The sequence below is a fragment of the Phacochoerus africanus genome, chromosome 3 (assembly GCF_016906955.1).
Source record: "Phacochoerus africanus isolate WHEZ1 chromosome 3, ROS_Pafr_v1, whole genome shotgun sequence".
Classification (NCBI taxonomy): Eukaryota; Metazoa; Chordata; class Mammalia; order Artiodactyla; family Suidae; genus Phacochoerus; species Phacochoerus africanus.
Window position 1 is genome coordinate 32,805,259 of NC_062546.1, and position 138,475 is coordinate 32,943,733.

The 138,475-nt window shown below is 51.6% G+C and overlaps 7 protein-coding genes and 1 long non-coding RNA gene across 15 annotated transcripts in view; 3 read left to right on the forward strand and 5 right to left on the reverse strand.

The window, feature by feature from the left end:
* CST8 (cystatin 8) overlaps window positions 1-1,461 on the reverse strand; it is a 4,420-nt gene extending 2,959 nt beyond the window's left edge. Inside the window, exons 1-2 of the mRNA XM_047770193.1 lie at window positions 1,231-1,461; window positions 399-512 (exon numbers count right to left, since the gene is read on the reverse strand). Coding sequence (XP_047626149.1) covers window positions 399-512; window positions 1,231-1,461 — 345 coding nt within the window. The remainder of the gene's footprint in view (window positions 1-398; window positions 513-1,230) is intronic.
* Window positions 1,462-5,884: 4,423 nt separating this feature from the next.
* LOC125122099 (probable cystatin-15) lies at window positions 5,885-9,620 on the reverse strand. Its single transcript, XM_047770354.1, has 3 exons — window positions 9,405-9,620; window positions 6,991-7,101; window positions 5,885-6,062 (listed from the first exon to the last, which is right to left on the reverse strand). The coding sequence occupies exons 1-3, from the start codon at window positions 9,597-9,599 to the stop codon at window positions 5,982-5,984; spliced, it is 387 nt and encodes a 128-aa protein (XP_047626310.1). The 5' UTR covers window positions 9,600-9,620; the 3' UTR covers window positions 5,885-5,981.
* Window positions 9,621-15,513: 5,893 nt separating this feature from the next.
* CST11 (cystatin 11) lies at window positions 15,514-18,481 on the forward strand. Its single transcript, XM_047770356.1, has 3 exons — window positions 15,514-15,885; window positions 16,425-16,529; window positions 18,335-18,481. Exons 1-3 carry the CDS (start codon window positions 15,661-15,663, stop codon window positions 18,416-18,418), a joined length of 414 nt encoding a protein of 137 aa, XP_047626312.1. The 5' UTR covers window positions 15,514-15,660; the 3' UTR covers window positions 18,419-18,481.
* Window positions 18,482-25,382: 6,901 nt separating this feature from the next.
* CSTL1 (cystatin like 1) lies at window positions 25,383-29,057 on the reverse strand. Its single transcript, XM_047770194.1, has 3 exons — window positions 28,842-29,057; window positions 26,175-26,288; window positions 25,383-25,466 (listed from the first exon to the last, which is right to left on the reverse strand). The coding sequence occupies exons 1-3, from the start codon at window positions 29,055-29,057 to the stop codon at window positions 25,383-25,385; spliced, it is 414 nt and encodes a 137-aa protein (XP_047626150.1).
* A 7,768-nt stretch (window positions 29,058-36,825) lies between these two features.
* On the forward strand, window positions 36,826-71,620 carry NAPB (NSF attachment protein beta). 6 transcript variants are annotated; one of them, XM_047771579.1, is made up of 11 exons: window positions 36,826-36,994; window positions 38,519-38,590; window positions 54,324-54,403; window positions 55,463-55,579; window positions 57,137-57,183; window positions 57,275-57,352; window positions 59,613-59,668; window positions 59,821-59,905; window positions 66,957-67,061; window positions 67,665-67,733; window positions 68,057-71,620. In XM_047771579.1, exons 3-11 carry the CDS (start codon window positions 54,355-54,357, stop codon window positions 68,237-68,239), a joined length of 789 nt encoding a protein of 262 aa, XP_047627535.1. In that variant the 5' UTR covers window positions 36,826-36,994; window positions 38,519-38,590; window positions 54,324-54,354; the 3' UTR covers window positions 68,240-71,620. The 6 variants fall into 6 exon arrangements, with proteins under 6 accessions (XP_047627535.1, XP_047627534.1, XP_047627533.1 ...); XM_047771578.1 differs by lacking the exon at window positions 38,519-38,590 and having other exon boundaries at window positions 68,057-68,107; window positions 68,994-71,620; XM_047771575.1 differs by lacking the exons at window positions 36,826-36,994; window positions 38,519-38,590 and adding an exon at window positions 44,385-45,512 and having other exon boundaries at window positions 68,057-68,107; window positions 68,994-71,620.
* Window positions 71,621-73,209: 1,589 nt separating this feature from the next.
* On the reverse strand, window positions 73,210-81,644 carry GZF1 (GDNF inducible zinc finger protein 1). 3 transcript variants are annotated; one of them, XM_047771580.1, is made up of 6 exons: window positions 81,517-81,644; window positions 79,094-80,503; window positions 77,716-77,810; window positions 75,865-76,032; window positions 75,333-75,490; window positions 73,210-75,130 (listed from the first exon to the last, which is right to left on the reverse strand). In XM_047771580.1, the coding sequence occupies exons 1-6, from the start codon at window positions 81,627-81,629 to the stop codon at window positions 74,780-74,782; spliced, it is 2,295 nt and encodes a 764-aa protein (XP_047627536.1). In that variant the 5' UTR covers window positions 81,630-81,644; the 3' UTR covers window positions 73,210-74,779. The 3 variants fall into 3 exon arrangements, with proteins under 3 accessions (XP_047627536.1, XP_047627537.1, XP_047627538.1); XM_047771581.1 differs by having other exon boundaries at window positions 81,339-81,578; XM_047771582.1 differs by having other exon boundaries at window positions 81,513-81,534.
* Window positions 81,645-91,134: 9,490 nt separating this feature from the next.
* On the reverse strand, window positions 91,135-94,367 carry NXT1 (nuclear transport factor 2 like export factor 1). Its single transcript, XM_047771584.1, has 2 exons — window positions 94,031-94,367; window positions 91,135-91,756 (listed from the first exon to the last, which is right to left on the reverse strand). The coding sequence occupies exon 2, from the start codon at window positions 91,710-91,712 to the stop codon at window positions 91,290-91,292; it is 423 nt and encodes a 140-aa protein (XP_047627540.1). The 5' UTR covers window positions 91,713-91,756; window positions 94,031-94,367; the 3' UTR covers window positions 91,135-91,289.
* Window positions 94,368-94,486: 119 nt separating this feature from the next.
* Window positions 94,487-95,115, forward strand: LOC125122800 (uncharacterized). The gene is made up of 2 exons (XR_007133905.1): window positions 94,487-94,544; window positions 95,066-95,115. It is a non-coding gene; the product is annotated as an uncharacterized LOC125122800 (long non-coding RNA).
* Window positions 95,116-138,475: the final 43,360 nt, after the last annotated feature.

Below are 138,475 nucleotides of genomic sequence, written 5' to 3' on the forward strand. Positions count from 1 at the left end.
AGCCTGGGAGAGTGGGGATACTTGCCAGGCCAGGTCACTGATTTTTCTACAGCACCCGGGGCACCAGGGGCCAAGTCAGCTCTGACGAGCCACTGCGGGAACAGATGGACTCTGCCTTCTGTGCCTTCACGTGGAAGGCCGGCCACAGCTCCTCATTCACCTGGATTCATGTCAGCTGGTTTTCTGCACCAGCAGCCCAGAGGCATGGCACTTTTGCAGCAAAGGTGACCTTGAAGAATCCTGTCCCTAGGGCCACGGCTGCCCTGCACCCTCTGTTCTGAAGGGCACAGGCCTGACCCCCTCTGTGGCTAAACACGGGTAGAGGGCCTGGGTACCCCAGGTTCTGCCGGGGGCTCAGAGCAGACAAGACTGTCACAGACAGTTGGTTTGTCACCGACCTTTTCCAGTTTGGAGGTTTCCTTAACGACGCAGTTTTCATTACTGTTGGGAAGCTTTCTGCAATTGGTGCGGGCAATTTCAGCATCAATAAGGTATTCCAGAAGATCCGTCACCTGCCGAGTAGCAGTGGGCAGTTTTGTTCAAAAAGAGCTTTCTTTGACTTTTTTAAAAGTTTGAGCAAACCCTCAAAAAATGGTTCTCACCCTCATTCTCTCTTCCTGTCCTCTCCCCCTTCACTCCTGTCCCTTCCCTACCCCCTCCCATCCGGACACATCTTTAGGGCTGGGCAGTGAGGCCCCCCACATGCTGTCCCACACCTGGAGCTGCCCTGGGGAGGCTCCATCCGGCGTGCAGTCTCCTTGAAACCATGACCTTGTACTTTCAGAGCACTCGGCTCTCCTGGGCCCAGATGAATGTCACTGAGCCAGATGGAAACAGGCTCCTTGGCCACATCGGCCCCCTCCCTGCATCCCTTCCCACACACACCCTCACTAAAAGAATGAAGGCATGTTGATGAGCCTGCATGTTCAATAGCAACCCCACATACGCGGACGGGGCTAGATTGCATGTCGCTCGGGGCCATGTTATTGCAAAGTATTCACGGCATTCCATTTGTCACTCACCCTCCGCAACTGTGAATCATGAATGGGTGGTTTGCTGTTTGGGGGTGAAGAGAATTTTGCTGGGGTCCAGCGCTTGCCTGTTTCGGATCGATGGGCACTGGGAGTCCTCCCACCCCCACCCCCCCCACACCCCCCCCCCCCGCCCAGCCTGGCTGCCCTCTCTACCACCAGGTGCAAATACGCAAAGTGGGGGAGAAAGCGCCTTTACCTGCAGCTGCACCTGCACCACCTTGACCACCCGGAAGATGTACTTGTCCTCGCTCTCTTTGTTGTACTCTCGCATGGCAAACCACAGGCACTGCTTCACGTTGCCATCTGAGGCGCTGATGTTCTTTAATTCCTTCAACACCTTGACCGTATTCTGGTCTGGGGGCGTACTATCCACCAGGGCCACCAGAATGGCGAGCAGCAGCAGGCAGGACCCCCAGGTCCTCCTCATGGTCCCTCCATCCAAGGGCACAGGTGACATCCTCATCCTCCCAGGGCTGGAGCTGTGGGTAGGATGTGTGGCCCTGGCTGATGCTGCAGGTTCCGAGGTCTTACCCCGGGAGCTTCAACCCAGATGGATCAGATCCAACCTCAGGGCCACCTTATGGGGCTGCCTTGTCACCTGAGATGTGATGCCCATGAGAAGCCAGTAGAGATCCCCCCGCAGCCCCAGGCCCTGGCAGGCCCACGCCTTCCTGCACACAAAACACCCACTCCTGTTACTGTGTCTCAGTGAGGTGTGGCCGCCAAGGGTAGGGCTGCCCTGTCCTCTTTCCAGCCCCTTCCTGCCAGGCACGGATTCTGTTCCAGTCCAGGGTTCTCCTTCCAACCTTCACTTCTAGCTGCATCCACGCCCTGGTCTGCGGACTCCTCGCTCCTGGGCCCTGGTCTGTCTCCCTCCTGCAGGAGGTCATGCTTTGTGACGTAGTCCCACACCTGTGACCCTGCCAGCCATGGGCTCTGGTCCCTGGCAGCTCACACAGCAGGCCAGCACTTCCTGCTCCTGCCCTCAGGCATAGGGGGAGGGTCCCTTGCAGGTCTGTACCTGGCCCAGGCCCATGCCAGGACCCCAGCTTCCTCAATGCCTAGCTTCTAGCTCCCTCAGCTGGCACCCCAGCACCTCCCCGTCACTGTCCTGTCCCTCCAGGGCGTGCAGGTCACAGCCCACCCTGCCATAAAGCCAGCACCTTCGTGGGAGGGGGCGCGGGTACTGAAGGCTCTGGGACATTCTGCTTCTCTGTGAATGTCTCAAATTAGGGTCCAGCATGTTCCTAGAGGGGCAGAGAGATGGGCATTGGCCCCAGAGTGGGAAGGTTGACAGCTCCTATCACTGGGTAACAAAGAGGAACTTATAGGAACGACAACCCTGCGCATGTCGTGGGGGCGGCTGGAACCTTTGCTGGGGGGAAGGCTCCATGTGGTGTTTAACCATCGAGGGAGGTTTAGTTGTTTCTCATCTCCTGTTGCTATGAACGGGGCTGTGATGGGCAACACTTTCCCAATGTCTTTGTAAAATTATGCAAGTATTTCTGTATAATAAAAGACTAGAGGGCAAATTTAGTGTAATTGGCCAATGGATGATCACATACTCAACAGTTGACCCTCGAACAATACAGGGGTGAGGGGTGCCAAGCCCCCATAGTCAAAAATACATATATAATATTTGACTCCCCCAGAACTTAACTGCTAATAGCTGAGTATTGACCAGAAGCCTTGCTGGTAACATAAACCGTTGACTAACATGTATTTTGCATATGGTATCACATCCACTGCTCTCACAGTAATGTAAGCTAGAAAAAAGAGAATGTTAAGAAATTCATTAAAAAGATTAGAATGGGAGTTCCCATTGTGGCTCAGTGCTAACGAACCCGACTCATTTCCATGAAGATGCGGGTTTGATCTTTGGCCTTGCTCAGTGGGTTGAGGATCTGGCATTGCCACAAGCTGTGGTGCAGGTTGCAGTTGTGGCTCGGAGCCCGTTGCTGTGACTGGGGCATAGGCCAGCAGCTGATTTGACCCCTAGCCTAGGAACTTCCCCATGGCACAGGTGCGGCCTGAAAATGAGAAAAAAAAAAAAGAGACTAGAAAGGAAAAGCAATGAAGTCTTCCTACTGTATAGCACAAGGAACTATATCCAATCTCTTGGGAAAGACCATGATGAAGATAATATAAGAAATGGAGTGTGTGTGTGTGTGTGTGTGTGTGGCTGGGTCACTTTGCTGTACAGAGAAATTGGCACAACACTGTAAATCAACTACACTTTAAAAATGAAGGTGAAAATTAGAAAAAAAGAGGAAATGTGTTTATAGTACGTATATATATTTATTCAGAAAAGTCATATGTAAGTGGACCCACCCAGTTTGAGCTTATGTTGGTCTGGGGTCATGCTAATATAGTCATGATTTTTAAATTTTACTGCCTGTTAAAAATACCAGGGGGATTTTAAGAGTTTCCGGGGCTACACCCTCTAGTAAAATCAGTATCTGGGAGAGAGTCCAGGAAATAACATTTTTAAAAGTTCTCAGGGGTTCCTATGTGCCAAGTTTGAGAACCAATGTTCTGCATTTGTACTTCTTCTTCTTCTTTTTCTGTCTTTCGGGGCCGTATCTGCGGCATATAGAAGTTCCAAGGTTAGGGGTCAAATCAGAGCTGTAGCAGCCAGCCACAGCCACAGCCACAGCAACATTGGATCCGAGCCGTGTCTGCCAACTACATCACAGCCCATGGCAACACTGGATCCCTCAACCCACTGAGTGAGGTCAGGGATCAAACCCACATCCTCATGGATACTGGTCGGATTCGTTACTGCTGAGCCACAGTCTAACTCCCCATTTGGGCTTCTTAATTATTAATGTGCATGTGAACCACATGGGGTCTTGATAAAATGCAGGTTCTGGCTCAGTGGGTCTGGGGTGGGGCCCAAGACCCTGCATTTCTAAGCAGCTCCCAGGTGGCACAGATGCTGCTGGTCCCCGGACTGCAGTGTGATGATCCTTCCCTATCTTTGCCATCAGCCTAGTTATTCTTTTCTATTTGGATGGGAGATGATTATATTTCTTCCATTTGTCTAACTGGTCAAGGTTAAGCCTGTTTCCACATGGATGCAGTATTTTTTTTTCTTCTGTTAAGGGTGTACCCACTTTTCCTAATGTGTCTGCCCCTCTCTTCTTCATCTCTGAATATTGGCTTCCTTAGAGACCATTTGCCAACCTCGGGCACAGGTGCCAGCCGCCTGGGATGGCCGTTGTGTGTTCCTGATGTCAGGTCGCAGAGATGGGGGTGAGTGGGTCTCTAGCAGGTGGTAAGATGGAGCCAGTGGTGTTTCCAGGTAGAAAATGACTAGCATGGTGACCTAGAGCAGGGTGCCAGGCTAATGGGTAATGGCATTGAGTGGAGATGCTTACCCAAGCAGAGACCACTGGGCCTCAGGAAGGGTCTGATTACCATTGGCCAGCACGGGGCCTGGAAAATGGCCCTCAGAACTGAGAGCTCTATGCCAAGGCTGGGCAGTAGGCTGGCTTTGCTGACCACAAGGTGTTCCTGTGTGTATATGCCACCATCAGAGTGTTCATTTGATACCAACGAACCCGACTCGTATCCAGACGCTGCATCCAGACTGGACAAGGAGCCAAAGTACCCTGGCCACTGTCTATGTGACATGCCCAGTGGCGCTGTCCCAGGGGTTTGGGGAAATTCCGTCCTATCAACCTTTTTGAACCTAACTTCAGGGGAACTGATTGGCCAGGACGCAGACAGACTGCTGACCCTGGACACAGCAAATCAGATTCCAGAATTCAAGGGAGGAGGGCAGACCCCTCAGCCCCTCCGTTCTGAATTTCTTCTCCCACAGCACCCCTTGGCCTCTCTGCCCCACTCCCCACCCCTCCAGGGCTGCACCCACCAGTACCCAGGGCTAGTGATCCCTGTTGATGGCCATAGAGGCCAGGCTGGGCCAAGGTAGGAGATACCAGCATCAGGGAAACAGAGGGGAGGTGGTGACTGGAGCTCCCATCTTCTGAGATATCCTCAGAAGCCCTGAGAAGATTTTCTGGTGAGTCAGGCAGCCCCTAGGGCAGAGACCTTGGTGGGGCTACACAGAGGACAGAGCCTGCTGTCATCCTGTCACCCATCTCCCACGCTGTGCTTGGGAGTGCTCTGCCCCTCACAGCACAGGGCCACTCTTCTGTAAGTCTGGCCTCAGAGATGGACAGAGAGGGAACACACTTGGTCTCCAAAAGTTGTCTGGATTCCTTTTGAGTGGAATGGATGGGAGTCTGAAGAGATTGGGGGATGAATGAACAAAGGAATGGAAGAATGGATGGATGCATGGATGGATGGATGTTTGTGTGGATGGATGGATGGATGGGTGGATGGGTGGATGGAGGGATGGATGGTTGGATGAATGGTTGGATGTATGGACAGATGGTTGAATGGATGGATACATGCATGTATGGTTGGATGGATGAATGATGCATGGATGCATGCATGGTTTGATGGATGCATGGATAGACGGATGGGTAGGTGGATTGATGGGTGGACGCACAGATGCATGGATGGATGGATGGGCGGGTGTATAAATGGATGAATGGATGGATGGGTGGTTGGATGGATGGATGCTTGCATGCTTGGATGGATGGATTGATGGATGACGAACCAATGGAGAATACACGAATGAATCAGTGAGTACACACACCAAGCATGGAGGCCCTGCAAGAACCTGGAAGGCCATACCTCCCATGAACTGAGGACTTTGATTCAGCACCCCGAACCTGCAGCCCAGGTGAGAACAGCAGTGACAGATCCCCCATGGCTTATCACTGGAAATAAACCTTTGGAAGAACGCAAAACTGACAGGGACCCAGAATATGCTCTAAGATGCCTTTAATGTCCCTGTGGCCATGCAGACCTAGGACTCCATCCCTCAGTCTCCAGAGGAAGAGGATCTGCTGGGAAAGCCAGGAGCATCTTCACCTATTTCTGCTCACAGGTGCTGTTTAGGAGGTTGAACTGGGTATACCATGGTCGTACATCCACAATGAAAGTGCAGTTTGCCTGAAAAAGCAATCATAAGATATCAAATCAGACCCATGTGACAATAGAGTACTGAGCACCAAGGACTTACGAGGAGCTCCAGTCACATTAAAACTAAAGAAGAAAGAAACGCAAAATCGAACCATGGCCTAGGGTCTGGCTTGGGAGCTCAAGTCTCCCCCAGGATGATGGAGGACAGGGCTCCGGAGGGGTGCCTGGTGGGGCTGTCACCTGCCCCTCAGAGCCCACCACCTTGGGGCACATGATGCTGCTTGAAGGGCCTCTGCCCCAGGAGTTCTGGGGAAGCCAGCAGGCTGCCCAGGAGATGGTCCAGAGGGCACTCCTACCCAGCAGCACCTACAAACCCACCCCAAGAGGAGGCTCCCGCATGGGTGGGGTCAGGGGACACCAGTCCACTGAGACCGTCACCCTGACTGAGGCCCCTCCCCAGGGTCTCAGTCCAAGGTCAGTCCCTAGGATAGTGACAGAGGCCTGACTACCCGGGGCTTGTCCTTGCTGCCCAGGAGACCAGAGGGAAGGGTGGGTGACCAGCAAGTGCAACAGAAGCACGCGCGCTCGCGAGCGCGCACACACACACACACACACACACACACATCCAGAAGAATCAGAGCACAAGAAGGAGGGGCCACCCAAGGTTTTAGGAAGCTGGAGGCCGGACAGGGGAGGTTCCAGCCAGGGGGAAGGGCATGGGATGGGGACTGGGAGAATCTGGTGGCCCCCCCAGGCTGTGAGCACAGGGCCCCACTCGCTGCTGTACCAGGAGCCTCTCTGTTTGGGGAGCTGGGGTCTGGCGGGGAGGGCCCTGGACCCAGCCTTCAGCCCCAGGGTCATCCTGACAACTTCCAAGCCCCTTCCCACAGACCCTCGGTGACATGCTTTTTCATTCTCAGAAGGTTTGTGAAGCTTTGTGTTGATTTTATTCTCAGACCGTTTTCTTCTCTGGGCCTTCTTGCAAGGGGCAGTTGTCAATGTCTTCATCATGCTTTTTACAAATCGTGCGGCCCAGCTTCAGGTCCATTAAATATATCCACGTGAACTTCTGTTAAGGAGAGATGTGGAAACGCCCATGAACTACTGACTTTGCAACATTAAGAAAACCACAGAATCAAATAGAAAATTCACACATGCCTATAAACAGGGACCCCTAGATACTCTTCTCCTATTTTTCTTATTTTTCAATTTATTTATTACTTTACTATTTCATTTTAATTTTCCACCTTTCTTACACAAAGACGTCCCGGACTGCAGGTCCAGCCTGCCTTCCCTCCCAGGCCACCGCTCCTGATGGCTCATGCCTAGGAGCCACCTCATTGGTAAATGGTGGGGGGTGGGGGAGCACATCCCCGGATGGGGGGGACCCGAGGCTGAGAGAACTGGCACAGCAGCCGTGAGCAGAGACCCCACCCTCCATGGCATCAAATACACAGGCACCTCGCCTTCTAGAAAGGGTGATGGGATGCTGATCCACTGAGCTGAACCAGGACAGGGAGGGGGCTAGACATGCTGTCCCTCCTGGGGGTGGGTGGGGCCCTGCAGCATCAAGGGTTCCCCTTGCAAATTTTCCTCCAGGTGCAGCCCAGGTAGTCTTCAGGTTTCTCTAAGAGGTTATGACCCTTTAGGAATCCCTATCGGCTTGAGGGGCCTGAAAACCCAGGAAGGAGTCAACTAGGAGAGGAAGGGAGCCAGAGACCTATAGCGGGGAGGGGTTCACCTCCACTGCACAGACCTGGAACCGTCCAGCATGCTGCCTTCCTGAGGGACCCCGGAAGCTCGCAGCTGATGCCACCAGCCACACACTCACACTCATGTGCAGACATGCATGCTCACACTCATGCACACGCTCAGACACAGGAATCCCTGAAGCTGATGCCACCAGCCACACACACTCATGCACATGCACACTCAGGCACACCCACAGCCCCTTGCACCGCCACAACTTCCTGGGGTAGGATGGGCTTGGGGCGGGGGCAGCCGCGACCACATTGATGCACGAGGGACCTTCAGCCTCCCTGGCTGCAGGGCTGGGGTGCAGTCCCGGGAAAGGGCAGCCAGTCAAGAAAGGTGGTCAGGAGAGGGAAGCCAGGCTGTCTGTGCAGTCCCTTCTTGAGTGTGTGCAGAAGGGGACCTCACCTCAGAGCCTTGCTGACAGGGGCTGGCTGGAGCTAGCCTTCGAGCCTGGGGTTGGGCCTGGGCTCCCGAAGGCTGGACAACAGTTATTCCAGTGAAGGAGGCAGGGGCGGGAAAGCTCTCTCCCACCAGATGCTAATGACCCCCTCCTCAAGCCCCCCCCCCCCCCCCCGCCGATGCTTTGAACCCACAGCCTCCTCACCTTCCAAACCGCCTTGGGGACCCTGACGTTGGTAGCTCTGCCCGGCCACCTTCACATCTCCCAGCCCTCCCCCAGCTGTCCACATCGTGCTCGGGGCAGAGGCCCGGAATCCGTGCCTTGTTCTCCTCTCTCGCAAGCACAACCACCCCCACGTGGACTCAGAAGCCGGCTCTTTTTCTGGCTCCCCGCAACCAGGGCCCAGCTCCTGTACCCTGGTCCCAGGCTGGGGGGACCCACTGCACCCACAGCATCCAGAGAGATGCAGGCCAAAGCTCTTCCCCCGAGTCCCCACTGCTCCAAGGGTAACAGCCCAGCTCCAGCCCCTCCCCCATATACCTGCATTTCTGAGTCTCCCTTTCTGCCACATGGGCCCACAGACTCTCAGGCTGGCCCCGATAGGCATGTGGGGCTCCTCCTGGTCCAGGGCCCTCTCTGGGCTGCCTGCCCCTCCCATCCGCAAACCTGCAAGAGTCCATTCTGAAGACGGCCATGGCCCTGCGGTCCTCCGCCGACCGCTTTCATCCCTCTCATCCACTGTATCACCAGCAGCTTGGGGGCCTGCCTGCCTCTCCTCACCAGCAGAACAGCTCCACGAGAACACACCCTGACCGTCTCTGTCTCCTGCCCAGGCCCGGACCTATGGTGGCCACGCAGGCAAGGGCAAAGCCTGCCTGCCTCCAGGCTGGCATCACTGGCAGCTGAGACCTAAGGTCAGCCCTGCTCTGTGATCCTGCCCTTTCTGGCTTCAGTTGGGCACTGCTCCCCTCTGTTCCCTCCTCACCTGTCCCTCTGCTTCCCTCTCCTTCCCCCCTGCTCCATATGTTAAGAAAACACATCAGAAACTTGGAGCCCTTCTGAAGTATGGGGTGTTTTCAAGCCTCATGTACCGAATCGAAACATCCTTCTCTCTTTCCTGCAGATCAAGGACACATCCTCCTGGCCCGGCTTCAGGGGGCAGGTGGGGTGGCAGAGAGGGAGCCCTGTCCCCCCCCCCCCCAATCCCGTCCTCTCACCTTGCGCTGGCTCCTCCCCACCCACAGCAGCTTGTAAGCGTACTCATCTGGCTGATGCTGGTTGAAGTGAAACACAGCAAACTCCACACAGATGCTGAAGTAATCCATGGTTTTACTAATGTCCTCGAAGTTCCAGCTGCAGACATGGGGCCCCAGGAACAGGACCCCCAGGAGCAGAGGCACCTTTGGTGACATGCTGTCCAGCTCAGCCTGCAGGCCAGCAGCGCTCGGGTGAGGGGGTGGCTGCTATCACGGGGCTGCCTTCCCCAAGCCACAGCCCACGCAGCCCTGCCCCTCGCAGCCCTGTGCCCTCTGCCGGCTCCCCATCCCTGTCCCTACTGTCATCACCAGACAGAAGGCAGAGCAGGAGTCACAATTTCCAGCTCTTCTCACCTAAGGCTGGGACACAAAAACACACATGTGGCAGGCTCTGGTCCCTCACAGGCTCTGGGTGAGGGTCTCGAGCCCACCGTGCTTGCCCTCACAGAGGTGCCTCCCAGCAGTCCTGGCAGAGTCAAGGCAGCTTTAAGGAATAGCATTGGGCCCTGAGTCCTGGGCAGCTGAGGGGAAAGCCTGGTCTACTCTGACCTTGGCCTCAGCTCAGAACCTCAGGGAGCATCGGGGCCAGGGTACCATCCTCTCAACCCCCAGTACCTGCCAACCTGCTTGCCAGTGGGCCTGGCCATGCTTGGCAGTAGGGAGAGGGTTTCTAATGAATGGATGGGTGCATGATGGATGCGGTGGATGACTGGTAGATATAATACACACACACACACACGGAAGAATCAGAGCACAGGAGGGAGCGGCCACAGTGAGAAGAGCATCTGTCCGGGTCTGAGGTCTCAGGAAGCTGGAGGCCAGGACTAGGGAGGCTCTGCCTGGGGGGAAGGGCACTTGGGGGCTGGGGGGACTCTGGTGGGCCCCTGGGCTCTGAGCACAGGGCCCTGCTCCCTGCTATGCTCAGAGTCTCTCTGTCCGGGGGTTAGGGGAAGCCTGGGAGCTTCCAGAGAGGGGTCAGGTCTGTGGCTTCCCCAAGCTCCTCCCATAGGCACCATGTGAGATAAAGGAAACCTATGCATGGTCTCTGGCAGGATTCCTGGCACAGAGCACCTGAATCTCTGTGCAGTCCTCAGGGATGAGACGACGAGGAACACCTTTTGTTCTGTGGAGGTGACTCAGGGGGGCTCCTGGGGGCTGGTCCCCAGAAAGACCAAGACATCCTTAGGAGTGTGGACTTTTCAGCCCCGCCGCAGCCTCCAGAGGGGAGGAGGGCTGGACGCAGAGTGAATAATTCCCGAGGCCTCGTGAGGTTGCATCCATGGAGCCCAGGAATGTGGGGTCCAGAGCTTCCAGGTGGCGAGTGCATCCATTTGGGGGTGATGCACCCCAACTCCATGGGACAGAAGTTCCGTGCTTGGGACCCTCCCAGGCCCAGCCATATGGATCTGGGTCTCTGCATCCGGCTGTTCATCTGTACCCTTTGCTGTGTCCTTTATAAGATGGGAAATATGAATGCTTCACTGAGCTCCATGAGCCCCTCTAGCAAATTAACCAAACCTGAGGAGCCTCCAGGGACCTCTTAACCTGCTTCAGCATCTGCAAGGAGTAGGAGCCACCTGGTAGGCCTGAACCTTCAGCCTATGAGAACCAATGCCATCCCCAGCTAATTATCTGGTTCCCTGGAGTTGTTGGGTAGGAAAAACCCGGATATTTGGTGACTAGAAGGGTTAGGAGCGAGGCGCGCTATGTGTGGGGGACAGGTGGGGCTGCCGGTGTCCCTAATTCATCCTCTTTTCATAGTAGTTTCTTTCTCAGAAAATTCATGATGCTTGGGGATTGACTTATTCTCAAACCTTTTTTCCCTCCGGCGCTTCTTGCAAGGGGCAGTTATCAATGCCTTTGTCGTGTTTTTTCACAAACCGTGCAGCCTAGCTCCAGGTCCATTAAAAATACCATTGTCCAGCCCTGTCAAGGAGAAATTATAATTATAAAAATATTCCCTTTTCATGAGTGATGAAAAGGCAGAGAATCAAGTAGAAAAGTTGACATAGACAAGAATATGTAAATAAATAGGACACAAACTCTGTGCCATTTGTCTATAAGCACATCCCCAAAAAGATGTCCCTGAGTGCAGGTCCAGCCTGCCTTCCTTCCGCTGCGACCGCTCCCTTGGGGACCTCACCTTAGGAGCCACATCACTGGTCTCTGGGGGGTGCAAAGGGTCGTGTCCTGGGATGGGGCCGAGAGTGCAGGTACAACAGCCCTGAGCCGAGACCCTGCCCTCCATGGCATCAGATACATGGGGCACCACCCCTTCTAGAGAGGGCAATGGGATCGGGTCCACTGAACCGCCAGACCAGCCCTGTCCTTCGTGGGGCAGCATCCTGACCAGGTTGGGGCGGGGGCTGGACGCGCTGTCTCTCCTGGGGGGCTGCGGCACCAAGGTCTCCCCTGGCAAACTCTGCTCCTAGTGGGTGTTTGGGAACTGGGCATGACTCCTGGTGGTCGTCAGGTTTCTCTAAGAGGTTTTGACCCTTTAGGATGCCCTGCCTGCTCAGGGAGAGGGGCTGAAAACCTGGGAAGGATTCAACTAGGAGAGGAAGGGAGCCAGAGACCTCTGGTGGATGGGGGGGCTCGCCTCCATTGCACAGACTGGGAACCGTCCTGCACGCTGGCTTCCTGAGGGGCTGGGGAACCCCACAGCTGATGCCACCAGCCACACACTCACACTCACTCACTCACATGCATAATCATGCATACACACACTCACATGCACACACTCATGCACACACTCAGGCACGGAATCCCTAAAGCTGATGCCACCAGTGTGCGCACACACACACTCACACACACACATACTCACACACACTCAGGCTCGCCAAGCCTCTTGCACAGCTGCCACACCCTGGGCAAGAATAGGCTCCGGGCTGGGGCAGCCTCAGGCACACTTATGCTGGAGGGACCTTGGCCTCCCCAGGTGCAGGGCTGGGGTGCAGCCCAGGGAAGGGGCAGCCAACCAGGAAATGCAGGCAGGAGAGGGAAGCAGGGCATCTGTGCAAGGAGCGAACGCCCTCCAGTCCCTTTCTGGGCGACCTCAGTTCAGAGCCCTGCTGACAGAGGCTGGCTGGGGCTGGCCTTCAAAGCTGGGGTTGGGCCTGGGCTCCCAACGGCCACTCACCTTTTGCTGGGCTCACCCACCTCCTGCAACTTGTAGGCGTGCCCTTCCTTATTGAACTAAGCCGTGGTGAACTCCACAGACAACTTGGTTCTTACTAACGTCTATGGATTCCTTGTGAGTTGTCCAGATGTGAATGCCCAGTACAGTGAACCCCAGGAGCAGAGGTGTCTTCAGGAACGTGCTTTCCGGCATCGGCACAGAGGACTGGCAGGGGGTGGAATGGGGGGCTCCCTAGCTCACCACCCATGTGGCCCTCCCTGCATCCCTGCCCTTCTGGCCTCCACTTTGCCCAGAGCCTCTGTCCAACTCCCCTCTGTCCCTTTCCTGTCCCTCCTTCTAGCACCACACAGGCAGAGCAGGGTCACATCCCCGTCCCTGGCACAGAAACCCTGGGCACAGGGGCATGCCGTGGCACACTCTATCCCCTCGTTTCCAGGGCTTCATCCTGAGAGACCCGATCGTGCAGGGACCTGAGTCACAATTGTGCCCTCAGGGCAGTGCAGGCAAGGGTGACCAGGGTGACATGGGTTCCTGGGAACGCTGGCGAGCCATTCCCTGGGCAGTGGAGGCAGCAGCCCAGCCTGCCCTCGACCTTGGCCAGAGCCAACACCACCCGCTGAGCCCACGGAGCACGGGGTGTGCGGCCAGCAGCGGGGGCGGCCAGGAGGCCCTGTCCTCTTCTCAGCCCTGATGGGAATTTCTAGCCTTGGTTGATGACCCAATTATCTTTTCTCTTATCTGCTTCCAGCTCAAGTCCTCTGAGGCAGAGAACATCTTATTACGCCTCGTCTTTGAAATGTGTTGCAACTGGTTTTGTTGCCCGGAATTTGGCCAGGATTCCACGGGATCTGGAAAAGACTGAATATTCTGTAGTTTGCAGGTGCAGAGTTTAGGGCATCTTCATACCTCAGACCTTCCACAGCTGACTCTCTCTACTTTGTTTTGTCTTATTGAGTTCGGTGGGTGTGGGTCTGTTTTTCTGTCCGTTGCTGAAAGATGTGTTCCAACCTCTCCCAGTGCACTTGACTGTGGATTTGTCTTTGTTTTCTCACAATTCCTGCTGTGTATGTAGGGTTCTGGCCTTAGATGCTTGTACAGATGGAACCATCAGTCCCTCGTCAGCAGTACCTTCACCCCAGTGAAGCCCCCACTCTGCAGTCGGCTTTGACATCAGAGGAGCTGCGTCTGTGTTGTTCCCAGTAGCGTTTCCACGACGTGTCCTTATCCATCTTTGTACTTGCAGACGGTGCCTTAATTAAGCCATGACTTTGTAAGCAGCAAATAGTTTTTTAAAATAAGCCTAACATGCTTTCAGGTGGAGAAGCGATCTCTTTTGCAAAGACTCCTATTACCCATCATCATGGGTAGGTTTGGGTTCAAATCTACCACGTTACTGTGTTTTCTTTCCACCCCAACCTTCTCTGTTCCTCCTTTTCTCCTTTCTTGTGTTCTTTTTGGCTCATTCAGGGCTCTTCCATTGTTCCATTTCTTCCTCTCAATGGCTTTATTTTTCCTGACTTTTTTTCTTTTAATGGTAACACTAGCAAGTGCAGTGAGCACCATTGACTTAGTTGAATCTGCTGTAAATTAGTACCTTTACCATTTCAAAGAAGGTGGGGGGACCTTGAAATATTACTGCTCCTAAACTCCCTTTTGCCTGTGTTATTGTCATATTCGAAAGCCCCTAGGACAATATGCTTGTCACCTTAGACACTCACTATTCACTTGCACTTAGCAACATGCCTAAATTCTGCTGGGCATCATTCCCTCAACACAACATTTCTCCCACAGGGACCATTTCCCTCCCCCTAAATAATTCTCCTAAGGATCTGGGGGTGTTGGTGGATATAGTTGATACATCTTTTCGTTTTTGAAAAAAAGCTGTTTTTTCACTAAACAAGTCTCTTTCCACGACAGCCCCTCATTCTGCAGTTTCAGCCGAGACTCCCTACTCTCTCCTCCTGATTTTTTCTGTGGAGATGGAGAAAGGGACACAGACTGAGCAGTGATGCCCAAGCCTCTGAAAGCTGAGAGAGGCAAGGAAATGGTTCTTCCCTGGCGTCTCGGGAAGGAGCACAGACCTGCCAAATGTGTGGTTTGAGGACCTCCCATCTCCAGAGGCGCGAGATAATAAATGCATGTTGTTTAAAGCTACTGTTGGTAACTAGTTATGAAGCCACAGGAAACTAACAAGCTGCAGAGGGAGGTCAGCACCATGGGGGCTGGGAGCCTGGGAAGGGACCTGTGCGGAATCCCGCCAGGAGCTCTGAGGCTGGAGCTTCTGTCCCCCCTTCCTCTTCTCATCCAGACCTGGAAGGTCCAGGATGGGGGTGGAGAGACAAAGGGAGAAAGACAGAGAAGCCCTCTGAGCTCTGGGCAGCTGAAGAGCCCAGCTCTGGGTGCTGAACTGAGGCTGTGAGTGCTGTCCCAGGGCCTGGGAGGGTCTCAAGGATGAATGGCGCAACCAGTTACCATCCATAGGGACAGCGGGACATGATCACAGCTTCCCCTAAAGCACACCCTCCCTTTACTAGGGAGCATCCGCTTCTCCGGAGCCCAGGCATCTCCCACAGCTAAGCTGTATTTGCAGGAGGAAGACACCAAACTTGGGGCTTGTGGGAGACCTTGGTCCAGCCAGCCAGGCAGCGGGGGGAGATGACCAGAGGAAAGTCCCAAAAAGATGTGGGGCTCATGGCCCATCCTTCTCCTTCAGCCCCGGGTCCAGCGCCCCCGTGTCCCTGTCGCTTCCTGCTGCTCCAGGCCTCCCACGGTGTGGCTGGGCCAAGCTCAATGGACGGAAGTCCCTGGTCTGGCTCCACCCGGACCTGCCGGGCAGCGGGAGGGGCCTGGCTGCGGAAGGAGCAATCCACCAGAGAGAAAGGGTTCGCCTGGGTGTGCACGGGAGATGAGAAACCTGTGAGGAGGGTGTGGCAGGCAGGCTGGGCCCTGCTCTCCCCACAGGTCATTGGGCTGCAGCTCGAGAGCCAGGAGGACAGCCGTGCGCGTCAGCTGCCTGGGCTGCCTTAAACCCACCAGGCAGCCCAGCCCTGGTGGGGCTTCCTCCCCAGCTGAGCAGCCATGGCCAGACCCCAGAAGGGCCCCCGGCTGCTGCTGGCCATCGTAGGGGCCCTGGTGGCCCTCAGCTACCAAACAAAGAAGAAGAGCTTCATCCACGTCCAGGAGCTGCCTGTGTCCGATCCCTTCGTGGTCACCGCCCTGGATTTTGTGAGCAAGGAGTTCAACAAGAAGAGTGAGGACAAGTACAATTTCCGGATCGTGCGTGTCCTTAAGGCCGTGCAAGTGGTCAGTGTCCCCCTCCCCTGGCAGCCCGGACACTGTGGGCTTGAGGCAGCCATGCAGCAAACTCAGCCCCATAGTCTGAAGTGGGCATGCGTTTAGCCTAAGAGAGCAGAAGCTCCCTGGCATGGGTAAAGTGGAGCCACGTCACCAAAACCCAGGGCCAGGCCCAAGGGCCCAATCCTCCTGCTGCCTGGGTGAGGGCCTCCTGGAGCCGGGCCACCTCTCAGGTGCACGTTGGGGTCCTTTCCTGCGGGGCAGCATGCAGGACTGCTGCTGAGATGGGTCCCCTCGGAGCCTAGGCTGGAGTCTCAGCCCTTGACAAACATTTCACAAAACGTGGGTGACCCAAGGGTGCCCTGCTCATGGGGCAGCTTCCGGGGGGTCTGCTCCAATGGCCAAGGGGAATGGGAGGCTGATGGAAGGTAGAGGGGCCTGGGGTCTGCCCAGGCTGACCCTGGGCCCAGGCAGCACAGGAGGAATCTCCACCCCCAGAAGCTGCAGAGAAAGGGAGGTGGTCCTGAGGTCCTGCCCTGGCCCCACAGCTGACCAACCACATAGAGTACCGCCTGAACCTGGAGATGCAAAGGACCGTCTGCCCCAAGGCAGAGAGGAACAACTGCACCTTCCAGGAAGGGGAGCTGTACAAGGTACCAACCAAGAACAGGTTCCCTGGGGCTTGGGGATGAGGAGGGGTGGACTGGCTGGGGACAAACGAGCTCATCTGAGAAGAACCTGGGATCACACCTGGCCTCTCATGGCTTGAAACCGAAGGTGAGCATGACCAGGATCTTGCCTCTGGCAACAAGAGGAGGTGGGGGGGAGGTGGGGGGAGGAGGGGGAGGCAGGGGGAGGTGGCGTCCAAAGGAGTAGCCGAGGTGGCTGGGATTCGGAGGCAGAGGGCAGGGGGGACACCCTGGGGCTGAGAGAAGGAGCTGAGCCTGTAATATTTTAGCAGCGGGGTTGGGGTGGGGCTCCCTGGTGCACCCACTGAACATCTGAATAGCAGCCTGATGGGAACACAGGTTGCTGGGCTGCAGCCTCTGCTCTTTTCCTCCTGCAGTGTTCAGGTGAAGCAGAGGCGAGGCGGCAAGTGGGTTCGGAAATAGCTCAGCCAGGAGTTCCCCAGTGGCGCAGTGGGTTAAGGACCCAGTGTTATTCCTTTTGGGGCTCTGGTCATGGCTGTGGCACAGGTTCCAGCCCTGGCCCGGGAACTTCCCCGTGCTGGGGGCACACCTGAAAAAAAAGTTCAGCAGGTTGTGGGGTGGATCTGGCAGAGGACAAGCCTGCAGGTGTGTGACCTGCTGAGGAGCCACTGCCCCAATAGTGACTTCATGTCTACCCAGTGTCATTACGTCTGGGGAGAGTGGCTAGACCACCATCATTGCTGGTGGTGGATTATCACCGCGCACATGTCAGGCAGGGCCACGCGCTGAGGGACCTGAGGGTCTCAGTCCCACAGGCCTGCAAATCACTTCTCTTTATCCAGATGAATGAACAGGAGCGTGAAGCCATGAGCCCCTGGCCTAGAGTAGCCCTGATCTGGGTGCAGCTTTCTCGTGTGAGCGTTTATAGATTCCCCGCTTGCTTTCCATGTGTCCTGGTTTGGTGCATAGATTACATGGTCACCCTAGCTCTGATGGCTTGGATATTCAAGACACAGACGCGTCTCTGTCCACGGGCTCCCAGCTCCGTGGAGAATTCTTCAAACTCTAGCAAGTTAGACTTTTTCGGTTCTTCCCTGGAAAAGATTGTGAAATCTCTGAAAGGAATCATCGCCTATAACAGTAAAGTAAAATTAGAGACTCATTGATGTGAGAGATTAAATTGTGGAGTTGGCATTCAGAATCCTGTTTTAGGAGACATGCGAGTGTTTGCAACTCCCACCCCACCTCACCCTGCCCTCTTCCTCCCTCCTGGGAAGAGCCCGACAGCCACATCGCCCTAAGATGTGACAATACTGTGGGAGCAGAGAAAGTGAACAAGAAAGGGGTCTTGGGAGAGAACAGGGGAGGAGCAGGGAGGATGGACGAAGGGTGGATGGAAGGATGGAGGAAGGAAGGATAGGAGGAGGGAACGAGAAGGGGTATTGGGCGGGAGGAAGGTGAAAGGAAGGCAGGAGAGATGGGGGAGGGGGGAGGGGACAGGGAGGGTAAGTGACGAGGACAGCACGTGAGTAGAAAGGAAAAGGAAGAATCAGTCCTTCCCACGGTGGTGAGGCGGGAAGACCCTATTTCATCTCTGATTCTAACCACAAGCAGTGGGGACATTCGGTGACTTGATCTCCGCAGTAAGGCTCTCAAATCATCGAAATCGAGACCCAGGCGGCCACACCTGTGGGCTGGAGGCAGGTGGCAGTGCCATTTCCCCCCATGTGTCTTAGACCAGCTTCTTTCCCCTTTAAAATATTCACCCGGCATGTTGATCTTCTTCACCTTTGGTTTTGTTTTTTTAGAAAATCGATTGCTTCTTCTCAGTGTTTGCTGTCCCCTGGTTTGAAAAGTATAAAATTCTGACCAAAAACTGCACCGATGGCTAGGTGTCCCGGAGCTCGGCGGGCAGTCTCCGTGTGTACAAGTGTCCTGCACCAAGAAGGGGCTCTCCATGTGAAAAAATAAATGTTAGTCAGTTTCTTCTCTTAATGCTTTGAATGCTTCTGGTTCCACTCTTTTCCCCCTAATTCTTCAGCCCCCAGTAATATGATCTGAGTGTCTCCTGGGGCCCAGATGAGGTGATGTGTGGAATTCTTGGCCTTGCAGCCCTTTCCTTCATGATAGCAGAGCTTATTAAACCTCATCCTCACATCAAGTAGAACTCTTTAGATTTTAAAAAGAAAAGATGAGAGAGTTCCCATTGTGGCGCAGCAGGAACGAATCCGACTAGTATCCATGAGGATGCAGGTTCGATCCCTGGCCCCACTCGGTGGGTCAGGGATCCAGCGTTGCCATGAGCTGTGGTGTCAGTTGCAGACTCAGCTCGGATCCCGTGTTGCTGTGGCTGTGGTGTAGGCCAGCAGCTACAGCTCCGATTGGACCCCTAGCGTGGGAATTTCCACATGCCGCGGGGGCGGCCCTAAAAAGCAAAATCAATCAATCGATCAATAAAATGAGGAGAAGAGAAAAAGGAGGAGAATGAGGAAAGATGCTCCCATTACTTGGCTGAACAGCTAAGAGATATTGGCAGGAACGCCTGTTGTGATGTCTTCTTTGCCCAAAGTGGGAAATAGGGGACACAGGGAAGAGTGACAACGGTCACAGAAAAGAGCAGGGCCTCTTTTCTGACGAGAGTTAGGACGAGAGGCAGGCCCTGTTGTTGCAGACAAGCGCACTCTCTGGTATCAACGGCAGAATGAGACTCCCAACCCAGCATCAGCAACCATGGACCACAGCAGATGTCTTCCCAGACAGATTCCCCTCCCAGAATGGGCAGAGAGCACGTGGGCCCCTGTGGGACGCAATCCAGGGCTATGAGGCCCGTTTACACTGCCCAGACAGACCCATCACATAACTTCCTCCAGGACACGAAGAGAAGCTGGGGACGCGCCATTAAAGGGGCACCCTTTCCTGGGATGTCACATCAGCAGTGAGGAACAAGCACCCCCACAGCAGTTTGCTCCGGTATTTCCCACCACACCCCCAGGCTCACTTCCTCCGCGTGGTCTCAGATGGCTCCAGCGGATCATGGGCACATCAGCCCTCATTCCCATCCAGCAGGGAAAGGATGACCTGTTCCCAACGGATCAGGCAAAGGCCCTGGGGTTTAATACTGCTGGAGAATTCTGGGGACTCTGGGGAAACACACATGCTTGCATGGCACCCACCCACCTGCAGAGAGGGGGCCCAGGGCATTTCTCCAACAGCTCCGGCCAATTGCAGGCTGCAGGGTGGCCCCCCAATGGTACTGACTCCCAGGAACCTCCAGCCTGGGGTGGCTCAAGGTTGGAGCAAGCAGCTGGGCCTTCAGGACCACCAGTGCTGGCATTGTCGGGGACTGGAGCTGGTGCACAGAAAGGTGAGGTGAGAGGACACAGGCGGAACCCTGGGGGGGCACCGCATAGGCAAACTGTGAGCCGAGGTGACAGCAACCACCACATCCCCAGCTGCAGAAGCCAGAGCTCCAGGAGGACAATTTTTTCGACTTTCCTATTCCAAATCTCAGGAGTCCTCAAGGGCCCAGTTTCAGGGGAGGCTCCGTGAGAGCCTTACCACTAACTCTCTGGGAAACGCTCACCTGAGCTTCCTCAGCTTCAAATGAGCATGACAGGACCTGTCTCGATAGAGCGCTGTAAAGATGAAAGATGTTCCTGAATGGAGGTTGCTTAACACAATGCCCAACACACAGCAAATATTCCAGGAAACATGACTGACCAGTGAGAGTGCAGGCTGGGGTGGCTGTCTTTTAATACTGACCAGCCATGCTGCGCTCCTGGCATGTTGGCTTCTCATCTGGAAGCATGGAGAGAATAAAGGGAAAGGGGAACGTTTTGCTCATTGGTCTTGGATTTCTCAGCCTAGTGTGTCCTTGAATTTTTATTTTGAAACAACTGTAATTCATAGAAAGTTACAAAAACAGTACAGGGCAGAGTTCCCGTCGTGGCACAGTGGTTAATGAATCCGACTAGGAACCATGAGTTTGCATTGTTCCTTTGCTCAGTGGGTTAAGGATTCGGCATTGCCGTGAGCTGTGATGTAGGTTGCAGACGCTGCTCGGATCGCGCGTTGCTGTGGCTCTGGTGTAGGCTGGCGGTTACAGCTCTGATTCAACCCCTAGCCTGGGAACCTCCATATGCCACAGGAGCGGCCCAAGAAATGGCAAAAAAAAAAAAAAGACAAAAAAATAAAAAACAGTACGGGACATCTCCTTTACCCTTCCTCTCGCTCCCCCTATGGTGACACCCTTGTGATTCCAGAAAAATATCACAAGCAGGAAACTGATGTCGGCACACCGTACAAGGATGTCCTTCTGCCACATGTGTAGGTTTGTGCGGCCACAGCCAGGAAGTCATCCTTGATTTCCCTCCACGGTCATACCCCTCCCTTTACCATCTCAGACTCCCACCAACCACCAATTCATTCTCCATGTCTAGAACTGTGCCAATTCAAGCATGTTGTGTGGGTGGGATCATAGAGTGTGACCTCGGGGGATCCATCCCAGGTGTTTCAGGCATCAGTAGTTTGGTCCTTTTAACTGCTGAGCAGTGTCCACGGTGTACTCAGTACCACGGCCTAACTCCTTACCCATTGGTTGTTTTCAAGTTTGGAGCTTCTGTGAACAAGTGTGTAAGATTTAGGTGTGGACCTAAATTTTCGTTTCTCTAGGTTAAATGCCCAGGAATGCGATTGCTGCGTTCTATGGTAAAGTATATTTTAGGATTCTTTTTTTTTTTTTTTTAATAAACTGCCAAACTGTCTTCTAGAACGGGTATATGGTAATGTTTCTCTCTAGCCCCAGCGACAGTCTTTGCTCTGAGACCAGCTTTGTCCGATGTTAATAAAGGATCTCCCGCTTTCAATTCATGTTTGCAAAATAGAACTTTTTTTTACCCCTGTACTTTTTTTTTCTTCTTCAAGGGCTGCATTGCAGCATATGGAAGTTCCCACACTCGGGGTTGAGTCAGAGATGCAGCTGCTGACCTATGCCACAGCCACAGCAACATAGGATCTGAGCCACGTAGGTGACCTACACCACAGCTCACAGTGATGCTGGATCCCCAACCCAATGAGCAAGGCCAGGGATCGAACCTGCATCCTCATGGATACTAGTCGGATTTATTTCCGCTGAGCCACGACAGGAATTCCCTACCCCTATACTTTCAACCTACCTATACCACTAGATTTGAAGGAAGTTTTCTGTAGGGTACCTATAGTTGGGTCACTTTAAAATCCACTCTATGGATCTCTCTTTTAATTGGCTTGTATACATAGTTTGTATACACCATTCCTGCAGCTATTGAGAGGGCTTAAAGTCTACTTTACTGTTTGGTCTGTTCTCTGTTCTGCTTTTTCTTTTTTTTTTTTTTGTCTTTTTGCTGTTTCTTGGGCCGCTCCTGCGGCATATGGAGGCTCCCAGGCTAGGGGTTGAATCGGAGCTGTAGCCACCAGCCTACGCCAGGGCCACAGCAACTCGGGATCCGAGCCGCATCTGCAACCTACACCACAGCTCACGGCAACGCCGGATCGTTAACCCACTGAGCAAGGGCAGGGACCGAACCCGCAACCTCATGGTTCCTAGCCGGATTCGTTAACAACTGCGCCACGACGGGAACTCCCTGTTCTGCTTTTTCTATCTGTTTTCAGTCTTCTTCCTGTGAGTTTCTTGAACATTTTTTTTTTTCTTTTATGGCCGCACCTGCAGCATATGGAAGTTCCTGGGCGAGGGGTCAAATCAGAGCTGCAGCTGCCGGCCTAGACCACAGCCACAGCGATGCCAGTTCTGAGCAGAATCTTGGACCTACACAGCAGCTTGCAGCAATGCAGGATCCTTAACCCACTGAGCCAGGCCAGGGATGGAACCCACATCTGCACAGAGTCAGTGTCAGGCCCTTAACCCTCTAAGCCACAGCAGGAACTCCCTTGAACATTTTTTGAAATTCCACTTGCATGTGTCTGTACTGTTTGAGTGCATCTCTGCATAGCTTTTCAGGGGCAGGTCCAGACATTACGTCATGCGCAAAGAACTCACTGGTGCCCTGGCACCAATATTCCACCAGTTTGAGAGAAGGGTAGAAAGTTGGCCTTCCTTTGCATTCCATTTCTGAAAGTTCAGCCAACAGGCCAGACTGGGGATCTGGACAGGTTACTGTCCGTGGCTCCTCACCTGTGACATAGAGGTAAGCTGCTGTCTCATGGGTTGTCACACTGATCAAATGAGGTCATGAGGGCAGCAGGCAGTGAGAGGCCCCCAGGCAGACCCCAGGAGACACCAGATTTGCAAAACTGGTAGCTTCCAGTTTCCCTCTTTTTTTGCACAAGAATTGCATCACCTTTAACCCTTCATCTCCATCTTCCCTCTGGGTCAGGCCCCTCGGGCAAAGTTATGACTGAGATGGTGGGACTGGTCCCCAGGGAGGACACCAGCTGGCCTTGATTTCAGGGAAACAGCAGTGGGGCACAGCTTCAAGTGAGAGCTTGTTTCTTGACCCAGAGATCAACCCCTGGCCATGGTGGTGAGAGCACCAAGTCTATGGTGAGACCATGAGAATGAGTGGCTAGAGTCTGGGCCCCAGTTCTTGTCTGCTTTGGGGGGAAAAAAAAATGGAGTTTGACAAAGAGATAGAAGGTAGAGATAAGCCAGGTAGCAAAAAGACCAAAAAAAAAAAAAAAGAGATAAGCCAGGGATTTATTAGAGAAGCAGAGTTTCTGCAGACAGACCACAGGCGACCTCAGAGAGAGTCGTGCCTTTGGGAAATTTAAATCATTTGTTGGAGGGGAGTCTTCCTGTTTCTGTCTTCCTCTGGCCAATCATCATGCTTTGACCCTGTATCTGTTCTGTCTCAGGGCCCTCCCCCATGTGTGGGCATCTTTGAGCAGAGATGCATTCCTGGGCAGGGAGTGCTGGGAGATTGAGAGCACCTCTTATGGGGCAGTGCCCCCTCCCTTCTGACCTGAGGAGCTTTTCTCTGAAGGTGTAGTTAGCTTCTCTCTGACCCCAAGAATGAGAAGTATGTGGCCTCCATATTTTTTGCCCATTCAGCACTTAGCCCCTCCCTGTGCCTATGATTAGCGTTATCTCAACTTGTCCGCAGGAGACAGAGTCCAGGTATTCATTCTGCCCCCGTGATTATTTCTATCTCAAAGCATAAACTGGAGGAGTTCCCACTGTGGTGCAGCAGAAACAAATCCAACTAGGAACCACGAGGTTGCGGGTTCCATCCCTGGCCTCGCTCAGTGGGTTAAGGATCCAGGGTTGCCGTGAGCTGTGGTGTAGGTCACAGATGTGGCTCGGATCCTGCATTGCTGTGGCTGTGGCATGGGCTGACAGCTGTCGCTCCAGTTTGGCCCCTAGCTTGGGAAACTTCATGTGCCACGGGTGTGGCCCTAAAGAAGCAAAAAAAAAAAAAAAGAAAGAAAGCATAAACTGGAGGCTGCTTGTCACTGTCTAGCCTGGTGCCCATCTCTCTCCTGCTTTGTCTGGGTAGGGAGGGCGGGGGACTTAGCCCACATGCTCCCCAGCTGTGGTCTGGGGTCACCTTCTTTGCTCAGCCATGCATCCCATGAGGGGGGGACACCGTGGGTCTCACTCCACCAGCAATGAGCCTGTGAGAAACTCGAAAAAGACCCCCATGGTCAACCCAAGATCGGGTCCTGGGAAAGACCCCTGGCCAAGTTGTCCTTGCCTGGAGGCTAGGAACTTACTTGGAGAGTAAACAGTCCCAACACAGGTGGAAAACTTTCTCTAAATGAAAAGAGGGCCTCGCTGGGTGTCTGCTGTCTGTATAAACGATGGCATTTATTCTGAGCACCTGCTTTCTTTCAAAGAAGCTGAAATTTCAGTCCATGATGGGCAAAGGGTGCCTATGTGACAGCTTCAGTGAGACCCCAGGGCACTGATTCTCCAGGGAGCTGTCCCAGGAGGGACCCTGGAATCCTGGGCCTGGTTTTCAGGGAACTTCTCCCCACAAGCCTGCTCCCTTTGCTGACTTTGGGCTGTGTCCTTCACTGTGATGCTCAGAGCCCCGAGTACGCCTGTACACCCTCCCAGTCCTAGGAGCCTCCTGATGAATCCCTGAACCTCGGGGTAGGCTTGGGGCCCCTGACACACTCACAAGGACAGGTGTCTGTCATGGAGTTGCACATGTGAAGAAGAAACTGGGCTCTCCAAGCTCAGGCCAGAGTCAGGATGTGCCTGAATCTTTTTTTTTTTTTTTTTTTTTTTTGGTCTCTTTGCCTTTTTCTAGGGCCGTTCCCATGGCATATGGAGGTTCCCAGGCTAGGGGTTGAATCGGAGCTGTAGCCGCCAGCCTACACCAGAGCCACAGCAATGCGGGATCCAAGCCACGTCTGCAACCTACACCAGAGCTCACCGAAACGCCAGATCCTTAACCCACTGAGTGAGGCCAGGACACGAACCCGAAACCTCATGGTTCCTCATCAGATTCGTTAACCACTGAGCCACGACGGGAACTCCAGGATGTGCCTGAATCATGAAAAGCCTAGAGACATGGGCTGGAGGTAGAAAAACGTACAAGTTCCCCCAAAGAGTTAATGACCTTCTGCACCAGCACCTAAATTGTGCCAGCCGCCTAAAGACCATTGAACACATGCATGAGTGTGTGAGTACAGGTGTGTGAGTGTGTGTGAGCCTCCTTGTGGGTGTGAGTGAGCCTGTGTATGAGTGTGAGTGTGAGCCTGTGTGTGGGTGTGAATCTGCCTCTGAATGTGGACATGGGAGTGGGTGTGAGTGTGTCTGGAGACCCTGACACACCAGGATGTTTCTGATGCTACAACACAAAGCACACGGCAGGCCTGGCCAAGGTTCCATCAAGAATCTTTGCACAAATGCATCTAGGCCTCCAGGCAGGAATTGTTCCAGAGCTGGTAGTGGTTTATCCAGGGCACAGTGTACACCAAAAAGTCACAAATGAAACTCTGTGGCAGGAGAGAGAAAACAGACAATCAGCCTTCAGGGAGAGATTTTTTAAGGTGACAAAAATTCCTGTCTCCCACCAGGCCCCAGTCTGGGGTGTCTAAACCTTTGCCGAGATGAAGCTCCGAGCACATGGGTGAGACCAGATCTGTTCACTGTCATGTACTGGGGGTCAAGGGTGGCTGGACAGCATGGGAATGTCACCACGGTCTCCTCTGCCAGCCCCTGGGAACCTGGAGCAGGCACGCCTGGAGAGCTGGCCCCACCCAGTCCTCCTGCACCTGCGCCAGACACAGCGCAAGACCCTCGGGACTGGCAGCTCGAGAAGTGCTGCAGGAGAGACCATGAAGAGGGAAGAAATTGGGAGACAAGGAGGCCACTGGACAATCCACAGGGACCTGGGGGCACAGACCCAGACCAGACAAGGTCCCAAGGAAAGTAAAGCCACTTCCACTTGAGGGCTGGAGAGTGGGTCAGACAGGCAAGCAGTCTGGCACCCAGAGGCCTATGGCCAGGGCTGTGCCTGCCCTGGGTGGGGAGACACCCAATTAGAGGGCTTCCCTTCCCCGTCCCCCCTGCCCTGTCACCTCTGGGGGGGGGGGTCAGGGCTGTGCCCACGCAGCGCCCCAGCCACCCAGCAACCCACTTTCCTTATTGAATGTTCACTTCCCCCTCAAGCGGAGCCCCTTTGCAGACGCCGCAGCACACACCTTCTGCAGCTTTTTCTTGCTCTGAAAGGGGCATGAGAGGTTGTTCGTGATATTCCTCTTGCACTTGGTCCGTCCAATCTTCACAGTGACCAGGTATTCCACACCCGTTGTCAGCTACCGAGAAGTAAAGGCTGTTTTGACTTCAGGTGTCCAGTTGCTGACGCTCTCCAGAAGCAGCTGGCCGGAGAGTGAGGCCCCAGGACCACCATCCCATCCTGGAGCTCAGCCTCCTCCCCTCCAGGCTGGAGGATGCAGAGTAGCGCCCAATCGGTGCCCAGGGCATGCGAAGTCTGGTCCCTGCTCTGGACCAGCTTCTCTGCTGCAGTCACAGGTGCCTTCTCACCTGTCTCCCTCACATCCTCGGGACCAGGGAGGCAACAGTTAGCTTGGCAGCCTCCTGTGCCCCGTGGTCGGCATAGTCATCCTCAGAACATACAGATGGAGCTGAATCCAGGCCCTTGTCCTGCCTCCCTCCCCTCACCCCCCAGCAAATTTGAAGACAGCAGCTCAGCGCCACAGCTCACAGCCTGGGTGCAGGGACCGAGCTGGTCTGAGCAAGCTCCTGCCTGCTGCTGCTGTAGGCTCAAGCCTCCCTCCTCTCTCTCCTGTGGAGGGCACCCTGGCATGTGTCCCCTGAATGCATAGCACAGATTGTCAAATGGCTTACTAACCACGAATGATGGCAGGTTTTAGCAAAATGCAGGGAACATAGCCTGAAGCCTCTCTCGGAGGCAGTCAAGTGAGAGAGGACAGTAACTGCTTTGTCCCTGAGTTTTGTCTCCTACCAGCTGTCGCCTGGGCCAGTCCCCCCACCCTCTGTGCTGTGTCTCCATTTCCTCCTCTAAAATGGGCAGAGTGGTGCCAATTTCCTCCCGGGTGTGTGCTGGTGTGGACAGAACCACAGAGAGTGCGCCGGGGCTAGTCCCTGCTGGTCCTCTTATTCTCAGGTCCACATGGAGGCCACCAAGACTGAAGAGGCAAAACTGCAAAGCCCTTGGTGGCAGGAAGCCCCCCCCCTCCAACAGGGAAACTCTGCAGATGGGTCCCAGGTGAGTATGCCTGCTGGGGAGGGGAGAGGCTGCAATGTTCCCAGGCATTATGCCAAACCAGTGAGAGGCAGGGCACTCTCTGGGGTGGTGACAGAGGGGGAGGCCCTCGCACTGCCCCCTGGAGGACAGCACCCCCAGAAAACCTCAGGGCAGAGCAGCAGGATGTGGCGCCTGGGGGCAGGATTGTCCTGGTTCCTGCATCCCCTGGAAGGACCTCAGGACGCAGGCTCCTGGCTCCTCGCTAGAGGACAGCGGGCTCCATCCAGGGATGCTGAGGTTTCACATAGGAAGTAGGAGGAAACTAAAACACTGGCCATAAGTATCACGGACTCTTCTTTGTGCACAGTGTCTCCTTAGTCATTGTTAGAAGTGCTTGCTAAATAATAGGAACAATCATGATTGTACAAATTCATGGGTGCGGCTTCTGCCCACTTTGCAGGTGAGGGAACGGGCCTGGAGGCAATGGGTAGCCCTTGACCAAGATCCCACAGTTAGGAGAAGCTGGGTGTCACACCCAGAAGGGGGACTGTGGCCCTGCAGAGATGCCTCCGTTTCCCCTCCTGTGCCCTCTGTGAGGTCATTGAGGCAGCAGGTGCCCCAGGTCACCCAGCTACCCAGGGCACGTCCACTCTGTTCACTAATCCACGACATGACTTCAAAAGTTGGCTCATAAACACTTGTTTCAGCTGTTACTGATAATGGACTAGACTTGGGTTCCACCTTCTCCCCAGAGACTGATTGGGAGAAAAGGCCAACTTGGGCAGAATTTGGTGAACGGTTGCCACCTTGTGGCCATGTCACCCAATGTCCTGGGCTCTGCGGCCAACCTGCAGGAAGAGCAAGCGACTCAAATGGAAAGGAGGACAGGACACAGTCTGCACCGCATGGGGCCTTAGTGCCACAAGGACACTGCCCTGCCCCCCGGGGTTCTGTGCCTGCTGCCTGCCCTCTAGCCAGAGCCCCTTCCTAATGGTCAGTCATTTTTTCCAAATCCAGTTAGGTAAACGGAGATGCATCATTTCCTCTGCCCTAACCTACGTAGTTTACCATCTAACCTTGAGGACAGGATGGGCCAACAAAAGTGGGATTTAAACAATTGTCCTTTCCTCTAGTATCTTTCAATCAATCTTTTTCAGAAAAACTTTATGTGTAAAACAAAAAGAGAGAGCATGTGGTTAAAGCCTATCCCCCACCAACCTCCCCGAAACACCCGCTATGGGGTCCCAGGTTCGGAAGACACAGCTGGGAAGTCCAGACTGGGGCCTTACAACCCTGGACATGGAAAAACACCTCTGGGGGAAATAGAAGACATTTGCAATTTGCCAAACAAGAAGGATAATAAATGAAACAAGACCATCCTCATTTGCTATCCCCCCGGCAGGACCTAATTTCTGAATGAAAGCAAGTTTCCTCCAGGAGCAGCAGCTGAGAAGCTCAGGGACTGTTTCTGCTCAGGTGAGAGGAGCAGCGTTAGGTCCCCTTGGCCCCTGTGTCTGGGGCTCAGGCAGCTCTGGGTCTGAGCCTAGAAGCTGCCGCACCCCCACCCCTCGGGGACACCCTACCCGATCCTCCCTGGGAGCCCACGGGGACCCTTGAGGCCCTGCCCACCTGCTCTCACCTGCACCTGACTGCGCAGCAGCTTGTCCACACGGAACAGGTAGGAGTCATTGCTGTTATTGTTGAAGGTCTCCATGAAGAAGTTGAGCGTGGAGTTCACATTCTTCCAGCTCATGGACTGCTGGAAGCCGCTCCACCCTTGAAATTGACCCAGTCTGACCGCCAGGGCCAGGGCCACCAGCAGCAGCAGCGGGTTCCCCCAGGGTCCAGCTCCCATCTCTGCACCGTGCCTTCCAGGTAGAAAGGTGCCACCACGACTGCTCACCCACTGACAGTGCGGTCCGCACCTGCACAGGCTTTTCCAGGAGACTCCTGCCTGTGGTCACACAGAGATTGAGACCCCAGCCCCTTCCTTCTGGGGCCCATGATCTGGCCAAAGGCCCCACCGGGGAAATCTCCCTCATGGCTTCCTGACCCACCAATAGGTCGTTCACCTTTTATACCCACCGAGTTTTTGTTTTTTGGGTGTTTTTTTTTTTTTTTGTCATTTTGCCACTTCTTGGGCCGCTCCCGCACCATATGGAGGCCCAGGCTAGGGGTTGAATTGGAGCTATAGCCGCTGGCCTACACACAGCCACAGTGACGTGGGATCCGAGCTGCGTCTGTGACCTATACCACAGCTCACGGCAACGCCAGATCCTTAACCCACTGAGCAAGGCCAGGCATCGAACCCGCAACCTCATGGTTCCTAGCCGGATTCATTAACCACTGAGCCACGACGGGAACTCCGACACCCCCTGGGTTTTGGGGGGACTATAGGAAGTGGCGTTTCTAAACACCTGCCAGAGCAGGCAAGCTCCTCCCCCTGCCCTCACACCTGGTGGGGAAGAGAGCCCCAAGAATAGACCCCACGGGCAGTAGGAACTGGTGCCTTGTTGGGGTTCAGGGAGCTACAAAGAGGTACTGTCTGAACTGGGATGCAAGGTGTCAGGGACCTGGAACAGGGTCTGACACATTCTACTTATCTACGGTGGGCTCAGCCCTCCCGCTCAACCATCATCTGTTCCTGTGTTTCCTCTAGAGACTGGCTCTTTTTACTCACCTGCCACTCACTCACCGCAGAGTCCTGCCTGCTGGATCCCACTATGCCTGCAGGCCAGGCGCTACTTCTTGCTATCTGGTGTGGCCCCAGAGCTTTGTGAGGTAACCCTAGCCTTTCTGTGAGGGAAGGGTGAGCTGTAGGCCTTATGCAGAAATGGGTCCTGCAGGCCCTGAGGGCGAGGTGTTAGGAACGGGATATTTTCCCTCTCTCTATTTTTTATTTTATTTATTTATTTATTTACTTTTTAGGGCTGCACCTGCAGCATATAGAAGTTCCCAGGCTAGGGGTCAAATCAGAGCTGCAGCTGCTGGCCTACACCACAGCCACAGCAACTCCTGATCTGAGCGACATCTGTGACCGACACCACAGCTCATGGCTGCCAGATCCTTAACCCACTGAGCAAGGCCAAGGATTGAACCCACATCCTCACAGATACTAGTCGGAATCGTAACTGCTGAGCTACAGTAGGAACTCCCACCCCTCCCTCTTGGAGGCTTGGGCTCGGCCTAAGAATTCAATGGACCGAAGGCAGATTAACAGGAGACAAGCATTCAGATTTTAGGGGCTGATCACACATAAACAAGAGAATGAAGACACAGAGAAGTGACCAGAGAAGGTGGTGTCTGTACTTTGCAGTCAAAGACAATGTAAATCTATGAAACATTGACAGGGGGGTTTGGGTTTGGGTGCTCAGTGGTGAAGGGGTCACAGGTTAGTTCGCACAGCCTTCCCAGCGGCAGCAGAAGGACGTGGCTGACCTTGGCTGGAGGTGCCAGCTGGTGCTGCGAGCAGGCGAGCAGCAGAGGGCCAGCAGGGAGGAGGCAGCGCTCCAGAAGGCGTGGAGCCACACCACCCCGAAGGGCCCAGGGGACATTTTCTTTCCAGACTGAGAAGCCACGGGGCTCAGAGGTCAGAGAGGTCACAGGGGCCAACCAGTCTGTCTCCATGGGCCTTCCCCCTGGGGACCGAGGTGGCAGCTTTGTCCATGCAACTGCAGCTTGGGTTTACCAGCACTGGGACAGGTGACTCCACTTAAACATTCACAAGGCCCCATCCTGAAAGCGAAGAGAAGGCCCCCAGCTCCGCAGCCTCCGCAGCCTCCTGCCCCTGCCCCTGGCTGTCCTTCTGTGGAGGGACACTGTCCCCCCGAGGCAATGAGCAGCAACAGCCTAAGAGGGCCAGGACTTTGCTGTGACCTTTGAGGCTTCAGGTTCCAGTCCTTCGCCCGTGTTTTCTGTTTGGTTATTTGCCTTCCATTGGTTTGGAGAATGTCTTTACCCTTAATGATTATTCTTTTAGTGTTTACATACTGCAAATGTCTTTGGCTGGGTTGTGGTTTTTGTCTTTTGAGTTATGCTAAGCAGGTGAAAATAAATCTTTAATCTTAATGGAGTGAATGTATTGATTTTTTTCTCTTATAGTTTGCACTTTTGATGTCTATTTAGGAAATCAAGGTCATAAAGCTGCTTTCCTGTCTTTGCACTTAAAACTTCTTAAAGTTTAAAGTTTAGCATCTCACTTTGATATCCACAACCATCAGGGTTTGTTTGTTTGTTTGTTTGTTTTTCACGGTGTGTTTGCTAACGCTTTATTCAGAATTTTTGTATCCATGTTCATAAGTAAGCTTGGCCTCAAACTGTCCCTTCTCACCACTGGCCCTTTCTGATCTGGTTTCAAGGTTATACCAGCTTCAGACACCGAACTGGGGAGGTTATCTGTCAGGGTCCCTGCAGTCAAAAGGACACACTGGCAACAGAGGGTTTATTTACGCTTCTACCTACAGTGCTGCAGGGGCAAGTGTGCCTGGGGACAGTGCCATCATCGGCTGCAGGATGATGAGACCTTCAGCTGGCCACCCAGTCAGTGGACCGGGGACCAATGCAATGATGTCTCTCACCTTCTGTCCTCCACCTCAGGCTGGGCACCTCGCTGGCCAAACACCACAGGAAGTCCGAAGCCATGGCCCCCCAATGGAGCCTGTGCAGGTCAGCATCACAGGCTGACCACACCACAGGGATGGGTGATGAGCCAACAGCCATGGGGAGGTGGCCCTGCCTTCGTTCTGCAGAAGTGATGGATGTTCGCATTTCTGTCCATGTCCTTTAGGGGTTGGGAAAGAGCGATCCTATGATCTGCTTCACTTCGTTGTCTCTACCCAGCTCCCAGTATGGCTGGATCTCGTCATTCCAGGTACTTCTGTCCTATCAAGTGACCACAAACCTGAATTAACAGAGACTGAACCATCACCCCCCAGGGAAACGCAGGCTTGCTTCCCATGAGTGTCTGATCATTTTGTCAACCCTTCAATAGGTATGTGACAGATATTGTTGTATTTGGCATGTCGCAAACGTGTTAATGCTGACTCATGGCCAACAGCCCTAGAACTCCTGCCTGAACAAAGCTACCCCAATACCCGTGTTTGTTCCAGAGGATACGGCCCAGGCTTCTTGCCTCAGGACCAGACAGCACTTCAGCACTGTGCTTGGGGGCTGATTTAAAAAGCGAAATTGCCAACAGAATGTACAAACATTTTAAAAACATGGCGCTAAATGAGAAGGACACATTCACAAAGTGAGGGCAGAGCATGGCCTTGTCCTTGTGTGCATCACTCACGCCAGTGTCTCCTGCTCTGCACCCTGGAAATAAAGTCTTTAAATTCTGTCTTTAATGCTGCACATAGTTCAGAAGCCCAACATCATCCGTGTGTGGAGAACAGTCAATGTCATTAATTCACTACTGCAATGGCTTGCTTCCTTTCTTCCCTCCCTTTAAAGGGGGCCCTGGCCAGGGCTGGGACCAATTGCCTCTGAGCCACTCATGCTGCAGTGGGAACTGAGGCCAGATGCCCATGGAGGAGGTGGCTGGAGCAGGGAGAGCCTCTTGGGACCCCCAGTCTGGGGACTGTCAGTGCGACCTGAGTGGATCAGGGTGGGGACAGGCTCCCTGGAACGTGCGGTAATTAAAGCTTCTGCACAGCTCCAAGCGATTTGCTCCCAGGAAGCAGAAGCACAGCCCGGGAGCCTTGGAGACCAGGTCTAAGGCAGCATGGCTGCTGCCTGGGTTCCCCCTCCCCCGCCCCCGCGCTCCCCCCACCCCCAGCATCTGGTGGCCCTGGCCACCGTGTGTGTCCAGAGAGCCTGCTAGCAGCCCTCGGCTGCTGTGGCCATGTATGTCTCCCTAGTCCAGGCGCTAGGTGGGCGGGAAGTCAACTGCAGCTCTAGCTACACCCTCAGGCACACCCCACGTGAAAACCCCCGGCAGCTGGAGAGCGCCACAACCACAGGGGACAATAGTGACCAAGTTTGAAGTGGAAACCAGGGCCCACTGGGTGACCCACAGGTGAGAAAGCCAGCTGATGATCTGGTAACCAGCAGGGGGTCTGCTGGTCCTTAGCTATCCCGCTGGTGTCTTCCCACAGGTAGACCTGGGACAAGGACTCTAGCAGAAGCAGGGATGTGGGCAAAGGGCGGGAAGGAGCCTATAGAGGGCGCAGAACAAGCAACCTTCTCCTGTGGGCAAGGGAGTGCCCCCCACTGAGGGTGCCAGGAAGGGGTGTGGGGCTGCAAGTCCTGCTCTTGTCCAGCCTCCAGACTGAAGAAAGAGCCTGGAGTCAGTGCCACAGACCTCAGTGGTTTAGTGGATGAGGGATCTTATAGGTCTAAAGCAAGGTCCTGAGGCCCCAGGGAGGGCAAGACCCTGCAGCTTTGCTCCTGGGGGGAGAGGGAAATTACCAGGTATGAGGGGTGGTGCAGACTCCCAAGGAGACCAGCAAGGGCCACGCCCCTCACTACCGCTTTGATAAGCTGTTTTGGTGAAGATGTTATGGTTTAAAGATTAGAACAGGATCCTACTGTGGTTCAGGGTTAACGAACCAGACTAGGATCCATGAGGACTTGGGTTTGATCCCTGGCCTTGCTCAGTGGGTTAAGGACCTGGTGTTGCCGTGAGCTGTGGTGTAGGTCACAGACACAGCTCAGATCCCACCTTGCCGTGGCTGTGGTGTAGGCCAGCAGCTGTAGCTCCGATCTCACCCCTAGCCTGGGAATTTCCATATACCATGGGTGTGGCCCTAAAAAGACACACACACACACACACACACACACACACACACAAGACTAGAATAGTCACTAGCTGGGGCCGGTTGGGGGGGCGGGGCAAGCACCTAGGTAGTTACTGATTAGGCTCTGTGATTGGGGGAAGGTCAGTCACGTGAATGGTGTGTAGGTTAGGTGGGTGCTGGCCCAGCAGGGGGCATACAGAGAGCAAGAGCACAGCCATCTTGGGGGAGCCTGATCACAAGAGGGGGTAGAATGTTCCTCAGCTGTCCCCCCGCCCCTGCGAGGGGTCACTCATTGAGGGCTGCTCCCAGGAGGCAAAGAGGCATGAATTCCCCTATGAATGAGATTAATTATTGGTTGGGGGTGGGGGAGTTGCAGGGCTCAGCATTCACGCAGAGCAGGCTGAAGGCCAGAGAGAACCACCAGGAGGACAGCAGGTACAGGAAGATTAAGAGCTAGTCATGGTCAGAAGTTTCCCACTGACTCCAGAACCAGAGGTGACACTATGTGAGCTGTACCTGGCAGCTGCGCTGAGTCACCAAGCCATCAGAGCACCCCCCCACCAGGCCCCTGCATTGGTGCCTGCTGCCCTTCTCCCCAGGTGCCAGCTGACGCAGAACCCCATGCTGTACCCCCTCTGCGCATATGCAGACACCACGCTTAACCCTAACCCTTATCCTGCAGGTTCTACCTGGTTCTGCCTCCTTCGGGGGAAGCTCTCCCTTTCCTGCTCCATCTTCTCAGAAATTCTGAAGCCTTCTTCCTCTTTCATCCCCAGTGTCCAGAGCCGCTGAGAGACAAGATGTGTCAGTCCAGTGCTGTCCACTAGAATTTTGGGCAGTGACAAAATATTCTCTGTCAGTGCGGCCTGATATGGTAGCCATCAGCTACCTGTGGCTACTGAGCAGTTGAAATGTGGCTAGTATGACCGGGGATGATATCTACACTTTACTTCATATTATTTGCTCTAAATGTATATGGCCACTGTCCTGGCTAGCATGGGGGCTGGGGGGCATGGGTCCTTTGGATCTACTGCAGGGTCTCGCACCCCCTTCCATGGTCCACACGGGAGCAGGTCTCCTCCTCCCTCCCTCCTGCTTGGAGCATCCCCCTCTGTCCCTCTGGTCAGGGTTGGTCCGGGTTAACTCTGGGAGGTCTGTCCCTCTGCCAGCTACCTCCCCTCACCCAGCTCTGGAAGAATAAAACATGCTGTGAATACAGCAATGAAGGTAGGAGGTTTTTCTCCCACTGCGGTGTGGACTGTGGGGGAGGGTGGGAGTGCCCATGAGAAGGAAGAGAATGAGGGAAATACCCAGAAACACCAACAATGTCAGGATGCACCCCTGCCACCCATAACTGCAGCCTCTAGAGTAGAGAAGGCAGCCCATTCCCTCCTCCTCAGCTGACTGTATGCTTGAAACTCTGGAACTGTAGGCTCAAGAGTGGTGGACTTCTTAAACATACCCTTCCTAGACTCCAACTCCAGGAAACCCTGATGTAGAGATGGGGGCTTGGAGAGCAGTATTTCTCGGAGTCCCTGCCCTAAGGCAGCTTTGGCAACTGCTTTAATCAACACACTGTTGTTGCACTTGGAGTTTTTGACCTGAACCCCTCCACTAAATCCCCATAGACTTCTCAAAGGCTCATGTTCTCTGCTTCTCAAAGGTTCATGTCCACAGCTTACACGTTTCTTTTTTTTCACTCCTGTGTTCACTGCTGCCTCTAATTTCCTGTCTCCTTCTTCCCCAATACTGCTCCAAATTAGCTCTTTGAAGTCAGAATAACAGATGCAGTGAAAGTAAATAAACTCTGGGATCTGAAGCTCCCTTCAGTCTGGAGTGCCTGCACTGCAAGCTCTGCAACATTTGCTTTAGTGACCTTTCTTTCTAGGAGTTTGGCCCTTCTTGCCTTTCTCTCAAGACAGCTTCATTTTCTTAAATGTATTTTGTGTGCCAGTGCCCACAGTGTATTTATTAATAGTTTGAAATTGTCACAAGTTCTCATTTGGCAGTGGTTTTCATATTTGCTTCACCACCTCTGCTTTAGCATTGCCAAATGTAAATGGTCTAGACTTTGTATGAAAAAATAACTCCCTTTGGGACAGTCCTGGAAGTTGCTGGCACACAATAGCCCCTATCTATGGATACCTCTCCTGGGAGATTCGAAGTCTTCCTGGCAGGGAGAATGGCTGTCCCAGAGGCCCACCCCACAATATGGCCAACATTACGTAAAGAGCAAGAGAGCTCAATTGCTCACATCCATTGAAAAGAATCCAGTCAATAAAAAGGCAGAATTATGCACATATTGCATATGTGCAAGTCTTCTATAGCCTAGGAAGAGACGACTGACAGATCTAAACGCCTTGCTCTGGAGAAAAACATGGCTCTTCCTGCAGCTGTAGCTGGAGCGTGAGAAGATGGGCCAGTATCACAAGGTTTGTGCAGCTGCTTGGGTGGCCGCCTTACAGCGTGCTCTCAGAATGCAAGCGGTACAGTGGAGCTTTCCAGCCTGCCACCCGCCGTCTCCCGGTCCACCCCGTTATCCTGCGTCCCATCCATCCCGTTATCCCGTGTCCCCGTCCATCCCCTGACCACGGTCGGTCGTGCTGGGCAGGGACTCCTGAACTAACGTGATGCTAGTGTTTGAGGCGGTCTTCCTTGGAAGCCGTGGGAACTTTTCCATTTCCCGCCTCCTTAAACTGTCAATACTCTCCTCGGTAGAGGGCCCTACAGAGGGTGAGGACCCTGGTCCCGAAGCCCCTGCCTCCAGCCGGCTCCGCGGCCTTCTGGGAGTTGTAGTTGACGCCTCGCACACTCCTGCCGCCAGGCCACCGCTCGGACTACAACTTCCGACAGGCTGCGCGCCGCGCCTGCGCGCCCCTCCGCTGCGAGAGGACGAGGCGCGGGAGACGCGTTCGGCTCGGGAGTAGCTTGTGGAGGCGGCAGCGGCTGTCGACATGGACAACGCAGGGAAGGAGCGAGAGGCGGTGCAGCTGATGGCGGAGGCCGAGAAGCGAGTCAAGGCCTCCCACTCCTTCCTCCGCGGGCTCTTTGGGTGAGCGCCAGACCGCGCGGGTCCTGAGGGGAGGGTTTCCATTCCAGGAGGCGGCCCACACTTTCCTCAGGGTCCCCGGGGCCTTCCACGCGCCCTTCAGGGGTCCCCTAGGATCCCCCGGGCACCCACAAGCCTTTGGGGACCACCGAGCTCCCCCCATCCCCCCACGCGCACGCCAGGAAGTCTCTCCACCCCCCCGGCCCCGCCCCCACACACCCCAGGGATCCCCAAGGGCACTCTATAACACCCCCCCCCACGCCCTCCTGGGACCCTCTCGGCCACCCCCACACTCTCCAGGGATTCCCTAGGACCCTCAAGCGCGCATCCTCCCCGAGCTGGCGTTCGTGGCCCTCCCCACCGCAGCCACACGGGTTTGTTATTTCTCCACGCGTCGCTCAGGAGACCTGAGTGGGCGGAGGCGCTGGGAGGGTGGGCGGCGGGCTGGTGGTGGGGCCTAGATTCCCGCATTCCACCACCCTGTGCCCGCACCCCTTGCGCCAGGTACACATTTAATAAATACCCGTGGGAGGAACGAGTACGTTTTCTTCGTAGAAGGTTCATGTGAAACCCAGCCCAGGGCTTCCTACGGATTAAGGATAACGTAGCTCCTCTTTTAAGTCTGCGTCTTTGGGGAATCCCGTCCATTTTCAGTGATTCTTATGTGCTTTCCTAGGGAAGGTCTTAAATTCGGACTTCCCAAAAAAGCAGAGCCTGCACTGACAGTTCTTGGACAGTAGAATATGTGAATGATTCAGCTGTTTAGGATGAGAAAGGCGGAAAATTCCTGGTGTTTTTCCGTTTTTCCCTTTGGAAAGGGAAAGATCCTCTGCGGACACCCAGAGCAAGTTTTTATTCTGAGGAGGACTAGGAACCCATCCTTAACTGTTGCGCTATTAGACACAGGTTTATTTCAGTGTAGAACCTGCTCGTTTTGCCACCCTCGTTCTTTTGGTTGTAATACTTAATCGTTGTTGAGCATCTCCATGAAATGCTAACTGCAGGTTTCACACAGTGCTGGAGTGCGGAGCTCAAAGATACCAAAGGTCAGGTCCTCAAGACCTCTCAGGACATTTATCCCAGCTGGTTTCTCAATTTCTTAGGTGATGTGAAGTTTGGATTATAGCAGTGAATTATAAATTTATTCCCCCCTTAAAAGTTAGGACAGTACATAAGGAGCCACTGCTTACTTGGTGGGAACACCAAACAAGAGCTCCTTTCTCTGGTTCACAAAACAATTACAATTTATTCAGATAAAATTTAACCACATAGCACCTCATGCCTAGAGGCAGTCTTAATGGCTCAGCATCTCAAGTCTGCATGGGCTTCCCTGGATGAGAACCTGTAATTGGCAGGGGAAAAAGCCTCAGTCACTTGATGCTTCTCAGGGGAGTGCCCCTTTCTATGCGGAGATGTTGCGGTGCTGTTTTTGTCACACTAGGCCAAATCTTGATTTTGAAAAGACTTTTTGTTTTTAGAGAAAGGTCTTTTTCCTCCTTGACTGTTGATCACCTGTTTTGTTGGCAGGCTTTGATCCTCACCTTCACACTCAGTTTGCAGGAAAGTCAGTGCATCCTAGGTCGGGCCTGGATCCAGCAGGTCAGTCTCTCATTCTTGCTTTGGGACCTGGGGCATGTTCATTAGCCCCTCTGTGCCTAAGTTTCCTCTGCTATAAAATAGGGGTCACAGAGATACCTCAGTGAGTGAAGGTTCCAGGAGTATATGCTTGTAAAACATTGAGAATCATTAAAGATGGAGAATCATTAAAGTGAAATATTCATTAGCATATTCATTAGAATTGTCAAGCCCAGTTATTTTCAAGGAAGCAGAGAGCCAGACAGATCAAGTGGCTTTGCCAGGATTTCAGAGTCAAAGACCTTATGGACCGGATCATCAGTCTTTTCATGATGTAAGATATTTGAAAGAGCTTTGCCCCATGTAAGTGGTACTTATACTACAGAGGACTGTGTGTTCAGTAATACTGGGCTCCAGAACAGCTTGGGGAAGATGCGTACTCAGTTCTCTGAGAGCTAATAGCATTATATAACTCCTTGAATCCAAAAACCAGGCCTGACTTTTCTGTTACTGTTGTGGGAAGAGCGATTCTGCACAGTGTTAGGTGTTTAGGATCTTACGTTACACCTGGCATCACTTGGAGCTGTCATCACCTTCTTAGGCGGGGGCACTTGTCCCCCTGCCTCCCATCCCTCAGCCAAAGAATTCCCTGTCTGCTTGTTAAGCCACAGTGAAGTCCAAGTTCATGTCAGACTCCTCGGTAACACTCAGCCACAGAGTATCGAAGTATCGCAAAGCCCATGTGCTTAAGAGCCGACAGTTGTGCTTTGAAGAGGGCAGCTGATGCTGCTTGGGACCAGGGTGGCCCTTACAAGGTGCCCAGCGGGCCACAGACCCCTCATCCCGGCTGCAGATTAAAACCTGATAGCAGTTGGTCCTCTTCACTCACTGTTGATACACCTCCTGCGCCAGTTTTGTGGCAATGCTGTATTCTCACTACTATTCTGTAGCGCTTCCTTTTTTGTTGCTTTCAGTAAAATTAGATGAAAACATGCATTATGTGTTCCGAGGAAAAGGCAGTCACACATTCTCCTATGTGTAAGATGCAAGTCCAAGCTTGTCTGCAAGATGTCAGTGTTCTCTGCATCCCCCTGCAGGAAGGGAGCTGTGGAGGGACGCAGCCGTCACAAGGAACCACTGTCATGGTGTCCTATCTGTCTGCTTGACTGCCACTTAAACAATGATGTGTTTTCGTAGTTGTGGAATTAAATTAAAACTTACTCTTCCACTGGCTTTGCATGGTATAGCAGAATTACCACCAAGAATTGTGTCTTGATTTCATTTGTTTCCAGAGATGAGCTGTTGAATTTTGTAGTTAATTGCAAATTCTAATTTAGCACCTTAATGAACTGCTGGTATGATTCTATGCTGACCTGGGTCTGACAGTAAGACGGCTTTGCAGTTCTAAGGCCTCTCGCTCTCTCTTGTTACAGGAGAGCACTTGGGCATGCACTGGCAGCACACATGAAAGAGAGTGGCTTAAGACTGACCATGGAAAGATGTTCTGGATTATTGACACTGTCTTCTCTTGGTCTTGAGTGTTTCCAGGTTTCCAAGCTTGTAAAGGAGCCATAAATCTGGCAGTGTCAAAGTAGATTTCATGAAAGCCCCTATAGGGCCTATTTTTGTGAAATAGGTTGTGAGTCTGTCATTTCTCAGCTACTTATGAAAATTGGGAATATTTCTTAAGCATCGTAGACCATTTTAATTATCAGTATTCTTCACTCAGCTTTATTTGGACAAAGACTGTGTTTAAATTTTGCCAAAATATGGTGGGAACATGTGACAGCATTTATAAAGCACTTGGGTCTGCCTCAGCACAGTAGATATTCAAGGAGTTCCTATCGTGGTGCAGTGGTTAACAAATCTGTCTAGGAACTATGAGGTTGCGGGTTCAGTCTCTGGCCTCACTCAGTGGGTTAAGGATCTGGCGTTGCCGTGTAGGTCGCAGATGTGGCTCGGATCTGGCATTGCTGTAGCTCTGGCGCTGGCCAGCGGCTACAGCTCTGATTCAGCCCCTAGCCTGGGAACCTCCATATGCCAAGGGTATGGCCCTAAAAAGACAAAAAAAAAAAAAAAGATATTCAAATGCAGATTAAATTTTTTAAAAAATCATTAAGCTCAGATGACTTAGAGACAGGTAATAAGTAGGATAATCTGTATGTTGGATAACTATGTATTATATAATGTAAGTTATATATGAACTATAATAATATATACTAGTTTACACAAGAAGACCAAATACAGGTTCTAGCTTACTAGTGTGGTGACCTTGGCCAAGTAAATTATACTCAGAGCTTCTGTTTTTTCAGTTTTCAAATGGGCAGATAGAGTTTGCTTGTCAGAGCTCTAAGTCTTGAATGAGGTGTCAGGATGCTTATTAAGCTGACAGAGCCCTGTTACCCTTAATTATTGTAATTGGTTTTCCAATTTTAGTGTCATGTTACAGTTTGTATATCAAATGATAAACTGTCACCAGATTGGCCTTTTTCTGTTTGCATTTTTGCAGCGTTCACCATATATTCTTGTTCTTGTGAGCAGTGTGAGGTACAGAGTTGGTTACAAGAGGTGGGGTGGCCCCAGGTGGCCTTGGCTCTGGGACAAAAACTCCAGTGCAGTGTTGGCTTGCTGTGGCCCAGTGCCTCCCCAGCACCAGGCAGCACGGCGGGCACTTGTGGGCAGCGTGGTATGTGATTGTTGGTGCAAATGCTGATTTGTTTTCTTTTACTCTTTTGTCCAATTTGAAGAGCAAAGACAACAAAGTGAGTGGAGTTCCTCGTTGCTTTCTTCTACATTTTCTTAAATATGTGTTTGCTATAGATGTAGTAGTTCCATATGGTAGGAGAACTCGAGGAGTACAGAAGAGTTTCAGGTGAAAAGTAAAATTTTCCCCGAGTCTTCTCCTAAATCTTTCTCAGCAGAAGTAACTTTTTAACTTTCTTTGTGATTCTTCTGATGGTTACTACCATAATTCTAAATAAGTTTAGAAATCTTCTACCTGATCTATTGATTTTAGAGAATGTCTATCGATTGTGCTAAAAATGAAGAATCTAGCATTGCTTATGTGGCAGTGCATTTTCTCCTTTACCTCCTGATTTTAGTTAATTCTTAATCTTTAAGTATTATCTTCTACATGTAAATAACATTTAAACTTGTCATTCTACTTTAAAATTTTTTTTCAGATATTTTTCCTATTTCTGTGAGTCAATATAATGTCCAAACTAGGATATTTTTGAGATGCTAAGAAACAGGTATAAACCAAGAGTGTCCATATAAACAGGACAGAGGATCGTCCTAGTTATAAAAGACTTTATAATCTGTTTTTATGCTTTCACTTTGCATTTATTTGATAAGATGATAAAAGCAGTAAAAACTTTTGTACCTTAAGAATTGCTGGTGAGGAGTTCCTATTGTGGCTCACCGACTAGTATTCATGAGGATTTGGGTTCAATCCCTGGCCTTGCTCAGAGGGTTAAGGATCCGGTGTTGCTGCAAGCTGCAGTGTAGGTTGCAGATGAGGCTCGAATCTGGCCTTGCTGTGGTTGTGGTGTAGGCCAGCAGCTGCAGCTCTGATTCAATCCTTAGCCTGGGAACCTTCATATGCCGTGGGTTCGACCCTAAAAAGGAAAAAAAGAAAAAAAAATTGCCATTGAGTGATACTTAAGAGTTTCCTGTAAGGTAACTTTTGGAAGTAGAATTTCAGAATGTTAATCATGTCTGTATTTGAATAGAGCTTATCATAAGTAATGGTAATTTAATTAAAATCTAACAAATTAATAGATCAGTACTCTCTTGGATTAAAAAAAAATTTTTTTTTTTTCACAGTAAGGAACTGTCTGTCAGTTCTGGTTTAATGGTTGTTTTCATTAGGGATTGATTGAAGAAGAGTTCAGTTTGGAAGGCCTATCCAACATCTGTGAGGTGAAGGTGACTTTCCCCATAGTTATTAGTATGTTAACTAATGAGTGTCCTCATTGAGCTGTTCTTGCACATCTTGAATAACCTCTAGATTATAGTATATTATTTTTAATGGGTTATTAGATTTTGTTTTAAATATTTTATTTTGAATTCTATTTACAGCTCTTTTGTGTATAGTCTTACTCAAATGGAAGTACTGATGTCATAGATGCCTCATAAAAATAATTTCTAAGTTTTTCTTCTTTCCTATGCTCTGGTGTTTAGAATTTTAAGTAGAATCCTCTTAGAGTGAAATCATCTCTGGCTTTTTGGTAGATATTTCTTTAATAGCTTTCTGTTTTTCCTCTGGAATTGATAATGTTTAAACTTTCTGTCTCTACGGAGGTCAGTTTTAGTAAATTGTATTTTCCTAGGAAATTGTTCATTTTATCCAAGTTCTAAAATTTATTTGCATATTTGTGCATAGTAGTCTTTTATGACTTTTTAAATGTTATTGCAGTAGTTATTTCCCTTGTTACTTTTATGTTTGTGCTTTTCCCCTTTTTTTCTTTATTCTTTTGACTCTCTCCAAGTAACTAATATTTTGACTATGAGTTTTTTTTGTTTCCTGCCTTATTAATTTCTGCTTTTGCCTTTGTTGCTTTCTTTGTTTTTTTTCCCCTTGGCTTTTTGGGAGGTGGGCTGGTATTTAATCCATTGTTTCTATTATTGCCCTAGTATTCATGGGTAAGTTCTCCTTTAAAACTGTATTGCTGTTTTAATTGCATCCTATGGATCCTGATATATAGTGTTTTTATTTTAATTTATTTCATATTAGACCCAAGAGTTAATGAGGGATTTGTTCCAGGTAGTAGGTCCTTCTTTGAACATTACTAATTTCTAGTTTTATTTCATTTTTATCAGGGAATTCACTGAGGTTTTCTTTGCCACCTAAGATATGAGTGGTCCTTGTGCCCTTGAGAAGAGGTGGGTTTCCTCTTATCAGAGTGTTTGACTTGATAGAGATCCTTGAGATCTGGTTACTGGTTATGTTGTCCAGGTCTTTCATGTCTGTGTTTGTTTTTTTGTCCACTTTACCTGTTTTGGACTGAAAGAGGTAAGTTAATATCTCCTTTTATAGGTATCTCTGTCTTCTTGTGTTGTAGGATCTGCTTTATAAAGGTGGCCGATGTGTTGTAGTACATAGGTATTCACAGCTAAAATAATTTCATTAAGAATCGTATCTGTATTATTTTTTCAATTTAAATTTTTTTTTTTTTTTTGGCTTTTAGGACTGCACCTGCAGCATATGGAGGTTCCCAGGCTAGGGGTTGAATCGGAGCTACAGCAGCGGCCTGCGCCGCAGCCATAGCAACGTGGGATCCTAGCTGTGACTGCGACCTACACCACAGCTCAGGGCAACACTGGATCCTTAACGCACTGAGCGAGGCCCAGGATCGAACCCGCATCCTCATGGATCCTAGTTGGGTTCGTTAACCACTGATCCACAAAGGGAACTCCATGAATTGTATCTTTAGCATTATGAAGTAAGTTTTTAAATTACGTTTGAGCCCAAATTCTACCTTGTCTGATGGCAGGGTAATAATCCTGGCCTTCTTATTTGTGTTTGCCTGCTTTAGGGCTGTAGTGCATAAGAGGATTATATGATGCCTCTTGCCACGTGACAGATGTTGTTGTCTTGTCAAAAGCTGACTGACCTATTTGGTAAACTTTAACCATCTCTTTTATCTTGAGGCTTCAGAGTAACTTTATTTTAGCTGTGTCTTTCATGCTGAGTACAGAGTTGGGTTTTGTTTTGTGAGCACATCTAAAAATCTTCAGGGCATTTACATTATTGGTATGGCTGGTATATGGATGATTTTTAATTCTAATGCTATTTCGTTGTATTTGTTAGGCACTGTTGACCCTTGAACAGTGGGTTTGAATTGGGTGGTCCATGTATGTGCAGATATTTTTCAGTGATAAACACCCAGCACTGCCAGACCTGCAGGATCCAAGGCTGCGAGACCTGTATTCTGGAGGACTGGCTGTGAGGTGGACATGCATGCCCCAACCACACACCTTCATGGGTCAACTGTTTTATTTGCAGTGGTCTCTTTTCTTTGCTTTTTATTTAGGAAGTTTTGTATTTTTGTTTGCCTTTATGAACCTTTTTTAATACCGTTAGCTCCATTTCCTTGCTTAGGCACCTGGCATATCATCTGCTCTGGAAAACACCCATTACCTTCCTATGTGCAAGCCGATGTGTGTGTTCTACTTACCCCCATCTGGGCTGGGTGTGTCGGGGGAGGCTCAGTTGTGTGTACAGCTTCCTCGGCTTACACTAGGGTTGTGTCCTCACAAGCAAACACGTCGCCAGTTGAAAATGCATTTACTATACCAACCTGCCTCACGTGCTCAGAACATGTATGTTAGCCTGCAGGTGAGCAAAGCCACCTAACACAAAGCCTGTTTGATAAGAAAATGTCGAACATCTCGTGGAGTGTGTTGAGCATGGTACTGAAAGTGGGAAGCAGGCAGGCATCTGGGTCCAGGATGGTTGAGTGTGTATCAGTGGTGATGTGGCTGACTGCTAGCCCAGCTTGTGCCCCTGCCCAGCACGAGAGAGGACTCTACTGCTGGTCACTAGGCCTGGAAGGATCAGCCAGCATTTGAAACCTGGTTTTATGGAACACGTGTCACTTTTGCACACCATCATAAAGTCAAAAAAACATGAATCAGACCATGATAAGTCAGAGACTGTCTACTTTGTCAGAACAAACTTGTCCATGTTATTTTTCTGTACTCAGCCTGCCTTTTTTGGCGTTACATCTCTAATAAGGCATGTCCAGTCTGTTCTGTGCCCAGGCACCTCGTGGCTGGACGTTAGGGCCTTGCTTCTACCAGTACTGCGTATTGCATGGCTTGGCAGGCTGGATCCTTGGCTCACACTTTTTTCCCTTGAGTTTCTTGACAGATGTTGTGCCTGTGTTGTCTTGCCTCGTATGCTGCTGTTGAAGTCTGAGGCTCACCTGGTTTCCTCAGTTCTGTAAGTGACTGTGCCTTTTTGCCTGGAAGCCCAGAGGCCTTCCTGCTTATAAAATCTAATTTCTTACTAGGATGGGGCTTGCAGGAGACCGGGCTGGATTGGTTTCTCAGTACCTGATGGGCTTTTCAGGGTTTAGATCCAGATCTTTTGTTTCCATAATGTTTTCTGAAATTATGGTTTTAAATACATTTTGGTGTTTCTTTCACACACCCCTTTCAGGGACTCCTGTTAGGGGCTTCTGGCTCTTTGGCTGTCCCCTCTCCCTCTGATCCTCTTCCTCCTTTATCTCATGTGTATCCTCTTGGCAGTTTTCATTTTTCTCCTCAGTGTCCTAGAACCTGTTCTCCCTTAGATGTATTAGAGCTAAGATTCATTTCTAGATGATTTGGTCTCTTTCTGTCAGTCCTTCTAGACTTTGAAACAATTTGCTTTCTTCTTTGTTCAGTGCATGTAGAGGAGGAAAAACTGCCCCTTTTCTGTCACCCTGAAGGTCCTCCAGCAACACGAGGACATGAGGGCTCAGGGGACAGCTGAGTAGAGGACAGTGGAAGGTCACAGGTGCCAGGCAGCACACTGGGAAGCGGCCAGGACCAGGAGAAGGGGGCTCCAGGGGGTTCGTGGGAAGGAAGCTCTGTGTCTGTGGTTCTCATTTGCCTCCAGCTCAAAATCATCCTTTTGCTGAAGTGGTGTGTTTGGGGCATAGTCTGTGTGCTCCTCCATTTGGAGCTCAAGTTTCTGGCTTGGAGTGTAGTTTTGTAGCTGTAACTATTTGCTTAGTAATGTTTCAATGACATGGCATTGCTTCCCCTGCCTGTGGCTTCTCGGGACCTGTTGTTGTCAGCTGTGAAGTTCTTTTTACACAGTAGCTGTGTGGATGCCACCTGCCTTTTCCGTGTTGGGTCTGGGGGTTAGTGGGCACGTACCAGCTTGCAGGTCAGGGGTGGGAGATGAGGGGTTCCTTGGTTTGACTGCGCTCTCTGGTCGGCACCCCTAGTGCCGTTCCTTTGATGACTGGGGGTGGGGTGGTTTCTGGGGCTTGGCCTGCTGCAACTCCAGTTCTGCCTGCTCCTTCCTTTCCCAAGACCTCTGCTTTCTTTCCCTTCACTGCCAGTCCTCCCCTTCCCCATTCCCCTCCCCAGATTCTGGGGCTGACACCTCTAGCCAGGCCCCTTCCAGCTCCCAGTTTCCAGCCCCGCCCACCAGGCCTTCTAGGTCTTACACCTGCCTCCCTGCCCTGCTTGCTGGGTGCTGCATCTGTGGACTGCTGCCACTGGGACCCTGCCACAATGGCTCTGTGTCCAGGCACAATCCTCCCAACCCCCCCATTTCCAGCATGGGCTGTGTCACTGGCTCTGCTAGTTTGAGGTTTTCATTTCTCGAGTTTTATTTAAGTGAAGTCTCACCAAATTCTGTCTGCTAGTTTTGCTGTTGAATGGGTTATGGATGGTTGTATTTGCCCCTGTTGATCTGTATGGTTCCAGAGGATGTAAGGACATGTTTGTGTTTAGGCAGCCACCATTGTCCTACAGGAAACACAAGACTCAAAGATTAAATTGAATTTTAAAAGGGACTTTTAATAAAGATGGAAATTCAATATGAAAAGTCATGTATGTGAGTCATTTCTGAGTGTTTCCAGTAATTTCAATCCAAGTAATTACTTACTTGGCTTTTGTGCATGTTTAAGTATATTGGTTTGTTTTACTAATAGGTCCAGTCTTCCATCTGTAGGAAAGGTGGCTCCCCGTAGCAGACAAGGCATTGGGACCATCGTCAAATAAAGTCCAGCTAGTTTTCTCTGCCCTACCTGGTCTCATAAACTTTGTTCTAGGAAATTATGGTTAAATATAGATTTTCTGTGATGGTCCTTAAAGGTCTTAGATTGTTTCCTCTGTCTGGGAATCTGTGATTGTTTTGTTATAAACAGAAATAAAGTGATAAGTTCTCAGAAGATGGAGTCCCACGGCCACTGCCAAGCCCTGTGGCCACATGTGGTGGTGGAAGTGAGCCCTCTGCTCTGGGGGGCTGCTCTGGGGGTAGGGCCCGCTCAGCCCTACTCTGCTGGGAGACGAGACGCAGCTGCGTTTGGTTGCCGGCGCCTGACTCCGAAGCCTGTGTCCCTGCCACTCCACTTCCTGTCACTGGTTTGTGAGAAGGCTGAGGACCTCAGTCCAGGGTTACAAGAGTCCAAACGAGCATGAGTGAGTGTCTCCCTGGGGCCTGTCCTTCACCCCTGCAGCAGACACTTCTGCTTTCTCATCACATGACTGTTTTATTTCTGTATTAAACCCAGAAATAAAATGATCTTGAATGGGTTAAGCTTATCAGGAAATGTCCCAAGTTTTTAGAATCTTTAGAGATTGCAGATGTGAAATGTCAGATGAAAATAAGTTGCTTAGGAATGGTGAAGAATAGTCAGTAGCTGTGTGGGGCTGTGCTGTTGTGATACCAGTCTGGTTCCTGGCACAGAGCTTGTACAGCCTTTAGACCCTGAGTGCTGAGGGTGAGTGGGGGTCCTATTTACAGTAGGCCCCTTTCAACCCCAACTGGGTTATGCTAACGAGGTGACTTGGGGGTAGGTCTCCGGAAGGCTTCAGGATGGGGTCTGGATGTTGGAGCAACCCAGTGCTTAGAGGGCTGGATGCTCAGCCTCACCCCTGGCCTCCTGGCGGGGGGGGGGGGGGGGGGGGGGGGGCTAGGGATTGAGTTGTCACCAGATTGGCCACTGAGTTAATCCAAACTCTGTAATGAGCCTGCAGGCTGGGGCTCAGCTTCCGGGATGGAGACTCGGGTGGGGCGGGGGTGGTGGTGGCGGTGCTCTAAGAAACCAGTCAGGGGAACGTGTTCCTGAGTTCCGTGAGTCTTTCCAGCAGATTATGTAATTTGAGGTGGGACCATGGGAACCCCTGGTTTGTAGCCAGGTTAGATCTGTGAGCACCCTGGGCGACCGATGCTTGCCGTCGGTGTCTGAAGAGTGGGACCCCCTTACCCTGGGGGTCTGCACGGACTCCAGGGAGTTGGTGTCAGAACTGAATTCTATCATGGGACACCCCACCTTTGGTGTCAGAAGTGTTGCGAATAAACAAATTTTTTTGGATGCTAGGGGTGTTTTAAATAGATTGCGTGTTTTTCACTCCTTTTCTAGATGCTTTCCATACTTGTGTGCTATTTTGGGGGGCACGTGGGTGTACTTACAGACCTCTGACATGGATCCACTCTTCTGTCCTGAACTGGGCCAGCATTGTGGGTGGGCCTGTGTGCTGGGGCCTCTCTTGGTCTGGGGGCAGGTGGCCCGGGAGGAGGAGCTTCCTGCTTGACTGGGTGGGGCCCCTCTCTGGGAGCACAGAGGGAGCCCTGTTTTCAGTCTCCCGCCTGGTTTGCTGTCGCTCAGGGGTGTTCCAGTGGTGGAATTGAGTTTTGTCTATAGTTGTGCTCTGAAGCCACAGCACTGTCATTGCCATGAGTTATGACATTTCTGCTGTGTCTCGAGGGTTTGGAGCAGCTTTGCCTTGCCCCTCTTTGGGGCACCTCTCGGGACATGTGCCTTGGTCCCCAGGGGTCATGCACGTCACTCAGGATGAGGAGAATGCAAGGCATGGGGTGAGCGAAGAGGACAGGCTTGTCTGTGTAGGTGTCCTCGAGCTCTCTGGAACAATGGGCCGCGGCGTTCCTAGCTGCTGTCTCCTCACCGTCTACCTGGGAATAGGCAGGGTGGGCGGGGAAGAGAGGCGGGAGTGCATGTGGGCTCCTCGGGGACAAATGGTTCTGACCCCGGCTCTGCCAGAGCTAGGGCCCTGGACGCTTAGCCCTTGAAGTGAAAGAGAGTTCCTGCTGTGGTGCAACCAGATTGATAGCCTCTTGGGAGCGCTGGACACAGGTTTGATCCTTGGCCCAGGAACTCCATATACCACAGGGCGGCCAGAAAAAAATTAGGATTGAGGTGAAGGGGTCTTTTCCTGGTGTTCTGACTTCTGGCCTCCACCACAGTAAGAACTTTCTGGTCTTGGTGTTTCCTGGGAGTGGTGCCATGTACAATATCATATCGTTCTATAAGGCAGATTTCCTTGCAGAAACTTGTGTCTCTTTTCAGTGATCTTCTGCCTTACTGTTATCCAGACCCTGTGGATAACAATCAGTTGACTATTTGAATTTGAATTATGAATATGTGTCCTTAAACTTACAAAAATTAACTTTCCCAGGTATAGAGCACAGTAGATGTCTGGAGTGATTTAAAAGTGCATGTTTTGGAGTTCCCATCGTGGCGCAGTGGTTAACGAATCCGACTGGGAACCATGAGGTTGCGGGTTCGGTCCCTGCCCTTGCTCAGTGGGTTAACGATCCGGCATTGCCGTGAGCTGTGGTGTAGGTTGCAGACGCGGCTCGGATCCTGCGTTGCTGTGGATCTGGCATAGGCCGGAGGCTACAGCTCCGATTCGACCCCTAGCATGGGAACCTCCATATGCCGTGGGAGCGGCCCAAGAAATAGCAATAAAAATAAAAATAAAAATAAAAGTGCATGTTTTCATGAATTAGATTTGGTCTGTTGGTGAAAAGTGAGATCTCTTGTGCTTTTATAATGAGAATTTTTCTGGTGACTCTGTTTTAGGAGAGGTGAGGGTCTTGAGTCTAGTGGGATTCATTCATGATTTTTATAAAGATCAGTGGACTTGGCATCAGGTGTCAGCTCTACCACTGACCTTGGCTGGATGACTTTGGGTAAACCACTGACCTCCGGGTACAGTTTTCTATAACATGGAGACAGCATTTTTCATGGTTGTTGTAACAATGACAGTGACGTAATGTATATGGAAACATGCAGCATAAAACCCAGCATGGCGTAGGCGTCTATTATTCCTAGCTGAGTCTGTCTCTGAAAATAGTAGGATAAAGTACATTTTAATTAAGCTAGTTTTATTTGGAAACCTTTCGTAAGAGTGACTGCACTATAATTACAGTTCAAGATTCCTGGTACACTTTAGAAAACTAAGATTCAGAAAGTTGCAAGCCTTTGTTAGCATCAAGCAGCTATGTCTAAGATTAAAAACTTTCAGAGTTCCCTTGTGGCTCAGTGGATTAAGGATCCAGTGATGTCATTGCAGCAGCTTGAGTTGCTGTTGTGGCACAGGTTTGATCCCCTGGTCTGCCTGGGAGCTTCTGTGTGCTGTGGGTGCAGCCCCCCCCCCCCCAAAAAAAAGAAAAAAAAAGGAAAAAAAAAGAAAACTTTTCAAGTTAGGAATTTTCCATCTGGATAACTAGTTAATTTTTTTTTAAATGTAGTTTTGAAGTAGAGAAAAAGGAACAGGAAGGTGTAAGAGAAGGCTTTGCTTGTTCTGACACTTCATTTTTGGTATGGCTTGTTGCTACCCTGTCTTTGGCTGTGTGATATAGCTCCCAAAGGGGTTTTTTGGGAGGGGAGAGTAGAGCTTTATTGAGGTATAATTCACATACCATATAGTTCACCCATTTCAGGTGTCCACTGAAGAAGTTTTTAGCATATTCACCAAGCTGTGCTACTAGCACAGGCAATTTTAGAACATTTTCATCACCTCAAAAAGAAACTGTACTTCCTTCCATGTTTTTCTCTAGCGCTCCCAGCTCTAGGCAGCCCCCAGCCTGTTCTCTGTCTCCAGAGACGTGCCTGTTACAGACCTTTCATGTGATGGTACAGGTGATGGTAGCTGGGCTGGGACTGGCTCTTGCACTTCACTTCATGTTTTCAAGGCTCATCTACGTTGTAGCATGATCAGTACTTCACTCCTAGTGTGTGTACCATCTTTTCTTTATCATTCTAGTTGACCAGTGTTTGGCTTGTTTCCACTTTTTTGTCCACCATGAATAATGCTGCTGTGAACATTTGTGTACAAGTTTTCATTTCTCTTGGCTTTGTACTTAGGAGTAGAATTTCTGGGTCATACAGTAACCATGTTTAACCTTTTGAGCAGCTGCCAAACTGTTTCTAAAGTGGCTGCGCCGAAAAGCACATGAAAAGATGTTCAGCATCGCTGATTATTAGAGAAATGCAAATCAAACCTGCAATGAGGTACCACTTCACACCAGCCCGAATGGCCATCATCAAGAAATATGCAAACAGTAAATGCTGAAGAGGGTGTGGAGAAAAGGGAACCCTCCTACACTGTTAGTGGGAATGTAAATTGGTGCAACCACTATGGAGAACAGTATGGAGGTTCCTCAGAAAACTAAAAGTAGAACTATCATATGATGCAGCAGTCCCACTCCTGGCCATCTGTCTGGGAAAAAAACATAATTCCCTATGTTCACTGCAACACTATTCACAATAGGTAAGACCTGGAAGCAACCTAAATGTCCATCAACAGAAGATGTGGTACACATATACAATGGAATATTATAAAAAGAATGAAATAATGCCATTTGCAGCAACGTAGGTGGACCTAGAAATTATCATACTAAGTGAAGTTAGACAGTGAAAGACAAACATCACTGATATCACTTGTATGTGGAATGTAAAAAAAAATACAAATGAACTTATTTGCAGAACAGAAACAAGACTCACAGACTTGGAAAAATTTATGGTTATCAAAGGGACAGGTGCGGGGAGGGATGGACTGGGGGTTGGGGTTGGCATATGCCCACTGAAGGATATGGGATGATTGGCCAACTGGGACCTGATGTACAGCACAGGGAACTTTACCCAGTATTCTGTGATAGCTTATGTGGAAAAAGAATCTAAAAGAGAGTGAACGTGTGTATATGTATAACTGAATCACTTTATCGTACAGCAGAAATTATCACAGCCTTGAAAATCAAGTATGTGTCAATAAAACTTTTTTTTAAAGTAGCTGCACTTGCCACTTGGACCCGCAGTACCTGAGGGCTCTTGTTTCCGTCCATCCTCCCTGACGTATGTTAGATCTGTCTTGTGATTTTTGCCAGCCTAATGGGAGTGACGTGATAGCTCACTTGTGGTTCTGATTTGCCTTCGCTGGTAGCTGATGATGTTGAATATCTTCATGGGTTTATTGGCTGTACCCTTTTTTTTTTCTTTTGATATATCTTCTTTGGGGAAATGTCTATTCAGACCTTTTGCCCATTTTTGAGTTATTAATCTTTTTATTATTGAGTTAAAAGAGTTCTTTATATATTCTAGATACAAGTCCCTTATCAGACAAATGCCTTATCAGATAGAAAATATTCCCCAAAGTTCTTCAGTACATGAATCTTATTAAAATAATCATCCTGATTGAGTACTGACTTTGGGTCCAGCCCTAGTGGCAACAGCACATGGATTCTTCCTTCCTTCCTTCCTTCCTTTTTTTCTTTCTCTCTTTCTTTCTCTCTTTCTCTCTTTCTCTTTCTCTCTCTCTCTCTGTCTCTGTCTCTCTGCCTTTTCCAGGGCTGCTCCCACGGCATATGGAGGTTCCCAGGCTGGGGGTCCAATTGGAGCTGTAGCGACCGGCCTACGCCAGAGCCACAGCAATGTGGGACCCGAGCTGCATCTGTGACCTATACCACAGCTCATGGCAACACCAGATCCCTAACCCACTGAGCAAGGCCAGGGATCGAACCCGCAACTCATGGTTCCTAGTTGGATTCATCAACCACTGCGCCATGACGGGAACTCCCATGGATTCTTCTTTTGATCTTCACAATAACCCTAAGCATAGGGCATATTTACCCTCAGTCTACCACATGCAGAATCACAGGCCCAGGGAAGTTACAGAGCTCGCCTCAGTCAGACAGTTGAAGGTTATTGCTGAGTGGAGGCACCCGGACCCTGCCTGCCCGAGCTCCCTGGCACCCCTGTTCACGTGGCCCCCTCCCGGGGGTCAGCGTGGCCTTGCCTCTGTCCTGCTCCTTGCTTCCATATTGCACTGTGAGTTCCTGGTGTTCGCTGCACAGAGCCCTTGGCCATGGATAGACAAGATGGAGGCCTTAGCTTAGCGTAGTGGAAACAGGCTTGACTTTGGAGAAGAGTGTGTCTTTGTGTAAGAACTCCTAAGCAGCTAAAGCCGTCCCACTGGAATCACCTGTGCAGTGAAGAACCTTCCAGAACAGGAGTTCCCGTCGTGGCGCAGCAGAAACAAATCCGACTAGGGACCATGAGGTTGCAGGTCGATCCCTGGCCTCACTCAGCAGGTTAAGGATCCGGTGTGGCCATGAGCCGTGGTGTAGGTCGCAGACGCGGCTTGGATCCAATGCTGTGGCCGTGGCGTAGGCTGGCAGCAACAGCTCTGATTAGACCCCTAGCCTGGGAATATCCATATGCTGCGGGTGCGGCGCTAAAAAAAAAAATACAAAAAGAGCTTTCCAGAACAGTGTGTACTCGAGCAGCTGTGGGGTTCCCCCCCTCCCCCCAGGATGTTTTCAACTGCTTTTCCACAGGGCTGAGGGACTGGGCAGGCCTGGTACTTTTGTGCTCTAGCTTCAACTGAATAAAAATTAGTGCTAAACTTGTGGACGTTAAAAGTGTCAAAAAGTATCCTTCAGAATTTAATCTCCTTTGAAAGATATATTCTCCTTTTCTCAGAATGAGTAAAAGCCCAGATTTCACACATGGAAAGGACTCTAGCTGAAGGCTAGGCTCAGGGGCCCACCCACCGCCTCAGCATTGGGGTCTCAGTTCTGTGGCTTCCTCACCGTGTGGCCCGTTACTTCCGTGGGCCTCAGTGTCCCCTGGAAAGCAGAGATGATGAGAGTATCTCCTCTGCGCGGCTGTTGAGACCCTGTGACGCTGGTCTGGCACGTAGTGCGCGCTCAGCAAGTGTTTGCTGTTGGAGGGTTAGGGAGTGGATGGTGGCTGTAGTAAAACTTAACCTCAGTTTTGAATTTTTTCAGAGGAAACACAAGAATAGAAGAGGCTTGTGAGATGTATACCAGAGCTGCAAATATGTTCAAGATGGCCAAGAATTGGAGTGGTAAGTATCAAGTGCTTGTTCGTTTGCGTTGTTCACCGTCCACCCACGTTGGGGTCAGGGCCTGGTGGGCGGGCTTTCCCATCCCAGCGCCAGCAGAGGTGCCTGGGCGTTCTCCTGTCTTGGGCAGAGCAGGACTCGAAGCCGGTCGGCTGGCCTTTGTGCTGCCCCTTCTCCCTCCGGGGCGAGGAGACCAGAACCCGGTTTGGGGAGAAGTGTGTCCCAGGATTTCCCTGGAAGGGCGTGGGGACGAGGAGAGCTGCTGAGGCCTCAGTGGAATTGAATGCTTTGTTTTTTCAAATGAAATTTGAAGTAATTGTTTAGTACCAGCAGGGTTCTTGGGCGTCTGTCACTGTTTTCTACACTTTTCTGTATGTTTTTGACACGTTGATGGCTGAAATGTTTTTAAGTGCTGAGAGATTTCTTGTGCCCTCCTACCAGGGCAGGCAGGCCATGCAGCCCTGTTCGTCCTGACCTCCTGCCGTCGGGGCTGTCCCTGACCACCTGGTGCCCCCACAGCGCCGAGGGCCTTGCCATGAGGGGTCGACCTTGTACAGACGCAGTGCAGGCCTGGATCCTCCTGCCTGCCCCTTCGCTCCTCCTGAGGGGGAGGCTTTCATGGCCCTACACCCCTGGCCCCCAGGTTCCTGATCCAGGCCCTTTCTAGAAAAGCTGAGTGCGGGCACCTGTCCTCCATGACCTGGTGGCACTCGTGTGGCTGTGGGGAAGGGGCCATGTCCGCACCAAGTGGGACACCTACAGGTTAGACCTTCTGCGTCTCAGTCAGACTTTGTTGTAAACCGGAGAAAGCTCTGACTTTGGAAATGGTGGGCCTCTTTCAGTCTGTGAAGGACCGCTTTGTGTGAGCCCTCGTGGCAATTTCTTCAGTGATGACCACTGAGCTGGGCAGTTGTCTGGCCTGTGGTGTCCTCATGCATCAGCGTGGGGTGTGTCCTGAGTGCCCCCACCGGGCACTGCTGTCCAGGGACCTGGCCTCCCCGGGGGGGTGGGGCATGGCACCTGGAGCACCGGCGCTGTGTTAATTCAGGACTCTGTCTTCAGCTGCAGGAAACGCATTTTGTCAGGCGGCCAAGCTCCATATGCAGCTGCAGAGCAAACACGACTCGGCCACCAGCTTTGTGGATGCCGGGAACGCCTACAAGAAGGCAGACCCGCAAGGTGAGCCGCATTGCCCCCTCGAGCCGCCGTGCTGCTGGGGGTCTGCCTGAGGACAGTAGGGACCTGGGTGAGTGGGGACGTCTCTGTAGTCATTTGAAGCTTTATCAGGAGGAAATCTGTTAAATGTGTTGTGTTGTCAGCACATTTTCTTCAGCTCCATCTATGCTGCATGGTGGACAGTGTTTTGGAAATTAACCTTAATTTTATCTGAGTCTTATTTATTTTATGAGTGTGTACATTGCTCGCTAAAGGAAACTGATGTCCCCTACTCCTGAACACCTGTGTGTTGGGAATGCAGTTAATGGAGGCCGTAAAATCCAATATTATAAACAGCTTGTCACACAGCATTCATGTGGCTTTTTTAAAAAGTGTTTTTCAGAGTATTGGTGTTGAGGAAGCCATAATCTTGGGTATCTCTGCTGGTGAAACTGTGCACACAACCTTTCTTTTCAAGTCAGAGGGCCTGATTTCTTCCCTCTGCACGTGCACTGGCACCTGTGGCCTCTACCTCTCTGTTGTAGCAGCCTGTTTTAACACGGAGATCCTGCTCTTAGGAATATATCATATGGAAATAAGATATTTCGAGGGCTGTGTTATAAGGCTTAAGCACAGCTTACTCGCAGATGTGTAGAGTGGGATCGCCCCAGATTGGTGCTTCGGAGTGTGGTATGGGCCCCAGGACCCCTGGCTTCAGGGCATCTTCAGTGACCTGGAAAATGCTTGCTTCTTGGCTAAATAAAGCACCACATGAGAACTGAGATCTCAAATTCACAGAAAGTTTGTGCTCATGGCAACTCATCCAGAAAACACAGAGTGGGGGAAGTGCATCAGAAGCCCATTTGGGGTTTTGAGCAGAATTTGTGGATAGCTTTTCTACTTCTCTGTATTTTTAAAGGCGTGACAATCCACAGTTCTTATGCAGTTTAGGGGGAGGTTGCGTTCCTTTTTGTTAATCTGCTTACCTTTCTGATCCTTCAGTGAGGCATTTTGCTTAGCTGCCTCTTTAAAGCAAAAGCATTCAACCAGCTGCATGCCAGTGTTAGAATGGCGCTTTGTGGTTGGCTCACTGTGTTAAATCAGTGTATTCATTAGCACTCTCATTTATTAGGTGTTTTTCTTCCTGTTGGTATATGTCACTATGCTGCAAGTTAGCTGCTTTTGACGCTGTACCAAATGTTGGCTTCTCTAAAGAGCCGTGAATACTGTCTTCCCAAGCTATTGCATACATGTGACATCAGTGTAGATGCTTGGCACCTAGGTTTTAGAGGGTAGCTTGATGGGTGTTGACAGCCCCATGGCTCTGTTTCTGTGATGCAGTCTTCCTGAGGCCGGGAGCCACTGAGCCAGCCCCACCTTTAACCCCCACTCGACCCCTCCAGCTCCTTGTCTGGTGCTGCAGCCTGTGGGGACAGGCCCATGGAGGGGCCCTGGCTGACTGCCCTGCTCCCTCTGCCCCAGTGGGGCCTCCTTGGGGTCTCATAGCAGCTGGGAAGACAGGCTTAGCAAACCTCTGACTGAATGGATTTTTATTGTCTTTCTCAAATGCCTTCGCTTCAGAGGCTATCAACTGCTTAAATGCAGCCATCGACATTTACACAGACATGGTAAGACCTCGCCTGCTTGAGCGCCCGTGGGGTGGAGCCCTTGAGATGGCTCATGGTGAAACCGGACTGACTGCTTTGTTTTCCTTCCCAGGGAAGGTTCACGATCGCGGCCAAGCACCACATCACCATCGCGGAGATCTACGAGACGGAGCTGGTGGACATCGAGAAGGTATGCGGGCTGGCAGGGTGGCGGGAGGTGGGGGGGTGGCTCACAGACAAGGTCACGTGGAGCCCTCCTGGGCTTTGGGGGAGGTGGTTGCTGTTTGCCTGGAGTGAGTGTCCAGATGGGACCTGGGTCAGCTTGCTGTGCCACCACACTCTGCTCCTCTGGGGGTACCCCTACGTCACCCTGGGACCCTTGTCTCTCCAGGCACTACGGGTGGCCATGGGTGTCTGGGACCTTAGGTTCAGGCCCTGCCTTCCATGGGGGTCACGCGCTGTGTCACACAGTTTGGCTGCTGAGCTGTGGTTCATGGAATGGAATCAGAGGGGACCTGGCAACACCCCAGGCCTGGCAGTCATGAGATGGGAAGCAGTGCAGCAGAGACTGTCTCTGAAATGCAACTTCCTCTTGCACTGAGCACCTGCGGGTGGGCTGGCTTGTGGGCAGGCATCGTGTGCACTCAGGGCCAGAGCCTGTGCGCCTGCCCTCAGGGCCCCCGCCTGTTTGTGGCATATGCACGTTGGTCACATAGTCCCTCGCACATGCACAGGGTGGCTCTGCCCATTCTCCAGGGGGGTATGTTACAGGTGTTTCCTCCATAAGTCTCTGTATTTGTGTTTTTTATGACTTTCCTAATCTCACATTTCATGAAGAACTTTCTGTGTTGATGCCTTCTATCACTGTTCTTCACCTTAAACCGGTAGCTCATTATGTTTAACTACTTTAAATTGTTTCTGGGTTTTACTCAGAAAATTTGTGGGGGAGCATATTCATTAGGGTGGGCTGCATGGCTGCCCCAGAGACCCCCAGACACCCTTAGTCAACACAGACATGTCCTTCACAAACTGTCCGTGGTGCCCGGTGGTCCAGATGAGGCTGACGTTGGCCCTGTGGCTCTGCTACCTGCTTATTCTGCCACTGCCCTGGGGAGGGGCCTGAGGCTTTGTAGCCACTGTGTGCTCCCAGGGACTTTGCTGGGGGATCTTTTGACGCAGTCCTCTGCCTGTTCTGTTGTGTGTTCTGTTCTTGTCCCTGGGCTCCCTTTCAGCCCCACAGGCCACCTTGTGGCTGGTAAGCCCCCGGCCTGAGAGGGGAGGCAGCTTGCAGTTGTGATGTGGGTGCCAGGCCCCACTCCCCCGCTGCCCACCAGGAAACCTCAACATTTAAGGCAGGCGTGTACAGACAGGCTTGTGTGCTCTGGCTGAGAAGGGTCTTTACAGTGATTAATTGCTGATGGGAACGATGACGTAAAAAGCGTATGGAGTTGAAATCCCACTATCTGCAGGCTGGGTCTGTGTGGCGGCCCCCAGCTGCCGTGAGAGAGCCACGGGGGCAACAGGTAGATGGCCCCCAACACCACGCGATAAGCGTGTGCCTGCTGCAGACCAGCTTGCTGGACCCGTTTAAAACACTGTCTGACTTCTCTCCTGCCATTTGGTGTAGAAGCCATTGGCCTCTTCGGTCTTATCAGGCCCTGTCCCTTTATAATTGCCTCCAGACTTGCTGATTCTTTCAAGAGTTCTCCTCTTGCATGAAACCTTGCTGGAAACCATGGGCAGCGGGTCTGCCCCTTCCTGGGGGGCCTCTGCCTACCCTCTGAGGTGTCAGTGCTCTGCTTCACTAAAGCTTGTGCCGGCACAGCTGGGCTCCCAGCATCCAGCCCATAGCCCGTTTCTAGTATCACCTGTTCTGGGTAGGAGGCAGCACCCAGAATAACTGGATGGGGCTGGGTGTCTGTGAGGGCTGTCCGGGCTATACCAAGCCATGGGCTGAATGGAGTGGTCCTCACTGGCCTTTGAAATGACAACCCGCTCTCACTGTTCTGGGACTACCACCTGGGAACCAGGCCGATGGAAGGGCTGCTGTCTTCAGTTTGTGGCTTCCAGCATCACTTGAACTTGGTTGTTGTCTTCCAGCAATGGGAAGGGGACAGGCCTGGAGAAGGGTGCAGAGTCAGGTGTATGTGTCACATCAGAGGCACCCATAGAGCGTTGTTGGAAAGGACGGGTTGTGTGGCTGCCCCTCACTGCCGTAGGCCTGGGACAGTGGGGTGGCTGGGCATTTGAGGGGGTTGAGGGGAGATTCTGATGGACAGGGAGCTGTCTGCTACTGGGCTTCTGGACGTGCATGCTTCTATGTTTATAAGATAAATAGGCTGGGTTATGAAAGATCTGCTACTGGAATAGGTTTATTTATAGGAAAAATACCTGTCAAATGTAACTCTGCAAACAAGTAGTTTGAATAAAATGCATATGTGTGTTTTCAGGCTATCGCCCATTACGAACAATCAGCTGATTATTACAAAGGGGAAGAATCCAACAGGCAAGTATTAATTTTCTTAATGCAATTAACGGGCTTTGTTATGTTTGATAAAAGATGCCTCCTCCACATGCTCTGTGAGCATCTTGGGCTGTTCTGAGATGGCTTTGCGTTCTTCTTTTGGAGGGTTCACTCTGCTCTGGTTCTTGTTGCAGCTCGGCCAACAAGTGTCTGCTGAAGGTGGCAGCGTATGCTGCCCAGCTGGAGCAGTACCAGAAGGCCATTGAGGTCTATGAGCAGGTGAGGCTGCTGTCTGCGCAGCTCCCAGGAGAAGGAGGGAGAAGGAATCTTTTCTTTTAAACTTTATGTAATCATGATCTTTATTGAGATGTAATTCAGCCTCTTAAAGATTACAGGTCAGTGAGTTAGTATGTGCACAGACTGTGTAACCAGCACCACTGCCTAATTAAAAATCGTCATGGCGTAAAGAAACTGAATTCTCCTCTCCTCCCCGTCCCTTGGAGAGCGAGTTTGCCATGTGATGCAGTGGGCTGACTGTGGGCTTAAGCATCGCTGATACTGGCATCTCAGTCCTCGAACCAGCCCGCCTGGGATACAGAGGGACATTTGGGATGCTCCGCAGTTGGCTTAACCAGTTGTCGATTCATGGACATTTGGGTTGTTTGCACTTTGGGGCAGTTGGATTCATGCGTCTGTGAATACTTGTGCTCAGGGTCTGGGGGTGTGTTTGGACATTTCTTGTTTATCTATCTGGGATTGGGATGGCTGGGCCACTTCTTCCTGAGGAACTGTCACATTGCACTGGCAGTGCCATGTATGGTTCCCACCGGCAAGGTGCAAGTGTGCTGATTCTCCATAGTCACCCAACACTTGTGTTCTGGGTTTTTTCTGTAATAGCTCCCCGAATGTGTGAAGCGGTATCTCATTGTGTTTCGATATCCGTTTCCCTGGTCCTTAGTGATGTTGAGCATCTTGCCATGTGCTCATTGGCCTTTTGTATACCTTCATTAGAGAAGTAGCTGCTGTGTTCCTTTGTCCATTTTTGAATTGGATTGTTTTTTGGTGTTGAGTTTTACAAGTTCCTTGTATATTCTGGATATTAACCGTTTATCAGATAGGTGATTTGCAAATATCTGGGGGTGGCCTTCTTACTCTGTTGTTGTGTCCTTTGGTGTATACAATTTTAAATTCTGATGAAGTCTGACTTGTCTCCTTTTTCTTTTGTTGCCTGTACTTTTCATGTCATATCCAAGAAATCATCAAACCCTAGGTCTTAAGGCTTTTCCTTTGTTTCACTCTGAGAGTCATATAATTTTAGCTTTTAGGTTTCTTCTTCTTTGGGTAAGGGTGCAGCCTCATTCATTTGCCTGTGTGTATCCTGTTTCTCAGCACCCTTTGTGGAAGACACTGTCCTTTCGGCACAGAGTGGCCTTGGAGCCATCGCTGAAGATTATTTGCGCATATGTGTGGGGCTCATTCCTGGGCGTGGTTCTTTCTGTTGCTCTGTGTTTCTGTCTTTATGCCAGTGCCACATGGTGTTCATTGCCTTGGCTTTGTGTGGTAGATTTTGAAATCAAGGAAGTCTGAGTCCTCCAGCTTCATTCTTTTTCAAGATTGTTTTGGCTCCCCTGGGTCCCTTGCCTTTCCATGTGAGTTTCAGGATCAACTTGTCAATTTCTGCTAAAAAGCCCTCTGGGATTTGGATAAGGATTGCAGTGATTGCTGCAAACCCACTTGGAACGTGTTGCTGTCTTAACAGGTCTAGAGCCTGTGAACTCGGGGTGCCTTTGCATTTATTTGGATTATCTTTAATTTTGTTCAGCAATATTTCAGAGTTTCGTAGTGTGCAAGTCGGGCATCTTTGGTTAAACATGTTCCTCTAAGTATTTTATTCTTTTGGTGCTATCGTTTTCTCAATTTCCTTTTATGATTTTGTTAATTTTATATACTGCAACCTTGCTGAACTTGTTTACTGACTGTAGTGAATTTTTGGGGATTCCTTTAGGTTTTCTTTATACAAAAATCACCTGTAGGAGTTCCCTGGTGGCTCAGTAGGTTAAGGATCCAGCATCGTCACTGCTGTGGTGCAGGTTTTACTTTTCTAATCTGGATGCTTTTTACTTCATATTCTTGTCATTTGCACTGGCTAGTCCCTCCAGAACAATGGTAAATAGTAAGGGCAGACATCCTTGTCTTGCTCCCATCCTGGAAGAAAAGCTTTGTCTTTTACCCTTGAGTATGTTGGCTATAGGTGTTTGTTGATGCCCTTTATCAGTTTGAGGAAGTTCCCTTCTCTTCCTAGTTTGTTGTGTTTTTACCATCAAGGTGTACTGGATTTTGTCCAGTGCTTTTTCTGCATCTTTCAACACGATCATGTAGTTTTTTTGCCCTTTATTCTGTTAATCAGCCATATTTTTAGAGTTCCCTGGTGGCTAAGCAGGTTTTATGGATCTGACATTGTCACTGCCATGGTGCAGGTTCCATCCCTGGCCCTGGAACATCAGCGTGCTCTGGGTATGGCCAAAAAAAAAAAAAATTAAGAAAAAATAAACCATGTTTTCATATATTGACACAGCTTACATCCCCGGGATAAATCCTGCTCCATTGTTGAAAAGTTTCAAGGTCTCCACGAGCACCTTCACGTTCTGAGCTTCTGTAGAGGCCTCACAAAACTTGGTACAAGCTGCCATATGCCAGTTGTGGCTTGTTAATAGTGGAAGGATATGGATTAAAATCAGCCAAAGAGAAGTTCCTGCTGTGGTGCAGCGGATTAGGAATCCGACTGCAGTGGCTTGGGTCATTGTGGAGGTGCGGGTTCGTTCTCCAGCCCGGTGCAGTAGGTTAAAGGATCCGGCATTGTTGCAGCTGTGGCTTGGATCGAATTCCTGCTCAGGAACTTGCATATGCTGTGGGTGCAGCCGTTAAAATAAAAAGTCAGCCAGAGGAAAAGGCTCAGGATGGGGGTGAGGGTTGGTCAGGAGAGCCCTGGGCATGAGCAAACAGCACCAGGGTGTGAAAAGGTGCAGCACTGCCACCAGGGAACTCTCCTAATCTAGCATCCAGTTTGTGCTGGGTTCATCATAGATGTGGTGACCACCCACCAGCTGGCCTGACCCTCCAGTCCCTTTGTAGCTTGGATGACCTGCGTGGCCTAAGACCCCAGGTGAGCAGAAAGGCTCCTTCAGGCAGGATGTTCCAAGGCTTAGAGATGAATCACCACCCAGAGTCACGGGCACGAGCGGGACTCACCGGATGGAATTAGTCCTTCACTATGTAGTCATGGTGTGTACCCTTTATGTCAGTTGATGAGCCAGTTTGCTAGTATTTTGTTACAGTTTTGCACTGTATTCATAAGGGATATTGATCTTTAATTTTCTCTTGTGATGTCTCTTCTGGCTTTGGTAGCAGCTCATAGTAGCCTAGAAGAATGCACTTGGGAAGGCTTCTTTCTTCCATTGTTTGGAAGAGTTTGTAAAGGATTGGTTTTTATTCTTTAGACATGTAGAATTCAGTGATTTTTCTGTTTTTCTGTTTTCAATTTTATAGATTCCTACTGTTATCCTTATTTCTGTCCTTCCACTTTCTTCAGATTGGTTTTGCTCTTCGTTTTGGGGAGTTGAGAAGGGAACTTAGCATATTGATTTTTCTTTTTTGTGAGTGCATTTTTAGTCTCGTCAGTTCCCCTCTAAGAGCTGCTCTGACTGTGTCTCTCAATTCTCTTACATTGTTCTATTTCTGTTTATTTTATCATATTTATTGATACCCATGGATTATTTATAAGTGTTTAATTTCCAAGTGTTTGGAGATGTTTCTGTTAATCTTTCAATTGTTCATTTCTAGTTTGATTCTGTTGTGGCTGGAAAATACAACTCTAATTTCAGTTCTTCTAAGTTTGTTGAAGGTTTTTTTGTTTGTTTTTGTTTTTGTCTTTTTTTCTAGGGCCACTCCCACGGCATATGGAGGTTCCCAGGCTAGGGATCCAATTGGAGCTGTAGCCACCGGCCTACACCAGAGCCACAGCAACATGGGATCCAAGCCGCGTCTGTGACCCACACCACAGCTCACGGCAACGCTGGATCCTTAACCCCCTGAGCAAGGCCAGGGATTGAACCCGCAACCTCATGGTTCCTAGTCGGGTTCATTAACCACTGAGCCACGACGGGAACTCCGTTGAAATTTTTTTTTATGGCCCAGAATATGGTCTGTCTGGGCATATGTTCGTGGTTCTGCTGTTGCTGGGGTGCCCATTCCATGAGTGCTGAGTATGTTCTGTTGTTCTGCTGTTGCTGGGGGGGGCCGTGTTCTGTGGGTGTTGAGTACATTCCATGGCTCTGCTGTTGCTGGGGGCCACGTTCTGTGAGTGTTGAGTAGCTCCTCTTGGTTGAAGGCATTGAGTTCTTTGTACTTGTTGATTTTCTGTGTATTTCTGTTGCTGAGAGTGGAGTTTGCTGTCTCCAACATCATTGAGGATTTGTCTGGCTGTCATTTCTATGGGTCTTTTCTTCACATTTTCACATGTTTTGCAGCTCTGTTTGCTGCATTTGTATTTAGGATCGCTGTGTCTTCTTGGTGGGTTGACCCTTTTATCATTCTATAATGTGCCTCTCTGTTTTGGGGAGTTTTCTTTGCTCTGAAGTTTTATCTGAAACTAATATAGCCTCTTCTGCTTTCTTTAGATTAGTGTTTATGTATCTTTTTGCATCCTTTTCCTTTCAACCTGCCTATATTGTTAACACCCGAGGTAAGTTTGTTGAGGACAGCATAGTCAGGTTGTGTTTTTAAGCGATGCTGCCAATTTCTGCCTTTTAATTGGTGTATTTAAACCGTTCACAGTTTAATGTAATTATTGCTCTATTTGAGCTGAAACTGGCCATTTAATTTTTTTGCCTTTTTTTTTTCTTTTTGCCTTTTCTAGGGGTGTACCTATGGCATATGGAGGTTCCTAGGCTAGGGGTTTGATCAGAGCTACAGCCACCGGCCTATGCCAGAACCACAGCAACGTGGGATCCGAGCCGCGTCTGCGACCTACACCACAGCTCACAGCAACACCGGATCCTTAACCCACTGAGCAAGGCCAGTGATCGAACCCGCAACCTCATGGTTCCTAGTTGGATTCGTTAACCACTGAGCCACGATGGGAACTCCTTTTTTGCCTTCTGTTTATCCTTTTTTGTTTTGTTTTGTTTTTCTCTTTTTCCTGTCTTCTGGGGATTGCTTGATTACCTGTAGTGTTTTGGGGTGCATCTCTTTAAATAGTTTTGTAGTGGACGCTCTAGGTACCACATTTACCTAATGTATTACAGGCCCTTGGTGACATCATTTTTTCAGTGTTAGTGAAATACAAAAATCTTACCTTAATTTCTGTCCCTTTATCCTCCCCCATTCAATATCTAATTATCTGTAATATTTCGTCTATGTACTTGTTTTCCATTGTTTAAAGTTTGTTGAAGTATAGTTGATTTACAGTGTTGATCATTTCTGCTGGACAGCACAGTGGATCTATTGTACATGTACACACATCCATTCTTTTTCAGAGTCTTTTCCCATGCAGATTATCACAGACCTCTACATAATTTAGAAAATTCAGAAGAGAAGGCCCTGTGTTTCCCATATTCTGTCCCAGGTTCTTTCTTCCTGATGCCCAGGGCTCCTGTCGTTGCCCTTTCAGGGGGGCTGCTGGCCACAGTCTCTGGATGTTGCTGCATCTGGGAGGGTCTGCATCTCCTTCCCAAAGTGCATCTTCGCTGGGTGTACAGTCCTGGGTTGGCAGCCCTTTTCTTTCAGTGCTTGGCAAGTGTGCTCTTACTGCTGGCGTGGTTTCTGATGAGAAGTTGGCTGTTGTTTTCCCTGTAGGTGAAAACATTACTCTCTGCCACTTTCAAAATGTTTTTCTTTGTCTTCAGTCTGCAGTCTGTGGCTTGGCTTGGATGTCTTTGCTTTTATGCTGTTTGATCTCACTGAATCTCTGGAATCTGGATTTGTGTTTCTTGCCACATTTAGGAAATGTTCCGTTATTATTTCTTCAAGTACATTTTAGCCCCTCTGTCTTTCTCTCCCCTCTGGGACTCAGGTGGCCCAAATGCCTGCTTTATGGTCACACAGAGCCCCTGAGGCTCTGTCCCCTTTTTCTGCTCAGTTTATCCCCTGTCGTTCAGGCTGATTTCTCATGTTTTACCGTAGCTTCACTGCGTCCCTCTAACGTCCAAGCTGCCATGGAAGCCGTCTCCTTTTTATGTCGGTTATTGTGTATCTCAGTTCTGAAGTTTCCATTAATTTCTTCTTTGTATCTTCTGGGGTTTTTTTACTGAGAATTTCTTTTTCTTTGTTGATGCTTTTGGTTTTCCTTTGGTCTCAAGCACTTTTGTAATGGCCGGTGGAAGCACTTGAGGCAAATCTCTTTAAAATCTTGGCTAGGAAATTCTAACATCTCTGCTGATGAGAGCTGTCGCTTACTAGTTTTCTTTTTTTGTTCAGCTTGAGATCCTCCCTTCTCTGGTATTGCAGGCGAGTTTCAGTTGAAAATGACATTTTCACCTTGTGTTATGAGACTGGATCTTGTTTAAACCTCCCCTCTCAGCAGTTCCCTTTGACTCTGGCCTGGCCAGAAAGGGGTGATGGTGAAGCCACGCCCGCTGGGAGGTGAGCAGGCCTCAGTCCTGCAGGCCCCAGTGGTCTCCACTGCTCCTGTCGGGGGTGCTCTGGGCCCCTCGTAGGAGAGTGGAGCCCCTCCACATCACGGGAGGCTGGGCATCCTTCTCCCCCTCTGGCTATAGCTGTCGTGAGTGGTGCTGGGGTAGTGCAGGTATTGTCTAGAGATGCTGTGTCTTGCTAGCCTGCCCTTTCCTGGTCCTTTGGCTGCAAAGAGCAGACTTTTCGTTTGTTCTTTTTTTCCTGCTGCACCCACTGGCATTTATGAGTTGCTGGCTTTTTCTGTTCCAAGTCAGGGATTTATGCGAGAAAAAGAAAAACCAGGGAACTCACTGCTGTGTTTTCCCTTGTCCCTGGCTGGTTTGCTCTTCTTTCCATCTTTCAGTCTCCTTACATCAGTTTCACATGAAAGGACCAGGCCTTTCAGTTGACTTAGCAGGAGGCACAGAGCAAAGTGTCTCTCCCGTCTTCTGCGTCAGTCCTGTTCACAGGTCAGCACTTGGTGTTAAATCGTGTTTCTTGTCTAGTAACATATTCTGGTCTGCGACGTTGGGTTAAAGAATGTATTCATTTCACACTTAACTAATGGAGGAAGACACAGGGTACTTGCTAAAGAGCAGACGGGCGGCGGGTGCCTCCCGGGAGGAGGCCAACCTTTTCGCGCTGCCCGCTCTCTGCCTAGGTTGGGGCCAGCACCATGGACAACCCTCTGCTGAAGTACAGTGCAAAGGATTACTTCTTCAAAGCCGCCCTCTGCCACTTCATCGTGGACGAGCTGAACGCCAAGGTGAGGAGCATGGTCTGACCCCTTCACCCCGAGCACAGCGCACCCTGCTCCTCTGTGACCCTGCCCCAGCATGATGTCCCCTGACAGCTGCCGAAGCTCTTAACTTCAGGCGTTTCCTTCAGCATTTTTGCTTTGAAGAACATAAGGGCTGGGAAGACAGTAAAAGGGAGAAGTGGAATTGGAGTGAGGATTGGGAGGGAGTGAAAAGCAGAGGGAGAGCTGGAGGGGGGCCGGGCAGGGTCGGGGCAGCTCCATGTGCTCATGATCGGTGTTGGGGTGGAGGGGCCCTGTGACACCCTGGCCCCAGCACTGCCGCCTCCCCCTGTGGATGCCAGCAGACAGCTGCTGCAGGCGTCTGAAGTGAGGCCTAGCTCTGTGTCCTCTCTATCACAGCCTCGTTCAGAGAACCGGTTTAGAAGTCTTCAACTTCTTCCCTGAAGTTGAAAATTCAAAATAAGTGGGTTTGAGCAACACAGGTCGTTTCTGATGTTGAGTCTAGCACTCAAATAGGATGTAAATAAATCTTACTGAAGTTCATAGAATGGCAGAGCTCTGTTTCCTGGTGCATTGAGTCAGCTGTTAATGAGTGGTTTTCTCTCCCAGCTTGCTCTTGAGAAATATGAGGAAATGTTTCCAGCATTCACTGATTCAAGAGAATGTAAACTATTGAAAGTAAGTAGACGGTTGGGTTTGCAGTGAGGTTTTCCTTCTGTGAAGCCTGCTCCCTGAGCAGCCCAGGACTCCCTGCTCCTGCACCGTGGCCCCAGATGCCCAGAGGGGCGAGCTCCGTGATCTGGAACCAGTGGCTTGGGGCTGCCAGCACAAAGCTGGGCCCAGACATGGGGTGATTCACACCTTGTGTCAAGCATGTCCCATCTTTGTAAGGTGTTTGGCAGCATCAGTTACGTGACAGCAAGGCTATTTCTATATTTAAAGTATTCATAGGTGGAACTTCTTAGCTTACCAGACTAATTTTTCTGTATTTATGCTCCCAGAAACTTCTGGAAGCTCATGAAGAGCAGAACAGTGAAGCTTACACGGAAGCAGTGAGTTCACCTTTGAGATTTTGCACCTCCCCTGACAGTTCATGTTACAGAAACCTCTTCTCCTTTTCGCTATGTAAACACCAAATGTTATTTTGGACATTATTGCCATTATACCTAAGTTGTAATCAATAGGCATGTTTTTTAGATCCCAGTAGCCTTAGTAATTAATTAGTTCTGTGAGCCATGCTGAGTTTAGCTGGGAGGCAAATGTATATCACATACACTTAGGATTTGTTGTTTGGATGCTTTCCATGGAAAATAATCTGATCCATGAATAAGTGCAAAGTCAAATCTGATGGGGAGCTCCCTTGTGGTGCAGCAGGTTAAGGATCCCGCATTGTCACTGCAGCAGCTCAGGTCACTGCTGTGGTTCAGGTCCCATCTCTGGCCTGGAAACTTCCATTCGCCTTTTGATAGGGTGACCTTTGCTACCATCTGGAGGTCTCTCCCTTCTTTGGTCTCGTGTGGGAATGAGGTCAAGGAACCCTGTGTCCGCTCCTTCTGTCTCTGCAAATACTTTTTGGTGTCTGGTGGATGCTGAGGCAGCATTAAGTTTCCACGCTCCCTTATTCTGATATGGGATCTCGTGTCCTTTGTCATGTTAGCTTTGCTTTTCTGGTTATAAGGCTGCTGTGGGTTTTCACCATTGCACGTAGCATGCAGAGCAATACAGAAGGTGCGGGAACGTGTCGCTGGCTCCATTGACATAGTCTTGGGACAGTGTGAAAGCAGCAGTCTTGGTGAAGAAAGTTGTAGGCTGGGCGTGGTTGTAATGCGGAAAGTTAGCGGCTCCCGCTGTGACCACATGAGTGGCCTGGGATGCTGTGGTTCTGGGTCTGTTTCCTGTCGTTTCTGTGGAGTGACTGCATTCCTCTCCCCTCACCAGGTGAAGGAGTTCGACTCCATCTCGCGCCTGGACCAGTGGCTCACCACCATGCTGCTTCGCATCAAGAAGTCCATCCCGGGGGATGGCGATGGCGACGGTGACCTCAAGTGAAGCCCTGTCGTCGTGGCAAGTGGCAGGGTTAGCCCAGGGATCATCGTGGATGCCATCCAGTGGCTTCATTTTGTTGCACACGAGCCACACGTGTGTCCCTGTGGGGCGGACGGGGAGGCGCCTGTGTGTTAGGAGTGTGACACGCTGCTTCACGCTTGTCAGAGTCCCCAGGGTTTTCCGAGAACTTCTTCAGTCTTATTCCTGTTACTTTGATGTGTGCAGAGCTCGTGCTTCATTTTGCCACCTCTTTCTTTATATGTCCTTTTTCTCGGGCCTGAGTACCAACCCGGTTGATCCAATAGGCGCAGTGCATTTTCTGTGAACTCGCAGCCGTCTTCTCCTCTCAGTGTGTGTTTAGTTAGGATGGTGGCTTGGAATGCGTTTGTGACTCCCCTCGGTAGAAATTATCTATCCTTTTTGTTATCTTGTGCTTCTTTAGATGGTGCTGGTGACCAGTTTCTTTGCTTTTTTATACTGTTCTGTGGCTAATGTGCATGTGAAAATTTGGAGCAGCCGGGGTCTGCCAGTGCCACAGCTGCGAGCAGGGAGCTTCCCAGCGCTTCTTGCTGGCGTGTGGAGGCGAGGCTGGTCTTGCACACGCGTATACACACACACACACAGGCCCCTGCAATGTGGCGCTTCCCGTTCCTGTTGAGAGTATCTGCTTTAGTTGGGGTGGAGCCCTTGCCTGTTTTCACATAAAGGGGTATAACTGCACGTCCCTTTCCTCCACTTCTGTGCTACACGTAGCTCTTCCACGTTGAGATGTGCCACACCCATGTGCACCCCTGCCAGGGCCAGGAGCTTGTCTGAGGGAAGCTGGAGAAGGTGTGTTGTGGTTTTATCCCCGTGTGGACATGGTGGGCCAGGTCGCCTCAGAGGTTTACTGCCAGTGGGTCTGGAAGGATCCCAGTGAGCTTTGGGAGGCCTGGCTCTTAGGTGGTGGAGTTGTTGGATCTTCTCTGTTTTAGTTCTGTCCTGTGTAACATGTATCCCGTTGACCTGTGGACTTGACCTGCCCATTGTGTTACACGCTGACCTTGCACTTTAGATGTTCTCGTTTCCTTGAATCTCCTCTGAGAACGTCTTAGGCATAGATGGGGTATGTTTGCTATGGTCTGGTGCCAGGTGACAACAGGGGACAGACAGATGACACTTCTAGCGTCTGGCGGATGGTAATGGAATGGTGTTTGTGTTTTTGGATGACTCTCGACCAGAACTGGTGGCTTTGGGTGTGCCCAGGCCCAGAGCTGTGTGGGGAGGGACGTTTGGGGATGGGGAGGGTCCATCTGGGAGGGGGAGAGTGTGACGGGAGAGGAGGTAGAGAAGGCCTAGCTGTGGGGTCACTTGTGAGGGCGAGCTGGTGGAGAGGAAGGTCAGCTGAGGGCCGCAGGAATGGACTGGGAGACCAGGTGCCCTGCCCTTGGGCCCTGGTACCTGAGAGGAGCCCTTTGTCCCTGCAGAGTCAGCCGGCAAATGGTGCATTTGGAGTGGGGCCCGCTTGGTGGTGCTTCGCTTCTGTTGGAAGTCCTGATGAAAAATCGTTAAGAGAGCAGGAGTGGGGTTTGGTTGGTGTGCCTGGCCTGGTGCCCAGGTGGCCAGAAGCTCCCCCTGTGGGGTGGCGTGGGGCCTGAGTCCTTTGGGTACAAGTCTGTCCCATGAGGAGCTGTGACCTTCTCTAGCCACGTGTTCGCTTCATTGCTAGTCCCCACAGTTTGTTTCCACTTGTTAACAGAACCTGGTCTGCCCACGTGAAGTACAGGCAGATGGTGTCTTTGAAGGCAGTTTACTTAGCTTCTCGTCCTGATTCCTGGGCACACACACCTGAGGAAAACAACAGTATTAGCATCTTTCCCGTCAGAGTTGTTTGTATTGAAATGAACACTGGGATCAGTGCCCGGATTAAGATTTTGTTTTTATATTTCATGTGAAAAATAATTGTAATGGCCAGAACAGACCTGCCAGAACATAAAAGGAAAATGAGAAGAAGAAAGTTCCATTAATGTTGTCCAGACTTCCTCCCTTGAAACCATCCTCAGTGTGGCCAGTGCTGTGACTTGGAGCCTGGCAAGGTCTCCAGACTGCATAGAGAGTCACCTATGAACAAAGTACAACGACTATTTATGTCACAGTCCTTGCATTTTAGCAAATCATTGTTGAGTCAGAATGAGTTCAGATTTCTTACAGGAAAGCTTTGCTTTTTGTGGCGATGTTTTTATAGCTTGTGTGAGTTTTTTTATTTAATGACTTTAACACAGTATTTTTACAGTCGTGACCATGTGTGGTGGTGTCACTGTGACTAGTGTGTGCATTTCTTGTTTCCTCTGACCCCATGCATTTCAATGCCTGCTTGTGCCGCAGGCCTCCTCGGGACATGGGGACACAGCTCGCCCCCCGAAGCGCCCCGTGCCCCTGGGGAGGGTGTGGGAAAACGACCCCTGCCGTGATAGACCCACCTTTGCAGAAAGAGCCTCTGTTTTGTGTGAGCCTATATGTGAATAAAGTGGTTGTTGTGAGCAGCATGTCCAGAGTCTTCCCTGGCTGGTTTGCACAGGACGGGAGTGGCTTCCTGTCCTGGAAGTTGTCCCCACAGGGCAGGGGGAGTGGCATCCTGGGCTCCCTCTTGACCCCCTGTCTGTTGCTCCAGCTGCTGCCCCATCAGGAACCCACTGCCAGGTCCCTGGACCTGGGTGGGGACCAGGAGCCCCAGCCCATCACCCAGGGCAGAGCCACGTTGACTCGGTTCCCCGCTGCCGTTGCTGTCGGAGGGCCTTGTTCAAGTCCCTCCAATTTAATTCAGAGCATATTAAAATGAATGATCCAATCAGCCGTGCCCATCAGCGAATCTATCATTTTGCTGGCGTTCAAGATTACATTCTCATTGAATTGTCTCTTCTCAGTCTTATTTTCTTTTTTCTTTTGTCTTTTTGCCTTTTCTTGAGCCGCTCCCGAGGCCTATGGAGGTTCCCAGGCTAGGGGTTGAATCGGAGCCATAGCCACCGGTCTACGCCAGAGCCACAGCAATTCGGGATCCGAGCCGCGTCTGCAACCTACACCACAGCTCACGGCAACGCCGGATCTTTAACCCACTGAGCAAGGCCAGGGATCGAACCCACAATCTCATCGTTCCTGGTCGGATTCGTTAACCACTGAGCCATGATGGGAACTCAGTCTTTTATTTTCTAACAAAAACCCCTGTGGTTTTTAAAGACTCACTTTTAGGAGAGTCCCAGAGTCCCCAGCAGGTTGGTGGAGGGAAGTGGGTGGTTCCTGGGGCTCGCTGGGTGATGGACTTGCTAAGCGGCCCTTTGACTGTGTTCTGGCTGTCTTGGTGCATGTGGACAAATGGCCTTTCCCCTAAAATGATGTTAAAATGACAGGAACACCATCATGTTTAGTTGAGGGGAGAAGCACTCATTTTGTTGCAGGACTACATACAGAGAGACGGGACACCAAGGCTCATTGCCAGGAAACTGTTTATTCGTGCCTGCATTGGCTCAGGGGATTCATATCCAAAGGCTGAGCCCCGAGCCTTGTATACCCTCCGTTAGTTCCCCTTTGACATTTTGCTCCTTTGTCTCCATTAGAAGTCACATACTTTCTGTATGTTCAGATTAGATGGACTATATTAGAGTTACACATGTGCACCTAGATGCTGATGATGCCCCATTGCCACAGAGTCACGGGAGGGCCCTTACCACAATTTGGCCTCAAAAAATGTCCCTGCTGTGGCAACACACATAACTTAACAGCTAGATCACAACTTAACACTCACATTTGTTGGTTAAGATTATTGCCTTCGGCAAAGCTACACTTCTGTTAAGATCACCTTTCATAACGCTTTACACCCACCACCTGGCCTATTTTTTCAGACCCTGTACAACCAACTTTGGTTCAGAGCAAAGGCCGTAGGCTCAGAGCATCCCCTCGGTGGCCTGTCCTGAGGCTCTGAGGCCACAGTACCAGCAGTGGGGGCCCAGAGCCTGTCAGCAGGAACACGCATGGGGCACAGGCCTTAGAATTAAGGGAACTATACCTGTTTCAATCAGGAGTCTTTTTGTATAGAACCTAAATTCTAATAAATGGAAGCAAACAGATTTGGGAACACTTTTTATAAAACAAACATTTATTAGCGCATTAAACAATTTTCTGTAGTTTCAAAGAAAAATTCAAGACAAATTCTTCCAACAGGTAACAAAATAACCTATTATTTAAATTCTTTCTCATTAAGATGACTTTACTCTGTGAAACAGTTCATTCATCCTGGCAAGTGACATGCGTGTTCTGTAAACACAGTAGGAGGTGCTGTCATGACTAGAGGTGAGGAGTCAGCAGCACTGCCTTGGGCGCAGGTGGAGCCTTGGGGTCGACGCCCACACCCTGAGGCCGTCCCTGCACACTCAGAGTGTCACCGGCAAGACTGCGTCCTCGGTGGTTTCTGGCCTCTCACGCAGCTGTCTTCATCCTGGACTTTGTGCATCAAGTACCTTTTCCTTAGGGAAAGTGTTTTCACAGCAAGTTTAATAAATTAAAACATTAAGTAAAAAAGCAACTAGTGACCAAAAAAATCCTCTTTTTTAAGTGAACATGTTTACTGGGGTCCCATGTGAGGCAAAGCATCCTGCACACGGCGGTGGCCTGCCCTCACGGCCAGACCTGGACCCAGGCTGGGTGAGGACGGCGGGATTACCTTCTGCTGCACGTGCCCTTTGCGAAAAAGGCCGCCAGGAGGCAGCCAAGAGCACTTAAGACAAGGTTAGCGGTTCCACAGCCCACTCTTAAGGCGAACCAAAGACATGTATGTGCCAAGGCTTTTGGTCCCTTCTGTCAAGTCCACACAAACGCCCAGGTTGGGGGGTCCCCCACAGGCGTGCACCAGTGACTTGTCTGCGTCAGATTCCTGAGGTGTCAGAAATTCTGGATTTCTGAAAATTACAGAAATTGACTCAGAAAAACCTAACAAAAATACCAATATTCTGTTTAGATTTGCCACAACCACCTCATTGCTACTTGTGATAAAACAGCTACACTGAGGTGTTCTCAAAGCCCCTTAATTTTTTACACCTCTATGCAAAAACTACTATTTTTCTGCTAGTCTTTGGTAGGACAGCTTTTTAGGAGTGAAACCCAATAGCCACGTTTCATCTTGGAAGTCATCTCCCGACCATCTTGCTAGCCGAGCCACATGGATGTGGAGTACGGCGCTCAGTTTAGTCCCACAGCCAGGGCTTGAGGGATGGCTGGGCACTGTCTCAGCCCCACTCCAGGGTCCCCAGAGCAGATCTGACTTGCTTCAGATAGGAAGCAAACAGCTGAGAACACATAAATGGTCCCAGTTTTATTTCAGGTTGGTGGAAAAATAGCTTGGAAGTATCGGGGGGACAAACGCAGATGGAAGCTAAAGGCCCTGAGACAGTCGAGCCAGGCACCGGCAAGCGTGAGTTGGACATGGAGATGACAGTGATGACACCAGACTGAGTGAGGTTGCGTAACTGCCTGGTTCGGTGATTAAGTGGCTGAGATCATGCAGATCAAGACGGCAGGGAAGCTTGGGAGATGGTTTGATGAAGACGACGTGCAAGGCATGGAAATTGAGGAAAATCCACGGAAGCCATTCTGGCCCAATTCTCTCTCTCGGCTCCTGGCGTCCAGCTGATACTCACAGGCGCCCAGCTCTACTCCATGCTGGTCAGAGAGTGGAGCTGCTCGGGCCCTGGGTCGGCCTGGGGTGTCAGCTCGCTGAGCTCGCTGATGGCGGTGGCCAGCAGCGTGTCCTGGGACACCACAGGGCCGTCAGACTTGCAGGCTGGGTCTGCAAGCCTGTCCTCCTGCACGGGGGGCACACTGCCCTGGACTGTGGCCAGGTTGTGAAAATGGCCATTTTCTGCGAAAGACAGCAGTTTATCAGAGAGTTTGGCTGTTGCGTACTCTTCATCAGGCTGTTCAGTCTTGTGCCCGTCGTCATTTTTGGGTGAGCCATCCACAATGACGAGGAAGGACTTCCACGGGGTGGTCTTGTCGTGGATCTACAGACCGGACACAGAGCAGTCCCCGAACGAGGACCTGTCAACCTCCCAGGTCACCAAAATGGGGCGTGCCCGCAGAATGGCCCTCACTTCATCACCACCGTCCTGCCAGGAGGGTACTCACTCCACCCCCAGGCGGTGGTGGCCCTGCCGCAGGGTAAGGCAGCTGCCACCCCCCACCCCCGGGACTGCCCGCGCTCACCGAGGTATGTCTCCGGAGGGTGGACTTGTCGGTGAATGTCCGCCCGCACGCGTTGCACATGAAGGGCTTCTCCCCCGTGTGGATCCGGTGGTGGCGCTGCAGCGCATTGAGCTGTGTGAACTGCTTGCCGCACTGGTCGCAGCAGTAGGGACGCTCCCCTGGGAAGGAAGGGCTTGGCGCTACGGACACACGTCCCTGAGAAACCAGTCCCTGGCCTCTGCGGAAAAGGTCCCTTCCCTGGCTGGAGCCACAGCCAGGGACTTGGCCCAGTTCCCACAGCAGTGGTGGGGCTGTGGCATGTGTCCATGGCTGTATGTTGGTCACTGTCCCCAAATAACCGGAAATGCTGAGTGTGCACGCCCCCACACCTGTGCTCACACAGTCACCCTTTTGGGCTGTCGAGCCAAAAACTGTGCTATTTAGGACACAAAGTAAAGCTAAGTCCCAAGTAAAGCTAGTGAATCTACACAAACCCTTCGGGATACTTTCCTGCCACACTGCCCTCCCATCCCCGGTGACACTCCAGCCATACCTGTGTGGACTTTGATATGCTGGTAAAGTGAATTCCGCTGAGCAAAAGTCCTGAAACAAACTTCACATTTAAAGGGTTTGGATCCAGTATGGATTCTGTTGTGATGCTTCAGATACTCCTTAGAAGCGAAACTCTTGCCACATGTTTCACACATGAAAGGCCGTTCACCTACATGAAGGATGAAACAGGAACTTAGAAGTGACACGGGCACTGGGACACGCGGGAGGGGGCTCCTCCCTCTAAAACCCACACGAACCCCTCCTGAGTGGGCTGGGGGGCAGCCTGTCATGTTTTCTACATTCAACTTCCCTTCAAATGCAGGGCTTGCTATTTGCTGCGAACTGGTGTAACCCACAAGGATTCCAGTAGATTAGAATGAAGGAGCGCCTTCAGCCAGCTCCCATCCTGGAAATTCAGTCCTTCCAAACAAGAAAATAGTCTACAGCCAGTGTGGTGGAATCACTGCATTTTTGTTTTCCTGGCTGTGCCCGTGGCACACAGAAGTTCCTGGGCCAGGGACTGAACCGGCTCCAGAGCAATGACAACATGGATCCTTAACCTACTGAGCCACCAGGAACCTTTTCAAAGTGCTTCTGTGGGTCATCATCAGAATAAGAGCCCCTCGTGAAAGGGGACATCTAGGCTGGATGCTTGTGTCTTTTTCAGAGCAGCACTCCCAGCGCCGAGCAGGTCGCATGAGGAGGGTCGTCTGCCCTTTGCGCTGTGCAGCCTGGGCTATGGTCCCATCAGACTCCTCTGTCAGGTGTGCTCCAATTTCACAAACGCAATTATAATTCCAGCTTTAATAAAGCCAAAAAAGGAGTTCCTGTTGTGGCTCAGTGGGTTAAGAACCTGACTAGTGTCCATGAGGATGTGAGTTCGATCCCTGGCCTTGCTGCAAGCTGCAGGGTAGATTTCAGATGTGGTTTGGATCCCGAGTTGCTGTGGCTGTGGCATAAGCCGGCAGATACTGCTCCGATTCGACTCCTAGCCTAGGAACTTCCACATGCTGCGGGTGCAGCCTGAAAAAATAAAAAAAAATAAAGGCCAAATACATTGGCATTTTCATCAGATAACCAATTCTAATTTAACCTTTCAGTGTGACCTGCCCTTAGCCCCCACCTCAGTCTTCCATTAGACCCCAATTCTGCTCACTTTAGTAGTTCACCTCATTAAGCGGCTCACCTGTCTACTTTATATTTGAACTTAAGGTTCACATGACAGTGCTTAGAAGTAAAGGTAAGTAAAAAGCTTTGTCAGTGAGATAACCAGTGCACAGCAGCTGGTGTCACTTGCTGCAGGGCCCTGAACATCAGGAGGGTCTCCTAGGATCGGGCTAAGGGGATTACGTGTCCTCCTTCACGGAATAAAATCACACCACAAAAAATTTTGAAAACCAATCCTTTACGCAAAGTTGGAATTAACCGTTTGCATAGCTGCATTTTTTCAAGGGGGCATCCACGTGCAGGTGTTTTCCATGACGGTCAGAGCCCTTCCTTCCAAGAGCCGGGTCAGGTCGGGAGGGGTGGATTTACCATCTACTGAATACCCCCCGGACAGTCAGGCGGTTCCCACCGCCCTTATCAGGAAGAAGCGGGTAAGAGCATATGGCTTTTCCCATGTTCAGAACAATTTCTTTAGGACTCACGGGCCAGTTCCCGGGCCAGTGTGCATGGCCGCCGCCACAAGCGGCCCACAGCACTGAAGGCAGCAGGCGTATTCTACTTAGCTGTGCCCACTTCCCAAAGGGGAAGGCACGCCACGGCTTTAACCCGAACCACTTCTAGGTGAGCCGTGGCTTCCCTTCCACAGCCAGGAAAGACATGCGAGCAGGACAGCCTGAGTGCTTACCTGTGTGACACCTTTTATGGTAAATCAGCATGTGGTTCTGAGTGAATCTTGCGCCACATTCATCACAGACAAAAGGCTTCTCCCCTGTGTGAATTCTGAAAGCACAGCACGCAGAGGGTAACTCGGTATGGGTTTCAAAGTTCACTTGGCAAAACCACTCCCACCCTCACCTACGGGATGGTTCACTGCAGAAACCCTAAGGCAAAGCCCTGAAAGGGACAAAGGCCCTGGCTCTCACCCCAAATCCATTTCTGCCTGCGGCCAAGACTGCCTGGCTCCGAGAAGCCCAGCATCTGGTTCGTGCATGTGCAGCCGGAGGTCTGGCCTCCCCTGGTGTTCACAGCACTGAACTGCACTACACAGTGTCTGTAAAGCTTCCTCGTTGGGAGTAAGCTCCACAAACACCCTGCTGACAAAGTTCTACATGATCAAAATGTTTACCATCCTTCCCTAATTTGACAGAAGAGTCTAGAAAGAACTGCTCTCAACATGACGCAAGCTGGTCGCAGGTGCATTCCTGAGGATGGCATGGCTGTCACCAAGGTTACCAAGCCCTTCCTGAGCCAGGCTGTTAAGTGACAGCAAAGACGACGACACCCAGCTACCCTCCCCAGATAGCCCGGGTTCGCAGGCAGGTCTGGGGCAGAGGAGAAACCGGCCACATCTGGATGTCAAGCATAAACGTGGGAACTTTAAACACTGAATATCACCCACCTACAGTTCAAAGATCACTAAACAGGAAAATCTACTCAACAGTCTGTGATAACCTATGTGCGAGAAAAGAAGGGATATATTTATACATATGACTAATCCACTTTGCTGTACACAGACCTGAAACTAACAGAACACTAAGTCAGCTATGCTCTTGCTCTAATAAAATTAAACAAAAAAAGCTTATTCTGGCATGTTCTAAAATGTACAGTGATGCCCTGAAAGTTAAATTTTTAAATTATAGTAAATGTGAGTTACATCTGAAAAAAAAAAAAAAATCACTGAACAGAATCACTATTTGTCCTAATTCCTGCATTGGGGCTAACTGGTGGCCAGCAGTCCCCAAGCCCAGAGAAGCATCACCTCACTAGGGTCTGCAGTGGGACTGTGCTACCCAGCTGGTCTCGGGCCCCCATTCTAAATGAAGCTTGGGGAGAGGGAGTGGGGTCGACGGCCCCCGCCCCACAGGAGTGGCTCCCAGGGAGGGAGCCCCCCTCAGCCCAGGCTGGGGGGACACCCCAGCATCGCTGCTCAGAGTGAACCCAGAGTCTCAAAACGGCCCCCCACTAGAAGGAGCAAGCTGACAAGTGACAGCTCGGGCGACACTGCAGCCACGCTGGCAGAGCCCCAAGACACCCCACCTCCCCCAGGGAGCCAGCAGGCCCACCTCAGGTGTGTCTTGAGCGCCGAGGGCTGCGAGAAGGCGGCCTGGCACTCGGGGCAGCCGTAGGGCCTGTGGCCGGTGTGCGTGCGCTCGTGCAACCGCAGCGCCGTCTTGGAGCTCAGGCCCTTGCCGCACTGCTGGCACTGGTGCCGCTCTCCGCCGCCCTCGTGTACCTGCACCACGTGTCGCTTCACGTCCTTCTTCCTCTTGAACTTCTTGCCACACAGCTCGCACGGGAAGCGGCGCTCGCTGCTGTGCACGTGGCGCTGGTGGCCCCTCAGGTTGCAGCGGTTGGCGAAGGTCTGGCCGCAGGTGTCGCAGCGGTGAACCACCTCGGTGGCCACACCATGGTGGTGCCTGATGTGCTTCAGGAAGCTCTTCTCGTACAGAAAGGCCTTCCCGCAGCTGGTGCATGGGAAGTCACTCCGCCTGGTCCCTGCCGTCCCTTCCTCCGCTGCAGCCCCCTCGTCCTCCTCCCCCTCCCCCGGCCTCGCTTCAGGCAGCGCAGCCTCTGCCTCCCTGGCACTGGCATCTCGGGCCTCCTCTTTTGTCCTTGGCTCCCCCTCTGTTCCCACAGCATCCGGGCTGGGCTCTTGGGGTGCCCCGCAGTCCCCTGCATCGCTCGCTGCACTGCCCTGCTGCTCCCGGAGTCTGCGTGTGTACTTCTTTTTAGGGATTTCGACAAACACCTTCCTCCCAGCCAGCCTCCCGCTAGCCCTTCTGATCTTGGGGTAGGGGGGCTTCACAACCTCTTTTCTCTTGTCTGGCTTCTCCCTGGACTTCCTTGGGGGCAGAGCTGGCAATAAGCCGTTGCTGATTCTCTCTGCCTGGGGATCTGAGGAGCCCGGGAGGCTGCTGGCCAGAGGTCGGTCCCCAGCCACACCTGCCCCCCGAGTGTTGGGGTCAACAGCAGCAGCAGCAACCTGGGAGCCACCACCCTCCTCAACCTCCTGAGACTCGGAGAAATTCTGCAACTCCAGAAGTACTGACTCTAACATCTGTTTCTTTAACTGAAAACAGGTTTCAGATAAGTCCAAACATTTCAGCTTCTCAGCCATCTCCAGCATTCGCTGCACGCGATCTTCTTCCACCTGTACCTTTGCAGTATAGACAAACTCAAGAAAGGAAGCAAAATCGGCGACCTGCACTTCATCTAAGTAGACGTTAGTCCTGGCGCCAGCTGCGGCCTTCTCGTTAAGGAAAACTTCCTTAAAAAACTTGCTGGTGGCCGCCAGCACTGCCTTGTGGGCCATGAACTCCTCACGGACACCCTGGTACTCCACGCTGACCGTCACGTCGCACAGATGACCCAGCAGGCGGAGCTGGTGCATCTCGTGCAGAAGGTTCAGTGGTGAGGACTTGGATTCTAGCAGAACTGCACCACTCTCCATGTTTCTTCCTCCCAGAAGCAGCCTTGGGAACAAAACCAAAAATTACTCATGCATGAGCAACCACTGAAGTAGAAGGATTAAAAATTATGAGGATGATTTCAGTTCTTGAGAGAACATAAAGTGATTAACGACAGAAACCCAACTTTTCTCATGTACAGATTCAAATCACACGTCACTTCTTAGCATTTTTCTGAAGCCCAGATACAGCTTCATGACATACTTGCATGAAGAGACTGATCCCCCAAAGATAAAAGTTATGATTAATGAACTACGTTAAAGCAATAACTTATCTAGGTTACTTCCTAACCTGCTTACAGTCCCAGACCCCAAAACGAAGAGAATTTATAGCGACAATAAATAACGCCTACTTATTTGACCGGGAAACATAATAATTAAAACACATGGCGACCACTGTCTGCCTTGGAAAACAATCAACTAAATAACTACTCTTCATGGACAAAACTTCATGGAAAAGTGGCCACAATCCACGGCCACCTCCAACCCCATAAGGCCCTACGACGGGCAGCACCGTCGCAGCACCTGAACGATGCGTGTTCAGCGGCACTATCCTGGGCAGGGTTTTCGGCAGGGGTTCCTATGCAGGAGACTGACACGCCGTCGTGAAGGCTGCAGCCGCGCGGGCGTCCTGGAGCAAGCTTCACAGGAAAGGCGCCGACAAGGTCACAGGGCAGGCAGCTACAGCCCGCCTCGCCCGCGCACCAGGTTCCCACTGCCCGGCCCGCCCGGAGCCCCGTCCTGCCCAACACGGCGCGAACGTTCCCCGCGGCGTACCCGCCTTCCGCTTCGGCATGTGCCGCCCTCCACAGGCCCGGGTCCCCGGGGCCGACCTCACCTACCCGTCCAGCCCGAGTGGCCGCCTGTCAGCAGGGCAATGGCCGCAGGTGGCCTCCTCTCTTCGCCGCTGCCGGCCGGACCACCTCCGGCTCCCTGACGGCCTCCCGCCCACTCGTGACCCTTGAGCCCGACTCGGAGCCCAGGCCGCAGCCTCCTGCCCCCCCCAGGCTGCTCACCCACCGCCCGCCCGGCCGCCGCAGACCCAGCGCTTCCGAGGACCAGGCCAGGGGACAGATGGACGGACCGGGGGCGGGGCGCGAGGGGCGGTGAAGGCGACGCCGATTGGCCGCCATAGGCCCTGCCCCGCCCCTCGTGGGCCGGGTAGGGCCTGCGCACGCACGGCCGACTGCGGAGGCCCTTCGAGGAAGTTACGTGATCCGACGCACGCTGCCGCCGCGCGTTCGGCCAGCAGCGAAGATTACGTCACCCACCGCGAGCTAAAGTCTGCGCCTGCGCAGGAGGCTGCAACGGCAGCTCTGCCTCTCCCGCTACGCGGCAGGGGCGGGGTCGGCCTGCCCCCGAAAATCACGTGAGCTGCGGGCCCGCAGCAGCAGGTGGGCAGTACAAGAGGGCGGGTCGCCGAGAGGGGGGGCCGTGACGTCAGACGGTACTGGGCGGCGGAGGGTTGGGCGCGGGGAGGAAGTGACACAAGGTGGAAGGGCTCAGAGAAGGGCGGAGCGTCGAGAGCCAGACTGGGCGGAGCGGTGGTGGAGGGGCGTGGCGTCAGGAGCTTGGCGCAGGGAGAAGCGGGGTATCCTGCGCCGAAGAGGGCGGGGCGTAAGGGTGATAGGAGGGGCCTGGAGAAGGGGCGGGGCTCCGCCACGTGCCGCAGGAAGCGATTGGCTGATCCCTAGGTTCCTTGCGTGGTCCCGCTGGGTTCGTTAGACCTCGCTGTGCCGACGCGGTTCAGGAGCTGAGCGGGAGCCGTCTGTGCTCTGAGAGCCTCCGAACGTGTGCGATCTCTGGACACGGGGCGAGACCCTCTGGACACCTCTGGAACGCGCCCTCCACTCCAGGGGCTTAATATCGCAGCTCCCCAGCCTCGGTTGATCCTCGTCTCTCCCAGACGTCCAGCGGGCCTTGGGCCGACTTCTCATCCGGTGTCTTCTGGTGAAGTTTCCGAGTGTAGAATGTGGCAGATCTGCTGCACAGCCGCCACCCTCCCTCTCTTACTGGCTCTGACACAGTCATAAAGCATCTGCCCGAAGTGACTGGGATGCTGTGTGGACCAAAGCGCCCTGGTCCCGGGTAGTCGGGCCCAGGTGAGAGGGTCCAAGTAAGGAGGCTTCCGGCTGCCCTATTTTCCAGCTTCTGATTTGTAAGAACCTGCACAATCTTTACTTTCTGCTGCAGATAAAAAAGCATGTCCTGGTTCCAGAACAACCCCACCTTCTGTGCACAACTGCTGGCTCTGCCTCCAGGTTCACCCAGAAGTGGATCCTGCAATCGCTTCCCTTCTCAGGATTTTCAGAAGCCAGCCCACTTCATGGAGCATGGGGCTCATTCCTAGGTGCACACACTGAGAGTTGAGTCTTTCCCTAGTAGTCTAGGACCCTCCTGCTCTCCCGCACCCAGAGCCCCGACTTCCTCCAGAAATGAATCTCCTTGCCCAAACGGGTTAATAAGAACAGTATGTGCCTCGTGCTTACGGCCCTACTCTGATAGTAGTATGTCACTCTGCGAAGGGGTAGTATCATTATTCCTATTACACAGAGGAGGAAACGGAGGCACAGGAAGGTTAGCCAGCCTACCCAAGATCTCAGCGAGTCTGAGCCAGGACTGAACCTCCAGAGTGGTACTCAGTGCAGACCAGTCTCCCCAGCTACAGCAGAACAGAGATCAGGTAAATGCCAAAAGGGAACTAAACTGGGTGTGATTAAATAGCATACTAAAGTTGTGTCTGGTTTGCATGAATCCATAAGTCAACACTGAGAAGTGTGGTTTCTAAGACATTGAGTGGAGGTGGGGCAACTTCTTGCAAAACCCCAGGGACTTGGCCCTCCTGCCTGATTGCATCATGGCCATCTCATCTCGGCACCCTCCTGGGCACAGGCCTGCTGGGTGCCGAATCCTTCCCTCCTCAGGCCGTTTGCACATCCTGTTCAGATCCTCCCTCTTTCCCCCAGTTAATTCATCTCCACTCAGCTGTCTCCTCCCCAGAAGCCAGCCCAGCTCCCTGACCAGGACAAAGTCTCACACCATAAGCTCAGACATGTTCATGATTTCCAGGCCCCTGGAGATGTTTAGGGAATTGGAGGTGGGGCTCTAAGCACCAAAAAGGAAGGAGTTGGGAAACAGTCATTTGCCATTTTAAAACTGCAACGTACCCAAGATAACAGCAATTTGGGAGCCAGGACTGAATCTCCACAGCAGTGCTCTGTGCAGACCAGAGTCCTAAAGATGGTCATACTCATATTCCAGTGGTTCTGGACTGAATCTTTGTGTGTGATAACATACACTATATATATTTGTACACCAGTATAAACATAATGACTTTCTACTGGATTACAAGTATCTGAGTCCCTGCGTTCATTTCTTTTGGGGATGTATCTAGAGCTTGAATTGCTGGATCATGTGGCAATTCTGTATTTAACTTTTTGAGGAACCCCCCATCTGTCTTCTACGGCAGTTGCACCATTTTCCATTCCCACACGCACATTCCTCACCAGTGGACTGAAACAGTTTTAAGTAAGGGATTTTCTCACAGTGTCTTAGTGTCTCTAGCATGATGTTCAATTTATCAGACCTCTCCATAGTTTCAAAAAACGTAGTCCTCAGTCTTCAAGATATGAGCCCAAATAAAATGGCTGCAAGAAAAGCCTATATATATGATAATTCATGATAGGAGGTGGGAAATATACAAAAGAATAGCACCTTATTTTTTGAAAGAGTTCAGATTCCATTAAATCATAATACACATATAGTCGTATCATGAGCCTCATATTTGTGTAAATTTAATCTGGCCACAAATGCTTTGAAATAAACTTTCAACAGATTGTCAAAATAAGTGATGTACCACTTTTTATAGGACAATTTCAAATAAAACCTTGTAACATTGCTTCAATCTTAACTTGTCACTATCAAAGATCCTAAGAGTTTAAAAGAACACAGGAAGTATTTAGAAGGAAGAAATCCATGTAGACACAGAAGCATGAATACATGGAAAAGAGCAGCCAGGATTCTGTGTTCTATCCAAGTTAGTGTTCAGTGCTGAAAGGACTTCTTTAGTTGGGATCATAATAGCTTTAGCGATTGACCAAGTGGATAGATTGTTAAAGATTTTATCTTCAGTTCCCTTTAAATTTTTTTTTGTCTTTTTTTTTTTTTTTTTTTTTTTGCTTTTTAGGGCCACACCCACAGCATATGGAGGTTCCCAGGCTAGGGGTCTAATCAGAGCTGTAACTGCTGGCCTATACCACAGCCATAGAAATGCCAGATCCAAGCCACGTCTGCAACCTACACCACAGCTCACGGCAACGCTGGATCCTTAACCCGCTGAGCAAGGCCAGGGATTGAACCCGCAACCTCATGGTTCCTAGTCAGATTTGTTTCCGCTGCACCACCACGGGAACTCCTTCAGTTCTCTTTAGATATGCTATGTGATCAGGTTACAAAGTGGAAATTACATTGGGTTATTGAAAGAAGCTATAGAAATCAACAAGGAAAACACCAACAGCTCAATGCAAAGCTAGCAAAGAACACAGACAACTTACAAACGCATACACATAGTGGATACAGGGGAATATTCACATATGCATATGCATGTGACAAAGAGGAGACAAGGGAATACTACAAAAAGGATAAACAAATGAATGCCACAAATTGACCAGAGGTTAAACAATAACCTGTGATGCAGAATTTGCTGTGAGAAATGCCATCTCGGGGTGGTTAGAATAGATATTTATCTCCATGTAACAGGCCCTGAAGTCATCCTAAGGAAGGAAGAGGGAGTGAACAATTTTGAAGTAATACTAGTGAAAATTTGGGAACAGCCGGCTTGCCCACAAGAAGGACTGAATCATTTATAATACATCCATGCACTGGTTTATTATGCAGTTATTAAAATAACATTTTAAAGAATGTTTAATGGAGCTTGTGGTAATCATTCCACAATGCATACGTTTATTAAATCACCACATACTCTTTAAAGATAAATAATTTTGTCAATTATACTTCAATATATCTGGAAAATCACTGAATTTCTTGGAATGCTCACCATATTATAATGTAAAGAAGGTATGCTGGTTTAATCAGGAAATGATCTGCTTTAAAAGCAAAGCTATAGGAGTTCCCTGGTAGCCTAGCAGTTGAGGATCTGGTGTTGTCGCTATGGCGAGAGTCCATCCATGGCATGGGAACCTCCACATGCCATAGGTATGGAAAAAAAGGGGAAGGGCTGGCAATATTGTTAGAAACATCTTAGAATTTAGAAACATCTTAGAATATTATTAGAAACATCTTAGAATTTCTTTAAAAAAAAAAAAAGCAAACAAAACCAGACCAGGAGACCAGGAGTCACCACCTACAACAAATTCTAAACTGCTTCAAGAGGAACACAGAAGCTGCCTACCTCCGCCCGCCCCTCCCCAGGTTCCGAAGCACTCACCACCCATTGGCTGTCACACAGCCTTCCAATTGGTCCTGGGCTGTCGCCGAGTGATGACGTCGATAGCCTTGCGTGCAGCCCGTAAGCACAGGAAAGTGCTCCACTGCTAAGTTGTGGAGGCAGCTTAGGCTTTCAGACCTCCGCCTGGGGGCTGCGGGGCCTGAAATTGGGGCATCTCAGCCTTCCGTAGCCCACCGGGCGGCCTCGCAGAGACCGGTGACCTGGACGGGGTCGCGGCTGCTGAGAATTCCACATGGGGTCAATTTTCGAAGACTGCGGTCCTGCCTCTTCCCAGGTTTGCAGCTCTGGATGGAGGCTGCCTTGTCTATCCCTGAGACTGTATCTTCATTGTAGTTCAAGAAACGCCACATGCCAGTGTGCAGGGCCGCTGGCTTGTCCACGTTTACTGCCCGGCATAGGGTCCGTGGAGAAGGCCATGCTGTTGTGGGCAGGAGGCCCCGTGCGACATTTTCACCTAGCTCCCTTCCTGCTCATTCCTATGTCACTGTGACCCACTGCCGCCCCGAACCTCCAGATGAGAATCGGTTCTTGTCCGTGGGACAGTGATATTTGAGGGCCGCCCACCAGACCTTCATTTTGAAGGCTCCCTGGTCCGACCACTCCGATGGGAGTTTCCCCAGCATGCTCAGGGTTGGAGGTTGCTGGGGATTCAGGAACACCCTCCACAGGGTTTGCAGGTCTTCCTGGTGAGGTGGCCTGCTAAGCACCTGCTATGAAGTGCGTGCCTGAGCACTAGCAGCCTGTCTGCTCATGTAACGTTTCGTTCCCTTTTAACCACCTTGTTTTCTCTCTGCCCTGTAGAAGGCCTTGGTTCTGAATTTCTGAATAAAAGCACAATAGGCTTGTGTGTTTGGGACAGGTGGGGGTTGGGGGAGTGTTTGGGGTGGGGGACACCTGATGGGACAAGAGGGGCCCAGTTTCCATGGCTGGGCCTGCGGCATGGAAGCGGGCACAAATGCCCACCATGCCTTAGAAAGGGGAATAGCTCGCCTTCAGGCTGGAGCAGGAGATTCAGGTGGAAGTCTTAGCCTCTTCCTCCCACCCGCCTGTCAGAAGACAGTGTCCACACTTCATGTGAGTCATGGAAAATAAGCCGACTGACCCTGGCTCACCTTCCTCTCTGAAGTGGGAGGTGACAAAAAAGTGCAAGGCTGTGAGCAGGATGGCAGAGAGGAGACAGGACATGTCTTCACATCTGGATCTAAGCCGCATCTGCATTTACTCTGGGGTGGCTTTCCCAGAGCACTTTCAAACTCATGTTGTGCCTCTTTCAAGGAGGAAGCAGATGAGGGCCTGATATAAGCAGCTTTTGGCAGGAAAGCGCTCTTTGCAGGAAACCACCCTCAGCAGGGCACCTTCCTTGTCACTTTAGCAAAGCTGTATTGTCACTAACCTTAAACCCGGTGCCCCCATGCTCTATTCATCTCCTGCCCAAGCCCATCTTCAAATCTTTTGATCACACAAAGCCTTGCCTAACCTGTTGGTTCTTTCTGTAGAATAAAGAAGTAGAAAAGAATAAGCAATTAACAGATGCCTAGACGTCTTCCCCAGCCTCCCACTTCAGGAATTTCACAAACAGGACAGCATCTAAAAAAAGATCACAAGGAGTCAGCAGGCCTGCACACAGCAGGGGACGGCTATGACTCTGACCCTCATCTCAATGATGAACTGAGATCACTTCCCCCTTTTCCCTGTAAAAACTTTCATGGCCAAGCAGAGTCTTCAGAGGTAGTTTTCTGGAACATGAGTCTGCCTTCTCCCCAGATTGCCAGCTTTCTGATTAAAGCAACATTTCCCATTTCTATCAACATTTGCCTTTCAAGTGTGGAATCTTCGAGTGGTGGGGAGAGGACCTGAGACTGGCAACACTGATGTTCTTCAGGAGTTGAGGAACAAGGCCTGTCGCCTTGCCTCCTGACAGGCAGGAGAAATTCTCTCCTTAGGAGATGGCAGCAGGGGTCTGAACTTCATGTTAACCCTGCCCCTGAGACACATTCAGCTAAGAAGGGGCTTGTGTCCCCTCTGACTCCTGGGCCTGGCCACACTCCATTTCTGAGTTCTCAGCCACCCATCTCTGGACCAGCTTTCTTCTGCTTTAGTTCTGCCCCAGGACAGCAGGGACCGACCACCAGGCTTGGCAGACAGCCTGATGGCCCCCTGCTCTTAGCACCACTGGCCCCACCCCCAGTACCCTCCTTCCCTATTTCCAGGGGCCACCGTGCTATTTGGGGTTTTGGGGGGGCTGAAAGTAGGGTAACCGACTAGTTCCAGATCTTCTGGGACTTTCTTGATCTTAGCATTGAAAGTCCCATCTAGGAACCCCCAGTCCTCAGCAAACCAGGCCAGGACCTTCCTTCAGCCAGCTCCCTGCCCACCTCCATCACCCCTGAGTTTCTTAGCCATGAGTCTTAGAGGGTAACAGAGGAGTTGGCCATCTCTGAACCTGGGATCTTTTGTGGGTCACTAGAATGGGTTTTCTGAGGCTCCCAGCACTGCTGAGATCTGGCCTTGCAGAACAGGCCTCCTGCTCTGGGGGACTCTTGCTTCCCTGGAGACTCAGCCCCAATGACCATGGAGGCCCAATTGCCTGGCACCTGAGATACCTCCTCCCAGGCTGGGCTCCCTACTCAGGCCTGACTTGGCCCGGGACACTGACCAGGGTTTGCCCCTTGTGCAGGCTGCTGCCATGCAGCCGCCACCATCCTTCTGTCCCGCCAGCTCTCCATCTAGTCCCCAGGGTCGGGGCCATTTGCTGTCAGGGGGTGAGATCCTTCCTGCCATGGCAGCAACACCCACCCTGCTCAGAAATCCCAGGTGGACCAGCCCTGGCCTGGAGGTCCTTGTAGGCTGTGTCCAGTGGGGTCTCCTGCCAAGCCCAGCAGGTCCTGCTGAGGCCCCTTCTCTCTAGGCTAGAGGCAGGGGACATGGTGAAATGTAGCCAGGCTTGCTGTGTACAGGGACGCCTACAGCTGCTGCCCTGAAACCTCCAGGGGGGAGGGTCACGTCCAGCTCTGGGGGCCCTATGGGACCTGTACCCTCTACCCAGGCCTGAGGTGAGGAAGGTGGCACCCACGTCACCCCCTAAGGACAGGACCTTGAGGCCCGAAGTCCAGCAACACCTCCCTCCAAACCAGTCCCTGCACTAACCGTCTGTTGGGCTGCGCCCACAGGCCTGCAAGCCCTGAAGTTGCTCGGCTGCAAGACTCAAGAGCCCTGAGACAGTAATAGAGACACCATTAGTTAAAAGAGCAGGGGAACCTTACATGTCTGAAGCCAGGTCTGGGAGCGACACCCGCTGTGACAGACAATGGACAGGCACAGTGTCACGCTGGCTGGGGGAGAGAGGCTACCATTTATAGGGGGGATTGAGGGCAGGTGGGCTCATCTGTTACCAGAGAAACCATGTCCCTCAAGCCCATGGGTTAACGACCATCAGGAGGGCATGCTTCCTTTAGATAAACCAGCAAGTGAGGCCAGTGTGGCCAAAGGGGCAGGGGACCAGGGACAAGTACATTTGTGTGAGTAGGGGCAGGTGACGTAGAGCACAGAACAGCCATCCTGAGTGGTCTGACACCCCTCTCTGGCCCCGAGGAACAGTGCTCCAGGAGCCCAGTCCACACCTCAGCTGGGAACCTCAGTCCTATCTCACCCGTGTATTGCCAGGATCTCTACCACTGGCCAGACCACTCTCTAAACGGCTGTGAAGCTGAATGTATTGAACTGACCATTTCTTTTTTTTCTTTTTTTGTCTTTTTGCCTTTTCTAGAGCCACTCCCTTGGCACATGGAAGTTCCCAGGCTAGGGGTCTAATCGGAGCTGCAGCTGCTGGCCTATGCCAGAGCCACAGCAACGCGGGATCTGAGCCATATCTGCAACCTACATCACAGCTCACAGCAACGCTGGATCCTTAACCCACTGAGCAAGGCCAGGGATGGAACCTGCAACCTCATGGTTCCTAGTCAAATTCTTTAACCACTGAGCGACAATGGGAACTCCCTGAACTGACATTTCTAAGTCTTGCCCTAACTGGATTACAAGCAGCTTGAGGGCAAGGTCCCCATGACACACCCACATCTAAATCTCCTTTCTCACTTGAGATTTTGTTACCATCCCCAACTGCTAATAGTTTAAAAAATGGCTTTCTTTCTCAGGTAATTAGTCTGTGGGTAGCCACGTAGGGCTATTCTAGAGGTCCATGTGGTCACCAGGAACCCAGGCTCCATCCAGCTCAGCACAAACCTACCTTGAGGGGACAGCCAAGCCATCCTCCTGGCCCCATTGTGCCAAAGCCAGTGGTCCGGCCACCACAGCTGCTTCCCAGGCAGCAGGACAGAGGAAAAATGGGCTTTTGATGTGAGGACTTTATCTCATATCCGGCCCAGCTGTCATTGAGCTGGGAGCAGCCTTGGGTGCTCAGCAAGGCTGAGGAGGAGAACTAAGAGGAAACAGCCATCTGTGCAGTCTGCACATGGGCACCTCTTTCCCCTCAAGGGTCCCCCATCCTGGTCCTAACCCACCCCCTAGCACACCTGTCTCTCAGCTTTACCTGGAAGCCATGTGTCCGCAAGATCTCATCTACACACCAGAAGATGATGGAAACTTCTAGCTTTCTAATCCTTCTTTACTTTGGAGAAATGCAGTTAGAGTTGGTCCTCGGGATCAGTAAAACCAGCACCTAATTTGATACCCTCCTTCCCATGCCCATACTTCTTCCTCTTAAAAGCAGTTCTCTTCTGCTCTTTGTGCAGAAGCAGTCGCGGCAGCCGCCTTGTTTTATAAGCAGTTATCAGCTCCAGCCTTGGTGTTTCACCAGCCCTCATCCACCTGACTCTCCGCAGAGGGGCTGAGGTGTCAGGGGTTCTGATGTGCTAAAGGGAATTGGATACGAAGGGCTGGGCTGCTCCTGTGAAATGCCAGTGAACAGCCCCATCCTGAGACTCAGGAGCAGTTGGCCCAAGATGTGTGGCCTGGTCATTTTCAGTGTCCCAAGGGGTTCTGGTGTGAGCAGGCCGTGAGCCCACCTCTGGGACGCCTGTGCGCACACCTGCTCCTGGGGAAGGCCCTGGACCTCAGCCTCCGCAGGGCCTTCCGAGCTTGCTGCCTGTAACCCTCCTTCCCCTCCACCTCCCTACCCAAAACCTACCAAACATACTGGGCAAAGGGAAAAAAGCAACATTCGTATTATTTTTTTAATCATCAGTTTCCAGAACCAGGGTCTCCACTGGGCAAGTAGAAAAATAGAGAATTTCACTACTTTGAAAAGGCAGCTATGACAAACAAGCGTGTGCCCAGGAGGGCCCTTGGCCTCAGGTGGGCTCCCAGCGCCCTAGCAGGCCCAGTCCTGGAAGCGGAAGCAATCACTGGCGATCTTCCATACCGCGTTGCTGGGTGAGGCCTGGGCCGTCAGGATGAAGTTCTGGTTGAAGTCCCGCTGCTTGTTGCCCTCAAACTTCACCGTCCCACAGATGACCACGAGGACAGTGGTCTGGCTCGGTGTGGCGTCGTCGTGGACGGGCTGGCAGTCTACCACGTTGATCTGGAACTCGCTGGAAGGCAACATCTCAAAAAACTCACTCAAGGATTCTTGTCCCGAAACGGCATTGCCGTTCCACACCAGGGTGGCAGTGCCTGTGTACAGGCGGGACAGCAACCTCCGCCGCTTGTCCATGGTGCTGTAGTACACGTTCACAAACTCCTCGGCTGCGCGGCAGGCCTGGTCCACGTAGGTCTTGAAGTCCACAGATGCCATCTCCGGCCTCCGCCCAGGTGCCTCCTGTTCTTGGGGGAGCCAGGCTGTGGGGCAGGAAGGTCGAAGAGAGCCTGTGTGAGTGCCAGCGTCCTCTGCTGGTGGCAGAACAAATATATACGGTGGAGAGGATTCCAGGCGACACTGGTGCCGATGCCTAGTCTTACTGCGCCTCAGTTTGCTCATTTTAAAGTTACTGTGCGTAACTGAATGTAGGAACAGACAAAGCAGTGTACACCGCACGCTGACAGAAAAAGCCCGAGACCCACACATTCAGAGGTGGCAGCTATTACTATGAATTCTAATGAACTCATTTTATAAGCTACAGTCCATCTGACTATGGAAGGCTGCTTTATCCTGGCAGAGAGGAACAGGTGTGGCTGCCCTGGAGAAGCAGGGAAGCAGTGTACCCCGTAAAGACAGTGCACCCCAGGAAGGGAAGAGAGGCCCAATTAAGGCCAGCCAGCCAGCACAGCTCAGATGATGAGTCTGGGGCCATCTAGCATGAGCTCAGCCACAGGGCCTGGGGAGCGAGGAGAAGGCAGGTTTCGTAAGAGAACAAATGCTACGAGGACTGAACAGGACCGCTATGGTGGCCACAGTCCTCATGTTGGGCACTGAGGAGCGAAGCTGGTGCTGACTGGAATGAGGGAGGACGTGCAGATCCTAGGAGCACAGGGAAGCCCTGAGTGCTAATGAAGGTAGGCAGGGGCCAGACGGAGATTCTATGAGGTGCAGGGCGAAGGGGTGGTGGCAGCAAAAAAGAATTTCGGCTGAAGCCAAAATCTCAACTTCCTTTATAAACAGTCCAGAGCAAATTCCCTGGTTGCCTAGCAGTTAAGGATTCAGAGTTGTCACTGACTCAGGTTCGATCCCTGGCCCAGAAACCTCTGCATGCTGTGAGAATGGCTTAAAAAAATAAAAAAAGAAAAAGAAAAAAAGTGCCCGGCAATATAGCTACCCATTATTAGAAACATCTTTGAGTTCCCTGGTGGCTCAGTGGGTTAGGGATCACTGCTGTGGCTCTGGCTACTGCTGTGGCATGGGTTTGATCCCTGGCCCGGGAACTTCCACTGCCAACTGCTGCTGTCCCCCGCCAAAAGGAACAACAAAAACAACAACAAAAACCAGTCCAAAAGCATAAGGAAAAATTATTATTTGCTTTTTTTCGGGGCATGGTACAACTGTTCTGTTCTTTTTTGGCATGATTAAAACATTTCACTACACAAAAATCAAACAGAGGACAACACTACCAAGATAGTGAATATGTTTAGATTTACAAACTTAAATATTGAATATTTTTTTGTTTCAAACACCTTAACTTAAAAAAAAAATCAGGAGTTCCCATCATGGTGCAGTGGAACAGCGGAAACAAATCCGACTAGGAACTGTGAGGGTGCAGGTTCCATCCCTGGCCTTGATCAGTGGGTTGAGGATCTGGTGTTGTGTGAGCTGTGGTGTAGGTTGCAGACATGGCTTGGATCCTGCGTTGTTGTGGCTGTGGTGTAGGCCGGCGGCTACAGCTCTGATTCAAACCCTAGCCTGGGAACCTCCATATGATGCAGGTGTAGCCCTAAAAAGCAAAAAAAAAAAAAAAGAAAAATCAGCTTATGCAATAGATAAAAGACCCCAAGTAGGGCTGGGAAGAAGTCAGGAACGCTTAAGAGCTAAGGAAGGTGGAGGCCTGAGCCTCCAGGACAGAACTGGCGAGGCTGGAGATAGATCCCTCCAGAAAGGGGCCTGGGGGCCAGGCGCCCACGCGGGTTCTGCCGCCCCTCCTAAGGATCTCAAGTCCGGCTCTGCAAACACTCATTTGTAGCTCCTATTTTCTAGCGCTTAACATTGCACCACGTCTTTCAATGGTCCCCAGAATGGACGAGGCGTTACTGTAACAACTTCGCTAATGAGAAAAGAATACTTAGGTGTGGATGAGGGTCCGCGTGGGCACACCCCCATCTGTCATCTAAGAACACGACGTTGGGACGGTGCTGTCCTCTCACTGACTCCTGCCTTTCTGGGGTCAAATGTGTGGGCACTCGTTTCCCGAGGGCTAGTTTATAATCCGTCCCCCGCCCCGCCCCCACAGGCCTGTCTCCCTCGCTGGACTCCCCCTCACCCGGCTTCTACGCGATTCCCCGGTACCTGGGTCCCCTGCCTCCGCGGACACAGCTCAACCTGCCGCCCACCTGGAGGGTCTGCAGGAAGAGAGTCATTCCTGCGGGGCTGTAACCTGCTTAAGTCTCGCGGTAGGACCAGCCTGCATCCCCACAATGCGGGGGCAGAGGGTAGGGGGGGCACCTACCGGCACGGAAGACACCTACCTGAGCGGGGGCAACTACCTGAGCGGCAGGGGCAGCGGGGCGGCGGCCCTGGTCGGCGCCAGTCAGCGTGGAGATATGACCCCAGTCAGCGGGGGCCTCAGTCAGCTGGGGTCGGCGTGGGCGGCTCTGGTCACGCGGGCCGCGGCTCCGCGGGGGCCCCCCTGATGGTCTGGCCCGGCCTGCCGAGTCTCCGCGCTCCTCCGCCGCTTGCTTGAGGGGGCCGGTAAGAGCCTCCCCCTCCGAGCCCCTTCCTCCCGGGACCTGCCGGGTCTCGTCCGCGCCTCCGCGGATTCCCGCGCGCTGCCAGCCAGGTCGGCGCAGACGCGAGCTCCCGGCCCCGCCCCTCCCTGTGACGGGCAGCTGTATCAGCCAGTGGGACGGCGGGGCCGGAAAGCCGCGCCCAGGTGTGGCTCGAGGCCTCGAGGCTTCCGGGAGAGGCGCTTTCCCAGAAGACCACAGCAAATCCGCACTTGAGCCTTAATTGGTTCACCCGGATCACTGACTCCGGCGCAAGGTTAGATGAGGCCCCTGATTGGGGTCTCCGGCACTGGGGGCGGGGCTGTCTCGCGGCTGCGCAGAGGCCGCTAGACAGGTGAGGTTTACTAGTGCCTCTGCGTTTTCCCGGCGTCCCTATGGTCAGCTTACCTAACGCGCACCTTTGCCTGTTTTCCTAAGAGGACCCTTGCTTTCAGGTGTCAGGACAAGTTTAGAAACTGGGGCGGGGGGGGGGTGCTCTACAGCATAGGTGACCTCCCACTTAAGTAGTCAATCATTTGGATTATAAAAAAATAAAATGCAGGCTGAGTAAAAAGCGTGAACTGAACTAACACTTTTGGAGTGGTATTCACTCTGCAATGTCTTTACAAAGCCCGAGCCAGTGAAAATGGAGTTTAATGTACAAAACTCTGAATGACCGTATGACTGGAATGAAAACAGGAGTTGACCTCTCCTATGACCCCTGGATTGGATGTCCTGCTGCTTTTGAGTTTCTTTGTTTCTCATATAAGCCCTTTTCATTTCATTCTCATACCTTAGGCGGAGATATAATCATCATTCCTGATTGTATAGACGAGGAGACGGAGAGATACAAATTAAAAGACAGCTTGGAGTCACAGAACGCCTTCAGAGCTAGAAAAGATGTTTAGGAGGGCATTTATCCTGCTCTGAGTTCTTCGAAAACGCAAGGCTTTAACCCTGAGAGGCAGCAGAGTCAGCAGCAGGAGAGTGAGAGGGCAGGAAACTTCTAGATTTGTGTCACCAGCAAATTGTTTCTGACCCACAGCAAGAGCTCAATAAATACTGGGATTTTTTGTTTTTTGTCTTTTTGTCTTTTTAGGGCCACACCCAAAGCATATGGAGGTTCCCAGGGCTAAGGGTCTAATCCGAGCTGTAGCCGCAGGCCTAGGCCAGAGCCACAGCAACAGCAGATCCGAGCCCCCTGTGTGTGTGACCTACACCACAGTTCACGCCAGTGCCAGATCTTTAACCCATTGAGTAAGGCCAGAGATCGAACCCGAAACCTCATGGTTCCTAGTCAAATTTGTTTCTGCTGTGACACGACGGGAATGCCAATAAATATTGTTTGAATTAACAGACAGTCCTGGGTTCAACTCATTGCTCCATAACATTCTAGTTGTAATGACTCTTCTCTATCAGTTAACCCTCTCCTCTTGGAAGCAAGCCTGGTTTTTTACTGCAGCTGTGGTGCTTGAGTTGGGAGGTTAGAGACACCTTTGGCTCTAAGCGCCCAATTCTGGGGTAGTAGAATGCCCAGTTAGGGCCACTGAACCTAGAAAAGGAGTTTGCCAGGGGACTGGGGGAAAGATGCTATTTCTCCTTCTGGACATGTGATGTGTGGATGGTGCTGCTGCAGCCATTTTGCCACCCTGAGGAGGGAGCCCTTGTGTGACGAGGTAGACAAGAGAGATGGGGAGAGATCAAGCCTTTGATAACTGTATCGGGAACCAAATCAACCTTGAAGTTTGAGCTTTCTAAAAGCCAGTACATTCTCTTTTTACATTATTATTACTATTTAAAATTGAGCATAAGCAGAAAACACTTGTAAGTTATCTGGCAGGGCTTAGTGCACTAGCAGAGTGTGTGAGTTAACCTCCCCTGAAACTCAGGGCCTCATCTATAGAGGAGAGAAAGTAATACCATCATTTCCTCTGGTTGACGTGAGGAGCGAGTGAATGGTACAGGGTGTGGTCAGTGCTTAGCCCAGGGCTGACCACACAGCAACCATTCAGGGGACGTTAGTGTGCTTTGACATTTTCCATTGACAGCAACTTCTTTGTTTGCCAAGGATCCTTCCCCAAACTGGCTTTGTAACTTGGGACAAATGTACTGACAAATTGGTAGGATTTGTCACCAAATCACATGGGCACCGTCTGGAAGATGAGCCCAGCTAGAGCAGCTGTGAAGCCAGTGGCCCATTTGCTGAGTGGAGTCTGTCCAGGGAGGAAGGACGCAGGTGGTCAGACATGCAGAGCTGCTGGCAGCTCTCAAGACTGGCCTTATGTAGGCATCTTGGGGTCTGTGAACACCAGGCTGAGTTTTCCCCGTTGTCACTGCACTTCTCTGGTGTCACAACTAACAGTGTTTGTTTGCTGTGTGACTTGGAACTGATCAACTCGCGGGTCTACAGTGATGGCTGGCCAGTTGTGCCTCCAATAGCGGCTGCTAAAACAAAACATGCTATTTTTTTTCTCTGCCTTAAAGGAGTCATCCGAGCTGCTGCTAGATGGGGCTGCATTTCTGGGAGGTCACTTAGGACCTGACTTTTGGGGAGATTCTGGGGAGACAGGAAGAAAGGAGGCCCATATGCTTAGGAGCTGAGGTGTGGCCATGAGCCCAGAGGGGAGGTGTGAGGTGGAAAGCCATGTGACCAGGGAGAGAGAGAGCTGGAGTGAAGCTGTGTGCACACTCACACACACACACACACACACACACACACCACAGTCATTGTGAAGAGTGGCTGCCTTGACTCCCAATGGTTTCTCATTCCTTATGTGGCAAATTATACTTTCCAAAAATGGCCACACTAAGACTTGGCTCCCACATGCTCATCCAGCACTGTGCCTTGCCTGGGTCAGAAGTTGGCATTAGTTCCCTCCTCCCCTCCTCATGGGCTCAGGTGGCCCTCCACTGTTCAGAAGAAATGGCTGTGCAACCTCCGTGGGCTCTGGGTGCAGGTGTCCTTGGCACCAGCCACTGTGCGGTGTAAGCCCTGGCCACGTGGACAGGCCCGTGGGAAGAGGAACAGCTGAGCCACCTAGACGCTAGCAGTCCTGGGAGCCGGCTGCCTTGGAAATGGACTCCCCAGTCCTGGTTGGGTTGCCAGGGCTGGTATGGCTGGTGTGGCTCCAGGCAGAAATGAGCCCCCCTTCCATGCCCCAGCGATCACAGATTCCTGAGCTGCCTCTGTTGCTGGTGGTGCTGCCTGTGTCTGGCCTAGTCAGTGCCCACTGACTTAACTCTCTGGACCTTCCCATTTCTCAGCTTCTCAGCAGCTTCCATGAACTGCCTTGTGAAGTGCTGGTGCCTGGTGGGCGTCTTAGCCTGGCTCCTCCAGGCTAGCATGTTCAGAACAGGGACTTGGTGCAGATTGTGGGTTCAGGAGGTGCAGAGCCCTGCTGGGGTGGTGGGGTTGAGATAAGGCTGGTGTGACACTGTGATTTATATTAAAAGTTACAGATTTGGTACCCCTTCCTGCAGAGCTCCTAAACCCTTGCAATTTCCTAAGTGCCGAGAGCAATAAAGGTGTCTTTTGCTGTGTTAACGAGTTGACCTGAGGGCCCACCCCTAAGGGTGGGGCTGGTTGCCAGGAGAATGACCAGTACTTCGAGGCTTAGAGGGTTGACCTTCTAGCCCCAGCCCGGACTCTGAGGAGGGGAGAGGCTTGGAGGTTGAGTTCAATCACCAATGCCCAAAGGTCCAACCAACCATCTGTGCACTGAGGCTCCATTAAGCCCCAGTAGATGGGCACTGTGAACTTCTGGGGTGAGGAACATGTGGAGGTGCTGGGGGTGCTGTGTTTGGAGAAGCTCTGAGCCCCTTCCCCACGCCCTGCCCTGTGTGTCTCCTCCATCTGACGGCCCCTGATACACATCCTTTTATAATAAACCAGTGGGGTAGCAAGTGAAGTGTTCCCTGCGTTCTATGAGCCATTCCAGCAAGTTCATCCACCCTGAGGAGGGGTCCTGGGGACCTCTGATCCACAGCCAGGGGACCGCCTGGACTTGTGAGTGGCATCTGAAGTGGGGAGTGGGCTTGAGGGCTGGGCCCTCACCTGTGGGATCCTCTGCCCACGTCCAGCAGGTGCGCCCTGAGGTCACCCTCCCAGTGCTCGGGCCACACAGGAATGGTAGTTGGGGTCTCTGCTGGGGGTGAACGAGAAGTGAGAAGATGAGATATCTCAACACCAGATGGCCTGGGTCATATCCAGAGGGGTCCTCTTGGCCCCTTGAGGGGTCAGCACCTTGTTACCGGTGTGTTGCGGTGACACCCAGTAAGCCCAAGTACATCCACTGCTAACAGACCACACGCACTGGGACGCTCTGGGGGCTTGTCGGCTCGCAGATGCCAGAGACTCTGCCTTGGTTTCTGCTGCAGGAAAACAGGGTGAGGCCTGGGCTTGCATTTCTAACAAAGTCCTGGGGCTCACTGGAGCCACTGGTACTGGCCAGGACCACATGGAGAACCACGGTCCCGACCAGAGGACAGTACCCAGATGGGGCTCCTGGGATTGTGGGTGAGATCTGGGGAAGAGTGCCTGGAAGTGGAGGCTTCTTGGATTCTGCTGATGGCAATGACCTCCCAGCCCACATCTGGAATTCTGACTTCTTGTGATTCTAGCACCTTTTTTTTTTTTTTTTTTTCCTGGTCTTTTGTCTTTTTAGTGCTATACCCGCAGCATATGGAGGTTTCTAGGCTAGAGGTCTGATCGGAGCTGTTGCTGCTGGCCTACACCAGAGCCACAGCAACGCCAGATCCAAGCCATGTCTGCGACCTACACCACAGTTCACAGCAATGCCAGATCCTGAACCTGCTGAGCGAGGCCAGGGATTGAACCTGCAATCTCATGGTTCCTAGTCAGATTCATTTCCGCTGCGCCACAAGGGGAACTCCTGATTGTAGCATCTTAAATTGAGTCTTACTTTCCACTCCCCTGGCAGTTAGTCCAGACCTGACTATGCTGCTTGGTTTCCCCACTTCTGATGCTGCCTGGACTTGTCCTGCCCTTGGATTCTGAGCTGCTATTCAAGCAGCGGCCACACGAGTGTGGTCCAGACTTTGCAAAGAGCCTCTGTGCACACATCTGCTCAGCTCGGCACCTCTGGATCTATGGGGATAAAGTGCTCCGTCTTTTCCAAGATCTAAGTGGGCAAATGGTGCAAACTCAAGAGTATCTCCTGTGCCTCAGCAGTGGGTGCCAAGGGCTTTGGGTTTCTTTTCACTGGGAGGAAGGGTTGGGATCCTCTGGGAAAAGTGGATGCCATGTGCGCACCCAGAGCGGTAGAGTCCCAAGAGGTGAAGTTAAGCAAATGGTCCACCAGACTGGGGGCCACTGCCTTCTGGAAGAAGAGGTTGAAAGTATCCCCGAGGAAGAAGGCCTGACAGTGATGGCAGCAAGCACGCTGGTCACAGCTCATCCTCACCCCGCTCCACCCCTGCCAGCACAGCTCCAGAGTCTGTCTTGTTCTCTTGGTATCTCTTTAAGCCCCTGCTTGTTGCTTAGGAACAAACCCTGTAATTTAGAAGTCAGATCAAATGATGATTTTTATTTTAAAGAACTGTGTGAACGATTGCAAACTTCTCATCCCTCGCTGTCAGGATTCGTGACTGGCAGCAGCTACCAAATGGCAGAGATTTTCTTGGGGGGAGGGAGTGAAGCAAACTGATGCTCCAAACTGAAAACGCTTCCTTCTTCCAGATTCTGAGTTAGACGCTGTGTAGATAGAGCTCCTTGGTGGCCTAAGCAGTTAAGGATCTGGTGTTGTCACTGCAGTGGCTTGTGTCGCTGCCGTGGCGCAGGTTTGATCTCTGGCCTGGGGACTTCCACATGCCGTGGGTGTGGCCAGTCTCTCCCCACCCCCCCCACCCCACCCCCGCCATAAAACAGAACAAAACCAATGAGTTTGGCTTTTAAAAATTCCATATATAAGTGATATATATATACTGTATTTTTCTCCCACTGTTGGACTTATCTGAGCATAATGCCCTCAGGTCCAGCCATGTTATAACAAGTAATAGAATTTCCTTCTTTTTTTATGGTTGAATAATATACATACATATATTATTTGTATATTAATAATAAACAAAATTTTATATATAAATAAATGTATAATTTATATCTAAATATCAAACATTTTTTTTGGTTTCATTCTCCCCCTTGTTAGCATATGAGTCTTGTGTCTAGAGGAACAGGATGGAGGAAAGGAAGGATAAAAAAAGGATGGAGGTGGGAGTTCCCCTTGTGGATTAGTGGAAATGAATGTGACTCGCATCCATGAGGACACAGGTTCGATCCCTAGTCTCACTCAGTGGGTTAAGGATCTGGCATTGCTGTGAACTCTGGTGTAGGTCACAGACGCAGCTCGGATCTGGCATTGCCGTGGCTGTGGTGTAGGCTGGCGGCTACAGCTCCAATTCAACCCCTAGCCTGAGAACTAAAAAAAAAAAAAGAAAAGAAAAAGGATGGAGGTAGGATGAAGTTGAATACAAGCAGTACTACAAGCAGTTTTCAGAACAAGCCCATGGTGGGCGGCCCCCATGTCCAGTGCCCACATGACAGGCCCTCGCGTCTTCTCAGGAGGCTTCGATGGGCGAGTGATCAGAAACACTGGACCTTCCAGAGACGCCTTGCCTGGGGTCGGGGGAGAGGAGGGCCAGACCTGTGGGTTTGCTTTAGGTCCTCATTTGCAAGCAGAGGCTTGTTGGCTCCAGACTTTCTTGGGCCTGTCTGACATCCAGGGAGCCCAGTGAGGCTCAGAACACTTGCAAAATCTTTTGGAAATAAAGATGAAAGGGTGGGGTCTCAGCCCCTTGTGAGGCTGGGAGAGGAGGATCCCTCCTACACAGCAAACACCGTGCCTCTTCCTCGGGGCAAACAAAGTCCCCAAGGCAGCTTTGTGCTGGGAAGAGCTGGAAAGGAGAAGTAGCGGGAACCCCAGCCTCATCCCAGACTCCTTATTCCCTGGGTTCTTCCCTCTCGCCCTGCCCCGTCCCCCCTTCAACTGACAAGACCATTTGCTGAGCACCTCTGAGAGGGGAGTGGAAGGAAGCAGCAGGTGCCTGGACAGGTGGGGCCTTGGTTTCCCCACCTGTGTGGCACCCCTGCTGCCCATGTGGCCCCTTTGCGCAGGTGCCAGGGCTGCAGGCAGCTTCTGGGCATGTGAGCGGGGCTGTCACACAGGGCTTGGCATTCAGAAGGGCCGTGAGCTTGGTTCCAAGCTTTGTGCTTGTCCCTGGGAATCTTAACAGCTTCTGAGCAGGGGCCCCGAGTCTTCAGCCTGCCCTGGACCCAACAGATCGTGTCCTGCCAGGGGCCTTGGTTTCTCTACCAGTGGAAGAAGGAGGGATTGGATTGGGCCTGGGGCCCCTGAGAATGGAGGGCTTGAGCAAGACCAGGGGCTGGGGCTCCAGGGAAGAGCCTGTGCAGCCCGAGGGCAAAGGCCCAAGTGACTGGGTGGGGGGTAGTGTTGGAGAGGGTCCTACAGGGCTGCATGCCAGGCCTGCTCGGGCATCTAAATAGTGGGGGGTGGGGGCAGAGTGGACTGTGGGGTGCTGGTCAGGCCCCTTCCCAAGTTGCTGGTGATATGTGAACAGTAGGAGCCAGAGAAGAGCCACAGTGGGTCAAGGAACGTGCTGTGTGCCACCGCTGGTGGGCCTGCTGTGTGTGTCTCTGTGCTTGTATCTGTGTTTGTGTGTGTGTGTCTGTGTCTGTGTTTGTCTCTGTGTGTGTCTGCGTATATGTCTGTGTGTCTTTGTGTCTGTGTGTATGTCTGTGTGTGTGTGTGTGTGTCTGTGTGTGTCTTTGTTGCGGGGTATTCAAGCCCTTCTACTGTCACAGTGGTACTTTGGTTTCCTGAGAGCTTTGAAATACAGGGACATGGGGGGCCAGGTTGATGGGAGTTGGGGCCTCTGCCTCTGGACCGCTCAGTGCTGAAATCATTAGGATGAGAGCCGGGCTCCAGAGTTGCTCAGGAAGCAGGAGCTGCCATGACAGCCCTGCAAACATGGCCGAGATTCTACAAGGCTGAGGCCGAGCCCAGAGAGCCCGGATTCTCTGCAGCCAAAAAGGATGGACGATGGGCGGGTTTCAGGGTTACCCACAAAGCTGGTCCCTTACCTGGGGGAACCGAGGCTGTGTGGTGTCATTCCCAGGGTCCTGGGAGATACCCCCACTTCCTGATCACGAAGGGTGCTCTTCCCCTGCCCAGACCAGGCCATCCAGGTTGCTTCCAGGCCTTCACGTCCCGTTTTGTCCCGCTACGATGACCAGGGCTGGGCGCTGAGTGGGCAGGGCTGAGGGAAGCTGAAATGGGGGTGTGCTGTGGGCCACTGGCCACTTGGGTTCATCCACAGGTCTCCGTTCAGGGGTCCTTAACCAGGAAGGCTTCCCAGACCTTGAGGCTCCCAGGTGACCCTGAGAGAAACATGTGAGGCAGTACCTCTCAGCTTCCAGTCTGTGCCCTGGGCTCCAGGGGCCTTCCATGAAATTCCCTTTCTGTCTAAGTTGTTCAGCTTCAGATTCTGTTGCTTGCAATCAGTCCCCTGACTGTTTCCGGCGGTGGGGACAGCCAGGCAGAGGCAGGGGTGCAGGCGTCAGGCATGGGGACACACAGCAGGGGGCCCGTGGCCGGCGGCACAGAGGTCTGGCTGGGGACTGTGGTGCATGAGGTGCCCGTTCTGACCTGGAGGATGTGGTTGACTGGTGAGGCCTGCCCAGGAAGGGGGTGATGTCCCTGCTCCCGTAGGACCATTGGGAGAGGCCCAAAGTGGGAACCCTGCTACTTACCTTCCTCCCCAGGTAGCTCTGTTGTTAGTTAGGCATTTCCAGCCAGTCCTCTGGCTCTTCTGCAAGTTTGCTCAAGCGTCTTGAGCAATTTCCCCCTTGGATGGAGCCTGGAACCGTTGTTGGTTCATTAAGAACTGCGTGCTTGTGTGCGTCAGCCAGGGTCTGCAGGAGCCTTGGGCGACCCCGGTTTCTCCCTGAACAACGGGGAATGTGACCTTCCCCACACATGGGCAATGGGCCGCTTGAGGAGGAGGGAGGATGGGGAGGAGGAAGCGGCCCCCTGGTCTGGCCGTGGCCATGGGCGAGTTCTCATGTGTTTGGGGCAGCGGCCTGTGCTCCACTGCTGCCCTCGGGCGTGGCCACCAAGTCCAGTCTTCCGGGAGCGCTGCCGTGGTGGCTGAGTCAGGCTTTCTCACTCATACCCCGAGGTTTTGGGGGGCTGAGGGGGAGGCGAGCTTTCCAGAACAGAGCCGCGTCACCAGCCTGGCGCGGAACAGTGGTTAAGCCACCGAGAAAGCACACGCGTTATCCCAAGAGATAAACCCTGGAAATGTAGACAGGAATTCAACAAAGCCCAGTCCAAGCCCGCCACAACCCAGGAAACGCGCAGGAAATGAAAAGTGGAATTTCCTTCCTATAAACAGAGTCCAAAGGCAGATCTCAGGCTTTAGAAGGTTAGGGGGTCTGTGACTTCAGGGAATGGACGGGGTGGGGGGGGGCAGAGAGACCTGTGCCAAGTGTGAGGGTGTAGGGTCAAAAGGCAGAAGGGCAGAGGTCACCTCCCAGCCTCATCACTCCCGGGTTTGGGGGGCTGGTGCCTGGTGAGTCACTTACCAGCTTAACAGCCATGCCAGGTCACGTTGGAGCTGAGGGCTTCTTGTTCTACCAACCGCCTGGGCACTTGTCCTGTTACCTGCCCTGCCTGTAACCTGTACTACACACTACCTGTCCTACCCACTACCTGTCCTGGACCTGCCCTGCCTAGCTCAAAGGTGAGGATGGGTCAGGGAGAGGTGGTGCCTATGAGCTGACTGGTAAGGCTACAGTGACACTTAGGCAGGCCTGGCACGGGGCTTGGACCCCTTGTCTGGATCTCAGCCTGGACCCCTCAGCACAGGCACCAGGGGCAGCATCTGAGAGCAGTGCCCCCACAAACCTATTCACCATCGGAGGTGAAGGAAGGGCCGAATTTCTCTTGTCGGCATTAAACCCATCAGACGGTCCTTCTTGTTCCATGTCCATGTGTGTTTAGAGTGGAGTTGCATCAAGAAGCCTGTGGCTCTGGGTGCCAAAACCACGAGGAGGGAGGAATTCAGATGCCAGAATCCTCCAGGCATGGGGTGGCCCTGCAGCCATGCGGGGTCATGTTGGAGCTGAAGGCTGTGTACTAGGGTCTGCCTCAGCTAGGGTGGGGGGCAGGGATGTGTTTCTTACAGGTTCCCATGGGACCCCTCAAGGCTCACCCTCAGGCAGAATCCTCTCATAGGTGCGGACACTCACCTAATTGAAGCCCTGCCCCAGGCTTATTTGGGAACAGGGTTCTTAAAGAGGTGATTAAGGTAGAGTGAGATCACTGGGGTGGCGCTGATCCCACGTGACTGCTTTTCTTTTCTTTTTCTTTTTTTTTTTTTTGGCTTTTTAGGGCTGCACCTGTGGCATATGGAGGTTCCCAGGCTAGGGGTCTAATTCGAGCTGTAGCTGCCGGCCTACGCCAGAGCCACAGCAACGCGGGATCTGAGCTGCGTCCGCGACCTACACCACAGCTCACAGCAATGCTAGATCCTTAACCCACTGAGCAAGGCCAGGGATCGAACCTGAAACCTCATGGTTCCTAGTCGGATGCGTTTCCATTGCACCACGATGGGAACTCCTTTATTTTCTTATAAGAGATCAGGACACAGACACACAGAGGAGACTCCTCAAGAGGAGAGAGGTTGCAGGAGGAACTGGTCCTGCCCCACCCCCACCTCTGTAAAAAATTAATGAAAAAACCTCAGTGAAATATTGTGGAGAGAGCAGAAGGGGGAGGTCTGAGCCCAGCGGGAGGAAGAAAGAACATTCACCCTGGAGAGGACTCGCAAATGGAAAGCCGTGGGCCGTTTGCTCACCACGGCCCTCCCTCCTGACAGCCTCTGCTCCTGATTAAAACCTTCTGTCCCCCGCCCTCGGGGGGACATTTCTTGGACTCACCCTGGTTGCTGACCCCAAACTGCAATTCTCCTCTGATCCCGAATAAACCTGTCTTTGCTGGAGAAACACCTGGGAATCTATTGGTTTCAGGTCAACACCTAGATCTCAGGCTTCTAGCCTCAAGCACCGTGAAAAAATAAATTTTGATGATTTAGCCGTTGGGTCTGTGGCACATTGCTGTGGCTGCCCATGCTGACAAGGATACCCAGCTTCTGCCCCTTGGGAGGTGGGCAACCCATTCAAAACCCTTTGTCCTCGCAGTGGGCAGCTCGGTGCTGCACTGCAGTTGGGCCTCAGTGTCCTGTGATTTTTCAGCATGTTTAATTAACTCTGCTGGCATCAAAATAACACAGATTGGAGGTGGGGGCAGGACAGGTTTAAATGAGGGTCATAAGGATACATTCTCAAAAGGCTGTCGCTAAAATCTGCGTGAGATTCAGGCCAAGTATTTGGCACGGTGCCTGGTACAGAACAGGAGTTGGATATTACTCAGCTTTGTTCTGATAATAAGATGATAATCAAAAAGGAACAGTCTTCTTTTTCTTTTTCTTTTTTTTTCTTTTTGTCATTTCTTGGGCTGCTCCTGTGGCATATGGAGGTTCCCAGGCTAGGGGTTGAATCAGAGCTGCAGCCACTGGTCTATACCACAGCTATAGCAACTCGGGATCCAAGCCTCATCTGCAACCTACACCACAGCTCACGGCAACGATGGATCCTTAATCCACTGAGCAAGGCCAGGGATTGAACCTGCAACCTCACGGTTCTTAGTCGGATTCGTTAACCACTGCACCACGACGGGAACTCCAAAAAGGAATAGTCTTGCTAGAAACTTGCCTCCGTACCGCAGAATGAAATTTGTGCTTGGACAGCTTAGGACAGTCACAGAGAGGCTTTGAAATTTGAAGCCTCTGCCTGCAGAGGACACATATTGGCAAAGGCCCATCTCCATTACTTCCTCTTCAATCCTCTAAACATTTAATTTGCTCCTGATTTTACAGTGATAACGCTTTGTTAGGAAATGTGAGCCAATCACTAAACTTAGAAGCGATAAGAAGCTAACTGAAGCTCATGAACCTAAGGTGTAATATCTTCATAAACTTCTGAAAAATCTTTTGAAGTATACTATTTCTTTTTTTCCTGCCCATGCCCATGGCATGCGGAAGTACCTGGGCCAGAGTTTGAACCAGAGCCACAGCAGTGACAATGCTGAGTTCTTAACTACTAGGCTGCCAGGGAACTCTTAAAATATACTATTTATTTATTTTTTTGTTGTTGTTTTGGGCCTCACCCACAACATATGGAAGTTCCCAGGCTAGGGCTTTAATCGGAAATCAGAGCTACAGCTGCCGGCCTACACCACAGCCACAGCAATGCAGGATCTGAGCCGTGTCTGTAAACTCTACCTCAGCTCATGGCAATGCTGGATCCTTAACCCATTCATCGAGGTCAGGGATTGAACCGACATCCTCATGAATACTAGTGGGATTCGTTTCTGCTGAGCCACTGCAGTAACTCCTATGGAGTTTATACTTACGTGCTTAATCTAAAAAGTTATATCACTGTCCACGGCCTGGCCTCTGATCAGCCCACTTCTCTATCATCACCATCGCCGACTCTTCAGGCTTATCATTTTATCTTATTTGGCTGCATTGGGGCTTTTCCCTTAGGCATCATCCACTGACTCCCTTTCTGGAGATGGGGTTTAATTCCTCTGCTGCCAGATCAGTGGCCATGATGGTTCAAATTGCACTCAGTGCACCAGAGGCAACAGATCTGAATATCTGACAGCTTTGTCCCAGGAGGCAGCCCTGGAGGGCAACCTTCCTGCAGGAGCCTGGCAGCCGTGTCTCCACCTCCTCACCCATGGGGGCATGAGGACAGCAGCCACACTGAATGGGGGTGCTTCGATGCAGAGGCCACAGCCTTTATTTCCCCTCAGTGTCTTCACTGGCCTGGTTTTGTAGCCCAGGCTGCATGCCAGCTCACGCCCCCTCACATCAGGGCAGCCTGGAGATCAGGGTCCCAGGTGGTGGGTTCAGGGCAGGCTACCTATCCTGACACGGGCCTCCTTGGCATGCTGAGTATTTTGAGTTAAAGTTACTTCAGAAGCAGCTGATGCAGGAAGGGCGCATGGACCCTCCTCTGTCCCCTGAAAGTGGGAAATAAATCTCTGAGCTAAAGGGTGGGTGTCCCCCCTGCATCAGAGAAACACTCTTGTCACCTGAGACGGGGAAGGCGGGCGCGAGAAGCTGCGGACACTAACCTGTTCTTCACTGATTTACTGTCCCAGCCCGAACTTCTCTGCCTGATTCCTTCCTCACAATGTATTGCTTTCTTTGTATAAAAGGTATGAAAGCTGCCGGCTCTGGTCAGAGTTCTTCGAGTCTCATATTTTTATGCATTCCCATTCCTGCCAAGCAAAATTATTTTTTCTCCTGTTAATCTGTCTTATTATATATTTTTAGTGTAATGATAATTTTTATTGCCTATTTTTTTAAAAATTGTTTTTTCCCATACAATTTTTTTTCTACTGTACAGCATGGTGACTCAGTTACACATACATGTACACATTCTATTTTCTCACATTATCATGCTCCATCATAAGTGACTAGACATAGTTCCCAGTGCTACACAGCAGGATCTCATTGCTAATCCATTCCAAAGGCAATAGGTTGCATCTATTAACTCCAAACTCCAATCCATCCCCCTCCGTCCCCCTCCCCATTGGCAACCACATGTCTATTCTCCAAGTCTATGATTTTCTTTTCTGTGGAAAGGTTCCTTTGTGCCATATATTAGATTCCAGATATAAGTGATATCATATGGTATTTGTCTTTCTCCTTCTGACATACTTCACTCAGTATGAGAGTCTCTAGTTCCATCCATGTTACTGCAGATGGCATTATTTTGTTCTTTTTTATGGTTGAGTAGTATTCCATTGTGTGTATCAGAAGAGTCAAAGGGCCAAGGAGGGAACAGGGGAACATTCCCACAACACAGGGCCAACGGGGAGGTCCCTCATTTATTGCACTTACCTCGGGGCCTTTGAGGGAGCTGTATGTAAGAAGATATCCTTTGTTTCCTCAGGCAGGACTGATGATACCTTTTACTCACACGCAGGGATTCTCTTTGCCTCCAACATACACACACACACACACACACATTCCATCCTCTGCTTGGTGTGGCTACATTGCTATCATGGGGAAGCTCCTTCTCACCATCATCAGCTGGTGATTGTAGTATCTATAGCCTATAATATAATTGCTCCCCCTTATGTGACTTTTTTTTTTTCTCTGCACTTCATAATGGTTTTGTGTTTTGTTTGTACTTTTCAAAAACAAATCACTAATTTTCTCTTAGACTCTTTTCCAGTTATTTATTTATTTGGGACCAGCCTATTCTATTGAGGGGCTTCAGGGGAGGGTGGAAGGGCTGGGAGACCAATGAGATCTGATGTTCTCCCAGCTGGGATCTCACAGCTTCACAGTTGTTGAAAGCCTTCTCCAGTTATTTAAATTAAGGTACTTTTTGTTGGAGTTCCTGCTGCGGTGCAGCAGGTTGAGGATCTGGAGTCGTCTCTGTAGTGGCTGGGGTCACTGCTGAGGCTTGGGTTGGATCCCTGGCGCGGTGGGTTAAGGATCCCACCTGGCCGCAGCTGCGACCTTCAGATTTCATCCATGGCCTGGGAATTTCCATTGGCCTTGGGGATGGCCAAAAAACAGAAAAGATATTTTTTGTCAAATGCCCTTTAAAATACAACTGTTTTGGGGGAGAAGTTTTAGGTGTGAAGCAAAACTGAGCACAAAGCACAGGAAGTTTCTATACACCCTGGTCCCCACACTTGTACAACCTCCCCCACTATCAACCTACCCTCCTCTGCTGAGGGTACGTTTGTTATCTTCATAGACGGAGACATAATATTATTACCCAAAGTCGATGTTTACATTAGATATTGTACGTTGCATGGTTTTTGACAAATATCTAAGGACATCATGATAGATGGAAACACAGAGTCGTTTCACTGCCCTAAACACCCTCTGTGCTCTGTTTTCATCCTTTCCTCCTCACCCCCCAGCAAGCCCTGACTTCTTTACTGTGTCCATGCTTCTAACTTGTCCAGAGTGTCACAGAGTTGCAGAGAAGCCTTTTCAAACAGGCTTCTTTCACTTAGAAAATATGCTTTTAAGGTCCCTCCATGAATTTTATGGATCTATCGTTTTCTTTTTATTGCTGAATAACTGCCCATTTTAGGCGCTAATTTCCTTCTCCTGAAGAAGCCTCCTGGAGCCCCGACCCCCCACTCAGACTGAGGTCTGGGTCTGGGGCAATGCTGCACCCAGCACCTCCATTGGTGTTTGTCCTGGGAGCCTGCTCCTCCTCTGTGCTGGACTTGCTGCTTCTCAGAGTCCCATCTCCATTTCTTCGATTCAATGCTCTGAAACACAAACTCCAGCAGCTTCTTGCAAAAAGAAGGGAAAGTTTCTGAGATCGTGCACATTTGAAAATGTTTGTGTTGTCCCCTCACCCCTAATTGATCGGGTAGCTCTAGATTTCTGGGTTGGAAACCATTTGCTTCCAGAACTGAGAAGGCACGGATGTCTGTCTCCAGCTTCTAGAGCGATGGTAGGGCAGTGGATGCCATGTGATCCTGGCTTTTGCATAAATCTGTACAGTGTCTCCCCAGGATGGGCAGGGGGTCTTGGTATGGGTCTGTGTCCATCTCTCGTGCTTGCCTCTCTGCTCCTGGGGTCTGGAAATCCCTGTCCTGTGGCCCTTTCTTGGCCAGATCAGCAGCACATGTTCCACGAGTGTGTGGCTCTGGTGCCGCTGGCCGGCCGCCCTGCTCCTGGCAGACTGATTTGCTACTTTCGTGAGGTGACCACCTGGGGCCTGGAGAAAGTTGAGTCATTTCCTAGTGCAAATCACACCCGGTCAAAAATGCTATGCTTGCAAGTGAATTTCCCACATATCTACAGTGATAATGGCTTCACAGGAGCCAAGACAACACCCAGGCTCTGCTGACATTCAGCTGTGCTGACAGAGATGCTGCTAAGAGACAAGCGGTCATGTTGGGGATCAGCTCTAGGCTCCCAGTTCTGTGCTCCTGCAGCCTAAGGGAGGGCTCCAGACTGAGCAGTTGTCAGGAATGGGCCATGGGGAAAGGATTCTATCACCTGCAATGGGTTCCATCATCAGGCACAAATGGAGACTTGGCTTGAATCTGAGCGGACCTCTATCTCATGGAGGATGTGGTCTTTCTCCTCTGAAAAATGTCCTTTGGTGTCTGATGGGTGACCAGGCTGCCATTTACCCAGATGGATACATCAGTGTTGCACTTACTGCCCCCATACCAGGACTCAGGGCAGGCGTCACTCCCCCCAGGGATGGAACCTACGTGGCCAAAGCTCTGGGTGAGGAGCTTAGACTCAACATCTGGCCTTTCCTGTTCCAGTCCCCAGCTCCCTCCACTGGGCCACACAGTCCCTAGTCCCCAGATGCAAATGTCCAGGCTGACATAGAAAAGCTGTGGGTGACCCTGTGAGGCAGCATGACGGCAGGGTCCTTCTGCAGGGAAGGAGGGCCGTGTCCCTTTCAGAGCAAATCCCACAGGATGGAAACTGCTCCTGAGGTGGGGCAACCAAGGGGGCTGAGCCCGGAGGGGCGCTGGGTCTGAGTCCTGCTCTGACACCTGGCGGGGCTCCCTGACAGCTATTCAGAGCCTTAGATTTTCCACCTGCGGTCAGGGGTGAAAACGTGGCTGTTTAGGGTCATGGGGCTCTGTGGGGACCAAGGGGATCTGCAAGGCATGTTACAAACTGTGAACCTCTGTGTGTTTGCAGCCCTTGGTGGTGGTGGCTGCGTGGACACGAGAACAGCTGTCCCCAGGGGAAAGCTGTTCACGTAAGAAGCTGGGTGGGTTTTCTGCCCACATAAGTGAGAGGGCTTCCGTGTTTGCTGGGGGCAGGGAGTGACCAGCATGTCCCTGGACACACATGGGACCCTGATTTTGTGGGGAAGGGAGAAAGGCATGTCTTGGAGCCCAGGGTGGAAATGAGCACCTCCTCCCCTGTCCTGGGGGTGTGGTGTTCACTGGGCTCAGGCCGGGATGGAGGGCAGGGCCTGGAGGAAACAGGAGGGGGTGGGTTATGTCCTCTTCCACCTTGGCCCAGTTGTCACTGGGGACAGACACATCTGTTTGTGAGTCCGCGAAGCCTGTGACCCTGGAGTCAGCAGTACCTTCCAGTCTATCAGTGGTGAGTGACACTGAGGGAGACATTTGAAAGAGCAGGTTGCAAATGTCCAGAATAAGCCTTCTGGGCCTGAACTCTCAGGCTCATTTCCAAGTGGTTCTTGTTATTAATGGCAAATGCAGAGCAACCTCTGTGAGGACACAGGTTCCTGGGTATTTTAAGCATAGCCTTCCCTGTGCTGGCCCTGGGGGGGACAGTTGGTTACCATGAATGGAGCACTTAAAATGCCCAGCGTGGGAGTTCACTGGTGGCTCAGCGGGTTGAGGATCCAGCATTTTCACTACTGTTGCTCTGGTCACTGTGTGGCATGGGTTTGATCCCTGGCCAAGGAACTTCCACATGTTGTGAGTGTGTCCCCCGCAAAAGAAGTAATAAATACTTAAAATTCATCATTTCCTAATTAATAATAATTATTGAAAAAGCCCCCTGCTTTCAATGCATTATAAATGGCGTCTCTATTTTAAGGTGAGGAAACCAGAGGTTTAGGGGAATTGGGGGTGCTGACAAAGTCAGGTCGCTGCCAGAGGTCAAGACTCAGGTTGGAAGCTGGGTAGACTTAGGGTGCTTACCCTTTCACTTTGAGTGATGATGCCTTGGTCACCTCCGCTGAGAGCAATAGCATCTTGTGAGAACTTGTGTGACCTTGCGTGCTGTTTACACATGGGACTGAGCTCCAGGCCATCCTGGGTTGACAGCATCCTTCCCAATTCATGTGCCCCTAAACCTCAGAATCTCTGACTGCGACTGAAGAAGAAGGGCCCATGGACGCATTCCTGCAGGTGAAATTAGGATGCGTCACCCTGGGGGACGGCGTTTCCTTGTTGCAGTGTGACTGGTCCTCAAAGAGACAGACACCAGAGAGGAGGCCAAGTGATGAGTGGAGGGGAGGCAGGACGGTGCCACAAGATCAGGACCACCACAGGAGTAGAGGCTGAACTGCAGGAAAGCTCCCCTGCCCCCCGGGGGCTGTGGGAGGACCATGGGTGGAGCCTGGGCGTGGCCTCTGGGGGGCGTGGCCTCTGGGGCCATAGCCTTGGTGGCAAATGGTGGCTCAGGCCCTGAAGGAATGGTTCTCAGTCGTTTTAAACAGGACTACAACTGTGGTGTTTCTCACGGCCGCCTTGGCACAGGGACGTGCACATCAGCATCTCTGGAGATGACCTGTCAGCCGCAGGCCTGTGGGGTCACATCAGAGAGGGGAACATTCCCTTCAGCGGGACCTGCGCTTGGACCGGGCCCCTGGCTGCCTTTCCCCACCTCTTCCTCGGAAGGGAGGGAGCTTCCCGGACCCGATGACAGAGGCTCAGAGCAGAGGCCAGGTGTGACCTTGGAGGGTCAGAACCGCTGACCAGCCCCGCCAAGGGCTTCTCCCAGGGCGCCGCCCCCATCAGACACGCGAGAGGTGGAGGTGGGGGATGGAGGAGGCCTGGCCCAGGAAAGCTGACTGGGAGCCTGTGCATGTAAGCAGGTTCTGGGAGGGCCCTTGGCCTCTGGGTCACAACCCATCCCAGGAGGGGCGGGGCCCAGGCCACCAGCACCCATGATTAAAAATCTGCCGGCAGCCCACAGCCAGCTACAGACCCCAGCTCCATTCTGAATCCTGTAGAATGCCCCAATCTGGCTTCGCTGATGTTTTCTCATGCCTGCGGGTGGGGAGAACCCCACAGAGGTTTCATGCCTTTTTATCACAGAACTAGGGGGCACGTGACAACTCCCCCCCCCCCCACCCCGACTGTGCTGGTGAAAGTGGCATCTGCCAGGCTCCAGTGGTTAAGTTACCAGTCTTACCTGTCCACACTGAGCCCAGCTGCCCTCAAAGAGAGAAAGGAGTCAGTTCCCGCCCTCGGGGAAATATCTGCACAGATATTCTGTCTGCCTACTTTAAATTGCAGTACCCCCTCCCTTTTCTGTTCCTCTTGCTTATTTTACCCCTAGGGCTTGGCACTTATGATGGCTGTGGAGTCCCGGGTTTCCTGTCTCTCTCTCTCCCCACTGGGCCTTCAGCTCTGGGGGTGAGCCTGGGAGGTGGGGTTGGGGAGCAGAGAGAGGCTCTGAATTGGGCCCAGCAGCCTGCAGATCAGACCCCCCACACACAACTTCTCTTGCCTCAGCCTCCAGATCCCCACCTGCCTTTTAGCTTCTTCTGGTCCACATGAAAGTGTTACCTTCTTGGCTTAAGGTTATGTTCAGATCTTCTTTCACGAGGCCTTGTGGTGCCGAGACAGATGCTGAAATGCCTAGAGACCAAGCAGAGAAAGGGATGCTGCCTGTTCTCCAAGCTACGGCCCCTCTGCTTCCAGCCCTCCCCACTCTGCAAAGTTTTGTGAAATGCATCCAGCTGGCCTGGCCCCTCTCTTTGTCCAGCTGAGACCTATGTGTACTGATCCTGTTAACTGACCTATTACTTTCATTCCCAGCTACACCTCATCCAAACACCATATATGTGTCTCAAGGGGGGAGATCTTCACATTGCAAGGTTTCTTGGGGGCACTCGGAGCATAATTAATTTAGCAAATTTTTAGACACCTATTTATGGTAAAAAGCAAGGCTCCTTTGCCAACGTAGTGTTTGTTTTTGTAGCGAATGGAATTTAGCAAGAAGCAAATAGACCAACTGAAAATCACCCCACTGACTACCAATTCAGGATGGAATCATCAAGAACGATTCCTCAGGGAGGATCTTTACTATTTCAGAGTATGTTTCTTTCAATCAGAGCCCTCGAAACACAGCACATTTCTAAATTGTTCTCTATATGTCCTCTCAAAGTTACACCTCGACTGCACAGCTCTGCCCCAGTCAAAACATGTCCCTTCCTGCTCTGTAGCTATTCCCCTGGGCACGCTCCACTAGCAAATACAGAAGTTGTCGGAAATTCAAATACAACATTGGCGACATCGGTGACATTGGTGAAACTGACAGCTCTGTCATGTCCTAACACCCTGCACACATCGTGAAGATGGACTCAGATGACATATGGGGATGCCCATGGTGCCCCCAAGGTGGGGGTAAGTCACAGACCAAGTGAAGGAGGTGTGGCTGGGACAAGCCTGACAGAGTGCCCTATGCCCTTTTGAATGTCCTTGGTGGGCTAGAAGGAGGCCCCGGGTTAAGGAAAGAAGCTTTTTGAGGTCCATGAAGTCAGAAGGAGCCACCTGAGTTGAGTGCTGGCTGTTCTGGCCCACTGTCACCATCAGGAGCTTTCCATCTTCTCAGAGCAGTTGGAAAGGGTTCTCAAACACACAGATGATAAGTTCAGTGCCACAAAAGACGGGAATTGGCCTCAACATGTGGGAATGACATTCGAGAAAGCACAGAAATGACAGAGTGTGATATTGGCACATGTGCACAGTGGTACCAATCATAACCCGTATGGGGAAGCAGCTTTTCAAATATGTGGGGAATTTTGGTATCTTTAATAATGATACTTGGATTTTTTTCACAGAGCTATGAGTTGTGATTTATTGTTTATGACATAAAATTAAAACATTGCTTTACAATCAAGGTTTACAACAGCATTTGAAAACTGGTTATTTCAAATTTGTATTGATATGGGTCAAATCATTTCTTTCTTTTTTTCCTTTTTTTCTTTTTATACGGCCTCACCAGGGGCATATGGAAGTTCCAGGCTAGGGGTTGAATTGGAGCTATAGCTGCCGGCTTAGGCCACAGCCACAGCAATGTGGGGTCTGAGCTGTGTCTGTGATCTACACCACAGCTCATGGCAATGCTAGATCCTTAACCCACTGAGTGAGGCCAGGGACTGAACCTGCATCCTCACGGTTAGTAGTTGGGTTTGTTACCACTGAACCACAGTGGAAACTCCTGAATCAAATCATTTCTCATATCAAGTTTTCCATAATATCTCTACCATCCATGCTGTACCACCCGGGTTCCAAATGTACAAGCCAAGGCAGGCAACCATGTGTTTCTGTCCACTTGTTTCATGTTCTGGACAATTATGATATTTGGACATACCTTTGGAAGAAAATTAGATCCATGTCTAAATCATTCATATTTGTGGAATGTATTTTTGAGAAAGAAGTAAATATAAAAACCGATCTGTAGCTGATATGCATGTAATAAGGCAAAATTCACAAAATTATTAGAAAAATGGAAAGTTTGGATTATATAAAAATAATTTCAAAAATCTCTATGATAAAGGCATCATAAGAGAAGTTTTAAGACATATGAAAAAACTGGGAGAAAAATCATATATCTATGTATATCATATACATCATATGACTATTTAATGCCAGACCATAGAAGGAAGTTCTAAAATTATTTTAAAAGGCAAAGAACATAGCGGCCAGGATATGACCAGGTTATTCAGAGGAAGTGCATCAGCCAATGTAAACATCACTACTGTTCAGGGAAATCCAAACTAAAATGACCACGTGATGATACTTTTCACCTATTAGGCTGGCAAACATGAAGATAGTTGATGATATCAAATGCCCGGCAGGGGTGGGAAAGCAGCTGTTCCAATCTGGGGAGAACAAATCGGTACAGTTATTTCGAGAAAAATTTGACGTACTTATTAAAACAAAAGATAAGAGTTCCCACTGTGGCTCAGCGGAAACGATTCTGACTAGCATCCATGAGTTTGCAGATTCGATCCCTGGCCCCTCTCAGTGGGTTAAGGATCCGGCGTTGCTGTGAGCTGTGGTGTAGGTCGCAGATGTGGCTCGGATCCTGTGTGGCTGTGGCTGTGGTGTAGGCCAGCGGCTACAGCTCTGATTCAACATCTAGCCTGGGAACCTCCATATGCAGCAGGTGTGGCCCTGAAAAGACCAAAAAATAAAAAAAAATAATAAAAAGTAAAATAAAGGCTAAGCACTTACTTGGACTCAGCCATTCTGTGGCCCCATGTCCACTCCAAAGAAACAAGTGGGCTCTGGAGGCCAGGACAGTTCAGGGCAGTGTTAGCCCTGGAGCCAGGCTCAGCCTGCAGGGCCGGCATGTGAGGGCTCATGGGGCAGGATGAGGTTTATTTTCACATGGCTTGACTCCTTTGTACCTATGCAGATACTGATTTAAAAAAAAAATAAACTGCTAGGAGAAAAACAGATTATAGAATAAACTTGGTTTGGAGAAAAATTCTGCGTGGACAAATATACAGCACATACAACACATACAGGAAAAAGAAAGACGACATGTAAATATTAGTGGTTGTGGACTGGGATCATAGATCACTTGAGATGTTCTTTGACTTCACTTCTCTTCATATCCTAATTTTTCTACAAAAACATAGATTTTCTCTGTTTTATAGATATGTATATATTTTTGGCTGTGCCCACGGCATACAGAAGTTCCCCAGGCCAGAGATGAAACCCACACCATAACATTGACAATACTGAATTCTTAACTGCTAGGCCACCAGGGAACTCCCATTATATATATATATATATATATATATATATATATAGTCTTTTTAGGGTCACACCCATGGTATATGGAGGTTCTCAGGCTAGGGATCGAATTGGAGCTATAGCCACTGGCCTATGCCATAACCACAGCAATGCCAGGTCTGAGCCGAGTTAGCGGCTTACATCACAGTTCACAGCAACACTGGATCCTTAACCCACTGAGCAAGGCCCGGGATCGAACCTGCCTCCTCTTGCGTGCTAGTCAGATTCATTTCCGCTGAGCCACGATGGGAACGCCTCCCATAATATATTTTTAAAGAACGCCATTGCCTAGGGACTGCCAGCACTCTGTGCAGATTTCCAAGTACCGTGAGCCCAGAGCACTGGCCGAGCAGGAGGTGCAGGGGACAGGCATGAGAGGGGCTCATGGGCTCTGCGGGCTTGTGGGGTGTTCAGACCCCACACCCCAGCCTGAATGTGCCCTGTTTCCCCCAAGTTCAGGGCATCCCTCTTGCCCCTTCTCCAGGAGCCTGGGGGCTGGGTGGGGACCACCTGCCTGTGCGTTAGGAGACCCCCTGCAGGTTCTGCCATGTCCATTTACTTGAACTCTCCAGGTGGTTTGGGGAGGTCTTAAATATGGCAAAGCAGATGCGTTACTCCAGGGTGGGCCATCTCGAGGACTGAGGGTGGGGGTGGCAGTGCATGGGGCACCATGTCTACCCCCAGTGCTCCCTGTGGGTGGGTTCAGCCAGGATGTCACCCCTGTCCCTCTCTCCCCCACCTCCTGGGATCGTTTCAGGGGGCCTGGAGGTTCTGTGTGCCGAAGCCTCTCTGGCATGGCCTGGGACGATGGTGAGCTGGACACTCATGAATAAAAGGCACTTGAAAGCCCACGGACCTCGACAAGGGACTGTTTTTCAGGATGAGTAGGTCACTTGCTGGGAGTCAGGACAAATCTATATGAGGGGTTGCAGCCCCTCCAAGGGGACTGGGGGCCTGAGTCCAGAGGGAGGACCCTGAACTTGGCTGTGGCTCCAAACATCCTCCACTTCCTCGAAACCTGAAACTTCCTTGGGCAGCCACAGCCCAGCAGACCAGGGTCAAGTTCACAGACTCCAGAGGGTGGGAGCTGGGGCCCAGGAACCTCTGCTGTTGCTTAACTGGCCAGGCTGGGTGAAGCCCAAGCCACTGAATTGGACCCACTACTAAAGCACTGGGGGCTCGACTAAATTATATAGGTATTATGGCTTGAGACCCCTGAGCTCTGGGGGTTTCACGCAGACAGACTGTGATAGAAATGTTGGTGCTTGACAAGGCTCTTGCCTTTGTTCCCAGGATCACTGAGGAAATTCACTGAAAACCAGAGCCATGTTCCAGGGGTCTGGCCAGGACCTGAGGCTGATGCCCCTGTTACGTGGGTCACTGGCCATCCTTCTGCATCGCGGCAAGTGCTGACCGTCACTGAGTATCTGTAGTTCTAGCGGCAGAGAGAAGTGAAACCCTTAGAAATGCAAACTATGGAGAGAAAATATTTCTCATAAGCTTTGGAGCAAATTGGGGAAAATGGTGCATATGGCTGATGGTAAACGTGACCGATTGTGCCAAGTATTGCTGGCGCACTGGCCGCTGTCAGTGAAAGGGGCCATTCCAGAGTCAGCAAATTCTTCTGAAAACTCGGGGTTGGAGGCAGAACGTTCCATGGGTGGACCAAAGGCCACTTCCGCGGTCCTCTGCCAAAAGGTGGAGCCCCAAATTCCAGACCTAATTGAAGGTCCCGCCGCTGAGGCTGATTTTGCAAACAGCCAGCCTCGCAGGGTGAGGAGAGACAGAAGGCTGGCACCGGGCTGCAGGGTCCTGGCCAAGCTCCAGGGGCCAGTGAGGGTGGGAAGGACACGCTGCATGTGCCCTGGGTGTTGGGTCACGTGCTGAGCTCCCCCCGCAATCCCCGGGGTGACTCTGTTACAGGAGCCCCTCCAGCTAGTCCACTCTCCCTGGCGTGTGGGCTACAGAGGGCTACACACAGCCCTTCATTCTCATATTCATCTTTTTGAAAATATTCCTCTCCTCCGATTCTTAGGAGCAGGGGCCCCTAAACCCAAGGGCACAGGGACCTGGGCAAGGGCCCCTCTCTGGACTGTAATATGGGGCCCAGCCCCATCTCTCAGATGTAATTTTATTCCTATCACTTGTTTATGCAAGTTCTCTTTTTCACATTCTGGGACAAATGCCCCTGTCTCATTTGTGATTAATTCCACAGCCATTAGGGTTCGAGCAGGATACTGGGGCTGCTTAAAGAAGGCAGTGCTGCTATTCACAATAGCCAAGACATGGAAACAACCTAAATGTCCATTGATAAATGATTGGATTAAGAAGATATGGTACATATACACCATGGACTACTACTCAGCCAAAAAAAGAATAAAATAATGCCATTTGCAGCAACGTGGATGGAACTAGAGCCTCATGCTAAGTTAAGTAAGTCAGAAAGAGAAAGACAAATACCATATGATATCACTTATATCTGGAATCTAATATTTGGCACAAATGAACCTTTCCACAGAAAAGAAAATTATGGACATGGAGAACAGACTTGTGGTTGCCAAGGGCGAGGGGGAGGGGGAGGGTGTGGGATGGACTGGGAATTTGGGGTTAATAGATGCAACCTGTTGCCTTTGGAATGAATAAGCAATGAGATCCTGCTGTGTAGCACTGGGAACTGTGTCTAGTCACTTATGGTAGAGCAGAATAATGTGAGAAAAAGGAATGTATACATGTAGGTGTGACTGGGTCACCTTGCGGTACAGTAGAAAATTGACAGAACAGTGTAAACCAGCTATAATGGAAAAAAATAAAAATCATTGTTAAAAAAAAAAAAAGAAGGCAGTGCTGGTGGACAGCGCCTGCTTCAGTTTGGACACGTCATCTGTGACCTGGGCAGGGGGGCCGGGGGTGCAACGGGCACTCATGGAGAGCAGGGTGGGCAACAGGGACTGTGGCATCTCCCCAGACAGCCAGGGGGTGCCATGCCAGCTCACACCTGCAGTGGCCACGGGCCTTCAGACAACCCAGTCTCCACTCTCCCTCCCATGGGACCACCTCAGTGCCAGCCCCTGCCCTGCAGGTGCGGGTCCAGGTAGGGAACAGCTTTGAGAAAGAAAGATGATCCAGACCCTGAGTTTTAAGGAGGGGGTCCAGTCTGACCCATGTTCTGAGGTCTTTCTGGTCTCAGGATAGAGTATGGAGCGGGGGCGTCCAGGGGCCCCAGGGGAAGATTCTGCAGAAGTCTGGCAGGAAGGTGGTTTGGGCTGGGACTGAAGGAGAGGGAATGTGGGCGGGTTGGGACGTGTTTCGGCCTGAGAATTGATGGCTTTGGAGCTGGTTGGGGTGGGAGGTGGTGGGGGGAGGTGGGAGGGAGACTTTCTTTGTGATGGGTCAGCGCCCCCACTTCCTGCCCCTTCCTGGACCTCCAGACCTGGGGCGGTTTATGCCTCTGTGTCACTTGGCTATTGTTTCACCCCAAATGATTCCATGGCATACATCTTATTTTTTGAAAACTGTAAACAATGACACATAGTCTAAAGAGTCAATGCCAAGTTCAGCGAAATGAAGACTGAGAAGCATCAGAATTCCCACTTCCAGGGACATGCATTCTGGGAGAATGACATTCACCGTGGTTCTGGTCTTCTCTTCAGTTCTCAAGTGACAGTTTCCTGTCCTGTGTTTATGGTCACGGTTGGCATGGGCCAGACTGCTCTACATAAAAGTAACGTAATGATCCCTTGGTCACTTGGCTTGTCCTCCACCTGTGGGTCTGTGGCTGGGAGCACCCTACTTGGTTTTCACGGAAGCATCTTTGTGTTGCAGGAGATGAAGCCAAGCTGCCCCCCGGTGGGGGGTGGGGGGACGTGGTGTTTTCAGGGTGGGCATCCCTATGCTCTTGTGCAGGGGACATAAGGCCGAGGGCAGAAGCCACCTGTGAGGGGAGGAAGAGGATGGAAGGGAAGTTCTATGGGGACATCTGGGGCGAGCACCCAGCCTGGAGGAACGACAGGTGCAAAGACCAGGGCAGGGGGGAGAGCGGATGGGGCCTCTCTTGGCCACTGGGTTAGGAGAAGTGGTGGAACTTAAATTAAAATGCCAAGATACAACTTCAGTGCTGGCAAAGTGACAACAGTTAAAAAGTCCAAGAATCCAAGTCTTGGGGACTAGGGGTGCTGGGATTTCTCCCACTACTGATGAGAGTAGATTCAGGTGCCACAGGAAGGCGGTGGCTGGTGTGCAGGTGACATCCGGGCTGCAGCAGCGGAGGTGGTGTGCAGGGGCGACCCAGGGCCCCACCAAGGCCCTGCCCTCGCTTCCAGCCAGACCACTGGTCAGTCCCATCTGCAGAGGCCTTGACTCCTACCCACCCATCCTACTCATCTCCAGACAGACCTCAACTCAGCCTGGAGCGGACCAGGGGGTAGGGAGGTGAGCACATGGGGTCAATGGGACAGTGGCCTGGCTGGGGCTTCCACTCACATGCAGCCTGGGCGTGGGCCCCACACACTCCGAGGGGCCTGTGCTGGTGGAAGGGTGGAGTGACACACTGGAGAGAAGCAACAGACAGACCCCCCCCCCACCCGGGATGCTGGGGGAGGGGGCGGCTCACTCGAAGAAGAACCCTGGAGTTTCCGGTGGACGTGGGCACTTAACACTAAGCCCACTCCCCATCCCTGCGGCCCTGGGCAGTTTCCTTCTCATGTTTCCTCCTTGGATCGATGGGATGACAGCAGTGGCCCTGGGATGGTGGGGGAGTCGACAGTGGGGAGCCATGGGGTGCCCCACATAGCGGCCAGGAGGCACATGGCTTCAGCACTGTCACTGCTGGAGCTGGGGATTCGGCTTCAGCTTCAGCTGCTGTAACCAGAGAGCAAATGACCAGCCTGGCCACGGAGGGGCAGCGGTGGCCACAGCGGCTGCATCCACCCGTCCTTCTCCCTTCCTCCTACAGATGCCTCCCACATGCACCGACCTCTCTTTGTCGAGTCATCTCACACTGTCGGTTCCAAGAATCTCGGGGTCCTTGGACAAGGAGTTGGCAGCCTACGACCCTTGGAACAAATCTGGCTCCCCCCTACCAAGTTGTGCATGGTCCAGAGCTTTGTTAGCTCCCAAGCCGGAATCAAACTCAGGCTGCTCGTTGGTCAAAATCCATGTGGCAGAGACATGGGTTGGAGGAAAAAGAGGATTATTTGATTCAACCTGGGGAGATGGCGGAAGAGCATCCTGAGTTGCCAACTGGGCAGAAAGATCTTTAAGGAGCTCTCAGGGTGTGACATGGGGGCTACGGCAGACTGAGTGGCAGAGTTGGCTTGCCAGCATCTTGGGACTGGCTGTGTGGAGCTCTGGTCAGTGTCATTTTGATTGTTTCAAGGGCAGTTAACGCTCAACTGTGGGGTTTATTCCCATTTCCTGGAGACCCGTTCTTGGACTTGGCAGCTCGCAAAACCACTCAGAAATGTGTCTCGGCTACTGGTATCTGTGTCCTTCAGGGAAGAACTAAAGATTCTGTGACTCTAGTGTCCCAATCATGAACGGTTTGAGCCTGCTTTTTTGTGACTCAGGGAGGCCTGGGAGAGTTCAGCTTTTCTGCAAGAGGCAGGGGACAAGAGACTGTCCCAGGAAAGCCCCATAGGGTCCTGCTTTTTTACAGTTTTTACACTTTTAGATGGTTGGGGGGAAAAATGAGAAGAATATGAATATTCCACGATATGAGAAAATTCCAAGTTGGGTGCCCATAAGGCTCATCCTCTCTGCACACAGTGGCATCCACCTGCTTGTGTAGACCTGCATCTGTGTTCAGGCCTTGGCTGTTGGTGACCAGTGTGATGGAGACCAAATGGCTCTTGAGGTCTAACCACTGTCACCTGCTCCTTACAGAAGCCGTGGCCTCTGAGGATGGCACAGCAGGGACGCCAGGGCCTCCGGAGAGTCAGCAAGGGTGTGGCTGCTCTCCGTGCCTGTTTCACCAGCAGTGACCTGCTGCTGTCACTCGGTCTTTCCTTTCCATCTGCTGTGACAATATCTGGAAGCCAAGGGTGGACGGAGCCCAAGAGAAACAGGGGAACCAGGTGCCTGGAACGACGTGGTGGCTCGTGGCCTGAGATCCGGGGTCTGGTGGTCCCGCAGTCGTGATGATGCCTCTCCACCTTCCTGCCCTCCCAGCCACTGCAAACATCCACTTGCGGCTCCCGGGACAGTTTGGGAAAAGCTTAATGTGCATCTTGAATTCATCGTGGGTCCATTTTTAGATGTTTTCCTCACTAGTTGCACAAAAGCCTCTGAGTCAAGAAAAGTCACATGATCCTTTGGTGGTGCTGAGCCAAGCAGAGGTCTGATGGCTCTGAGTTTTGTGACGTGGACCATGGACGGGTGCCATTGTCCCCTGGCTCTGAAGAGGACAACCCCAGGACTAGCCAGGGTGGGGACATCAGGTGTGGGGGCTCCTGTTCCCTTAACGGCCCCCTGCTTCCCTCAGACCCTGGGTCCACCTGACACTCTGCCTCTAAGTCATGACCCATGGGCCCAGCTTGTGTGACCCAGGTCTCCCCAGCTTGGAGGAGAGTGGCAGGGGTGGGGTGCTGTGTCCATGAGTGTGAACCCCGAAACTGCCCAGTAATCTATGCTTATTAACCTAAAGGATTTTCTACAGTGAGGTAGGGTCAACAGTGCTTTTTTGGGGGCCACATCTGAAGCATATGGAAGTTCCCAGGCCAGGGATCAAATCTGAGCCACAGCTGTGACCTACACCCCAGCTGCTGCAATGCCAGATCTTTAACCCACGGTGCTGGGCTGGGGATCGGATCCTTCCCTCCACAGTGACCTGAGCTGCAGTCAGATTCTTAACCTGTTGTACCACAGTGGGAACTCCAGCAGTGCTATTTTTTTTCTTTCCATTGTGGTAAAATATTCAGAACATACAATTTAGGTATTTCAGCCACTTTTTCTTTTCTTTTTTTTTTTTTTGGCTACATCTAAGGCACATGGAAGTTCCCAGCCAAGAATCGAATCCAAGCTGCAGTTGTGACCTGCGCCACAGCTGTGGCAATGCCAGGTCCATAACCTGCTACACCACAGCGGGAACTCCCATTTTAGCCACTTTTAAGTGTACAGCTTACTGGCATTAAGTACATTGATGCTGGTGTGACAACATTGCCACCACCCATCTCTAGACTTTTTCATCTTCCCCCAAACTGTCCCCTCCAACAATTACTTCGCATTCTCCCCTCAGCACCATATGTTTTTCCAGATTCATCTTCCTTGAAAAGCATGTTGGCTTTAACCACTGCCTGGTTGTCCATTATGTGACTCTATCCCAGTTTATTTTGAAATCGATGGATATTTAGGACATTTTAGTTTTTACATGCTATAAACAGTGTTTTGAAAAATATAGGGATGGGAGTTCCTGTTGTGTTGCAGTGGTTAATGCATTGGACTAGGAACCATGAGGTTTTGGGTTCGAGCCCTGGCCTCGCTCAGTGGGTTAAGGATCTGGCACTGCTGTGAGCTGTGGTGTAGGTCGAAGATGTGGCTCAGATCCCGCGTGGCAGGGGCTCTGGCGTAGGCCAGCGGCTACAACTCCGATTCGACCCCTAGCCTGGGAACCTCCATATGCTGCAGGTGTGGCCCTAAAAAGACAAAAAGACAAATGATCACATTATCATTCTCTGGATACTGGGGGGCCCCAAGTGAAGCATTTAAATAGGAAAAAACAACAGGAAGTATAAGGATGGAAAAATAGGTCAGTCACAACGTGAAAAGGAATGCTGGCCTGAGGTGGACTTAAATACAAGACGGCACACTTCTAGCAGCTCCGAGAGGGCTGTGCTGGCCCAGGCTGCCCAGCCCCTGGCAAAGGTCAACCACACAAGCAGGTACATTAAGGGTTGATGTTCCAGCGCAATGACTCCTATTTACACACACATACAGCCTATTGCTTCACAATAAACACCCCTGATTTAGGGCATAAACAAGGCTTCTTGTTAGAAGAAAATGAATTGAAATAGAATGTGGCTTTTGCCCAAACTGACCCGAGGCAAGAATTTGGCTTCTCACACATTGTGCTAATGTCCCCTGAGTCATCTTGGACAACGGCTTCTTTGGGGACCAGGGGTCTGAAGGAACCGCTGCCAGAACTAGTTAGTTACTGGCTCCTGGCGGAATGTATCCTGAGGATCACTTAACCGACCCACATCTATTTGGAAAAATGAAAGGGGTGAATTTTCTCGCCGGTCCTGGGCAGTGTTCCTGGCGCGGAGCATTTGTTCCTGGTGGGGAGCACAGACCATGCACCGAGTGTTAATACCCCAGCTCCCTCACTGCCTGCCAGGGGCTGCACTCTTGCCTAGATGGTATCTTGCTTGACGGGACAATTTTGTTTGCTGCCTTCCCTTCTTTGGATCAATTTCTCACCCCTCTACCTGGGCTCCTGGGCTCACCTTCCAAATAAATTTGCACTTGGATTCCTAACCTCGAGTCGGCTTCTGGAAGAACTCCCCCAAGATGCCTTCTGAATTCTTTCCAAGATCAGCGGGAGGGCTGAGGGAATGCCCAGGGGCAGCACCCTCTAAGCCCAGCATGACCCTTCCCTCTCATCTCCTGGTTTATTTTGAACATATTCATAAGGCAAGGAGTAAGATTTGGACCAAATGTCCCACCCCCATGGCATCCTGGAAGCACAGCCCGGCTGGCGCCCATCGCCTTTGTTTCTGCTCTCTCTTTGTGTGGTGTGTCCCGACTCTACCTGTTCACTCCCCAAAGTTCCCATCACCAGGTATAGTTTTCTAGAATGGGTCTCTCATCAGTTCACCCAGAATGCCCCTCTGCCTGGGAGACCCTCTGGGGAGAGGGGATTTCAGGTTTGCAGAAAGGTTTAACACTGGAAAAAAGGTTCACTGTCTTTCGCCACATGGCTTATCACCAGGTCAATCACCTGCTGTTATGCCTGAACCCCTGCCTCATTCACCTGAGATGTAATACCGCAAGGTCTCAGGTCTCTCCTACCTGCACTGCTGGATGGAAGGTGTGGATGAATTTGACTTGCTGTTCAACTGCTTATTGTATTCTCTTAGCTGAATTTGTGTTTTTAGTCATGAAGGATTTTTAAAAGTTGATTGGGAAGGTATTGCTCTAAAGGTCATTGTAGGGGCAACTGATGGATTTTAAATATGGACTTTGCATTCGATAATAGGATTTTATCAATGTAAAATTTTCTCCTTTTTTGACCCTCCTTAAGTTCATTTACTTATCTATAACAATTATTATCTTTAGATCAGCTATTTCTTAACTGCGTGAATTTTATTACATTTATAATTGTATGACGATCATCACAACCCAATTTTATAGCATTTCCCTCCCAAACCCCAGTGCATCCCTCCCCCACCCCAACCTGTCTCCTTTGGAAAACTTAAGTTTTTCAAAGTCTGTGAGTCAGTATATGTTCTGCTAAGAAGTTCATTGTGTCCTTTTTTTATTATTATTATTTTTTTGCTTTTTTTTTTTTTTAGGGCCGCACTGGCAGCATACGGAGGTTCCCAGGCTAGGGGTCTAATTGGAGCTATAGCTGCCAGCCTAAGCCACAACCACAGCAACGCCAGATCTGAGTTGCATCTGCGACCTACACCACAGCTCACAACAACACCAGATCCTTAACCCACTGAGCGAGGCCAGGGACTGAACCTGCAAACACATGGCTCCTAGTTGGATTCGCTTCTACTGTGCCATGATGGGAACTCCATTATGTCCTTTTTTTAGATTCCACATGTAAGTGATAGCATATGCTGTTGGTGTCTCACTGTCTGACTAACTTCACTTAGCGTGATAATTTCCAAGTCCATCCATGTTGCTGCAAATGCCATTATTTCACTCATTTTTTATGGCTGAGAAATATTCCATTGTGTATATGCACCACATCATCTTTATCCACTCCTCTGCTGATAGGTATTTAGGTTGCTTCCATATCTTGACTATTGTATATAGTGCTTCCATGAACATTGAGGTACATGTATCTTTTTGAGTCATGGTTTTGTCTGGATAGATGTCCAGGAGTGGGAATGTAAAATTTTCTGATTTTGATAATAAAACTACAGGTGTGTAAGAAATTGCCCTTGTTTTTAGAAACTACACACTGAAATTAGTGGTAAATTAGAGGACAGTTTCTCCTACTAACTCTCAAACAGCTCCAAAAGAATCCTATATATATATAAAATATATGTGTATCAGAGACAGGGAAATGATTAAAGAAATGGGGCAATATAAAACTAACTGGTAAATCTGGGTAAAAGGTAAAGAGTTATTGACCCCCCCTTTTTTTACTTTTGAAATTATATCAAAGTAAAAAGTCACAAAAAAGAGCATGTACTGCGGACAAACTATAACCAGACGCCCTGCTCCAACCCGTGGGGAACACATAGGATCTTGCCACTGCCACTTCAGCCGCTCTCTGCTTCTGGTGCTCTTTGCTTTAAAGTCAGGAAAACCTTCCCAACAAACGACAAACGAGGGCAGGGGGTTGTGTGCGTGTGATTCCGCTTGCTGCCCCCACCCAGGCCCATGTCCTGGCTCGCACCTGTGCAATCGGCAGGCTATTCCCCCTCCTGCCACATGGTGGCGCTGTTGTGAGCTGCACGTCCACCAGGGGCTGTGCCCAGTGGGCCCAGCGCTGCCAGATACCTGGGGGCTTCAGGGATTTGGACAGAAGGCTGATCTGGCTGCAAGGTGTTGTACTGGAGGCTGCTGTCCCCAGGGATGTGACAGGTCTATAATGTTGGCACAGTTCTTGCCTCGATGGGGGCCAGGTGTGGTTTGGGGGAAGGATCTGAGGGCACACAGGTGGGAGCGCCTGGGTAGGCAGAGGACGTTTGTTTGAGGAGCTCAGAGCATGTGATAGATGGGAGCAGGCGGTTCTCACTGGGTCTTTCATGGTTTAGGTCCAGGAACTTCCTGCCTGTATATGAGCTGAGCCTGTGGTAGGTGCTCAGCCCCTGTGCAGGGAATCAAAGTTCCTGCGGGTTAGACATATTTCCAGATGTTGCAGAAAGGGCTGCTGTCCTGCTCCAGCGGTGCCCAGACCTCCGTAGTTCAGTTCTGCAGTCCACTCCTCTCCTCTTTGGCCCCGAGAACAGGCAGAGATGACGCTGGGCACCAAAGTGTAGCGTTTTCTGAGATGTTCTGATGAAAATAGTATACTAGATATCTGTCTTTAAAAAACTACCTAAATGACATCTTGAAGTCATTCATTTGTGAATTTATTAGTTAACAGTACTTACCATGTGACAGCAGTGGGAGGTGGAACGTTTTCTGTGCCTCTCGGGGATCCCATTGGCATGACCAGTGTGTCTCCTGCAGGAAGCTGCCTGGCTTGCCCATGCGCAGGTCTTCTGCAGAAGGGCTTCACCAAGTTTCCCGAAGGGCCTGGCCTCATCACCTACCTGCCTGCCCGCCCCGCACCCTTCCAGGAGCCCGTCTCACTGACTGCCCTGGCTGTCAGGCTGGCGCACTGCTTTCTCATTTTTGCCTGACAAACCGGCTCATCTCAAGGCTCCAGCCGTGTTCTCCTTCCGGCTGGGCTTCCATCTTTCCCCTTTGGCTTGGCACAAGGTGTGGACAACTCGGTAAATGATGGTCTTCTCTTCAAAGGCCTCCAGGACCCCCAGTCTGCCCCTACTTCCTTGGCAAAGGCCTGGGAGTCTACACTGGGGTGGGATGAATCCCCTGTGTATCTGAGGGATCCCTTTGTTGCATCAGGAGCAAAGCGCTATCAGAACAAGGGTGTGGGTCCTGCCGTCAGCCTAGCAGGTCACTGGTGCAGGACTGGGTGGATTGGGCGCTGGCACAGAGGGAAGCAGGGAAGCCAGGGGGGCATGGAGGAGGGGCGCCGGGAGGCGCTGGAGGACGTGCTGGCTTAGAATCTGCAGACATAGGCGCCGACTCACAGCTTCATTGCAAGCCATGGAGAGCGAGGTGGGAAAGGACCCCAGAAGTGGAGCCAGGGCAGAGCCTGCGGGATGACTGTACCTCCCACGGCAACTGGGCACCTCCTTCGACTTTGCACAAGGGTGATGGGGAGGGGCGCGTGGAGGGTGTCTGGGCTATGGGCCGAACAAGCCCGGGGGGTCCAGGCTCTGAGTGTGCTGATGCCTGGGCTCAGGAAACCTGGGGTGTGCCCACCTGTCCCCTTCCTGGGGGCTGGAAGGGCAGGATGGTTCTGGGCTGGAGGAGTCATAGGTAGGTCACAGCAATTGGAGAGTGGCCTTGTGCTAGCAGCTGGCAGCAAATCCTGGCACCTAGACCACAGACTGGATGGCAAACTCAGCAGGTGCCAGGGCTGTGGGCAGTGGCAGGAAGCTCATCTTTCAGATAAGGTGCACCATTTCCTGCCGGGGTCAGATGAGCGCTTCCTCCCAGGGCCGTGGAGCTGGTGGAAGGAGGCAGCCACCCCCCACTCTGGGGGTGCAGGGCCAGTGACCCTGACGCTGCAGGGAGCACTTTCTTAGAATTTGGGAAGAACAAGAATTGCACATGTTGTTCAGACACTTCCCTTTGGTGGGGGAGGTGGGTTCCCCCACCAGCCCAGAGTTTTCTCACTCTTTTCTACAGTGAAACATCACCCTACTTACTAGGCTTGGTTCCAAGATGCCTCAGCCCTTCCCTCTCAAGACCAAGGTGGGAGACCATGAGCATTGGGGGCCAGAGCCTTTCTGGGCTGTGGGTCAGGGGTGATTCTTCCCAAGGCCTGGCTCTTCCTCGCCCTCCCCTCCAGGAACTGCCATCCACAAGCTTGGCCTCTGCTTTCGAGGCCCTAAGGCCGCTGCATCTCCTTCTGGCCATCGTGGACACCTGACTCCAAACGGCCACACCCTGTATAGCTTATGGTCATATACTTGGCCAGCAAGGACTTTTTTTTTTTGTCTTTTTGCCTTTTCTAGGGCTGCTTCCCATGGCATATGGAGGTTCCCAGTCTAGGGGTTGAATCGGAGTTGTAGCCGCCAGCATACACCACAGGCACAGCAACGTGGGATCTGAGCCATGTCTGCGACCTACACCACAGCTCACAGCAATGCCAGATCCTTAACCCACTGAGCAAGGCCAGGGATCGAACCCGCAACCTCATGGTTCTAAGTTGGATTCGTTTAACCACTGCGCCACGACGGTGTTTTTAAGCTCAGACATTTCTTTAAAAACATAAATAAGTGGAAGTTGTTTTGGACCTCGAGTAAATATTCCCTAAGCACCTTTTGCATGAAACCTGAATAAACAATATATACACCATGTTTCCTTCAAAATATACACTTTTCAAGGAAAGGGATCTAGAAAAACATCTCCTGAATTTCTGCCAGTGGGAAGACTATCTGGAAAAAGCGCATATATATATTTTTTTCAGTGGTTAATTATAGCGTCTAAATACAATTTCTGGGGCTGGCATTCGTGGGACATCCACACTGCAAAACCAGTCTGTGCCCTGTCGTCCCCCGTCCCCCACAGGATCTCTCTTTGCTGCTGGAAGAACTTGGCATTGGTCCCAGAACCCTGGCCCATTAGACCTGGCAGGAGAGCAAGGCAGCTCCTGATTTTCAAGGTGAAGAGAGGCGCCCGGATACGGTCTCCAAATTTGCGGCAGGGAAGCTTCTTTGTTTTTAAAAATTGAATTATAATTGGTTTCCAATGTTGTGTTAGTTTCAGGTGTACAGCAAAGCGACTCAGTTAGACACATATCTATTCTTTTTCTGATTCTTTTCCCTTGTAGGTTATTACAAGATATTGGGTAGAATTCCTTATGCTACACAGCAGGTCCTTGTTGGTTATCTATTTTATTTTTATTTTATTTTATTTCATTTTATTTCATTTCATTTCATTTCATTTTATTTTATTTTTTGTCTCTTTGCCTTTTCTAGGGCTGCTTCCAGCGGCATATGGAGGTTCCCAGGCTAGGCGTCTAATCGGAGCTATAGCCACCGGCCTATGCCAGAGCCACAGCAACGCCAGATCCGAGCCGCGTCTGTGACCTACACCACAGCTCATGGCAACGCCAGATCCTTAACCCACTGAGCAAGGCCAGGGATCGAACCTGCAACCTCATGGTTCCTAGTCGGATTCGTTAACCACTGCGCCACGACGGGAGCTCCAAGGTTATCTATTTTATACACAGTTGTGTGTGTGTGTTAATGCCAACCTCCTCATTTATCCCTCCCCTTCCCCTTTGGTCACCCTAAATTTGTTTGCTCTGTCTGTGAGTCTATTTCTGTTCTGTGGGTTCATTTGTGTCATTTTTTTTTAGCTGGATTCACCAGGGACTCTGCTGCCCTTTAGTAGGTGAGAGCCGAGAGGGAAGCAACTAAACACAGGTGACAAAGTGACAGTTTGCCTCAGGCCTCTTTCCTTTCTGCAGGCAGAAGGGACTTTCCTAGAAGAAGCTGGGGTTTCCTCAAGGCAGCGTTGAATGGGCAGGTCCGGGGCTGCCCCTCTGCGAACCATCCCTGACTGGGCTCCTCTTTCAAGGCCTGGTCACATTCTAGGTCTGGGGTGATGCCCCACCCCCCACGAGCCCCCCACTGCTCTTGCTGCCCCCTCGGCAGGTGCGACAGCCCCTGATGCCCTCCCCACACTCTCGTGACGGTGTGGTGTCCATAGCTCTATTTCTACACCTCCAAAGCACACCCTCGTTCTTGTTTCTTTGGAGAGATGTGTATTTTAGGAAACAGCAGCTAATCCAACAGTAGCTGGTCATTTATTAGAACCCCAGCCCTGGGCTAAGGGCTTTCTGTGTATTATGTCATTTAATTCGCCGCAAGTCCCAGAGGTCCTGCTGTGGTGTTATTATCGCCGTAGGAGACTGACTCACACAGCCTTCCATCTGGAGGGGACTGGGCTCCGTCAGTTCAGCTGCATGTCCAGGGGACCAGTGTCCCGGGGAGCCGGGCACAGAGCCTTGAGTGGCTGGCACTGATGGGCAGCCTGCTGCAAAGGAACACCCACAAAACACCGAGGGACCCCGACAACTGTGGAGCGGGGGATCCCGCCCAGGTAGCCTCTGCTCCCTTCTCTCCTCTCCCTGATGGAAGGAGGGAGGAGGGCAGGAAAGGCGGGGTTTGTGAGGTCGAGTTGGTTGAGAACAGTCTGTTATTTGACGTGTTCAGCAGCCTCACAGTTGAGACAAGTGACCCCTTCCGGCGGGCCCTGAGCCCCGTCCCTGCCAGCCCTTTTCTGGACAAGCTAAGACTGTGACTGGGCTGTAACCTCCACCTACTGTGTTGTGTTGCCTGGTCAGGGCAGAGAGGAGCCCGCTTGGCCCAGCTTGCATACAGATTGTGCCATCAGGAAATCCGGCGCATGGGGCCCTGATGATGTGTTAGCCCATTGGGTATGTTGGGCAAGTGGCTCCTTTCATCATCTCGCAGGGACCGGGGACAAGAACACTGACAGAGCAGCCTGCAAGTGGTGTGGGGAAAGGGGACACGTCAGGCCGCCCCACGTTTGTGGCCTGGCAGGGAGTGGTGGGAGTGGAGAGTAGGCAGGGGGCTAACCCTTTCCTCACCCCCCACCCCCTCTCCCCCTACTTACTAGGGGCTCTTCCCTCCCTGACTTTCCTCCCCTCCCCTCCCCTCCCCTCCCCTCCCCTCCCGCTTCCCCTCCCCCACCCTCATCTTTCTCTCCCCTCACGCCCCCCTTCCCTCCCTGTCTCTCTTTGTTCCATGCAGGGTTCCGAGCAGCTGGAATAAGTCTCTACAATCTATTCCTTGGGTACAGGGCCCCTGGGCTCATGCAGACATGCTGCTTTGTTCTGGGTGGGCAGGACAGTGGGGCAGGGGCATGGCCGTCACCCTCCTGGAAAGCCTGTGATGCTGCCCGGGCCTCTGCAGATTGACCAGGCGGCCCTGGTCAATTGAGTCTGTCTGCCCTCAGGGCCTGGACCTCAGGTAGCCCTTGCGTTCCTCCCCAGGGGTTTGTGGATCCATGGAAGCACAGCTGACTGGCCTTGCAGCCCTGGCTTGAGCCGGTACCCAGCATCCTCATGGTCAGGCACTGCGGGGTGGCATGTGGTCTTCTGTTCTCAGGGCTTGGGGGGAGCGAGGCAGCCGCCTTTCTGCTCCAGGTGTCACCTTCAGCCTGAATGGTGGCCTGGACAGTGGCCACTGCCGACCCCGGTGCCCGGCAGGGAGGGCACATCCTGCCCTCTCGCTGAGACTGGGCAATGCTTCTTCCAAGTGACATCTCTTCTCCCCTTTTCCTGGTGCCAAAAGGCCAGAGAGAGAGGGTGAGAGCCCTTGCTCTCCTGCAGTGAGACCAGGGAGTGTCTGTAGGTTATTGTGAAACTGCACAAAGCTGCGGCCCAGTTTCTAACTGGACAGAGAGCTGTTGTGAGGACACCCACAGAGCACAGAGGGACCCTGACAAAGTCATGGAGCGGGGAGTCCCCCCTGGCCCCCCGGTAGCCTCTGCTCCCTTCTCCCCTCTCTCTGACACCTGACCCTGCACCCACCAGTTCAGGTGTGTGACTGTTGGGGAACAAGGTCCTGGAGGATGACACAAAGTGTCAGAAGTGTCTGTCCCCTGTGGGGTCAGTCGAAGGGCTGGCAGTGTAGACAGCAGGTGGCCCCGGAGCTGGGTCCCTAGCAGACAGTGCAGGAGAAGCAGCTGTGAGGGGGCTTCAGGCTGGGTCCTTCCCTGTCTGGGGTCAGAACACAGCCAGTTGCAGGCTGGGGGCCGTCACTGGTGCAGACTGCTCTATGGGAGGGCCCGCTGCTGCCGGGGGTGGACAGAGTGTGGTCGCCCAGGAGCCAAGGCAGCTGGAGGCATCGCCTCTGAAAGGGAGGGCCAGCAAGGCCAGCAAGGACCTGTATGTTTGGGGGGTGAGCGGGTGGCCAGTCAGGGAGGTGTCCTGACAGCACCATTCTCCGGAGGGGCTGAAAGGTGGGTGTGGGGGTGGGGCATCCCCATCCCCATGGGCTCAGGCTGAGTTGGGCCGAAGATCAGGGGCCTGATGGGATCAGGGAGATGCTTAACTAAAGTCCCAGTAGTTCCGGTCAGCAGGTGTTTGTCTGGGTTGGGCTGGTGGTGACAGGCACCTCAATGAATCATTTACGAGACCAAGAATGGGGTCTGGGTCACAGGGGTGTAGGGAGGTCCCCGAGCATCACATCAGAGTCCCATGGAGGGGGGAATCTTTGCAGTGAGCCCCTGCCCGGAACAGAGAGGGGTGGGCTCTTAAAAGAAGCTCCAGGTCCAGTGGAGCTTGCCATGGTCAATGCCCAGGATGGCATCGTCTTGGTAATTTGTCCTTCTGGGCGAGGCCCGGGCTTCAAAGAGTTAAACATGACTCAATGCAGTTAAACATGAAGAAGGAGCACAGGTCCAGTGCTGTATGTGGTGCGTTAGTGAAGGAATGGCAGGGTGGGGGCGCAGATTCAGAGAGGAGTAGGATTCGGTCTTCTGCTGCCCCCCCCCCAGTAAATTTGCTGCCTTGGGGCCAACACAGGCTGGTTAATACCCCGCGGGGCAATAAAACTATAACATTCAGGATGATTCTTCTATAAGCAGAAATTATATGCATCTGTACTAGATTTGGTCTCTTATGAACTGTGTAATTTCAGTGTCGAACCTCCAGTCGTAGGAAACGGCAGGTCAAGCTTGGCTCAGACCCCCAGACAACGGAGGAATCCTTGGGTGGTCTTGTTAAATAGCGCCCAGTGTGGGTGTGGTCATAAAAGGTCATGCCACCCACTTTTTGGCCCTCTTGACACATTTTTAATTCTTCTCTTGACATCTCCAAGAATTTATAGAGGGGCTGCTCATGGCTGGCCATCCAGAGCCTGTCCACAGCCTGGCTGACTCCAGCAAGCATCGGAGCCAGAGAACAGAGCTGGAGGACCGGCCTCCTTAAGGCCCACTGATGGCAGAGAGGTGATTCTGTTAGTTTCTTCTTTGGTGCCGCTGTGTTTTCCACAAAGACCATTTGGGGAACCTTTGAAGTGTTATTTGGGGGCGGCGGGGTAGGGGAAAAAGCCGGTTTCTATTAACATCAGCCCACAGCCTGAAAACAGTTTAAAAAACTTCAAGACAAAAATATTTTCCCGAGGTTCCGAACAACACAAGGTCTCAGTAGCCCAGAGTGAGGAGAAGAGCTGCCAAGAGGGGCTATTCTTAGTTCCCGCAGGAGCCCGGAGTCTTGTCTGCACACCCGGAGGAGCCCGCATTTCCTAGAACCATCACCGCCTACTCTAGTGCGTCTGAACAGAAACCTGTGATGAGCCTGGTCCCTCCTTGTGTCCAGTTTTTGCCTCCGATCTCGGTTCATTCCTTTGAATGTCACGGAGCTGAAGGAATCCAGCAATTTTGTTAACAAAAATAAGCAGGCTTATCAGGTTTTAGCAGTCAGACTGGAAAACAGGAATGATTTGGTAATCTTTCCAGTTAAAATGTGAACAACATGATGCTTGTTCTCAGCAAACCCTTTGGTTTTCTAAACAATCTAGTTGGCCAAGTTACTTCTGGAGAAGGTGTTTTTTGGGGGGACAGCAGTGTTCCCCTGGGTAGCTGAGCTCAGCACAGAGGCTCTATATCAGCAAAGGGGCAAAGCAGCAAAGGATAAGGAGGACACAGGCTTTGCGTCAAAACCACCAGAGGGGGAAGGGGGAGGGCAGGGGCAGGGGGAGGAGAGGGCAGAAAAGGATGAGCTTCATTCCCCATTGATGCATCCTCGCCTGTCACTCTGGTTTCTCTTCTCTGGGAGGACAGTCCATGGGTTCTGCTTTGTTTGTCGTCTGTCTCTTCTTAGCTCCGTCCCGACTGAGTGTAAGCCCTGCGAGGGCAGAGGTTCTTTATTGTTCCATTGCTGCTGTTTGAACCTGCTGGCAACATGCCAGGCACTCCCTAATAGCTGCTGAACAAAGAGAAGGGGTGACCAGCCATCACCATCACAGATCTGGGAGAGGGTGGGCGTCTTGGGGAGCTCCTGGGGATTGGGGCTGAAGCCCATATCTTGGTAATGCATCAAACAAGGCACTCTTATAAAGAAGGAAAAAAAAAATCATGATTTGTAGTCTTGAGGTACCGCTGGGCCTTCTGGAACCAGCACCCCCCGAGGGGCTCCCCCCCGTCCCACGGCGGGAGGGCTTAGCCTGCCTCCTACATCTGCCCTTCCTGGCCCTCACCTTCTCCTTTGCAGCGGGGATGCCCTAAGCCTTCCTGCCCCCAGACCTTCCCACCCCTCCCTCCTGGCCATTACCTTTCCCTCCTTATTGGCTTTGCTTGAACTCCTATTCAGCTGTCAAAGCCTGGCCTGAATGACCCTTTTGACCCCATGGAGCAGCTAGCACACACCCCTCATGGTGCACCCTTGTTCTGAATCTTTGTCTATCAAACTTTTCTGCATGATATAAGTTCTCCACAGCACAGGGCGTGTTGCACGTTAAATGGTGCTTCTGCTCTGGGAAGCTTTGAAGAGGGAGGGCCTGGCAGGGGACGTGGGCAGCAGGTGTGGAAGGCAGGTGGGGGCATGTAGTCCCCCACTGGCCAGGCTGGGCCCTTTGCAGGAGTCCCATGACGAGGAAGCCCCCAACCCCTGCAGCAGAGAGCACTCCGTCTCTGGTGGCCTGGACAGGCTGGATCTCAACAACCAGCGGGTCTCCAGGCACCTCTGTTGGAGACCACGGACCATCTGCAAATGCCTCTCAGCCTTGGGGCAGCGGCAGGGCTTGGTTCACAGGGTACATGCGGAGGTGCTGGGTAGGAGGTGGCATTGGGGGGTGGGGCCGCCACAAGGCACACTGAGCCTACAAGCCATGACCTCAGCACCCATGGTGGCGGCTATGAGGTGCCTCTAGGCAGCACGCACAGAGGGCCAGGTCCTTAAATGCTCCAGCGGGTGAGGGGTGATGGTGGGAGGACATCTCGAGTTGGTAGGACACCCCTAGCCTTATACACAGGTTCCCGCAGCTTCACAATGTTGACAACTAGAGGGACTTTCCAGCAGCATGGGGATGGGGGCATGGGGATGGGGGTGAGAGCAGCAAGCGATCCTGCAAATGTGGCTTCTCAGATGCCCCGGGCTTCCACCATCTTCCCCGAGTGAGCAGGCCTGCTGACGGAGCACAGGTGGAGCCCCGTTCTCTTGCCCTTTCCCCTTCCCTTGAGCTCGCGGGGGCTGCGCATCCTGTCTGTTTGGTCTGGAAAGCACTCCACGCCATCAGCTGTTAGCAGCTGCTGCATCGTCCCCCCTGGGGAAGAGGGCTTGTCCTCAGTCACCCTTGGGATGGGGCCTACAGACAATGAATGGCCTTTCTCATCCAGTAAACGGGAAGGGGCTGTCGCAGCCCCAGGTATCTGATGGACTCCTGGGAGCTCTCTGGGCTGGGCAGGGCCTGGTCTGGGTCTTCTGGGCAGCTGGCCTTCAGGATGGTTCCCACAGGAGCACCTCTAAGTCCCCAAGCACGCAGTGTGTGGTCCAGGCCTGAAGAGAGGGGCTGAGGGAGGGGCCGGGCAGAGGAGAAGGCTGCTCCCTGGGTCCCACGCCCCCCGCTCGCAGCTGCTGCGGTCTCGTTCCTCTCTTCTGACCCTCATGATGACCTGGCCACTCCCTTGGAAAGGTCTGAACAGATAGTGGCCAACATCCAGGATGGAGACTCTGGGGACCTCACTCTAGAGCAGCCCATGTGCAGTGTATCCAGAAAGAAAAGAAGGAAGCGGAAGCAAAGCAGATCTTTGTGGGCTTGTGGTGCCCATCGAGGGCTGCTCACAGGCTCGGGCCATCACCTCCTGTCCCCTGTGTCCTGGGAGAGAGTCCGGCGGCTCTCAGGGGTCATCTCCTCCTCTTTGGCATCATTTGTCCAGACCCTCTGCCTCCCCGGCTGTAGGAGGGGTGACTCTGGGGAGGCTGATGTTGGTACAGGTACATCTTTCACTCCAGCAGCCACTGCGGAGCTCCTGGTCTGTGCTGAGGGGCAGGTTCTATGGAACCCCCTTCTTTTGGGGGGCTGGGCCCCTTACCTGCTGTCCACTCAGCCCTGCCCAAAGCATGGATGTGGTTCTGTACCCACGGTGGTGGTGGTGGTGGTGGTTGGGCGCTAGGAGGACCTTCCTGGAAGACTTGATGGCACAGCTGGGTTTTGAGGGGTGCATAGGAGTCTGAGGGAGGGGGAGTGTGGGAAGGGAAGGGAAGAGCTTCCAGACAGGTTAGAGGGCAATTCAAGGACATGAGGCAGGCCAGTGTGTTTAGGAAACGGACCTGATCAGACTGTGGGAGGTTCACCATGAACGGCTGGCTGGGTTGGAGTCAGAATTCACCCCGGCTTACCATTCACTGTTTCCTTATCCCACGATTCAGCCATTCACCTCTCTCTGGTTCAGTGCCATTTAGGCCCCTGGAGCCCTCCCTGTTCCAGGTCCCCAGCCTGCTGTGTCCTCAGCAGGCCAAGCTCTGCTTCCTCTCCTGACCAGGTAAACACATCCATCGGCACAGCCAGATGCCTCGCACGCCAGACTCTGTGTGCTGGACTCTGAGAGCTGGACCTCTCACCCCAGTCACGTCACTGGATTCCCACATTCGACCCTGGGAAATGGGTACGTTGAGCCGCATGTC

What these genes read in the sequence shown, in the direction of transcription:
- CST11 (XM_047770356.1), top strand. Translation starts at nt 15,661, where the DNA reads ATGGCCAGACCCCAGAAGGGCCCCCGGCTGCTGCTGGCCATCGTAGGG. An exon ending in TCCTTAAGGCCGTGCAAGTG is followed by an intron (nt 15,886 to 16,424) that starts GTCAGTGTCCCC and finishes CTGGCCCCACAG; the next exon opens with CTGACCAACCACATAGAGTA. An exon ending in AGGAAGGGGAGCTGTACAAG is followed by an intron (nt 16,530 to 18,334) that starts GTACCAACCAAG and finishes TTGTTTTTTTAG; the next exon opens with AAAATCGATTGCTTCTTCTC.
- CSTL1 (XM_047770194.1), bottom strand. Translation starts at nt 29,057, where the DNA reads ATGGGAGCTGGACCCTGGGGGAACCCGCTGCTGCTGCTGGTGGCCCTG. An exon ending in TGCTGCGCAGTCAGGTGCAG is followed by an intron (nt 26,289 to 28,841) that starts GTGAGAGCAGGT and finishes ACTTCTCGGTAG; the next exon opens with CTGACAACGGGTGTGGAATA. An exon ending in GCAAGAAAAAGCTGCAGAAG is followed by an intron (nt 25,467 to 26,174) that starts GTGTGTGCTGCG and finishes CTCCTGCCACAG; the next exon opens with AGTTTCATTTGTGACTTTTT.
- NXT1 (XM_047771584.1), bottom strand. Translation starts at nt 91,712, where the DNA reads ATGGCATCTGTGGACTTCAAGACCTACGTGGACCAGGCCTGCCGCGCA.
- NAPB (XM_047771574.1), top strand. Translation starts at nt 45,151, where the DNA reads ATGGAACACGTGTCACTTTTGCACACCATCATAAAGTCAAAAAAACAT. An exon ending in AAAGGGGAAGAATCCAACAG is followed by an intron (nt 59,669 to 59,820) that starts GCAAGTATTAAT and finishes TTCTTGTTGCAG; the next exon opens with CTCGGCCAACAAGTGTCTGC. An exon ending in TGGACGAGCTGAACGCCAAG is followed by an intron (nt 67,062 to 67,664) that starts GTGAGGAGCATG and finishes TTTCTCTCCCAG; the next exon opens with CTTGCTCTTGAGAAATATGA.
- LOC125122099 (XM_047770354.1), bottom strand. Translation starts at nt 9,599, where the DNA reads ATGTCACCAAAGGTGCCTCTGCTCCTGGGGGTCCTGTTCCTGGGGCCC. An exon ending in TGGGGAGGAGCCAGCGCAAG is followed by an intron (nt 7,102 to 9,404) that starts GTGAGAGGACGG and finishes TCTCCTTAACAG; the next exon opens with AAGTTCACGTGGATATATTT. An exon ending in AAGGCCCAGAGAAGAAAACG is followed by an intron (nt 6,063 to 6,990) that starts GTCTGAGAATAA and finishes TTGCTTTTTCAG; the next exon opens with GCAAACTGCACTTTCATTGT.
- GZF1 (XM_047771580.1), bottom strand. Translation starts at nt 81,629, where the DNA reads ATGGCGGCCAATCGGCGTCGCCTTCACCGCCCCTCGCGCCCCGCCCCC. An exon ending in CTGCGGCGGCCGGGCGGGCG is followed by an intron (nt 80,504 to 81,516) that starts GTGGGTGAGCAG and finishes TTTGTTCCCAAG; the next exon opens with GCTGCTTCTGGGAGGAAGAA. An exon ending in CCATAAAAGGTGTCACACAG is followed by an intron (nt 76,033 to 77,715) that starts GTAAGCACTCAG and finishes TCCTTCATGTAG; the next exon opens with GTGAACGGCCTTTCATGTGT.